This window comes from Microcaecilia unicolor, chromosome 3, assembly GCF_901765095.1.
Source record: "Microcaecilia unicolor chromosome 3, aMicUni1.1, whole genome shotgun sequence".
Classification (NCBI taxonomy): Eukaryota; Metazoa; Chordata; class Amphibia; order Gymnophiona; family Siphonopidae; genus Microcaecilia; species Microcaecilia unicolor.
The window spans coordinates 390,124,580-390,268,758 of NC_044033.1; the positions used below are offsets into that span (position 1 = coordinate 390,124,580).

At 44.2% G+C, this 144,179-nt stretch overlaps 1 protein-coding gene across 5 annotated transcripts; it reads left to right on the forward strand.

Moving 5' to 3' along the window:
* The first annotated feature begins 37,730 nt into the window (after positions 1-37,730).
* Positions 37,731-110,151, forward strand: ZNF395 (zinc finger protein 395). 5 transcript variants are annotated; one of them, XM_030198691.1, is made up of 11 exons: positions 37,731-38,128; positions 70,743-70,985; positions 73,543-73,772; positions 81,667-81,795; positions 89,207-89,313; positions 92,229-92,464; positions 92,579-92,679; positions 94,551-94,797; positions 97,042-97,140; positions 103,627-103,724; positions 107,369-110,151. In XM_030198691.1, the coding sequence occupies exons 2-11, from the start codon at positions 70,746-70,748 to the stop codon at positions 107,478-107,480; spliced, it is 1,599 nt and encodes a 532-aa protein (XP_030054551.1). In that variant the 5' UTR covers positions 37,731-38,128; positions 70,743-70,745; the 3' UTR covers positions 107,481-110,151. The 5 variants fall into 5 exon arrangements, with proteins under 5 accessions (XP_030054551.1, XP_030054555.1, XP_030054556.1 ...); XM_030198695.1 differs by having other exon boundaries at positions 94,551-94,707; XM_030198694.1 differs by lacking the exon at positions 37,731-38,128 and adding an exon at positions 39,030-39,089.
* The last annotated feature ends 34,028 nt before the right edge of the window (positions 110,152-144,179 follow it).

Genomic DNA, 144,179 nt, shown 5'->3' on the forward strand with positions numbered 1-144,179 from the left:
ATTCTTCAATTCTCTTCCCAGCAGTTTGACTTTGTTGGAATTTTCTAGTGCAGACTCCAAAGATAATGTTGTCTCTGGGATAACTTCTCCATCTCAGGATCTGAGGTCTCTGCATCTCCATCCTCCTCCACCACTGAACGCTCTTCCTCCAGCACCAAAGCCTGTGACTCCAAGTCCACCAAAACACTCTGACTCTCCATGATTTCTTCCTTCTTCCTTTTCTCTACTTCTAACAACTTCTTGAATATTTCTTCTATTTTATTTAAATTTTCTTGCAGCAACACCAATAGCTGTGCTTCTTCTCTCTGCACTAACTCCTCTGACTAAGGAGTTGGACATTCAAAAGTCTGGTAGACATTGTACCATCTTACGGGACTTGGACTTGGTTACCAATCCCTTTCAGGTTGATGACTTGGCTGTCTTTGACTTTTCAGCTTCCGACTAGGCTCACACCACCTAGGCATCTCCAGTCTCCATGCCCTCTCATAACAGAAGTCCTCCACTGCCAACTCAGCTCTGCAGTGTCAGTGGACGTGTCCCACTTGACCATACATATAGCAAACTATAGGCCTCTTCTTCCAGTCTTCCTGGTACAAGAATCTCCCAAACTTCTCATATTGCTGTCCATGGTAAAAAGCTTCATACTCACTCCTCCTTCAGTGCTCATCATCTTTCCAGCAATCTTCCAGTTCCAGAACAGCCCTTGATTCCAGAATCTTCCTTGACGCTCCAAGATTGTGGCTAAGAGACAACACAACCCTTAAGGAGATAGAGACAATTTAAGCACAAAAATGTAAACCACCATACATTTTAAAATTGTACAGGTAAGCTCTCCCAATAGATATTAGGCTAAGCCGCTAGGAGATTATCCTGTTCATGACACCAAACATAAACCTTCTGGAGGTGGAGCAAGGTATTACACTGATGTTAAAATATGTCACAGTGATTTCCCAAATAAACTCTATGCCAAACCAGGGAATTTAACATTAAAAATAAGTTTTATTTTATAACATTTACACATGCTAACAGCAGTGTTTACCCACTTTCTTTTCCACAGTGTTCTTAGCCAGCCACATATCTTGCAACAACATTCCTAAACAATTTGAACATGTCAGGAACAATATCAGATAAGTACTATTTTTTTTTCCTTCTATAGAACTAGACAAAATAAGTAAACTTCCAGATTACTTTTCTTTCTTGAAATTGATTCTTTGTGTTAAAATTATATTTTTCAGGTTCATCAGAATCCACAGGACAACCTTGGGATCAGGTAAGTACAAGTTCTAAGTTTCCTAACAATCTCTGTCCCTCTCTCCCAGATTTTTTTCTATTATCTTTGTGTCTCAGTCCTTATGTTGTTGTCACTTAACTTTATCTCTTTCAGCTGTCTTGTAAATTGTCTTTCTTCTTCTTTGTTAATGTTGGATACCAGCGTGTTCTTCTCTGCTGCATGCCAGGATCTTCGCCTTGAGTGCCTACTGACCTGTCTTTACATAAATCATTAAGAGAAACTTACATCCCTGTCCTAAAGGATATCAAGGACTGGGTATCAACTTTAGGTTTTACTTTCCTCCTAGTTAACTACCCCAACATAAAAGTTAATTTAGTTCCCTAAACTGACCCTCTCGCAATTAAAAGGTCCCCACACACATGCAAACACAACACTTGCGAGAGGGTCAGCTTGAAATCAGCATGCTTTCATATTAACAGGCCAAACTAAAATTTCAGAAGTCTCCAAATCCTCTGGAAGAACAGACTCTATTAATATACTGCCCCATCATTGGACTTCCCACAGTCTCCAGTAATCGCCTCTCCCACAACAGTGAGATATCAGCCCAAAGAAATCCCAATTTGTTACTGTTTGCTACATTGAATTGAACCATACAAAATAAGGAATTAATAGCCCTGGTAATCTGTCAGCCAACCACTGACAGTCTCCCTAGTGGAGTGGAGGAGTAGCCCAGTGGTTAGTGCAGTAGACTTTGATCCTGAGGAACTGGGTTCAATTCCCACTGCAGCTCCTTGCAACTGTGGGCAAGTCACTTATCCCTCCATTGCCCCACTTTGAATGTAATTGCAAAATACCACAGAAAGGCAGTATATCAAGTCCCATTTCCCTTCCTTATAGCTAGGTACAAGCACCCTTTAAAACAGCCTCTTAATATTTCTAATTTTTACAGCACAAAGTTCTTGCTGCCCTCTCTCCTCAGGAATAAAACCCAGCATTAATACACTGTATATTCAGCTTCACATCCACACACAACTCTGAACAAGAATAAAACCGCAGGCTCAGTGCATTAAATATGAATCTACATTTTCACCACACATTCAATAAATACTTGGGTGCCAAACGCCTGGGCCAGTGACGTCACCGGCCCTATAGGTGAAGCCAGTAGTTCTCAAACGGTGTGTCATGGGGCTGGCACATAGCAGTGGAGATTTTTTTTTTAACTTTGCAGCATAACTGACTCCCTTTTGTCTTCTCCCTCCCCCCCCCCCCCCTTCGTGGAACCAGCATCACTCTCTCTTCTTTTCTCAACCCCCCCCCCCCCCACCAAGTCCAGTACCTCTTTCTCCTCCCCTCCCCTCTGTCCATCAAACCTGCTTTTTTTAGTGGCCCCTGCAATAACAGTCTGCCTGCACTGGATCCTTCCCTCTGCCTCACTCCACCCCTCTAACACAACTTACTGTGTATGTGAGGGTGGGATGCAGCAGAGGGAAAGATCCGGCACTGGCTCCGGCAGCCTGTTATCACTGTACAGGCTGATAAAGAAAGCAGATTTGATGGACCGAGGGGAGGGGAGGGGAGAAGAGAAAGCGGTGCTGAACTCAGGGAGATCTGAGGGAAGAAGGAGATGCTGACTCACAACGGGGGGCTGAGAGAAAAAGAGGGAGCAGTGCAGGACTAAAGGGAGGGATGGAAAAAAAGAAGGAGTGGTGTTGGATTCACAGGGGAGGGGCTGAGGGAAAAAGAGAAATTAGTGCTGGACTCACAGGGGGCCTGAGAAAAAAAGTGGGAATGGAGCTGGATTCAGTAGGCGCCTGAAGGATAAAGAGGAAGTGGTGCTGGACTCATAGGGGGATCTGGGGGTACAAGAGAAACAGGTGGACTCATGCAGGGGGGTCTGAAGGAACATGGGGGACACTGAGGGAAGAAGGAGAGGTTCTGGACTAAAGGGGGAGATTAGGAATCAAGAGGGAGAAGTCCTGGACTTGTGCAAAAGAAACGAGATGGGGTGAACCCATGGAGGGAATGGGGGAAGAGGGAGGGAAGGGGACAGATGCTGGGTCTTCAGGGGTAGGGGGATAGGAGAGATGCCAGACTATTGGTGAGGGAACTGGGGAGACAGGAGGAAGATGGCAGACCATTGGGGGAGGGTGCTGGGCAGAGGGGGGCATGATGGACCATAGGTGGAGGGAGAGAGTAAGCGAAGAGGAGAGATGCTGGTACACAAATCCTGATGCCGTGCTCCTTCCCAATTTGTGTAGGCGGTAAACTACACTTAACAAGCTTTCACTTCTGGTGTGCAGTTTGCCACTTACACAACCTGGGAAAGTGCATGGCATTGGTATATGTGTAGCCACATCTCCTGTCATCAGGCTGGGTTTCCTGAGTAGGCTCTCCGAGCCGAGCCGCTGCCCTGCTGAACACTGAAGCTGCACTTTTTTGAGAAGTGGGGAAGGGAGAGAGAGAAGGGACAGGGGGTTGCTGGACCATATGGGGAAAAGGGACAGGGAATTGCTGGACCATAATGGGGAAGGAGGGAGAAAAATGAGACAGGGAGTTACTGGACCATAAAGGTGAAGGGGGAGAGAGGGAACAGGGAGTTGCTGGACTATAAAGGTGAAGGGGGAGAAAGGGGACAGTGCCCTCACTTACACAGGTGTTGCCACACCAAGGATTTTAACTTGGTCCATCATGCCCTCCCATCCTGCCCCCTTTAGTCTCCCCAAACATCTGAGCCACTGGCCTTGGGACCCTGACCCATCCAGTTTTCTGGATATCCACAGTGAATACACGAGAGGTTTGCATGCATTGCATTTGTTTTATGCAAACCTCTCATGTAGGGAAAGGGGGAAAGAGAATGGGACTTGATATACTGCCTTTCTGTGGTTTTTCCAACTACATTCAATGTGGTTTACATAGTATATACAGGTACTTATTTGTACCTGGGGCAATGGAAGGTTAAGTGACTTGCCCAGAGTCACAGAGCTGCAGTGGGAATCAAATCCAGTTCCCTAGGATCAAAGTCCACTGCAATATCCTGAAAACCAGAATGCTAAGGTATGTCCTTGGGACTGAGTTGAGAAACACATATTTAATTTAATTTATTGAATTGTATTTGACTCCAAGGTAGGTGGGACATATGGGAGGCGGGGCAGGGACAATGCAGGTGAGAGGTGGGGGTGTGGCAGTGGCATGCAAAAACTAAAATTCGTCCAAGGTGCCACAACCTCTTGAGCCGGCCCTAGGTATTTGGCTCCCTTTTTGACTGCTCCTGCTTATTGAGAGGCTTTCTCTTCTTGTTTGGTGTGCTAAGTGTATAGTGGTCCTGGGTTCCATCCACTGGGGGGGGAGTTAGGTCACGTGGGGGGTTGGGGAGGGGGCATTGTCTATTTGAAATATAAAATATGGACGTTTGTGTTTAGGTATCTTTCTTTTGGAATATGCTGACGTTGCGGACTTATCTTCTGTACTTTTGCACTGTGAGTATGCATTGCATTTGTTGCTTGTTATATTTTTTGTGTTCAGATTTTCAATAAACACCTCTATAAATACAAAATTTTAAAAAAGTATTTGGAGGACCAAGTGATGTTCCTTGTTTAATAGCACTGGTGTAGCCATTTATGACTTTCCTGCTATTCCATTGTTGTTGGTTGACTGATGTCCCCATTAAATATTTATAATTAATGTACCTTCTTGATACTCAGTAATTTTTTTATTAAATTTAACCTGTTATTTTTAATATTTTTATTCATAGATTGCTATCAGGTTGGACCTTCTTTTTTGGCCGAGATTTAGGCAGCAAGAACACATAAATGCTGGTATTCAATGCTGACATATACTTGCGTAAATGATCATGTTCCAGCTAGGCAGTATCAGGAGCATAGCCAGAACTCCATTTGGGGGTGGGAGCAAAGGTGAACGGAGGGAGCCAGGTATTCTCTTCACCTTGGCCCCCTCCGCCACCCCGCCACATTAAAGTATACCTTTGCTGCTGGGGATTCCAAGCCCCGCCAGCTGAAGAGATCTTCTTGCAAGTCCCGCCTGTGCTGCCAGAGCAACGCTCAAGTTGGCAGCGCACTTCAAATGTCAACGTTGGCACTCTCGCACATGCTCAGTTCAGTTACTGAAATGAACATAAGCGAGAGAGCCGGCATTGGTGGGAAAAATGTGCCTGCTGACTGTTCTGCCAATACAGGCAGGACTCATGAGGAGACCTCTTCGGCTGGCGGGCCTTGGAAACCCTGCCAGCCATTAAAGCAGAGGGGGCCTGAGCCGAAGGTGAGGGGGGCCTAGGCCCCTCATGGCTATGCCACTGGTCAGTATTCTGTAAGTAAGTGCCATTATTCATGACGTGTACATTGTGGGTGGGCCTTCATGAGTAGAGTTTGGGCAGTCTGCACATTTACACATATACATTATTAAAATGCTATAATGTACATGTGTTCTTTAAGAATATAGGTGCAACCATTTATACCAGCTCAGTGGCTTGTATAAGTGATCATACCTAAAATACAGGCATGGTTTTGACCTATAGTATTCTATTAAAAAAATAATAATAATAAGTGTAAGACCGCCAACTGGATCCAGATTCGCAGGACAAAGTTGATCCAGTCCTGGGTTTACCCCATTGCATGCAAGGACTTGTAGTTCTGATTTCTCCATTGCACTCCTTAAGAAAAGCAAGACTACAGTGCCCATCATACACTGGGGTAAATGCAGGACTGGATCAACTCTGTCCTGCAAATCTGGATCCAGTTGGCAGCCTTACACTTATTATTACTATTTTTTTAATAGAATACTATAGGTCAAAACCATGCCTGTAGTTTTCTTTATAGAATAGAGTCCATATAAGCACTTTCTTGGTACTTAAAAATAGATGTCTCTCCAAACGCCTGTATGTGTCTAAGTTTACCCACATTCTGAAGAGGTGTTCCCAGGGCAGAACTGAGAGAGTTTTCACTTTTTTGCACACTTTTGAATTATCAAATGTATGTGCACATTTCATTTTGCCCCACAGTTGTGCATGCATGTTTACATTTGTTGTATTTGTATCTGTATTATGTAATTCAAGCCAGCAGTGACTTGTAATCTCTGGTTTCATAGGTTATACCTTGCATGTGACCCATTTCCTCCAGTCACTGAGAAACCTGCCAGGTTCAGGCTTCAGCCCAAAGTTCATACTCTTACCTTGTTGGTAAATTTCTTCAGCCCCTAATCTTACAGGCATTCTCTGCACCCATCCCTAAAGAGCAGAATTCAGTTTGGGCTCAAACGCAAGCTGTCCACAGCTTCTGTCCTTTTCTTTCTCTAGAAAAAGTATCCTCTTTTTCATCAGAACCCAACATTTTCCTTTCAATATTGAACATTCTTCTTCAGAACTGCCAAGAGTCTGACCTCCAAAGTGGGAGATTTAGGGCCCGCCCCAGGCTGCTCCACTCTGCCTAGCCCCGCCCATAACCACCCAGGTCCCAGCCCTGTTCATAGTGGCACCAGCAGTAGCCTCCCCTTCCAGTGGCATCATGAGATGCCTTTCTAAAATGTCATCTGCTGCTGAAGGACCAGCGGCAGCAGGAGATGACATTTCAGGAAGATCTCTCCTGCTACCTCTGAAAGGGGAGGCCACTCAGTGGGAGATCCCGGCTCCTCAATGGGAGTGTCCTGCTGAAAATGGGAGACTTGGCAGGTCTGCTTCTTTCACTGCACCCCACTTCCATCCAGTCAACAGAAAGACATCTTTTTCATACTAAAGTTTAACCTCCACGTCTGCAATAATTTAGAATCCATCTCTCCAGTCACTCAACACCCATCCCTTCAGTCTGGCAATTTGTCAACCAATTGATAAGCATCCAGGTTCAAGGACTCATCCTGCCTGGGCAGAGTTCTTGTTTTCAACTAGCTGCCAACAGATATTTGCAATAAACTGTTGGAAATTAAGAAAAACGATTCTTACTTTGGACGTTGGGTTTATTTAGCTAGTTGTTTAATTCGGCATGGATACATGTTATGAGAACAGCATATATTTTAACTCAGAAAACATATCCATCACCAATTAGTGGGTGACAGATAGCAGCAAACCCCAAAATGAGTGGAGATTTGCACCATTTGGGGAGTTCAGTTTAATATTTGCCTACATATTTTTCTACTATGGTGGGAGGTTCAAAGGTAGGGAAGGATGCTGAATGCCAAGGGAGGGGGTTACTATGAGATATTGGGTATGGGGCGATGCTAGAGCTGGGGGCAGAGCATGGGTGGAGCTGGGGGCGGAGCACAGGGAGGGTTAGGCGGAGCTTGGCCCCCCCAAACAAAAAGGCGTTCCGCTGCCTCTGCATGCTGCCATGTACATCTGCGCCTCCTTGGCCCCTAACTGAAAGATACCAAGGGGCTGATATTCAGACTGTGGGAGATAGCCTGACTGCCTCCCATGGTCAACAGCGAACTCGAAAATTCAACGCTGGGCCATATTCAGTGACAGGCATTGAACTGCTGGGTTTTCTTGGCAACTATGCACAGAGGGGTATATGTTGATCCTGCTTTTTAAAGGCATCAGGTGTATCTATGTGTGTTTACACAATTGCATCTCCACAAGATCCTGCACAAAGTTACACGCAATCTGAGGCAGCTTAAGTTTGCACAGATTCACATATACTTTATAACATACGCATGTTTCTTCCAGCTGTCCAGGAATAGCTATGCACAAACCACATGAAAGCATGCTCTATATGTCAGCAGCATGTACTTTTCACCAGGCAAACTTATAAAACAGGGCAATTGTATAAAGTGCGAGCCGGGGAGGCGGAGTTGGCACTTGGCCGGTTAAGTGCTGATATTCAGCATTTAACTGGCCAAGGTAACTGCATAAATAAAACAACTATAACTTACATAAGTACATAAGTAATGCCAAACTGAGAAAAGACCAAGGGTCCATCGAGCCCAGCATCCTGTCCACAACAGCGGCCAATCCAGGCCAAGGGCACCTGGCGAGCTTCCCAAACGTACAAACATTCTATACATGTTATTCCTGGAATTGTGGATTTTTTCCCAAGTCCATTTAGTAGTGGTTTATGGGCTTGTCCTTTAGGAAACCGTCTAACCCCTTTTTAAACTCTGCTAAGCTAACCACCTTCACCACGTTTTCCGGCAACGAATTCCAGAGTTTAATTATGCGTTGGGTGAAGAAAACATTTCTACTATTTGTTTTAAATTTATTACACTGTAGTTTCATCGCATGCCCCCAAGTCCTAGTATTTTTGGAAAGCATGAACAGACGCTTCACATCCACCTGTTCCATTCCACTCAATATTTTATATACCTCTATCATGTCTCCCCTCAGCCGTCTCTTCTCCAAGCTGAAAAGCCCTAGCCTCCTTAGTCTTTCTTCATAAGGAAGTCGTCCCATCCCCGCTATCATTTTTGTCGCCCTTCGCTGCACCTTTTCCAATTCTACTATATCTTTCTTGAGATGCGGCGACCACAATAGAACACAATACTCAAGGTGCGGTCGCACCATGGAGCGATACAATGGCATTATAACATCCTCACACCTGTTTTTCATACCTTTCCTAATAGTACCCAACATTCTATTCGCTTTCCTAGCCGCAGCAGCAGCACACTGAGCAGAAGGTTTCAGTGTATTATCGACGACGACACCCAGATCCCTTTCTTGGTCCATAACTCCTAACATGGAACCTTGCATGACATAGCTATAATTTGGGTTCTTTTCTCCCACATGCATCACCTTGCACTTGCTCACATTAAACGTCATCTGCTATTTAGCCGCCCAGTCTCCCAGTCTCGTAAGGGCTTTCTGTAATTTTTCACAATCCTGTCGTGAGTTAACAACTTTGAATAACTTTGTGTCATCAGCAAATTTAATTACCATCTCTAAATCATTTATAAATATATTATAAAGCAGCGGTCCTAGCACAGACCCCTGAGGAACCCTACCAACTACTCTTCTCCATTGTGAATACTGACCATTTAACCCCACTCTCTGTTTCCTATCCTTCAACCAGTTTTTAATCCACAATAGGACATTTCCTCCTATCCCATGACCCTCCAATTTCCTCTGTAGCCTTTCATGAGGTACCTTGTCAAACGCCTTTTGAAAATCCAGATACACAATATCAACCGGCTCCCCTTTGTCCACATGTTTGTTTACTCCTTCAAAGAATTGAAGTAAATTGGTCAGGCAAGATTTCCCCACACAAAAGCCTTGCTGACTTGGTCTCAGTAATCCATGTCCTTGGATGTGCTCTGTAATTTTGTTTTTGATAATAGCCTCTACCATTTTCCCCAGCACCGACGTCAAACTCACCGGTCTATAATTTCCCGGATCTCCCCTGGAACCTTTTTTAGACCAGTTCCTTATATCTTGATTTTTTTTTTAACTTTAAATTTTTATTGAATGTTTTGAATTGTTTTACAACCTTTGAAAACATTTTGAAACATTTGTGTAAACAGTCCATCGGGTATTCATCACATATAGTTCCATTTCTTTACAACTTTCCATTATGTTGGCTGTCACACTAGCTTATTTTATCCACATTAACACATCTTGCTATTTTCACTCCATTCTCTTATTACCATTCCCACCATCCATGTTCCACTCTATACTATTCCCAGCTTTATTTTGCTCCTTCACTAACACAACTGGTGAAATCAACTTTACCTCCCTGTCTACCCCCTCCCCCCCTCCTTCAGTCCAGTTTTCCTGAGTCAATCCCTCCCCCCCTTCCTACCCGTCTCCTTCCCCTGGAATGAATCCTCACCCCCCTATAGTCCCTCAATCATTTGTTGAAGTTCCTTATATCTTGATCAACTGTTTGGGGAGGCTAAAGGGGGCGGGGTTAGGGGTGGGGCCAGGGGTGGAGCTTAAATCCATAATTGTCTGATAACACACAGAAAAAAAAAATAAATAAAAAGTCACAATTAACACCTTTTCTTAAATTTAGATATTAGATATGTATCATATGTCAAAGAATAAAGTGGTTGCTCAAAGCATATACTAACCACAATCGTAACTACAAAACACTATGCACAACTTTGTGCAAAAACACACTCAGAACCTTACTGTACCATACATATTACACTGGGCAGAACCTAATACACCAATATACCACCCATACGGAAAATGCAGACCGTCAACAGTATAAAACAAGGATCATAATATCACAATTCTCATGTAGAGCCACAAAACATCCTAATTCATGTTTAATGTGGGATAAAATGCCATACATAAGTAAATAAATATAAACATTTAAGGTTGAGCACCTGATTCTCAAAGTGGACATATTTCAAACACTATAATGAAAATAAAATTATCTTTTCTACCTTTGTTGTCTGGTGACTTTGTTTTTCTGATCATGCTGGCCCAGTATCCGATTCTGCTGCTATCTGTCCTCTTAACTCCGTTTCCAGGGCTTCCTTTCCATTTATTTCTTTACTTTCTGCCTTTCTTCTTCATTTCTTGTCCTCGCTCCCCTGCCCCCCTCCAGCCATCCATATCCACCCATTGATTCTCTCCTCTCCTCTCTGTTCCTGGGCAGATTTTCTAACAGGAGCTGCTCATCCAATCAGAAAGCTCTATTTGAATGCAGATTAACATACAGACACTCTAATGGGAACTTTTAGTCAAAAACACTAGCTAAACCCTTCATTTTTGGATCAAAGTTCACATTTTTGATCAGAGCCATGCCCTAACATTAAGGCTGTAAACATTTCCAACAATTTTTACCCATAAATATGCAAATGAGAACCTCCCAAAAAAGGACTAATTTGCATATGGCTTGAGCAAATTTGAGTACATAGCATACCAAACCCACTTCCTAGCACCTAAATTCTGCAATTAGATTTAATGCAAATACTTTTAAAACTTATTTTTAGCACTTTTAAAATTTCAGGGGTCAGTGCAAGTCTCTTTGGTGTGAATTGCTCATGTGCAGGTATTCATGATCGTAGTTAAATATCTCCCTGGCAACCCAGGACACCTCCAGCCAACCCCCTTCCCCTGCTCTGCTCTCCCAGCAGTAAGATGATCAAATTACAACTGGTTATACACAAGGCTAGGGACTCTTTCACTGCAGCTGCTGCTATCCCAGAGCAGCAGGACTCTGCAGGAGAACTACTACTAATACTATTTAGTATTTCTATAGAAACAGCTGATCCATCTTGTCCCCAAGCCTCTTATACCGGGCGCCTATGATTAACTGTACAAAGAATTGACTTTAGTTTAACCACCCATTATTTATCCCAACTGACTCTGTACCACGCATCTTGTTCCAATCTATATTTCTGCATTTTGTATCATAGCAATGCTATTTAAATGTTCTAATTGTGTGTTTATTAGATTTTCCATCACTACTATGTTTGCTTCATATTGTCTCTCTGTTATTTGAATTTCAGTGTTGTTAAATGTGTGTATTTTTGTGCCTGTTTCAAGGTAGTCCTATTAGGTTTCAATTTGCTGTTTTCAAGTTTCCTCTTTCATTGTATTTATGTTTATACTTGTACATTTTACTATTGTTATGCTGTTAACAAAATTGTAAGTTTGGTGTTAAACTGTACCTACTGTATACCACCTGAAAAAAGCCAAGAGAGAGATACGTCCGGCAAAAACGCAAGTGGAAGAACAAACGGCTAGAAATATACGGAGGGGTGACAAAAATTTCTTCAGGTATATTAGTGAAAGGAGGAAGACTAAAAAGGAAATTGTGAGACTGAAAGATGCTGCGAACTGCTATGTAGATAATGATGAAGAAAAAGCAAATTTGCTAAATAGATGCTTTTGTTCTGTTTTCACAAAAGAAAATCCTGGAGAAGGACCGCGATTGACTGGCAAAAGTACATATGAGAATGGAGTGAATATAGCGCCGTTCACGGAAGAGAGTGTGTATGAACAACTTGAAAATCTAAAGGTGGACAAAGCCATGGGACTGAACGGGATCCACCCCAGGATATTGAGGGAGCTCAGACAGGTTCTGGTGGGTCCTCTTAAAGATTTGTTTACTAAATCCTTGGAGACGGGAGAGGTTCCGTGGGATTGGAGAACAGTGGATGTGGTCCCTCTTTACAAAAGTGGTGATAGGGAAGAAGCTGGAAACTACAAGCCGGTAAGCCTCACTTCGTTTATTGGAAAAGTAATGGAAGCGATGCTGAAGGAAAGGATAGTGAATTTCCTGGAAGCTTAAGTTACAAGATCCGAGACAACATGGTTTTACCAAAGGGAAATTGTGCCAAACGAATCTCATTGAATTCTTTGACTGGGTGACCAGAGAATTGAATCATGGACATGCTATAGACGTAATCTACTTAGATTTCAGCAAAGCTTTTGACACGGTTCCCCACAGGAGGCTCTTGAATAAACTTGACAGGCTGAAGATAGGACCCGATGTGGTGAACTGGATTAGGAACTGGTTGACGGACAGATGCCAGAGGGTGGTGGTTAATGGAATTCACTTGGATGAGGGAAAGGTGAGTAGTGGAGTGCCTCAGGGATCGGTGCTGGGGCCGATTCTGTTCAATATATTTGTGAGTGACATTGCTGAAGGGTTAGAAGGTAAAGTTTGCCTTTTTGCGGATGATACTAAGATTTGTAACAGAGTGGACACCCAGGAGGGAGTGGAAAACATGAAAAAGGATCTGCAGAAGCTAGAAGAATGGTCTATGGTTTGGCAATTAAAATTCAATGCGAAGAAATGCAAAGTGATGCACTTAGGGAGTAGAATTCCAGGAGAGACGTATGTGTTAGGCAGTGAGAGTCTGATAGGTATAGACGGGGAGAGGGATATTGGGATGATAGTATATGAGATCTGAAGGCGGCGAAACAGTGTGACAAGGCGGTGACCATAGCTAGAAGGTTGCTAGGCTGTATAGAAAGAGGTGTGACCAGCAGAAGAAAGGAGGTGTTGATGTCCCTGTATAAGTCGTTGGGTGAGGCCCCACCTGGAGTATTGTGTTCAGTTTTGGAGGCCGTATCTTGCTAAGGATGTAAAAAGAATTGAAGCGGTGCAAAGAAAAGCTACAAAAATGGTATGGGACTTGCGTTACAAGACGTATGAGGAGAGACTTGCTGACCTGAATATGTATACCCTGGAGGAAAGGAGAAACAGGGGTGACATGATACAGATGTTCAAATATTTGAAAGGTATTAATCCGCAAACGAGCCTTTTCCGGAGACGGGAAGGCGGTAGAACTAGATGACATGAAATGAGGTTGAAGGGGGGCAGACTCAAGAAAAATGTCAGGAAGTATTTTTTCACTGAGAGAGTGGTGGATACTTGGAATGCCCTCCCGCGGGAGGTGGTGGAGATGAAAACGGTAACGGAATTCAAAAATGCGTGGGATAAACATAAAGGAATCCTGTTCAGAAGTGTCGCGGGGACGACCAAAGTTCACGGGGGCGTGTCAGCAGGGTAGTGAAGGCGGGACTGAGGCATGATTAGGAGATGGTCGCCCTCGGCCGATAATAGAAAAGAGAAGGGCATCCCTGACAAGCACTTGGCCGACTTTACTTGGCCCATTTTTTGTCACGACCAAGCCTCAAAAAGGTGCCCCAACTGACCAGATGACCACTGGAGGGAATCGGGGATGACCTCCCCTTACTCCCCCAGTGGCTACTAACCCCCTCCCACCATAAAAAACAAGTTTAAAAATACTTTTTTGCCAGCCTCTATGCCAGCCTCAAATGCCATACTCAGGTCCATCGCAGAAGTATACCGTGTGAAGAAAGGGATAAGGGAACAGAGGGGGGGGGGGGGGGGGTACCGGCGGAGGAGAAGATAAGGCCCAGAGGAGGGGACAACCCAGATTCTTAGCTCAGGGAGTTCCACAGGTCAGGAGAAAACATAGATCATTTTCCCCAGAGGGCTGGAGGCAGGGTAAAAACTACGATTCCCAGCGGCCCTTGAGGAAGTCTTACAACAGAATCAGACTTCCTATCCCAGCAGCCCCCAGTGGAGCCCAAGGGAAAGGCAGGTAAAGGTGAAACCCAAGACACGGAGGGGAGGCGAGGCAAGGAATGGAGGGGGAGCCTCTAAGCAGAGCTAATCAGAGGGAGGAGGATTAGCTGGGGAATGGGTGGGGCGAGGAGCCCATGGAATGGAAGGGGGAAGAAAAGGAGGAAGAAGTGAGGCAAGAGGAGCCAATGGCGATTGCAGCTGTGGCAAGATCCACAAGTAAAAGGTTCAGACAGCAGGTAACCGCTTGGTGTGGGGTCTTGGTAAACAAGGGAAGGCAGTGGCTATCGTGGAGGAGCCAGGGAGCGAACGAGGTCAAGCAGGAGGAAGCCAGGAGATAGAGCTGGCCAGAGGAGGGAGGGGACCCCTGGGAACTCTCTGCCTCTGAACTGCTGATGGGATTTCTAAACTGCTTGTTTGGAAGTGCTTGTTTTCTTTGTGGAACGTTTTTTGCTTTTGGGATTACTTATTTTGAATTGCATCATTGGGACTGCTGAGGTTCATGTCCTGTTGGTTTTGAACTCCATTTTTGAAGCTGTGGAGATTCCTGAACTGCTTTGCTTTTGGAACTTCATTATTACAAACTACTTTTTCTAAACTGTTTGTTTTTGGGATTGCATTCTTCAAACCGCTGAGATAATTTCCCTGGCGGATATCTCGCGAGCTGTGCTGGAATAGTACTGCTGACGTACCTCAGGTCGGAGGGTACACCTGGAGGATTACAGGGAGTTATACCTAAGTGGAATATCATATAGAAAACTGGGGCCGGAGGCCAGAGTTTTCCTGAAAGGAGCGGAGGGATCCTTCACAACAGGTACCTGGAGCAGTTGTAGTGGGCGCAGTGTACTTCAGGCAGGTGGACCTGGGGGGGGGGTTGGGGGGCTCAGCACCCAAGGTAAGGGAGCTATGCACCTGGGAGCAATTTGTGAAGTCCACTGCAGTGCCCCCTAGGGTGCCCGGTTGGTGTCCTGGCATGTGAGGGGAAGTAGTGCACTACAAATGCTGGCTCCTCCCACAACCAAAGGGCTTGGATTTGGACGTTTTTGAGATAGACGTCTTTGGTTTTCATTATCGCCGAAAACCGAGGACGACCATCTCAAAAACGACCTAAGGACGACCATCTCTAAGGTCGACCTAAATGGCAAGATTTGGGCATCCCCGACCGTATTATCGAAACGAAAGATGGACGCCCATCTTGTTGCGATAATACGGGTTGCCCCGCCCCTTCACGGCACCGTCCTTAGAGATGGGTGCCCTCGTTCGAAAATGCCCCTCCACGTTACCTTGGATGAATCTCTTCATAAAGGCGGTTAATAAATCCCAATAAATAAATAAACATAAAAGTGGATGTATCTACTATTTGCGGTATATTAAATAAAGCTGAAATGTGAACATAGTAACAGTAGTTGATGGCAGATTGAGGCCTGTATGGTCCATCCAGTCTGCCCAACAAGATAAACTCATAGTATAAGGTTTGAGTTCTATCGTTATGCAGTAACCCATAGCCGGTTAAGTACTAAATACCGCAGTTAATCGGCTATGCATTAGCCAGCTTCAGATACTTGGAAGTTCAATGTTGGGTGCTTGGACATAGACTGACATTGAATTTCCGGGTTTAGTGCCAACTGGGGACGGCAAAATGCTGATCACCACCTTCTGAATATCAGGCCCTTTATATTCATATTCCACCTACAGCTAGGCAGATCACAATAAAAATAATCATAACACCAACACATAACCGCGCATAAAACAGCATATACACTACACAAAATATGCTGCCTCACCTCTCCAATCTGTACTAACCACCCTCAGGGGCAGCACAACCATTAGGCCATCCTAGGCACGAGCCTCAGGTGGCTCTCTTTTGGGAGCAGCATCTCCTTCTTCCTTGCTCTACCCCATTCCCTGAGTTTACCTTCTTTCTTCATGTTCCAAAAGCCGGCAGCGGCAGGCGCAATTCCCATACACTGCCCTGTCACCAGCATCCGCCTCTTCTCTTTACTGCGGCTCACCTCTGTGATGTAATTTACTGATTCCTCAGAGGCAGCTGCAGTACAGAACAGGCCAGTGGAGGCGGCAGGGCAGCGTATCGGAATCGCTGCCACTGCCGGCTTTTGGAATATTATTTATTTATTTGTTGCATTTATACCCCACTCTTTCCCGCTCGATAGCAGGTTCAGTGCGGGTTACAATCGGCTTACATAGTATGGATTACAAGGTATCACAGAAGTAACACATTTGTAGGATATTAGAATTATGGTGTGGTTGTATAGAGTAGGACAAGAGGAAGAGATGTGGAGGGGAGGATTGAGGTATAGTTAATATTAGTGGTGTGGATTGGGCTCGTAAGTCAGGTCGTTTGGATAGGCTTGTTTGAAGAGGTAAGTTTTCAGCAGCTTTCAGAAGGGTAGATGTTTGTTGGTTGTTCAGATGGATCTTGGTATGGCATTCCAGAGCTGGCTGCCTATAACGGAGAAGTTGGATGCATAGTAGGTTTTGTATTTGAGACCTTTGCAGTTGGGAAGGTAAAGGTTGAGATATGTTTGAGAAGATTTGGATACGTTCCTGGCTGGAAGGTCGATCAGATTGGTCATGTAACTTGGAGATTCTCCGTGGATGATCTTGTGGATCAGTGTGTGGACTTTGAAGTTTATTCGTTCTTTGATAGGGAGCCAGTGGAGTTTTTCCCGGAGTGGTGTTGCGCTTTTGAAGATAGAGGGTAAACTCAGGGAACTGGGTGGAGGAAGGAAGGGTGGAGATGCCAGAACTTGGACCGGGGGGGGGGGGGGCGACATATCAGCCCTGCCTCAGGCGACATCTTGACTTGGGCCGCCCCTGACTCCTCTACTTAATTAGAAGGAAAGTCAGTGAGAAAAAGGCTCCTACCAGGTACTCTCTAGGCACCCAGTTATTGAAATGCCTCCAAAATACTCTCTTCCACATAAAAAGGCTTATAAACTTACACCCACAGGGTGCAATAATATTACAACTTATCATTTCTATAGCGCTACTAGACATACGTAGCACCGTACACCAGGGATGTAGCCAGACCTCATAGTGGGAGGGGGCCAGAGCCTGAGGTTGGGGCCACACCTCATCTCACCTTGCCCCTCCCCCGCCCCCACCGCCTTGCCTTCTCGTCACTCCCCCTCACTGCCTCGTCGTTCCCCCCACAAAAACAAATACATTTGCTGGCGGGGGTCCCCAACCCCCGCCAGCCGAAGCCTTCTTTAGCGCCAGTCTCTGGCGCAGCCGCGTTCTCTGCCCTGCTCTTTATGTAAAGGAGCATCAGCATGCACAGGAGGAGCAAGAAGAAAGAAGAGCAGGGCAGCGAACGCAGCTACGCCGGAGACTGGCGCTGAAGGAGGCTTCGGCTGGCGGAGGTTGGGGACTCCCGCCAGCCAAACCAGGGGCCCGGATAAAATTTACGGGGGCCCAGGCCCCCGTGGGCCCCCCTAGCTACGTCACTGCTGTCACTAAACATGTCAGAGACTGTCCCTGTTTGAAAGAGCTTACAATTTAATCAAGACAGACAAACAGGACAAATAAGGGATTAAGGAATTACTTATGGTGTGAATGATAAAACAGACATAGGTACTGAACAACTGAATAGGAGTTAAAAGCAGTCTCAAAAAGGTGGACTTTTAGCCTAGATTTGAAGACTGCCAGAGCTGGAGCTTAACGTACTGACTCAGGAAGTCTATTCCAGGCGTATGGTGCAGCAAGATAAAAGGAACGGAGTCTGGAGCTGGCAGTGGAGTAGAAGGGTAATCAACACAGCTTGTACTGGGAGAAATCTTGTAAGTACTTTTATCCTTGGAGTTTGTACCAATAATCAAATTATTGCCCCCCCCCCCCCCCCCCCCGGCAAGATTATGCATAGAGATTGCGCCTCCACATAATTTTACTACCTATATAGCCCAGCACAGTTTTAATGATGCATCTGCCCCTGAGTGCCACCTGGTCCCTCAGCGTCCATTTTACCCATTCAGAGGCAGGGCAATAATCACAGTCCCAACATCAGTGGATAAAATGCTACATTACCCATGACAGGGCTTTGATTATTGCTCTTTTAAATTCTTCTTTTTTACCCTAAAATCTTTTTTTCCGAGTGCCACTCTTTCAACATGCACAGCATTTGTACTTTGCACGTATCAATGTGCTTGAAGCTCTGACGGTACAGGAACTGCATGATCTTACTTTCAGAATTCTGGCTGTGACAGAGGGAGGAGCCTAAAAATTGTTAAAAGCTGGAATTGCCTCATAAGTGAAACGCAATGCAGCATGACAGAAGGCAACACAATGAGTAGTTTCACTTGGGCTGGTATTTTAAGTATGAATCGGTAGATAAATCCTCAGTTCCTCACGTCCCCTCCTGCATGTTTTGCACGTAAAGTTCAGGAAGCACTGAGGTCAGAACACAATTTAATGCTGTTGGCAATCAAAAGTTTCAAGCTTATATGGAATGTGCCCTGCAGAAAGTACTGGCAGCACAGACAGCAGGAAACTACAAGATATCTCACTTAGGAAACTGATGGGAAGAATCAAAGGATCTTGAAAGAAAAAATAGTGATCTGTTCTCTATTTTCTAATGACTTAGGCACAGACTATATGTGTAGTTTTTATTTTTTTTTTACTTTACTTACAGAAAGTACTATGGTGTCAGGATAGCCAGCTTGTTTTGTGTCAATTTCCTTGTTGTTTACAAGGATTTTCGTTTTATTAATTTATGTTTGGTCTTTTTGTCATGTTGTCATTTACCAATGCTAGGGCATGCTCTTTGCAAATTCCTTGCCAGAGAATGTCGTAAAAGCAGTTAGCTTAGTGAGGTTAAGATAATTTCCTAAAAGAAAAGTTCATAAGCCATTATTAAGGTGGACTTGGGAAAATTCACTGCTTAATTCTAGGATAAGTAGCATAAAATCTATTTTACTGTTCTGGGATCTTGCCAGGTACTAGTGACTTGGATTGACCACTGTTGGAAACAGGATACTGGGTTTGATGGATGTTCAGTCTGTCCCAGTATGGCAATGCTTATGTTATGTAAGCGCACTATTTCAGAAAGCACACTCTTTTCTCAAGGGGCCGCACATGCACTCACAAGTTTACACTTGCGCAATACTTCATGCATGCTCAGTAGTTCACACATGCGTGGTAGTTTCACTATCAGGAAAGAATGTGACCTCTTTCTGAACTAGTGTGACCTTTTTCCACATAGAGTACACGGTATTTTCAAAGAGTCCACAGTATCACTGGTGAATCACAAAACACAAAGGGCCTGATATTCAGCCAGCGGCACTCAGCGTTTAGCTGACCTCTGCCATTAAACCTGGAAATTCAATGCCGAGCCATGTCCGAGCACTGGCATTGAATTTCCAGATTTCCAGAGCTGGCTAATGCAGAGTCGGTTAAGTGCGATATTCAGCACTTAAACCAGCAATAGGTTATTGCATATTGACTTTTATGTGATCCTATTTATATAGTTAACCTGGCCAGTTATGTGCTGAACAACATCCCTAAAATAGCCAGTTTTCAGCTTGAGGCAAACCAGTTAACTGCTGGAAATTAGTGGTTAGCCCCAAGCAGGCTGTCACAGCCTTATCTCCTGCCAGCGATGGGTGTCGGGGGTGGGGTCCGCGGCTCATTCCAGGACTCTGGGCTGACTTTCCTGCATTACAGGCCACCTGCGCTGCTGCTTTTAGCGCTTCAGTGCACCTCACCAACCATGCAGACTGCTCCCTCTGATACCGGCCGACGCCGGTTCCTCTAGGCGCTCATGTGCATGTTATTGGGACAGAATTTAATGGGCCAGTGGCAGGAGGACCATCTGAATGCCCGAAAATGACATCACAAACTGGGGCCTATTTAAGGAACCTTGGGACTTTCATGCTCTGCCTTTGCAACAGATCTATTGGTTTTTACTTGGTGTGAGTTACAGCTTGCTCCTGTTCCAGTCCATTTCTCCAGCCTGCCTGCCCATCCTTGTTCCAGTCCATCTTTCCAGCCTGCCTGCTTTTGTTCCAGTCCATTTTGCCAGCCAGCCTGTCCTTTCTCTTGCTCCCTTCATCGGATTGACTTCTCAGCTCAGACCTCAGCTTGTCTCCTCAATTCCTCTGGACCACCACCTGCCCTGACTCCTGCTTGCCTGACTGCACCTTGATCACAGCCTGACATGAACTCCAGGATTGTTTGGACTTTCTTGAGCCTCTTTAGTATTATTGTTGGTATCTGGACCAGCTCACCTGCTGTTGGCCTCTGTTTCAGTACTCTCTACTCTCCTGATAAAACCTCAAGACTTGGCCAGCCCTGCTCCTAGACTGGGCATGACTTGCTTGCTGCCAGTCAGGGCCCACCTAGCCTCCGGGAAAGTTAGGCAGCGTAAACTCAACTGCAGCCCAAGGGCTCATGTTCCCCTCCCTTGGCAGATTGCAAAGGCCATGAGCTTGGGCTAGTCACCTGCCTTGCAGTCTCTGCAACAACTGGCCCTCCAGCTCCAAAACTTTCTGGTGCTGTTTAGGACCTGACCACCAGTATGAACCACCTCCAGGTTTCAGTGACACCTCAGGTCTTAACTCCTCCAGCACCAGATCCAGCTATGTCTTCAGCTCTGCATCTTCAGGCATCCACCTAGTGGCTCAACACCAGGAACAAGTAAAACAGGTCCTTCAATGCCTCGTGAGAATCACTTTTATGCTAAATAGGAGAAGTGCACCTTTGTACAGAATAAGTTGCCTTTTCTAGGCTACATCATATCAGATCATGGCCTCAGAATGGATGCTGTTAACTATCTGCCATCTGAGACTAGCTTCACCCCCCTGGGGTATCAAGCCTTGCAACATTTCCTAGGCTTTGCGAATTATTATTGTCAGTTCATTCATGGTTACTGAATCATTGCTGCTTGACCTACAACCTTAACTCAGAAGGAAGCCAACACTCAGAATATGCCTGAGGAAGCAATACAAGCTTTTGATCTCCTCAAACAGGCTTTGACCTCCAACCTAGTATGCTGACATCCCAATCCTGAAAAGCCTTTCTTTGTAGAGGTTGACACATCCTCCATTGGGGCCGGTGCCATCCTATCCCAATCTACCACCAATGGTAAGCTGTTATCTTGAGCCTTCTTCTCCAAGAAATTTTCACCAGCGGAGAAGAATTACACCATTGGAGACCAAGGATTACTAGCAATTAAGATGGCACTGGAAGAGTGGCACCATCTTCTTAAGGTTACTAAGCATCCATTCACAGTGACCACTGACCACAAGAAACTCCTATACTTGCGGGAGGCCTGAAGATTCAACTCCCTCCAGGCTCAATGATCACTATTCTTTGCTTGATTTGATTTCCGGGTAGTCTTCCGCCTGGCTGAGAAAAATGTACAGGCTGATGCTCCTTCCTGATCTTTCAAACCTACCGATGAAAGTCCAGACTACCCTGAATCCAGCTAAGATCCTTGCTACTGCATCCATGCTGGTACCTCTGGACAAGACTGTAGTACTCAAGCAACTCTGGGACACTGTGTTAAATGGGGTCATGATTCCAAGCTCACTGGACACCCTGGAGTTCACAGAACATTGGAATTCATGTCCCATAAAAAAAACTGGTGGCTGCAGATGAAGAAGGATGTGAATAACTTTATGACCTCTTGCTCGGTCTGTGCCGGGCACAAGTCATCCCATTCGGGCGCGTGAGGGTTATTTCAACATCTCCTGGTACTGTTCTATGGCTCCACATAGCCATGGACTTTGTGACAGATCTCCCTGTTTCTGAAAGATTCACCACCATCTGGGTGATCATAGACTGACTCATTGTATTCCTTTTACCCGGTTTACTATCTGCACCTGCTTTGGCCCAACATTTTTTCAAGGAAGTTTTCCATCTACATTGATTATCCAAGAGTATTGTCTCAGACTGGGAAATTCAGTTCATTTCTAGGTTCTGGCGGAATTTATGCAGGACCTTACGAATTAACCTGGACCTCTCCTCTGGCTATCACCCTCAAACCAATGGTCAGATGGAAAGAGTCAATCAGATCCTAAAGACCTATCTCTGCAGCTATGTATCCTTCCAACAGAATGACTGGTCTCAGCTATTACCATGGGCTGAATTCAGCTACAACAATCATGTGAGTGAAGCTTCTGGCTTGTTCCTATTCCAGATTGTGTATGGGTGGCATCCCAAAGTGCCCTTGCCCATACTTCAGACCTCTGCTGAACCTACCACTGAGACTACAGCTATATCCCTCATTAATGGAAGAAAACATGAGAGCTTTTGGTCAGAGCCGCTGAATATAAAAGGCAGGCAGATAAGAGGCATCCTACTCCCCAATTTCAGCCCGGGGATCTGGTTTGGTTATCCACCCAGAACCTGCGACTCAAGCTCCCATCTACCAAGTTCACTCCTTGATTTATTGGACTTACCCACTTATTCACCAAATTGAACACATCTCATACCAGTTGAAGTTACCACCTATTCTGTGAATCCATAACATGTTCCATGTATCTCTCCTTAAAACATTTGTGTTGAAATGGAAAAGAAACATATCTCCTATTCTGTCTACCATAGCAACAGATCCAGACAATGAGTACAAGGTCCAAGACATTCTTGATTCCAGAAAGGTGCTAGACAAACTCCAGTACCTTATCAAATCGAAGGGCTATGACCTTGAAGAGAACTCCAGGGAGCCTGAAATACAAGTCCATGCTCCACTGCTCATCCAAAGGTTCCATCATTTGTTTCCCCATACACTAAACCTGGATTTAGAGGAAGAGGATCGTTGGGGAGGAGGTACTGTCATGGCAGTGACTGTGCACCAGCCCAGACCGATAGTGGGGGTCTGTGGCTCATTCCAGGGCTCCAGGCTGTCTGTCCTGTGTACCACTCCCTTGCTGCTCCCTCCAGCACTGGTCAATGCCACTTCATCTAGGTGCGCGCATGCACTATGGGAGAGAATTTACAAGGCCAGTGGTGGGAGGACCATCTAAATGCCCAAAGATGAAGTCACGAGTTGGGGCCTATTTAAGGAACCTTGGGACTTTCATGCTTTGCCTTTGCAACAGGTTTCCTGACTTTTGCCTGGTGTGAGTTGCAGCCCACTCTTCTTCCAGTCTGTCTCTCCAGCCTGCCTTCCCTTGTTGATGTCTGTCTCTCCATCCTACCTGCTCTTGTTCCAGTCTGTCTCTCCAGCCTGCCTTCCCTTGTTGCAGTCTGTTTCTCCAGCCTGCCTGCCCTTGTTCCAGTCCATCTCTCCAGCCTGCCTGCCCTTGTTCCAGTCCGTCTTTCCAGCCTGCCAGCCCTTGTTCCAGTCTGTGTCTCCAGCAGGCTGTCTTTGTTCCTTTCCCGTCTTCAGATTGACTTCACAGCTCAAACCCGTCTTGTCTCCTTGATTCCTCTGGACTACCATTTACCTTGACTCCTGCTTGCTTGACCACACCTTAATTGCAGCCTTTTTTGAACTCCGGGATTCTTTGGACTTTCTTGAGCCTCTTCAGTATCATTGGTGGTATCCAGACCAGCTTACCTGCTGTTGGCCTCTGTTTCAGTACTCCCTACTCCCCTGGTGAACCTTGAGACTTGGCCAGCCTTGCTCCTAGCCTGGGAGTTAGTTGCCTGCCACCAGTCGGGGCCTACCTAGCCTGTGGGATGGTTAGGCAGCGTAAACTGGGCTGTGGCCAAGGGCTCACCCTCCATGTGACACAAGCAATTTAACTGGGCAGAAGCTGTTTCTGTTCACTTAAATCGCTTTGAATATCGACCCCAAAATGTTATTTGTTTCTGCTCATTATTGCCAATGACATTTCCTATGTTGTTGCAAATAACAGCCCATCCCTACCTTGCTGTAGCTCTCTTGATTCTTGTAGATGTCAAAGGTCAACCAGGGCATGGATAATAATCCAGATTTCCTACTGTAGCCTTCACCCAGACTGGATTCGAACCTTCTTCCCAGGTTTTGCATTTCAGAAACATATACATTTCAGTTCTGCAGTACTTAACTTGGTAACAGTATTTGGGTTCCTAGACTGAACAGCGGCTTTGGAAAGAAAAAGGTGAAAAAGAGCTCAGGGTCACCTTATTGCTACTTAAATCTATTAATAATTGGATTTGCACAAAGGGAGAGAAAGTGATTTATTCAAAGTTAAACAGAAGGGGCTGATGAAATAACAGTGCAGGAGATTTTGCGCATCACTTAACTTGACTTTAGTGCATCGTTTTGTTCAAATGAATTTTCTGTATGACTCGCGCTAACATCAATACACAGCTCACTTAGGGGGTCTTTTAGGAGTAGCCTAGTGGTTAGTGCAGTGGACTTTGATCCGGGGAACTGAGCTCAATTCCCACTGCAGCTCCTTGTGACTCTGGGCAAATCACTTAACCCTCCATTTCCCCTGGTACAAAATAAGTACCTGAATATACATAAACCGCTTTGAATGTAGTTGCAAAAACCTCAGAAAGGCAGTATATCAAGTCCCATTTCCCTTTTACTAAAGCTTAGCTTGAGTTATCTGTAGCAGGGCCCATAGGAATAAAATGGGCTCTGCTGCAGATAACATGAGCTAAGCTTTAGTAAAAGACCTCCTTAAATCTAATAATAATAGCCACTAAACTGTGATGCACAGAAATGTGCACAAAGCCTGAGCACAAGCGGGCCCAATATGCAAAGCAATTTATTTAGTTATAGATTATTCAAACTTACTAAACTGCCTTTTCTGAGAAAAAAAACAGGTCACAGCAGCATACAATGTCAATAAAAAGATACATTAAAGAAATCAGAACTCCATTAAATTGACAGGATAGAAAACTATCATAACCAAGACCAGGCGCTCCAATAAAAACAATCATTCACAAAAACAACAATCAAGAGCTCTTTTTACAAAGCCACACTGGCAATTCTGAAATGGCAAATGCAACAAAGTCCACAGGAATTGAATGGGCTTTGTTGCATTTTCTGCGCCGGAATCGCTAGCACGGCTTTGTAAAAAGCCCCAAGTCAGATGGCTGAGAAATTCAATCTACACAGATGGAAGGTTAAAAGCTAAGGAGAAAATTTAACTGGGCAGGAGAGGTTGCTGCTGCCTGGTTAAATCACCTGTGATGGCTATCCACTGAACCAGGTAGTGCCACTGAATATCAGTAATAAATGGACAAACTGAAACTGGCTATTTTGTGGGCAGTCCATGGGTGGAGCTTGGACAGAGTCAACACTTAACCAGTTAAGTGCTGATATTCAGCCTTAACTGGTTAAGTTTAACCGGCCAAATAGGACTGCATAAATAGTACTCCCATCTTTGGCCAGTTTAACTTAACCAGTTAAGCCTGAATATTGGCACTTAACTGGTGCCAGCCAGTGCTCATACCCAGACATGGCGCAATCATATGTTGTGGTTTTTCACAAAGAAGTTGTTTCTGCCTCCAAAACAAATATCAAGGCATAAAACTGGCGGTGGTGAAAAAATTGCTGACTGCCACTGGCTGAATATTTACCCCAAGGTTTTAATGCAAATCTGAGGAGAAATAAAAGGTTAGCTCATTTTTCTGCAGTCAGCTTTACTGGGGATTTCATGCCTGTTTTCCTCTCTTTATTGTGAGCATGAAAGACCCACAACTATTTTTTGGATTTGTTAACGGGAATGTATTTAAAAAAATGGCAGGGGATACGTTGCTGAGGGGTAGGTGTGCTGGAGGAAACAGTAAAGTGCTGAACTGCTAACATTATAACACAATACAATAATATTTTTGTGCAGAATAATATTGATGTATACAGTCCAGTCTCGACTATTCAACGTTAAAAGGACTGAGCTGTTGTCAGTTAAGTAAAAGGTCGGACAATAAGGAAAACAATGGTAACCCCTTAAAAAATGCACGGAAAACATACTTTATGCATAAAAATAGGCATAGAGTATCTGTATTTAAAATACAGTATTGTTTATTAACATTAACCAGTGGTGTGTGAAGCTGGAAAACAGGAAGAGAACCTGCGCACTTCTTAACGGCAACATGATGACATCACCAAGGGGGTCTATTGGATATGTTGGATGATCGCAATAGCAAAAGTCATATAATCAAGAGTATACTGTATATGTGAAATAGCATTACAGTTCATGCACACGGCTACAATTTTCCTGATACCAACAATTATTTGTTTGTTAAATACACATACCAGAGTATGCATGGACTGGTTTTTTTTTTTTTTTTTACTATATCCAAATATAGTTACAGTTAGCACAGACCCATGTAGTCATGCTTCTGGTGTGCTATCTCGCCTATGTTAGTGTAACCAGGGTTTAAAAACAAAATTCTACCGGGTTTTTCTCCCTGCCCCTTCTCCATGCAGGCAGGCAGTGCCAAGGTTTCGAGAGAAACAGGGGGCAGCTCAAGTGCAGAGCAGCTAAGGGGTCCTGATTTTTGAGAGAGAGATTTTAGTGCACGCCCCAGCCCTGCCCCACTCTGCCTTGGCTCTGCCCACTCTACCTCATGTCTCCACCCCCTGGCACACCTCAATCCCACAGTCATTCCAGAAAATATTTTATGCACATCACTGACAGCAGGGATGGGGTAAGAGGGAGTGTTTCCATTCACTCTATTCCACCCCCTATCCAGCATCTATTCCATCCTGGTGCAATAATACACGGGGGCCTTGCCCCCCCCCCCCCCCCCCCCCACACACACACACACACTTTGAGTTTAACCCAATCCAAAATTGTGGCACTGGTTGAATCGCTAGCAGAGCTACCCAAGCCCTGCTAGCTGAAGAGCTCCACTGCATGAGCCCCCCTATTGTGCTGTTTGAGCAGATCAGCAGTCAACAGCGTGCTTCAGCCGCTGATGCCGACCTCCCACATATGCTCAGTTCAGGCACTTGAAAATGGAAAATAAGATGACACCTTTTTATTGGACTAGCCTAATACCTTTTTCAATTAGCTTTGAGGCCAAAATCTCCTGCCTCAAGTCAGGTCAGGACAGTATACTGCTATTATGGTATCCTCTCCTGACCTGAGGAAAGAAGTGTTGGTCTCTGAAGGCTAATCAAAAATGCATTAAAATCAGTCCAATATAAAGGTATCATTTTATGGTTTATGCTTTATTTGTATTTATTAGCCTTTATTAACACAGCTACCACATTACTTTATCCTAAATTAAAAATACAATTATTTTCTGTACCTTTGTTGTCTGGCCATTTACTTTTTCTAATTGTGTTGGTCCCAGTCTCGATTCTGCTTTTCTTAACTCTTAACTCATGTCCCCTCGCTCCCCCAATCCTTCCAGTGTCTTCCCTCTTTCTGCTTCCATCCTTCCAGCTTCTTCACTCTTTCTCTTTCTATCCATCCAGCCAGGGTCTCCCCTTTCTCCCCAGCAGCTTCTCTCTCTCCAGCCCTTTTTTTCCATGTCCCCTTTTTCTCTCCCCATCTTTCTACTCATCTCTCTCTGTGCCCCTCTTCCATCCAGCATCCCCACAATCATTTTCCTCCCATCTGCACTTTCCATTCAGCACCTCCAGCCTCCATGCTCCCTTTCCCCCTTCCACCCAGTATCTCTTTCCTGGCCACTGCTGCTTCTCCAGATGAGCAGCAGTGGCCCTGATAAAACAACAAAAAAGCAAGCAGGGGGTCGTAGCAGCCTTCAGGCATGTGCTGTCAGCTCTGCTGGTCTTCTGTCTCCACTGACATTAACTTCCCCTTCCAGGGGCACAGGACCAGCAGAGCCAATAATACATGCCTGATGGCTGCTGTGGCCCCGCACTTGCTTTTTTTGTTGTTTTGCCACTGCTGCTGCTCATCGGGAGAAGCAGCAGAAATAGTGGCAGTGTGGGGAAAATGTGAAAGATAATACCCTGACCCAGCATTGTGTCTCAGCGGGAGATGACCCACCAAAGTGAATGCAGGAGACTTGGCAGGTCTGGCAGTGCAGCAGGGAAAGTGTTTGTTAGCAGCCAGTGAGGGGTGTGGAAGTATCCAGGGGAACTCCAACAAGGTAGGAAGATCATTTAAGGGATTTTTTTTTTTTCTGAACTGTGAAGGTAAATGTAGTACAGGGGCTGTGGAATGTTGTGGATGTCAGTGAAGGAATCCATGTGCTTGCTGAGCCTGCTGGTTACCCTGGTAACCAGGGAAAATATTCTTGCTTCTGCTACCTGTTGTCAATTGGGAGGGATGGGTGACTGAAACAGACGCGCGCGCGTGTGTGTGTGTTGGTATCTGTCAGTCAGAGGCCAAAAATACCCTCCCACTTGGGAAGAATCCTCCATTTCATCACCACCAAGCATTCCATATCGCAAATGTACCAGAACTTATTAAGCCATTATATCAAAGAAGGTACTGTACATTGCTTCCAGTGACTTGCCAAACTAAAAAGCAGGCAGCACGTACAGTCTGGTGGACCAACTAACTTTCGGAAATCACTAAAAACTAACCTGTTTAAAAAGGCATACCCTACCGATCCAACTTAAATGCCTGACCTCTGCAACACAACAAATCTAAATTGCGTAACAGACATAACTCAACTCTTCCGTTCACGATTCCCTAATGTGGCTGTGCCACATGAACTTTATCCTATCATAACATCACATTGTATTTGTTCACACCGGAGTCTGCAAACGCCTCTCCGGTACTATGTAAGCCACACTGAGCCTGCAAATAGGTGGGAAAATGTGGGATACAAATGTAACAAATAAATAAACAAACTAGGAGTGCTGACATGTGAGTCCCAGGGACTTCTTACCCAGCAAGAACACTGCTGGGTGCCATTATACAAGACAACCAATCCAGCGCTATAGTCGAGCCTGCACTGCCCTCCAGCAACGAGAGGAGCAACCAGGAAAAATATGTTGTAACCTGTCTGATGCAATAAAAGACCTTGATTGCATTCTCCTTTATCAAAATTGCCAAAGAAGATTTCAACAAGGCCTTTTCGGAGATGAAAATCCACCAACTTCCTTTCACACTCCTAATCCCTTTTTTTTAAATTTGTTTCAAATGTTAAAAGTTCTGTGCTTGACTAAACTATCATTAGAAAAAATTATTAAACAAAAATGTTTGTAACGTCTTTGCTTAGGGGCCCTTTTACTAAGCTGCAGTAAGTACTAATGCATGCTTACAGCAGCTAAAAATGCCTTACCATGGGGTGCGCTCAGGTCCCCTGGTAGTTTTGGGATTGGCTCTGGGGATGTACAGTCAGTAGGCATGTTCTGCACTAATTGCTTAGTGCAGCTACATTGCCACACGCTGACTGTGTGTAGTTAGCCTGTGAGCCCTTACTTCCTACAAAATAGGGGGCAATAGGGGCTCACATGCTAATGGCCACACACTAATTGGAAAATTAGTGCGTGGCCATTAATAACGAAAATAGAAAATGCTGCCATTTTAGCCCTACAATACAAATGGCCTTAACATGCGGGAATGACCTGTGTAAGGATGCCTTATGGCCACTTTTTACCACAGTTTGGTAAAAGGGCCCCTTAATGTCTTATCTGTAAGTACGTTTCACTTTTTTAAGACGTTAAGCAATTTTTTTTCTTTATTGCTATTCCATCATTATGAATTGACTGATGGCCTAAATCTAGGCGCCATTTTATAGAACTGTCCCTTATGTCCCTATATATAGGTGGCCAGAAGGTACCTGATTAGTGAATATTCTATAAGGGAAAGTAGGTGCCGACTTTCTTTGATAGAATACTAGCATAACCGGATATGTACTGGTGTAAATATGTGCATGCCTATGTTCCAGAGATAAGCACATAACTTATGGTATTCTATAAGTTATGCATATAAGTGTTCACTCCAAGCAGACTTCATCCCTGTGAACACCCACTTGCAAACCACATGCTATCAGAGACGGTGGCACAGCCAATTGAAGGTGGACCTGAGCCCAAAGAGAGTAGGCCTGAAAATTCATCTCTTCCCCCACCCTTCTCACCCCTCTTGTCCCCCTCCCCAGTGCCCCCCTAAATCAAAAGAAGCACTGGAGCTAGTAGGGAAGCAAATAAGGTTGAGAATTATCATCCTATTAATGTTTTTTGCTAAGGTTATAGAGAAACTGGCTTTATCTCAACTGTTATATTTTGTGGAACAGCAGCAGTTACTGACACTTTTCAGTTCGGTTTCAGATCTAAACATAATACCGAAACTTTATTAATTTCTATGTTAGATGAAATTCAGTTGGGTTTTGATAGAGACGAAAGGTTTTTTCCGATATCATTGGACCACAAGGCTCTTCTCTTTCTGCCTTTTGTTCAATTTGTTCATGCTCCCAGTTTGTAAATTACTGGATAATTTGGGTATTAATTATCATTTATATGCAGATGATCTTCAGTTTTATTTTTAGGCACCATCTCAAATTGAAGAAGGAACTAAACTGATTGAACTGTATCTTAGTACAAGTCGAGTACAGTATAAGCCTGGATTAAATGTCTTTGAATATTGAAAAAGTCCCAAATATTATGGTTGTCTGGCTCTTGAGAAAAATTCTATTATCAAGTTTTCAATTTGAAAATGCATCTCTTCCTATTTTGAATTCAGTGAAAAGTTTAGAGGTTATTTTGGACTCTGCTTTATCATTTACGCAATAAATTGCTACTGTTATTAAGACTGTATTTTTTAAAATATGATTAGTTACAAGACTTAAAAGTTTACTTTCTGCACAAATGTTTTGTTCTGTGACGCAGTTATGTTTTGCCTCATTTGGACTACTGTAATGAGCTTTTTTTGTGGTCTTCCACAAATGTCTTTGAGGGCTTTATAGGTGGCCCAGAATTCTGCCACTCGGATGATTGGAAGTATGGATAGGGTCGATCATAAAACCCCACAACTTAGTAAGCTTCATTGCCATCCCATTGTATGGCGCATTAAATTTAAAATTTTGATGTTAGTCTTTAAGGCCTTACATAATGATGCCCCATTGGCCATTGCGCAAAGTTTGAAAGTTTATCGGCCTTCAAGAGATTTGAGGTCACAAGACAGTGTTTTTTTGAATGTTCCTGCTTTTCTCCAAGCTCAATACTAGCGTTGCATCTGACATCCAAGCATTTGAACATTGGATGTCAGATGCAACATTAGTATTGAGTTTGGAGAATTTTTTAAGGAATCCTGACGAAAGCTAGTATGCTGAAACATGGCCCAAGTTGGTTCTGCCTGTATTTACTATCAGAAAAGAAACAGTTTGGAACATTTTTACTGTTTGTCTTTGGGACGTGATTTTGGTGCCTTCCACCTTTTTTGGGTTTTGCTGCTGCGTTCTTGTGGAAGAGGTTTTGTTTTTTGTTCTAACATTGCCCTCCATATCATTTTCCATTATATGTTCTATCTGCCTTGTCTAGAGGAGGGACTGACTCTTATGTGTACAGTGCTGTATACATCTGATTTGCTGATAATAACAACTCTTATCATACATTACTAGTATCATGGCCTAATGCATACAAATGTTGTCTCATTTTTTATTTTGCTTTTTAATATTTTATTCCTGTTCCATCTCTTTCCAGGATCTTGTTGTGACCAGAAGGGATTATGAAACTGGCTTTAGTACTGTTTACAATTTGTCTGGTAGTCTCTTCAGGACACATAAATTATACAACTTATACAACTTTATAGAAATGTACTTTGATCTTTCACTCACACACGGCTGGCACGCCTACTAAGCCAAACTAGGCAGTCACCTAGAGTGCCAAGATTCTGGGGATGGCAGAAGAGCAGAAGGTAGGCTTATTACATTTTCCAGGCACTCAGCTTGTCCAGCTTCTGAAGCTGGGCCACTGTTAAATTTAAACGGTCTGCTTGGGCTCCTGCTTATGATGAGGGCAAGTTGAAGGACACAAGACTGATGAGGGGGGGAGGGGGGCACAAGACTGACAAGTCACCTAGGCCAGGTCAGAGTTCTCAACTCAGTCCTTGGGGCACACCCAGCCAATTCTACAATGAATTCACACCAGATAGATTTGCATACCAAGGAGGCAGTGCATGCAAATCTATCTCATACATAGTCATTGTGGATATCCTGAAAACCTGACCAGCTGGGCATGTCCCAAGGACTGGGTTGAGAAGCACTAGGGTTACCATATGGCTCCAGAAAAAAAACCCGGCTGGCTCAATCCGTCCTCCTTTTTCTGGAGCCATATGGTAACCCTAAGAAGCACTGATCTAGGGTACAAGATAGTCTTACACCAGCCTGGTCCAAGCCACTCACAGCACTCAAGTCATTCTGAATTTTGCTGTTTACAAACATAACTTTGCAAAATGTTGATTAAAAACAAATGCTGGGGTGGTTTTAGGGTGCCAGGGCTAGCTAGAACTCCATGCTGTCTTTGGGCAGCTGCTGTAGGTGAGGGAGAGCTCAACATGCTGGAAAAAGGAGAGGGGGAGGTGGTAAGGGATTAAAATTAAAATAAAAAGCAAGAAGAGATTTTCATTTGGTAAGATTATCAATAGAAATCAAACAAAATAAAACATGGAAAAGAAAATAAGATGATACCTTTTTTATTGGACATAACTTAATACATTTCTTGATTAGCTTTCGAAGGTTGCCCTTCTTCGTCAGATCGGAAGATTTGGTAAGAATATGCAAGTGAGTGCAGAGGGAGGCATGTGGGTAATGGCCAGGCTGGCCTTAGCAACTGTGCCCTCCCCCCCCCCCCCCAAGATATAATATTTCAAATGAGGTATCAGAGATGTGTGTATTTATTTAAACAGAATTCTTTAATTGCTGACTCTGTTGTCATCTTAGAGGCCCTTTAATAAAGTTTAGTATCTGCTAAATGCTGCACGTCCTATTTTATATCCCTAGGCCACGTGGCACTTAGCGCACTCTAATGTCCATTAGCCTGTACTAAGCTTTAGTAAACGGGATCCCTTAGTGATTTACAAGCTTAGGATACCCTGGACCGAAAAAGCAATAAAATGGCACTATCCCTCCGAGAATGAAACCAAAGTGCAAGGGGGAGTGAGAGGGAGGAGACCTAAGGCTGGCTGGCAGTGCTGAGGAGCATGATTACCAAGGGGGAGGGGCAGGGAGAGAAAAGCAAGACAAAGAGGGAGATGGAGATGGAAATGGAAAACAAGCTTTAATTTTTGGTCAGCTGCCAACTGCAAAGCTGGCTCAGTTAAGCGTGGGGCCCATAGGAGCACAGGGCCCTGTGCGGCTGCCTCTGTTACCTCTGCTTAAGGCTGGCATGGGGGAAGTAGGAGGGGTGTTTTGGATGAGATTTTAATAAGACAGTCACCACATTTTCTAATCTGAATTTTAGAAAAAGGGATATCAGAAGGTCTAAGTATCGGTCATCTTGAGCTCCTTTTAAAAAGCTGAACGATTCCAGTGTGGCAAATGCAACTAAGCCCAGAGGACCTGAATGGGCTACATCATATTTGACATGCCGGAATCATTAGTGCGGCTTTGTAAAAGGAGCCCTTTATGATTAAATATATATGTGCAAAGCTTTTTTTCATTTTAAATTTCACATGATTACAACAAATAAAATTATTTTACAACATTTTTTTTCTAATGAGATTTAATCATCTAAGGGACAGATGATCAAATCTCCAGCGCTATGCTGAATAGCGCCATACAATAGTGCCAGAAGAGCGCAGAACAATGCCCAGATGCTCAAAACCAATGAGATGCAAATATAAGCACGCTCACAGCTTTGAGCATTAGGGAGTTCGGCGGGAGGACTGTGCTTGGCACATGCGCAGAACAGTTCATCAGCAGTAAGCTTGGCTCCTGGGCGCATGTGCCTAATATAATCTGAATGTGAAGCACACATTGGCGCCTGTTTTCTGCAGCCTAAATATAAGCGTTAAAAAAAATTTCTGGATGTTTATATTTAGATGCAAGTAACAGATGCCAATGTGTGCTTAAAACAGTTTTTTTTTAAAGCATGGCTGCTTTCTGATTTAGACACAGGATAAGAACGCCAATTTGTGCTTCACCTTCAGGTCTTCTGTTTCTCACAACCAGCGCTCAAGGGCTTGCACGGACTTCCGTCTGCTTCATAAAGCAATCAAAACTGGTAGACTTTGCAGAAAGAATCATGAGAGAAGTATAAGAATCATGGGAAATCCTCTATTCCAAAGGCCTAATGCCTGCTCTGACCTGGTGTTATTTTTTACAGCAGTAAGGCACCTTTGTTTTGGGTGCTCTTTTCTGATCACTGGGGAAGAATACAAAATTACCTCATTTAAATGAGCTTGACGACATTTGCATGCTATCTGCCTTGAGGCCTGGCGTGCTCGTTGTTTGCTGCGCTACATCCTTCTGATCATTCTGCACTGGTAAATGCAGGTGCTAATGGCCTCTAGTGCCTGCGTTTACTTTTGATCGAGTTCAGTCATATTGTACCCAGGCTCATGTCCCCAGTGAGATCTGGTGGCAGGGTACTGTCTCCCCTTTTGTGATGTAACACTACTACTACTACTATTTAGCATTTCTATAGCGCTGAGTTCTGTTACTAAGGTGCACTGAAAAATGGCCTGCGGTAGTGTAGACGTGTGTTTTGGGCACACACAGAATTAGCGCACCTACAAAAATTGCCTTTTTAAAATTCTTGCCGAAAATGGATGTGCGGCAAAATGAAAATTCGATGTAAAACAGAAGAAACAAATCTCCTCAGAAGTGTCGAACGTATAACAGACAGCAAAGATGACTCAGAAAGTGGACGACGCTCCAGATAAAAATAACTGTTTATTGAAGGATGAACAAGACTCAACTCAGTTGTGTTTCGGCCTATAAGGCCTGCAATAGGAGACTATTTACAAAACAACATATAAAACCAATAAATAGCATAGAAATATTTACTTATTGGTTTTATATGTTGTTTTGTAAATAGACTCCTGATGCAGGCCTTATAGGCCAAAATACAGCTGTGTTGAGTCTTGTTCATCCTTCAATAAACAGTTATTTTTATCTGGAGCGTCGTCCACTTTCCGAGTCATCTTTGCAAAATGAAAATTACCACGTGTCCATTTTGGGTCTGAGACCTTACTGCAAGCCATTGAGCTAGCGGTAAGGTCTCATGCGGTAACCAGGCGGTAATGGTCTACACAAGTCAAATTCTACTTGACTTGCATAGCTGCCATGTGGCAGAAAATTAAAAATATTTTTCAGACGTGCGTAGCGGCCGCACGCCAAAATTGAAATTACCGCAAGGGCCATGCGGTAACCGGGCGGTAACTTAAATTTGGCGCGCGTTGGGCACGCGTACACATCTACGCGGCTTAGTAAAAGGGCCCCTTAATCTCAGCCAAAGGATCAAGAAGTGACTATTCCCCAGTCCCACCCCAGTATGATTCAGATCTCACACTGACAGCCAAAGCCCTAGGAATGAACTGCGCCGATGACGTCTAACGGTAAGCTGTCACAAACTGCACGTACAGCACAAACTGAACAGTCCAGGCAGCCTTCTATCTTTGGAACGACGCGTGCCGTGTATGATGAAACTATGATGACGGGTTTCAGATCCTAACTTCTGCAGTTAAAAATAATAAAATGAAGGTGCATTTCTCATTCTTTTGCAGGCCCCTAATTAAGTATGTGCCGAAAAAGCCAACCAAGACAAAAATTCCACTTTCCCCTCCCCTCATCATAACTGTAAAGACTCTCAGGCTCAGCCACGGGGCTGGCGCTTCCTAAAAGTATCTGCCTGCTTTGCAGTTGCATTCTTCCAGGACAAGAACTGGGGGAAGGGAAGGCTGGATTCCAGTTCACTGAAAACTGATCTCCTGCCCACCCTGTAAAAAAAAAAAAAAAAAAAGAAAGAAATCGGGACCTATAGCCTTCTAATGCCAATGTCTCATCCAGGTATAAAACGTGCACACGCCATAATAAGTCTAAAATTTCAGAAATAAATCCTGCTTTTAGCCAGAGCACCCACAAAATTGAACAAGCACTTTCATTGGGTCTGGGAGAGGTACAGTTTGAGCTTACTTTAAAACAAACGCATTTCTTCCTGCAGCCCTAGGAAATGAACCGACAGCTGCTAGAGGTTAGAACAAGTAACGGGGTTCGTCCTGAAAGACTGGGCCAGCATTACACAACCGTATCTCTAATACAAAACAGTCATAATTATCTATTTCAGCGTTTTCTCTGACAGGAAGGAAGCTGGAGCTCATGATACTGTTCTATCGCCTGGGGCAGAATTTGCTTCCATCACCGCTGCAATGGCTCATGGAGGGGCGTGTGCTTCCTTACACGTTTGGCAATCCCATCTACACAAATGCATTTTATTTCGCTCAAAACGTGTATTCTGACTTTTTGCAAAAGCAACAACAAAACAATCAAAAGCTAGGACGATGAAGAAAAATGCATAGAGTTTGGAGGCGAAGCCAGTAAAATTAACAATATCTCTTCAGCATAGGAACCAACATTGCAAAATGAGTGGAGAGCCAAACAGAGTACACAGAAGAGATACGCTTATGTACTAAATATCAAGGTTCGTGTCGGCTTATACATGCAACCTGAAAAAGTTTGCTTCCACTAAAACAACACGCCTATGTTCTTCCATTTCAGATGCAACGTAGGCACTGGACCTGCGCACTTCAGCTTGTGCTGCTGCCGATCTACATGCTGCACACCCGAAATCATTTTTTTTGCTGTGCATGCTTCAGCGCTACCACTGCATGTGTAACCTTAACAAGTCAGCTCTGGGGAGGAGGAGGGGGGGGAGGGGAGGAGCTACTGCAGCTGCCGACCACTGTAAAGCATACATGAGTTAACTTCTAATTTGAAGTGTGTGGTGGTGGGGGGGGGAGGGGGGGGGGTCCGCCGTCAGACTAATGAGGAGGTGCATGCTACAAAACACGTTCACCATTTTTGGATGAAACTTAATTGTATGGCATGAGTTATATTGCACATATCTTTTTATTAAGAGGGAATGCACAACTAGCGCCTGGGTAGAAAAAGCAGTATTTCACTAATTTATTTGCATATTGCTTTAGGAAATCTGCAGAAAAACAAACTAGGAGATCAGCAGTTTTTAGATGTTTATAAGACAAATCAACACAAAAGAGTCAATCCCATCTCTTGATATATTGCTTTTATAAATATGCCCTTGTCCAAATTTTGGCAAAATTCAGGTAGAGTTCGAATTCTAATTTAAAACGCATTATATAAAATGACTGCGACACTCTCTCTTTCTCTCTCAACCTCGGGGGAAAAAAAATCCTGGGACAAACATCTCGCAGAGCCAAACAGAGAAATAAATCATTTTTCTTAGCCAAAAGCCACGCCTCTCTCCTTCCTCTTATTTAAAAAAAAAAGCCAGTTTGAAGGCACTTTTCTTCGTTAACATGCAGCGAATATGTGCAATGCATGATATATTCTACATGCAAACGTTATACTAAACCCCACTTTTCATGCATGCACATTACAAAGGCAAAGGCAGCCACCGAGTTTTGCAATTGCTCCGAGCAAACTGCTGTGGAGGTGGGAGACGTTTCTTACTGCACGGAATAGAAATCGCACCAATGTTTATTCTCTTTAGGTGGGCGTGTGCATAAATGGCAGTTGAGCAGCCAATCAGCGGCTGAGGGCTGAGCATGTGGAGAGCTTGTTTACAACTAGAGCTTCCAGAGGAGCTTTAACCCGGCCGGCAGGAGGAGGAAAAGGAAAAACCGTATCGGCATATATTACGAGCAACGGCAAAAGCCCGGCATAGATGTTGTTTAGGAGCCGGCTCCACGCCCTCCAAGCTTGTGGCTGCACGTGGCGCCCCTGATTCCACCACTCCCCCCCCTACCCACCCCCCAGGTGGGCAAGTGAATCTCGCTGCCGGGCCAGGTGCTGGAAGGGTTCAGGCTGCAATGGGGTACCTTTAGGGGGTCGGGTCTGGGTGTGGGCAACTGCTGTTCGTGAGGCGCTTTTTCTTGGGAAGCTCTAAACGCTGGCAAAAGGAGTGAAGTGGTTAAAGAAGGCAAAGAAGAGGAGATCTTCGTTTGCAAAGGAGTCGGTGAGCAGCCACTGGAGAAACGTGCAGGTGAGTGCCAGGGAAAGCAAGATTGGTAATGCACGGGGCAGGGTGAGGGGTGTTTTTGGAGGAGCTGCTGCAGCATGTTGAGGGCTTGCTTGGGCAGCCGCTGCATTTAGGTGTTAGGGACGAGTGGGTGTGTGACCACACGCAGCGGGAAGTCGCTGGGCACTGCTGGCACTTGTGGGTGTACCGCTTACCTGGCCAGCGTTAGAGATGTCAGTGCAGCAGGGGCTGTCAGGGTGTGTGTCTACGTGCGAGGAACGGGATAGATCTCCGCTGTTCACCCACTCCCGGGTGGTTCCCCTTTTCTGGTTGCTTGGGACATTTTAAGATAGGAAGGACTGAGGAGACATGTTTCTGAGCAGAGCCCTCGGGCAGGATTTGCTTTGGCAGGGTGCTAGGGGGAGAGAGCAGAGGGGCTTGCAAACAGCCGCGGATGCATTCTCACTCTCCGCTTGCAAACTTTTCTCCTCCTGACCGGCGTTTGTTTCTACGCTTGTACAGAGGTGCAGCTATTTTCTGTTTGATTAAATGGCTGCTGCTGACTTTAGGGGGTGAGGGGGCGTGGATGGCTCGGCAGTGAAGTTAGAAATTCCCTCCTGTTGGTGAAGCGCCTCCTCCCACTGCCTCTGAGCCAGCTACCACTCCCTCCCCTGCCTCTGCAGCTTCTCCTGGGCACGCCTCACGTTTGCTGGGACTTGAGGGGAGGTTGTGGGGCAGCATACGTGAAGCCCAAATGTGTTCTTTGCAGGACTTACTTGGTGGTCACTCAAAGCCAGGACTGAGTGGTCTTAGACCAGTATTATGGATATTTGTGTGAGTGCTGTCGAGTTGTGCAGCTGGGTCAGGTTTAACTGTTTGGTAGATTAGGTAATGGCAGCTTTAGGAAGCAGCACAAAACAACTGTAATTGAAGCAGAATAAGGACGGACAGACAGACAGACAGGCAAACTTCCAAGAACCATCAAGTTTGTACTTTTAAACTATATTGCATTTTTACAAGATAGTTTTTTGAATGGTGGTAACATGTCGTACTTTAATTATCAGAATCTTGTGGAAGAAGGGAAGAGTTTTAATTGGGGGGGAGGCTCAAAGTTCACAAAAGTCGCCTAATAGGTTTGCACTGGCCTTGTTCTACAGAGCTTTAGGGACACAAAATAAACCTGTTGCTGTTCCTTAGAGCTTACAATCTAGTCAAGACAACCTAAAACTAATAGGAACAATAAAGTGTGTGAGTAGGGGGAGAGCAAGAGAGAGATTTCCCCTGCTTCTTGCATCAAGTGCTTCTGATCAGGCATATTTTTTTGCAAAAACATCGGGGGGGGGGGGGGGGGGGGGCTGATGTACCAAAAGGACAAAGCACCTACAATTCTCAAAATGCACCTATTTTATGAAAGCAACAAACATGCCTATGTTCATTTATAAAGAAGCTCTTATTAGAGGCAAACTAAAACAGGCCTGCTGCCAAACAGCACCCCTACAAACCCTTTTGGCCTATTGGTGTAACCAGGGCAAGAGGGATACCACAGGCGCTCCTGTCCCTGCCATCTCCAATGTTAAAATGGCTGCTGAAACCTTCAGTGGTAGTCTTGGCAGCCTTTTATGGTGGAAACAGCAATGGCAGGGGCAATTGGAGATTTCTCCTGCCCTGGTTAGGCCACTAGGGCTTCTGAGGTAGGCCCAGGGAGGGTAGTGCTTTTGATTAGGGGGGCAGAGAGTGATTGATGCTTTTGTTTAATGGTGGGTGGGGAGAAAGAGTTTTGGTTTTGGCTGAAAATGCACTGGCATTTTTGGCTGAAACTGAAGCATGGCTGAATCCAGATTTCAAGCCAGTGCAGTGCCAAGACCAAAATTCAGTCAGGTCTAATTACCATACTTGCAATAGTGCACACATGCTGTCTGACAAATTTACTCCAGGTGTAAATGTGTGCAAGTACTCTGTGCGTGGTTGCACATATTTTATAAAATAAGCACACACACTGGCAACTTTATTCAAACTATGCTCTTGAGAACACCTATGTGTATATAGCATAAAAAGTAGACTCTTGGTTGCCCTGTGTCTGTTTCATGCATGTATACCTTTACATTTTCTTAAGAAAATATTTTACAAAAAATTGCCTCCTTTGTATCCATGTGGAAAAAGTGAGGGAGTTCATAAAATGAAGGTGAAAAGGGGCAGACTCGTAATCTATGGAAATGGTTCTTTATGGAAAGAGTGGTGGATGTGTGTAACCACCTCCCAGTGGAAGACTGTATCTAAATTCAAGAAAGCATAGGGCAAACACAGGATCTCCGAGAGACAGGATGGGTTGTAGTGACAAGGCCATTGGATGGTCAGGCTGGATAGGCCTCATGTGGGCCAATTTTCAAAATGATATGTATTGGCGGCTGGATTTTTAGCAGGTTTACAGATAGTGATTAGACAGATTTTCAGTCAATATTGTGATTGAGACAACAGAGGGTTGGAGTTAGGGGCCAAGCATAGACAGCAACCTGAAATTATGCATTTAGCAGTGATACTCAGCCACAAAGTGGATAATTTTTATACTTTAGGCTCGTTGAAAGGCCCGATTTTCAGCTACAACTTAATTTATAACTTCATTTGCTACAATAGAAATGAAAATGTAAAAAAATTCTGATCCCTGATTCCCTAAATTAAGAACCCCTGAACAGGCGATCCCTAATTAGGAAACGCAGGGTCCAGGAACCCTAGACCAGAGAGCACATGACTCAAGACTCCCAAGTCAAAGAGTTTGACACAGGACTTGCAAGCCAGAGACCCCCTGTTGATCACTATCCCCCTCCTCCTTCTACAAGCTCCAACTTGCTCCAAAGTCAGCTTAAGAACAATCCCATATTTGCTCCTGCTCCAGTGTCACCATGTTGTAAAGTGGTGGTGCCCGACTCCTAGCAGTACATCAGAAGGTACCTCTAGGGGTCACCCTGCCAAATAAATGAATATTGGCAGGTTCAGCATGGGTGGTAGAAATTCTTTCCTCCCCTTCAGCCTCTGTGTCTCGATATGGAGGAGGATTGCTCTACATGGATGTGTCAGAGCTTGTAGATGGAAGCGTTTGCCTCTCTTCTGCTGGGGAGGAACATGAGTCCAGTTGGATACTTCATGTTTGTTTCTATAGGGAACTATCAGTGCTTACTAGAATTTGGATTTGGCTCATGCCTTTCTCAGTAGTTCAAGGTGATAATTTATATTGAGGTACAGGAGGTATATTCATGTCCTGAGAGGGCTAAGAATCTAAGTTTGTATTTGAGGGAGTGGAGGGTAAAGTGACTTGCCCATGATCACAAGAAGCAGCAGAGGGATTTGAACCAGGCTTTCCCGATTTCAGGTTCTCAGTCCATGGCTCTAACCATAAGAGTTACGAAAATCATCTGAGGATGTTTGGCTTCAGTCACCCAGGGTGTGTACTACAGCAGTGTACTCCCACATGGGCTGGTGAGCCTCCGGGTGTCATTGCCTCACTACTCTCCCTTCTCATTTCAGTTCATAGATCCCTCCATCATGTTGCTCTCATACAGCTCCTGCCTGGCCAACAGTACCCTTTCATCTGTCCTCTGTTGTGATGGTGCACTGGCAGAAGTTATTTTGGGGTTCTTGTTCCACCCACCAGCAGCTGTACAAGCGCCTGATGGTGGTGGTACTTCATGAATATTAGATATGGCAGGGTCAAATCAAGAAATGGGAGATATGGCAGGGTCAATCAAGAAATCGGAGATGCCAACCACCTGAGTTTCTTCATCTTTCATCCCTTGTTTAAAAAAGGGTTTGATAAATTCCTGGAGGGAAAGTCCATAAACTTACTAAAGCAGACCAGTGGAAAGCCACTGCTTTTCCTTGAGGTTAAATTGCACTGAATCTTGTCACTTTTGGGACTCTGCCAAATACTGGATTGGCCACTGTTAAAAGCAGGATACTGGGCTAAATGGACCCTTGATCTGCCCAGCAAGGCAGCTTTCCATTACATAGCTTCCCACTATTCTGGAACCAGTGGGATAGTTGTGTCCGTCAAGATGAAGAACAAAAAACTGAGCTGAGACATTTCTGTCTTGGCATCCAGTCCAGCTCCTCAGTATTTTCTATCTCCAGTAGGTGAATGGACATGCTTTTCAGCCTCTGGTTCTGAATCTTGGCTCCTGGTCGGTTTGGTGAACTCGTCCCAAGTTGAGCTTTGCAGGTGGCTTGAGTCTGCAGAGTCTGGAGGTCTTCAGATCCTTGTCGCTGATGCCCCATGACTTTACTTCACCCCCCCCCCCCCCACTACCACCACCACACACACACCACCACCGCTCTCCTTTTCCAGCACAACAGCCTAAAAAAAAGAAGGAAAGGTTTGCTGGAGAGTGTGGGACAGAGTATCGGTCTTACCACAGTAAGCTTACAGTAGTAGTAGTAAGACTTGTGGAGACTGAGTTTGGGGGAGCAGCCGGCAGTGGTAAGTGACTAAAGTTTGATTCAGAACTGCTTGGAGACTGCAAGTTCTACTTGATGCAGGGGAGACATCCTGATTCTGTGCTTGTGGCAGTGGGGGTGAATGGCGACTCCTGTGGAGGCAGTTAAGTAGTATTCCCACTGAGGGACCCTCTGGCCGGCATTGCGACATTGCAGTGCATGTAAGTCGGGAATCCTATGGGATGTGGAGGAAACGGTTGGATTTGGTGCATCATCTAATTATACCGGGATCTCTGGCAGGACCGGTGTGCAGTTTGATGCAGGAGAGTGTGGGTACGGGAGCTGACATTACAGCCTCAGGGCCCGACAAAACATTTGGCTGCATTAGGCTCTTTGTTTTCTCTGCAGTTTATATTGTTCTTTCACCAGGTTTATTTACTTAAGCAGGGACGGTCAGAGTTGTTGCAAGGTGCTTCAGATTCTTGCCCCGTTGCCCCTCTGGCTCCTAAGAGATGTAATTTAGACCTCCAGGAGTGGGCAGATGAGGTGATCTCTGCTTCTCCCTCCTTATCTCATGTGGCGTCAACCTATTCAGAGGAGCCATTAGAGGAGGGAGAGCTCCCTCCCGAGAATAGGGATGATCTGAAAGTACTGAGGTTCTTCCATAAAGAGGATCTCTTATTTCTGAGGCACTAACAGTGCTTTTCATTGAGGAGCCTTCTGCTTCGGCATCAGCAGTTCCATTTTTGTCGATCATGAGGGAGTTTAGATGTCCTTCTAAGGGCTTCCCAATGCACCCAGACATTCAGGACCTGATTACAGTAGAATGGGACTTGCTGGATGCAGGACTGAGAGTGGGTAGAGTCGTGGCTTGCTTCTACCTGTTCATTCCGGAGGAAAAGGATAAATAGCAACTTTCCAGGGTGGACTTCCTGGTTAAGGCTGTGACTAAGAAGACCACCTTGCCAGAGGGAGGGGGCTTTGTCCTAAAAGACCTACATCATAGGAAGTTAGAAGGTTCGCTGAAGCAAGCCTTTAAAGTGGCCTCTTTGGGCCTTCAAGTAACAGTGTGCAGCTTGTTTGTGGCAAGAGCATGCCTGAAGTGCCATCAGCAGTTGGCAACACAAGGCAGGCACCATAACCCCACTTGCAGCTTGGAAGATGCTATTTATGATGTTATGGGTTATGGCCCTCAGTATGTATTTGGCTGTCACAGCATGTTGCTAACTCTGGCTGTGACATTGGGCAGCGGATACAGTATCAGTCACGTCGAGTTAAACTTCCCTTTCAGGGTAAGTGGCTATTTGTGGCGTGGAGTGGAGGAGTAGCCTAGTAGTTAGTGCAGCAGACTTTGATCCTCGGGAACTGGGTTTGATTCCCACTGCAGCTCCTTGTGACTTAGGGCAAATCACTTAACCCACCATTGCCCCAGGTACAATAAGTACCTGTATATAAATATGTAAACCGCTTTGAATGTAGTTGCAAAAAACCACAGAAGGCGGTATATCAAGTCCCATTCCTTTTCCGGTTCCCTTTCCCTTTGGAGAGGATCTCAGTATCGTAGTGAAAGAACTGGGGGAAACTAAGCTACAGCAGTTGTCGGAGGATAAGCTGGAATCCTCTTGTCATCTGTCTTTAGGAGGCTCTCGATTTTGAGACATCAGATAGTACCAGCCTAGTCATCAGCAATATGGTCAAAAGTTCCACTTTCAGGCATGCCAGTCTTCATTTCATGCAGACAGGAAGTCCTCCTGTCAGTCAGCTAGAGCACCCAATGTCTCCAGAGCTTCTCAATGATCTTCCTCTGGTAGGAGGATGTCTTCAGGAGTTTTGAGAGGAGTGGGCCAAAATCATGTCAGACCAGTGGGTTCTGGATATTCTTGCAGAAGGTTACAAGTTGGAGTTCTCCTGCTCGGTCGTTTCTCTCTCCTTGTCGAAAGGACACCTACGGTGGCCTGAACCTCAACCTCCTTTGATTCCTTGCTGGTGCTCTAGGCCATTTTTCCAGTTCCCCAGGCTGAACAGGGACAAGGCAGATACTCCATCTATTTCATTGTCTCAAAGAAGGAAGTCACTGTTTGTCCGGTCTTAGATCTCATCTAGTAGCGCTATAGAAAGGATAAGTAGTAGTAGTAGTAAACTGCTGCCTCCGAGAGTCCCGCTTTCACATGGAGACACTAAGAGCAATCCTAGCCTTGGTTCAAGTGGGCAAATTTCTCATCGCCCTTGATCTCAAGGAGGCGTACTTATACCCATATGGCCACCACATCAGAGGTTTCTACATTTTTGTGGTGCTGGAGCATCACTTTCAGTTCAGGGCTTTGCCCTTCGGTCACACCACAGCTCCAAGAACATTTACCAAGGCTATGGGGGTGGTGGTGGTGGTGGTCTTTCTTTGACAGCAGGGATTCAGAGTACACTTGTATCTTGACAGCTGGCTCATTCGTGCGTCATCCTATTTAGACCGTGTGGTGGCGACGACAGACAAAGTTGTCTGTCTTCTGCAGTTGGGTTGGATGATCAATTTTGAGAAGAGCAGATTAACTCCATCGCAGACACTGGAATATATGGGTGTTCTATTTGACACAGCGTGGGAGGGGATCTTCCTCATGGAGCGCAGGAGGTCAAAGCTAGTTTAACAGATTAAGGCAGACCCAGAGTCTGGGACTACATCCAGGTTCTGGGATCAATGATGGCAGTGATGGAAGTGGTGCCATGAGCAAGGGCTCATATGTGGCCATTACAGGAATCTCTTCTCAGGCACTGGTGTCCCAGAAGCACAACTTTCATCTTCCTTGAACACTGGTTACCAGACAGAGTATGCAGTGGTGGTTGTCACCCAAGAATTTGACCATCGGAGCTCTCATTCCAATAACACAATGGGAGATAGTGACAATGGATGCCAAAAAGCCAGATTGGGGAGCTCATGACAAGCTCCATCTGGCACAGAGCACTTAAATGGAACAGGAGTCTCAGTGATTGATTTTAAATAATTTGGAGCTCAAGGCAGTTGGAATGCCTTACATGACTTTGCTCCCTTTCTGGTGGGGATCCCAGTTTGAGTTTTCTCCGACAATACAATGGTGGTGTCTTATATCAACAAGCAAGGTGGGACCCGCAGTCATCTGATGGCGGTTGAGGCAGCCTCCTTTATGAGATGGGTGGAGAAAAATCATCTCTCTTTGTCAGCAGTTCACATCGTGGGGTCTTTGAATGTGGAGGTGGACTTTCTTAGCAGACACTTCTTGGACCTGAAAAAATGGGAACTATCCAGCCAGGGGTTTCAGCTGACAGTGGACCATTGGGGTTCTCCACTTCTGGACAATGGCAATGAAAAGGAATGCCAAAGTGCCCAAGTTCTTCAACCATAGGAAAGAACTATGGAAAGTATCAATTCTCTACTGTAGTCCTGGCTGGAGACACATCTACTGTATGTCTTCCCTCCTTGGCCTATGGGTGTGTTGAAAAGGATCGTATTGCACTGGGGCCAAATAATTCTCGTAGCTGTGGAGACTATGGTACATGGACCTGCTTCAACTGCTGGATGGGGGTCCTCTCCGTCTTCCACAGGTATACAGTCTATTGAATCAAGGTCTGGTGCTCATGGAGGATCAGCGCCCCTTTGGTCTTATAGCTTGGCCATTGAAAGGGCTTGGTTAGAAAGAAAAGGTCATTCTGATTCGGTCATTGCTATCTTGCTTCAGGGTTGGAAACGTTCTACATCCGTGGCATATTCGAGGGCTGGTGTTCTCAGCACTGACTTTCTCCCTTCACTGTTCAGATCGTGCACATCCTAGCATTTCTCCAGGCAGGTCTTCAGAAAAGATTGGCGTTGGGTTCTCAAAGTTCAGGGTATCTTTGGCCCATTTCAGGGGCCAACTACAGAAGACATCCCTTGCGGCTTGCCCAGATATTTGATCCTTGCAGGGAGCAGGCCATTTGTGGCCTCCCTTCCGTACGCCATGTCCAGAGTGAAACCTAAGTTTAGTCCTTCAGGCTGTTCAGAAGTCTCCTTCTTAACCACTCCACAAAGATCTTATGCTAAAGACAGTGTTCTCAGTGGCTGTTCTGTCAGCAGATAGTGTTTGAGCTTCAGGCTCTCTTGTTGGGATCCCTTTCTTCGCTTTTCGGAACAGGGGGTCTCCTTTTGCGCTATTCCTTCCGAAAGTGATATCATTTCATCTCAATCAACCAATCTGTAGAACTTCTGTCCTTTCACAGAGTTTCTCAATGTGCATAGAGTCCTCATTCGATATTTGGAAGTTACAAATGAGTTTTGCAAATCAGACAGACTGTGCTTTTTGGTAAACAGAGACATGGCCTCCAAGCCCACAATTACTAGATGGCTGAAGGAGACTATCATGTCAACTTATTTGCTTGCGGGGAAGCAGGCTTCTCAGGTCTTGCGGGTTCATTTTACAAGGCATACAGTGACATCCTGGGCTGTCTGCATATATTTGCAAGGCGGAGATGTGGTTGATGCTGCATACCCTTGCCAAGCACTACAGTGTGGACGTTGTGCTTGGAAGCCAATTTGGGGCTTCAGTCCTCAGGAGGGTGGTGGTGCCGGCACCAGGATTCCCACCCACTTTAGGAATTGCTTTTGAACATTCTACAGGTTCTGGAATAGTAGGAAGTTACGCGACAGAAGGAGACATTAGGTCTTGCCTGATAATTTTCTTTCCATTAATCCTTCCCGCTGCTCTAGAGGCCCACCTGAGGTTTCTGAGCTATTTAGCAGGGGCAAAGTAATGGGTCAAATAACGACCATAACCTTGCATGGTGCTTCCTGCACATCTCTTGTTCTCTAGAAGTTGTCGTGAGATGAGAGGTCCACACATGTTTGTTCCTCTGGTTAGTGCTAGGTTAGCGGGTTGTTTAAAGTTGTGTATTTTCCAAGTTTCTCCTTACTGCTTGCCTACGTAAATACTGAGGAGCTGGACTGGATGCCAAGAGAGAGGTGTCTCAACTCAATTTTCAGTTCTCTATGTCCACCTGCTGGTTGATGTACACAACTATCCCGCAGGTTCAGAATAGTAGGAAAGGACTAATAAAAAGTAAATCCTCGAGCTAATTTCTCCTTGTGTCTCTCTTTGGACTGAAAGCTGGGCAGCTCCTGACTTTCAGTGGTCAGCAAGGGGGTTCTTCAGTTGGTACAGTTGGTACACCAAACCTTGAATTCCTCTATTTTTTTTTACTTTGACTCCAGTTCTGGCTCCTATTATGTATAGTAAATCTAAGAACATTTTGATTAATTACAGAAATAAGGCAAAACCCTATATGCACAAAATTAGGACTAATAGACCACAAAATGTATTTATGTGAAGTTTGAACTTGAACATGTTCGTGTGGGAGAGCTGTCATTAGTGGCCAAAGTATGCCTGCTGAATTAAGTGCTGCTCATTCAGCACTGGCGCAACTCAGGCAGTAGATTCCTTCGGCTGGCATGGCTTGGCATCCCCGCCAGCTTTGAAACAAGGGGGGGGGCCCAGGCCCACTTCCCCCGTGGCTACACCACTGCTTGTGAGGCTACTCTTGGCTGCGTCTGGACTGTCTGTGATCTGCACAATGGCTTCCTTTTCTTTGGTCCTGCTGTTTGTTTTAGTGATGGTCTTATCAAATCCATTCTGGGCATCCTGTACTGGAGCCACTGTTTGCTCTGCCCTGCTGCTTGAAGAAATAAGATTATTTCTATCCCTTCCCTCTATTTTTTGAATATGGTACCGCTATAAAATATATTGTGAAGCATAGGCTAGCATTGCATGAACAGGTTGCCCAAAACAGCATCCATTTGGTGGTGGGGGGGGGGGGGGGGGGGGGGGGGGGGGGAAGGGTGCTGGATGACTGTTTCAAGTCAAGTGGAGAGCTTGCTTGAATCAGCATCACTCTGTTCTTTTAAATATTTTGTGCCTACTTTGTTTCAGCTTTTTCCTTGGTCTCTTATCTTGCTTTGTCCTGGTATACTGTATATAATTTGTTGCAATGCATGTTTTATATTGAAATAGCATGCTACTAAAGGCCACACACCCTTGCTCCCATACTTTTCTCCTTCCTGGACTGCATCATTCACACTTCTCATTTACCACTGTGGTTATGAGCTCTGGAGATAGGAAGAGGGCTTGCAGAGATAGGGCTCAAGACAATCCACAGTGATTGCTTATGAAGTATATCCATTTGTGGCTGGTCTAAGAAATGGGGTAACTTACTTAATTTGGTTACTTTAAAAATCAGACCTGCTTGGGGAGGGTAGTGGTCGGTTGGCATCCATTCTGGTTTTACATGTGTGCTGCCTGCATATCCTAATGACAGGAGTGGTTAATCATATGACATTCTCACAAATCCTAAAACACAAATACCTCCTTGGAAAGGAAATAAGAATCCTAATAAAAAAAAATTCAAGTCTTAATGGGTTTGTTTTTTTAAGCAGCAGCTGCATTGTCTAAAACTCTTTCCTCCCCTCTGTACTGTTGCTGGACAAGAACTTCCTTTCTTCTCCCCCTCTCTCTCTTTCTTGTGAGCAGTTTCCTGGCTCATGGCCTGCCTTTGTAATTAAACATTAACACAAGTTAATAGATCTCTCTACTCACTTGTGCCAGAAAGTAGAGCCTTTGGCTTTCAGCAGTTATCAGCATTTGTGTTTACTTCATAGGCACAGCAAAGCCAGTGCTATGCCTTGAAAGTGGGAGGGGTGCTCCTTTTTGGCCTGCAGCCTAGAATGCCAAGTCATGTGAGCAGTATTTCCACTGTTTGGGGGGGAGGGGTGGAGAAATAGCCTACAGAATATGCAAGCTCCTGGTCCTTGCGGCAGCTTGAGTCAGATAACGTAGACCTGCAGTCTTGAGCTCTTTAGAAGAGAGAAATATTCTAGCTGCAGAACTTCTGCAGTCGGAACAATCTTTCCATTATAGTATTGTTAAATTTTTTTGGAAATACTCTAAAAATATTTTCACATAAATTACAGTTATAGGAACATCTGCTGATAATATAGTCGGCGTTCACTGAATGTCCTCTAAAGATTATTTCTGTTGCAATACAGAAAGGATAATTAACATCCTCTTTAAGCGTAAAGTGCCCTATAAGATCAGAGAGTGCTCATCTGTGTAAATTTACCTATCCTCATGTGAAGTAGCTGTTAACCATTGAATATCTTTAAATTCTGTTTTCTCTTTCATCTTCTTTTAAGTGCTTGAGGGCATTATTGTTTTCAATCTACAGAATAACTTTAGAACCTCATTAACATGAGCATAATTGGTCTGTCTGCCCGTTGTAATTAATCCCTTTGTTGGGCAATATTGCCAGTATCTTATTTATCAGATTACACATGTTAAAAAGCCTTAACTAATTTGCCTACATTCCTTTTATAGAACACTAACATAACCAGGTATTAATTCACCTAATGTTGCTAAATGAGGCAAGTGCACACGTAACATATACTATTCTGTAAGTTACATGCTTAAGTGGAAGCCCCGCCCATGCTCCCCCTCCCCCTTGCAAATATACTGTGGAGGTCAAGCTGCTATTTGCAGAATAGTACGAAGGCACCATGCTAACACATGCACACTTATGTGTGTGAATGCCAGTATTCTAAACCTTTACACATTGTAACGTGCACAGGAGCGTGAGCACCAAGATTGCCCTGTTCATGTTTTTTGGGATCTTGCTTTGTATTGTATTACATTTCCTATCCTGACAGTTTTGTATCTTTTGATGTGGGTGCAAGCTGTCATTCAGAAGATGCACAAGTCGAAGGGGCTGTGCTGGCCACCTGTTCACTTTCCAGTCCTATTATTTTGGCCGCTGTGATCTCTTATCTTGCTGTATTTCTGAAGGGTTTATTTTTCTCGTTTGAACAGGAATACATAAACTGTTGCATATCCTTTACACAACATATCAGCCCTCCCCAGTGGCTTCTGCTGTGCTGTTTATCCCGTGGGAGCTTGTGTTTAAATGTTGACTGTACCACCACCTAGTGGCTCACAACATTGTTGATAATTTTCTTCCTTACAGCTTCATTATTTGTGTGACTTAAGTGAAAAATGTGAGGCAAATGAGAGATTCTGCAGTAGTGCTATTTGTGCTATTAGACCTACACAGCTCAGAACAGATGCACCTAAGAGAGCGTCCCATGACACTTACAATCTATGGGTCATCAATAGAAATAAAACAAAATAAAACATGGAAAAGAAAATAAGATACCTTTTTTATTGGACATGACTTAATACATTTCTTGATTAGCTTTCGAAGGTTGCCCTTCTTCGTCAGATCGGAAATAAGCAAATGTTGGTAGATGGCAGTATGTATAAGTGAAACATCAAAACATTTCAGTGGCAGTCTAACAGGATGGGGGTGGATAGGAACATCAAAGCATTTCAGTGACAGTCTAATAGGATGGGGGTGGATAGGTGTGAGACAGGGAGATATGCATGGAGACAGGAGGGTGACAAACAAAGCAGCAAACACCCCCATCCTGTTACCCTGCCACTGAAATGCTTTGATGTTTCACTTATATATACTGTCATCTACCAACATTTGCTTATTTCTGATCTGACAAAGAAGGACAACCTTCGAAAGCTAATCAAGAAATGTATTGTTATGTCCAATAAAAAAGGTATCTTATTTTCTTTTCCATGTTTTATTTTGTTTTATTTCTATTGATTACCTTTAAAAGTGGACTAATACTGCTACCACACCTCTCTACTCAATCTATGAGTCAAAACTCTGCAAAATGCTGGCAGTATGCCTAGAAATTCAATGTCTGGCCACGTCCGGGCTTCAGCATTGAATTTATGGGTTTCCAGAGTTGGCTACGCCATAGCCGGTTTCAGTGTGATGTTCAACGTTTAACCAGCTGTGGAGCATTGCATAAGATAAAACTGACATTTATGTGGTGACCTTGGCAGTTAAGTCCTGACTCTGCCCCCGGAACACCTCCAAAATAGCTGGGGTTTTGCCTTAAGCACTAACTAATCATTTTCAGCGGCACTCACTGGTTGTGTCATCGAAAATCGCCAGGAGTCATTTCTGGCAGGTTAAATTGCTTTGAATATTGACCTCCCAGGATATACAGATAATATATGACAAACAAGACTCTACAAGGAATCTTATTTTATTATAGAGATTTAAAAGCAACCTCAAAAAGGCGAATCCCACCCCCGTCCATAAAATGTAAGGCCTTGCCTATTTTTAACAAGTCTCTAGTTCTTTTCTAAGAAATACAAATGAATGTAGCAGGGATGTGCACAGGCAAAGCTATTTTAGTTCATTTCTAGAATTTTTGGAAATGTTTCGGGTAGGTTTGTTTTGGTTCGTTTTACAAATATGGATTCCTCACATGTAAATAGCAGCTTATATGTGTGTAAAAAGCAATTTTAAAATGCTGCCATTTACCTGTGGGATTCCACACCAGATTTTGCACTTATCACTTACTGCTGTTAGACATAACACTGTACAGATACTACTACTACTTATCATTTCTATAGCACTACTAGACATACGCAGCACTGTACACTGGACATAAAGATACAGTCCCTGCTTGAAAGAGCTTACAATCTAACTAGGACAGACAAAACAGGACTAATAAAGGATAAGGGAATTACAAAGGTGGGAATGATAAAAATGGGTGCTGAATAAGTGAGTAAGAGTTAAGAGTTAAAAGCGACATAAAAAAGTTGGGCTTTTAGCCTAGATTTGAAGGCTGCCAGAGATGGAGCTTGACGTACAGGCTCAAGAAGTCTATTGCAGGCATATGGTGCAGCAAGATAAAAAGGAACGGAGTCTGGCTTTAGCAGTGGAGGAGAAGGGTGCAGATAAGAGAGATTTACCCAGTGAACATAGTTCCCGGAGAGGAGTGTAGGGAGAGATAAGAGTGGAGAGGTACTGAGGAGCTACAGGGTGAATGCACTTGTAAGTCAATAAGAGGAGTTTGAACTGTATGCCGAAACGGATAGGGAGCCAATGAAGTGACTTGAGGAGAGGGCTAATATGAGAATAGCGACACTGGCAGAATATAAGTCGTGCAGCAGAATTTTGAGTCCTGTGAGAAGCAAGTTGCAAAAGTATAAGCGAGAGGTGATAAAAAGTGTGGATAAGGGTTGTGGTGGTGTGCTCAGAAAGAAAAGGACGAATTTTGGTGATATTATAGAGAAAGAAATGATAGGTTTTAGCAGTCTGTTGAATATGTGCAGAGAAGGAGAGAGAGGAGTCAAATATGACACCTTAGAGACACCAGATCCCCTACTCCAAGTCCAACTTGCATTCCCCACTTTACAAGGTGAGTACACATCACTTCTAAATACACAGATAATAGATGTTGGCATTATTTTAAGATCTTCACTGGCTTCCCGTTTCATTTTGGACAGAGTCTAAATGGGATAACCATATATAGGGTATTATGTGCTAAATATAGAATTTTGAAAAATAAGCTTGTTTGCTACTTGCCTTCTCAAGTCTTGTGATCTCTGCAACAGGGGCCCAGCATGTGCAAAAGTACATTCTCTTGTAAGGTATATTTCAATTTTATTTTCGTAAAACAGGATGCCCTTAGAATTGTGAAGAGAAATGTGTTATTTGCAGTTTTGCAAACAGCTGAAGGCTTTGGTATTTTGTTGTTTGGGGTGAAGTTTTAGATTTTGGGGAGGGGGAAGAAATTGACTGCTATGAATGTAATTCTGAATTATTGTAAATATATTTTGGCTTTTATTTAATATTGTAATGAAGCAGTTACATGGTCTTAACTTTTTCTATTAAAAAATAATATAAATCAGCCAGGCAGCCATAGTTTTTGCAACTTGCATTTGATAGAGGGCTTTCTGTGAAAGCCCCCCTTTGAATCTGTTTCAGTAATTTGATCTCATAGCCATACATGAATGGAACCAAGCGTTCAAATCTGGCCCAGTAATAAATGCCCACAGACTCCTAAGCACTTAATAATGCAAATGAAGTCTTAACTTCCCTTGAAATCTGAGCCTCTAATGTTAAATTTTCATCCAGTATGACTCCCAGACTGTAAATTTGCTGTTTTGCATTTTAAATGATGATCTGCTATAGAAGGAGTGCATAACAATTCCCTTTTACTCCTAGGGTACCATAATACCCCGGTCTTCTCTGGATTTAGACACAATGGATTCATTTGTAACCAAGCTGCTACCACCTCATTTTCTGCTTGGCCAAGGCTTAAGTCTTGTCCCACAGGAATCCTCAACTGTATGCCACCGGCAAAAACATGACAAGAAGTTCTGTATTCTGAAATTGCAGTAAAGGACTCCGATGTTAAATAATAGTGGTGACAACACCAAGCCACGTGGGAGACCACCCAGGAAGGAAATTTATTTTGACGTTTCCACATCACAGTAAAAGTACCCTATCCTTTTAAATAAGAATGAAACCCAAGCAAGGGCCAACCCCTGCACCCTAATTCCCCACAGCCTCTGTAACAGTAATGCATGATTTACTCTATAAGAGGCCACAGTTAAATTTAAAAAAAAAAAACCACCAACAATGAAGCCACACCTTTATCAGCATCAATATAAAAACAAGTTCCATGTCCACTCTTAAAACAGACTGGAACATATGAAAACAACCATTTGAGTAAGCTTAATCCAAGAGCCAAGTACAGTACGATTCCAATTATCCGGACCATCCTCTGCAGGGGGTGGTCTGGATAATCATAAATCTGGATGATTGCACAAACTTATACCCGATGCAGCAAAAACTTGAAAATTAATAAATTAGTTAATCTTGCAAAAAATCACAAGAGCAAAGACTCTCGGTGCTACACTCTTTCTCACAAGCCCCCATGCTCCACACTACCAGACCGACCCGTCCACCTCCCGATGTGCAAGGACCCACTTGCTTCAGCGTCGCAGAAGCCATCACCGCACCAGCTGACTTACCGACAAGAACGCCGACAGACACACACACAGACTGCCAGTCCGGATAATTGGACATCTGGTTTATCCAACATTCGGATAATTGGCATTGTACTGTATAAACCACCTTTTCAGTTAACTTTCCTAGAAATGGTAGATTGGATATTGGACAGTATCCTTGCTCACACCTGAATCCTGTAGAAATAGGCTTTACCACAGCTCTTCAGACAGGAACCCTTCCAATCCAAAAAGATAAACTTTACTACTCACAATTCAAGTGACAGTGCTTATTAAGAAACCAGGCAGAGGGTCTAGCTCCCTGCAAGACTATTTTATTCCATTAAGTATAGTCCTATCTCCAATTCGGTTACCCCTGTATGACTGTAGTCCCTGCTGTTGTCCCAGTGACCCCAACTTCTTTAACTATATACTTCTGTACACCATCTGCATTCATGTTCTACTTTGTCCAAAAGGTATACACAATGAGGGTAACTCTATAAATGGTGCTCAAAAATGGGAACTGGAAAAGAACGCACACCCATAGAATAGCACTTGAGTGTCAATTCCTGACTCATCTGTGCCCCCTTTTGGGTTGTGTGCCATGGGATTTAGGTGCCCAGCATTATAGCATGCAGCCAGATGTGTGCGCAAATCCTAATTACTGCTAATTAATGTCAGTAATCAGCATCCAGTTATTGATGGTGTTAACAGCTAGTTTAGCCAATTAAGTTGCACACGCATCTTGAAAGCGTGCCCAAATTTGGGCACCATATTTAGAATCCAGGTGGGGGGAGGGGAGGAAATCTCTATATTATCTTTTAAAGAAAAGTGCTAAATTTGTGGAGAAGAACAATGAACTTGGGCACTCTTTCCTATGAAATTTTCGTCCATTAACTGATGCATCATCTCGGCTTTCTTAAGTTATTCCCAACTGTCCTCAACCATTTTGGCATCCATTTATGTTAGTGTTTTGTTTTTAACTTACTCATGATTAAAAGCATTGGATGTTCCTTACTTTTTTTGACCAAGTTCTACAGTGCAGTATTTCATCCAATGCCATCCCAAATGACAGCCTTGATGATTCAAAAGTAAACCAAGCTCCACCTCTCTGTCTTTGGCAAGTCCCAGATTCCATTATTGAGGCAATCTCATCCTAGATACTAGTAGTCATCCTGTTCTATTTCTCCACCTGATCTTTTGGGAAAAGGTCCCATAATTCTTTCCACATTCTAATGCTTTTTCAATAACTACCTGAGAATCAATAGCAGCCTCTCTACACCCCTTCTGCTTACCACTGGCCTCCAGGAAAAAAAAACACAAAAAAACTACATATTCTAAATGACCGTAGCCTAATGATAATTGCACCATGTCCGGAGCATCCCTCAGTTCATTCATAGAATCCCATACCAACTACCCCCCTACATTCATTGGGTTCTTTACTATCTGTTAAAAAGGATGACAAAAACAAAAAGAAAAATTTCTATGTTTACTGGGTGCTGATAAATTTATAAACTTTTTTTGAAAATTGATTGCCCTACATACATACATACATACATACATACATAGACGCATGTGTAACTCCCAGGGCCTACCCTGTACATCCTATGGTTGCTTATGCCCTGTAAGAGACAGGCCTGTTACACCTTCAGATTTCTGGAATTTGTTTTATGAGACCAAGTACTCGTTCTTGGCATCATGATTCTGGGACTTGCGACTGTTAAAGTGTAGATGTTTGGTGTTGGAAGAGACAGTTGCTCCCTGAGTCCTGTGATCACCTCCTCCTACACTCCAGAATTTACCAGAAGGAGCCCAATACTCAACCTGCAGCATTTGGTGTTTTTTTTAAAATTATTATTATTTTTTATTTATAACCATTTAAATTTTTACAAGTGATAAAACAACTTGCCGGAAATACAGAGAAAGTAATATATAGGAATTATTTCAGTCAGGTAATTCTATTCTCTTCCTTAGACCACTAAATAGGGAGAGTGAAACAAGATAAGGAGATCAATTAAACAGTAAACAGAAAAAAAAACGTGGTATTAACCTGATTATCCCCAGATATTACTCGTCTAATTCATTATTCCACATTGATCATCTGGTTGGCTTCTTCAAGGCCAATACGGTGTATAGTCAAATCATTTCATTGAAAACATACTTATTGTCCAATATTAGTTAGAAATAATACATCTGATTACATTCTTTCTCTTTTAAAAACCAGAAGTTATTTAACAATACATACACTTAAGTCTCTAATTCAAATCCCACTGATTATAAAGTAATCCCAGTTTTCACAGGCTTCACTCCTTTTAAAGTAATAATTTGAGGAAATATTTCTGAGGAAAACTTTAGGAGTCATACCTGGAACTCTGGGAAAAACAATAATCTCAATATTAATGATCTATAATAATATTCATTTTATTATTCAAAGTTTCTGGTCTATTATTATTTTCAAATTCATAACCACTTCTTTCTTGTGTAGCATCATTTGTTATATCAATTTTTTACTCTCAAAGGGTTCAGTTGAAATGTCCATGTAACTCTCTAATAAAATTATATCTGAAATAAAATAATTTACTGCCACCATTAGGTCCCGAAGCGCTTTCCAGATGATATTCAATGTAACCTCCACGGGAGCCAAAAACTCCAAGTTGATTTCTCTTAGGTGTTTAAGAGTGGTTCCGCTGATTCGGGTTTTGCTGTAAACGTCCTCTGTTTCAGAATATGCCTCTAACTCACTCCTCCACTCCTTTGGACATGGTGGTTGAATAATTTAGGAGCGATGGAGTTGTTTTTTTCCAGGTCCAAGAGCGTCGACGCTCTGCCGGCGCTAATCAAAGGACTCGCCAACCCTTTCATCTGTGGGCAGTTCATCGCACAGCGGTCCTGCACTTGCTGCTCAGGGGACAAAACACTGGCCATCGGCGGCTGACTATCGGTTGTCCCCTTCCTCTCAGTTAAGGTAACTGCAATTGCAGAGAGGAAATTTACGTAAAGAAGACGAAACTTCAGAGGGCAGCTGGGCCGTTGGGCTTACGAACTTCAGGTCGCCATTTTACCACTCTCCCAGTTTGGGACACTTTGGTTTCTCCTCAGAGGCCTGTCTGATATGGGTAACCCTTCAGCATAGCCCTCTGAGTCATTGAAACACAGAAGCCCCTCCACCACTACAAGGTGGTGTCCCTTCGGAGGGGAGCATTCGGTGGTTTTTAAGCTGCTGATAGCTGTGGGCTGAATTAAGCCTGGATAGTCAAAGTTGAGCTACACCCAGACTCTGGAGTGAATATTTAGGTCAGTGTAGTTAACTGGGCACTGGCCAATATTTAGACTGGTGCCAGTCTTAATTTTATGTAGTTACTTAACAGGTTAGAGGACTGAATGTTACTGGTTAACTGCCCAAGCCGTGTCCCTGGACTTCCCTGGAACTAACAGGCAGTGCCATGACAATCAGAACAAGTATTCACCAGCACTGGCTGGTTAAGTGCCACTCAATAATTTTGCTCACACCTTTTTCAGTAGTAGCTCACGGGGAGTTACATTCAGGTATACTGGGTATTTCCTTGTCCCTGGAGGACTCACAATCTTAAGTTTGTACCTGAGGCAATGGAGGGTTAGGTGACTTGCCTAAGATCACAAGGAGCAGCAGTGGGATTTGAACCAGGCACCTCTGAATGCCAAGACCAGTGCTCTAACCACTAGGCCACTCCTCCACAATATCAGTGATTGGCTCACTGAGAGCCAGATGCACTAAACCTAATGAGCCAGCAATGTGGTTTTTGTCAGACATCTGAGTTCTTGTACCAAGTAGAGTGCTGCTGAGCCCGGTACTCAGAACAGGTTCTGCTTGGCGGCTGGATAATCCCGGGTTTCACCTGTGCTGACCGCCGTTCCCCAGAGGTGAGCCCTTAGATGCGGGTGGCCTGCAGGACTTACGAGACGGAGCTGGAAGCGGGGTGGCGAAAGTATTGGCCAGGCAGGCAGCAGGCATGAGAGTGATCCAGGTACAGGCAAAGTCAATAAGCAGGCAGGGGAGTAATCCAGGAACAGGCAAGAGAGTAATCCAGGCACAGGTAAAGTCAATAGGCAGGCAGCAGGTCAGGAGAGTAATCCAGGTACAGGCAAAGTCAGTAGGCAGGCAGCAGGTCAAGAGAGTAATCCAGGTACAGGCAAAGGCAGGCAGCAGGTCAAGAGAGTAATCCAGGTACAGGCAAAATCAGTAGGCAGGCAGCAGGTCAAGAGAGTAATCCAGGTACAGGCAAAGGCAGTAGGCAAGAGAGTAATCCAGGCACAGGTAAAGTCAATAGGCAGGCAGCAGGTCAAGAGAGTAATCCAGGTACAGGCAAAGTCAGCAACGAGGGACAAAGTAGAGAAGAAGCAAACTACTGAGCAAGTAACACCTACCAAAGTAGAAGCCGAAGCATGGAGTCCAGGAAGAGCTCAGCTGATAAAGTGCTGGCGTCTGATATCAGCAGGGAGAAGGAGCACAGCCATAGGACAAGATCAGGGGAAGGAGGAACCGGAAGGCCAATAGGAGAAAAGCAAGGGAAGCCAGGCAGAGAGAGAGCAGACCCAGGTGCATGGAAGCAAAGCAATCAAGGAGCCTGTAGCCAGAGAAGAACTACACACACATGGCTCAGGGCTGTGCCAGTCAAGTGTGTGTGTCGACGGGACCCCGTGCACCCCAAGGACGCCACTTTTGTTGAGGTAGGGGATATGACAGTACCCCCTCCTTAAGGACCCCCCTCTGCCTAGGTCCGGGTTTGGATGGGAAGCGAGTATGGACCTCCCGGATCAATTCAGGCGCATGGGCGTTGGCAGCAGGCTCCCAGGAATTATCCTCGGGACCAAAGTGCTTCCAGGATAGCAAATAGAACAGCCGTCCCCTTTGATGTTTGGAGTCCAGAACCTCATCTACTTTGAATTCAGGATCAGGCTCGGAGTCAGGAACAATGATCTTCGGCTGTGGGTGCCATTTAGAGACATACTGGACATGGATGGGGGAGGGCAGGGAAGACAGGAGAATTGCTGGACATGGATGGGAGGAGAGGGCGGGGAAGAGAGGAGAATTGCTGGACATGGAGGGGAGGGCGGGGGAGAGAGGAGAATTGCTGGACATGGAGGGCAGAGGAGAGAGGACAATTACTGGACATGGAGGGGAGGGCGGGGAGAGAGGAGAATTGCTGGACATGGATGGGAGGGGAGGGCGGGGAGAGAGGAGAATTGCTGGACATGGATGGGAGGGGAGGGCGGGGAGAGAGGAGAATTGCTGGACATGGAGGGGAGGGCGGGGAGAGAGGAGAATTGCTGGACATTGAGGGGAAGGCGGGGAGAGAGGAGAATTGGTGGACATGGAGGGGAGGGCAGGGGAGAGAGGAGAATTACTGGACATGGATGGGAGGGGAGGGCGGGGAGAGAGGAGAATTGCTGGGCATGGATGAGAGGGGAGGGCGGGGAGAGAGGAGAATTGCTGGGCATGGATGGGAGGGGAGGGCGGGGAGAGAGGAGAATTGCTGGACATGGATGGGAGGGGAGGGCGGGGAGAGAGGAGAATTGCTGGACATGGATGGGAGGGGAGGGCAGGGGAGAGAGGAGAATTGCTGGACATGGAGGGGAAGGTGGGGAGAGAGGAGAATTGGTGGAAATGGAGGGGAGGGCAGGGGAGAGAGGAGAATTACTGGACATGGAGGGGAGAGCATGGAAGAGAGAATTGCTGGATATGGAGGGGAGGGCAGGGGAGAGAGGAGAATCGTTGGACATGGATTGCAGGGGAGGACAGTGGGCACAGGAGAAACGCTGGACATGGATGAGAGGGGATGGCAGGGGAGAGAGGAGACATACTGGACATGGATGGGAGGGGAGGTCAGCGAAGAGTGATCCGCTGGACATGGATGGTAGGGGAGGGCAGGGGAGAGAGGAGAATTATTGGACGTGGATGAGAGGAGAGGGAAGGAGAGAGAGAAGAATCGCTGGACATGGAGGGCAGGGGAGAGAGGAGACATGCTGGATATGGATGGAGGGGAGGGAAGACATGAAGATGCACATGGATGGGAGGGCAGGGAAGAGAGGAGAAATGCTGGAAATGGATGGAGAGCAGGAGATAGAGGAGAAATGCTGGACTTGGATGGAGGAGAGGGGAGAGAGAATTATTGCTTTATATGGATACAGGGGAGGGAAGAGAGAGGAGAAGTGATGGTCATGGATGGAGGGGAAAAAAGGAAGAAGATGCACATGGATGGAGATGAGGGAAAGGGAAGAGAGGAGAAAAACTGCACATAGATAGAGAAAATAGGCAAAAGCTGGATCCACGTTATACCTCTTCTAATCAATTCCACGAAGGAGGACCCAGCTTTTACTTATGGCTGTAGGGCAAGAAATGAAGAAGACAGGAGGAAAATAAAGAAATAAATGGAAAGGATGCCCTGGAAATGGAGTTAAGAGAACAGATAGAGAGCAGCAGAATCGGAGACTGGGACCAATATGGATAGAAAAACAAAGTCACCAGACAACAAAGGTAGAAAAAATCATTTTATTTTCATTTTAATGTTTGGAATATGCCCAATTTGAGAATTTACATCTGCTGTCTTATTTTGCACTGGGTATACTGGAGCTATAAGAGTTTACAGAAATTATAATGGGAAAAAAAATCACTTTTTCTCCTATACTAGTATAATATTTTCAATGATGTCTGTTTATATGCGCCATGGCTGGTATAAGGGATGTGGCTAATGTGGGTGTGGCTATCATAGGGGTGGAGCCATATGTGGTGACCCCACCCATAATGAGTGCCAGCACCTTTTTTTCTACAAAAAAAAAGCACTGTCAAAACTTATGTAGCTCCTAACATTACCAGCTGTCAGTATTGCTGCACCCTTATCAGGCAAGGAGTGTGTGACTTTCACCATCCCGTAGGCGCTCTGACATGTTCAATGTCACTGGAATCTTGGCAGAAAGCAATTTAAGTTGCAAGACTTTTTGTTTTGTTTTGCTTAATTCAGGGCACTAAAACTAGCAGACTTTTTTTGGGGTGGTGTATGAAGGAATTAACTCTTTAAAGTTGAACTTGGTAATTGTGTAATATTAAAAAAAAAAAAAAAAACTACAAACCTTTTTGAGGAGATATAGATTCTGCTGGACTCCTTGTTGAAAAGGCCAAGGTGGGTCACATTTTGGATTTGATACTTTTCAGAACCACAGGTTGTTCACAGGCTGTAACTTTAAGCGTGACTTAACATTTCAGCTTGGATTTCAACTCTTTTTTTTTTTTTTTTTTTTTTTTTAATTCTTGGCTTTAATAAAATCTTCTGTTTAGTGTGTGTGACGGCATCCAAAGAAGCCAACAAAATTTTAGAAATTATTAGGAAAATAATTGAAAAAAATACAAAGAAAGTTATTATGCTTCTGTGCCGCTCCATGGTGCGACCTCACCTGGAACATTGTGTGTTTTCTGGTCACTATGTCTCAAAAAGGATTTGCAGTGTAATTTCAGGCAGGATGAAGAAGTCTGAATTGAGGCGTGCCAGATCAAGATGTCTCAAGTTTCACTAGTATTTTAGAACACAATCTGCTAACGTAGAGGCTGTTCTAAAATCCAGGAGCAATGACGTTTATGAAGAGTGCATATGGCACAGGCCTGGAAAGCAGCTGCTGTCCGTCCTATTATAAAGAAGTCCACTCTGGACTCTTCTCTTCAGCTAACTATCATCCCATCTCCACTGTTCCTTTCCTTTTCAAAGCACTAGTAGACCTACCCTTTGAGGGGGATAGTAAAAACCAACCTATTATCAGATAGGGAGGATCAGAGGGTACGGGGCGGTGCATGTGGAATAGTCAAAGCAGCCAGGTATGAGGGAGTAGCAGTCGGGTTCTCAGTCCTTGGGACACACCTAGCCAGTCAAGTTTTCAGGATACCCACAATGAATATGCATGAGAGAGGGCATGCAATATATCTTATGCATACTCATTGTGGGTATCCTGAAAACCTGACTGGTTAAGTGTGTTCCAAGGACTGGAGCCCCTGTACTAGGTACTTGTGATCTGGATTGGTCACTGTTGGAAGCAGGATACTGGACAAGATGGACCTTCAGTGTGACCCAGTATAGCTATTCTTACGATCAGATTGCATGCACAGAGGATCAAAGAATGGAGAAAGAACCAGGGGCTGAGCCTACAGGCAGGTTGACCACTGCAGTAATGGAAAAGCCTATTGCGCCCCCTGGAATGTTCTGCTTAATAATTCCACTACTTAGTTGTAGCAATTTGACCAGAGAGCACAAAAGATCTGTCTTGAAAACCTCTCCCTGGCTTCATGAATTAGAAGTGTCTCATCTCCTACCTCCCATAGTAGCAGTTCTCTATGAAGTGGGTTGTGACACCTGTTGGAAAGGACTAGATGGAAGAAACTCAGATAAACATTTTAAGTGCCCTGTGAAGCACCTTCCTCTCTTCTCCCATTTCCAGATATGTAGTACATTTTATTTCTAGAGGTGGAGAGGGGATAGCTCATATACCAGGAGAAAGAAATGTACACAAAAGAGATTGGAGACTGGTTGCTGAATAAGTAGTTGAAAATTGCTTGCTTTGAACCACAGCTTAAGTTGTATGTCAGCCTTTCAGTCTAAAGCTTGGAACTTGTGGGGGATGGGAAGCCGCATAGATTTGTAGTGGTGTTGACTGTGATATTATGTTTCATGGGCTCTGGATCAGAAAGGCAGCCCTGACATCCAACACTGAAGCCTACAGAGCTTCTGCTGCTTCTAATTATGGAAATAGTTAAGCAGGGATGACCTTATTTTGGTAAAAATGTTGTTTATAGCAAATAATTTACTGTTGAGTTTAGTTAAGCCAGTTGTGACTGGCAAGCTGAAATAAAAATAACCATGTAGTCGTGCCAGTGAGATCTGTTTTTCATATTCTTTTTCATTTCTACAGTGTTGGCCTGCAGTACTTACACCCTAAATTTATAAGAAATGCACTATGTATAAGGGAGCAGCTTGATGTCATTGATGCCATAAAAGCAAACAGGATGTTAGTAATTTATTAGGAAAGGGATGGTAAATAATGCCTCTGTACTGCTCCATGGAGCAACCTCACCTTGAGAATTGCATTCAGTTCTGGTCTCTGTATCTCAAAAAAATATATAGCGGAATTAGAAAAGGTTAAAAGAAAAGCAACCAAAATGATAAAAGGGATAGAATGCCTCTCATATGAGAAAAGGCTAAAGAGCTTAGGGCTCTTTAGCTTGGAAAAGAGATGGCTGAGATACGATTGAGGTCCACAAAATCCTGAGTGTAGAATGAGTAGAAGTGAATCAAAAAAAATTTTTTTAATTTATTTTTATTACTTTTTCAAAACGTACAATGACTAGGGGACATGAAGTTACATGGAAATACTTTTAAAACAAATAGGAGGAATATTTTTTTCACTCAACAAATAGTTAACCTCTGGAACTCGTTGCCAGAAGATGTGGTAACAGTGGTTGGGTGAATCTGTAAAAAAGGTTTAGACAAGTTCCTGGAGGAAAAGTCCATAGTCTGCTGTTGAGGTAGACATGGGGGAAGCCACTGCTTGTCCCTGGGATTAGTAGTATAGATCATTGCTACTATTTGGATTTTTGCCAGGTAATTGTGACCTGGATTGGCCACTGTAGGAAGCAGGATACTTGGTCTGACCCAGTATGGCTATCCTTGTGTTCTTATTAAGAAGTGCCATTGTTTTTAATGCAAGCTTCATTTTAGGGAGTGGATTTTGTGTGTAATGCATGCAAGTTGTGATTTACACACACTTCATATAAATGTGTATGTAGATACTTTCAAGCAAGTGTATCTGTCTATGGCTTTACACACATACCGTGTTTCCCCGAAAATAAGACACTGTCTTATATTAATTTTTGCCCCCCAAAATGCGCTAGGTCTTATTTTCAGGGACTGTCTTATTTTTCGGGGAAACATCGGGGTTGGATCGGGGTTGGCCTGCCCGCCCTTTGTCGCTCCTGGAACTAACCTTAAATGCCTCCTTTCACCTTCGCAGCAAGCAGCAGCAGGGCAGGCCACTCCTTCCTTCCATGTCTCGCCCTCGCCTGACGTAACGTCCGCAAGGGCGGGGCATGAAAGGAAGGAGAGGTCTGCCCTGCTGCTGCTTGCTGCGAAGGTGAAAGGAGGGTGGGTGGAGGGGGGGCCCGGCGACCTCGGGTGGGGGGGGGGCGGCCTTGTCCGGCTCTCGGCGGCCCTGCTTTCAAACAAAAATTTGCTAGGTCTTACTTTCGGGGGAGGCCTTATATCTACCAATTCAGGAAAACCTCTACTAGGTCTTATTTTCGTGGGATGTTTTACTTTCGGGGAAACAGGGTACATCTTATATATAAAAGTCTCCCCATTAGTTGGGAAGTAAGGCCGGTGCCAGACAGACTTCTGTGGTCTGTGACCTGAAAATAGCAAGGACAGATTAGATCAAGTATGCACGTTTTTATGTCCCATTCAGTGGCTCTGCTCTGAGGGCCATGTTGGGCAGACTAAATGTATCATGTGGGTCTTTATCTGTTGTCATTTACTATGTAATGGGCCATATTTACTACCTAAAAGTTTATTTTTAAACAGGCTGCTTAGTTGGGGAGGCTGAGCTGACACCTATTTTTTAAAGATACATGGACACAATGGGCGAAATTCTATAAGTAGTGCCTACAAATCAGCACTGAAAATTTAACGTGCTTTATGTGATTAAGGAGTATGTGTCCTTTTTATAGAATCGCGCTTAGTGCATAACTGTGCTTAATTGTAGGCACCTGCAATTAGACCTGCTATGAGTAGGCTTAGTTGTAAGTGCCTACAGTAAGGCATGATTCTATATGTATGCGCATAAAATTTAGGAACTCCCCAAAACACCTTTAGCCATGCCCCCAAATCGTTATGCACTTTAGCTTTTACACGCAGATCATTATACGATATGCGAGTAAATCCTAATTAGGGCTAATTAGTACTGATTTGGTTATCACCAATTATCAGGTTTCTCGTTATTCAGTTAAGCAGTTAGCGTTAAATTGGGCACATGCCCAATTTAACATGCATAAATGTAGGCACCATATATAGAATTTGGCTGTATGTATCTTTATAAAATTGCTCCATAACAGCTGTAGAAATCATGAAGCCACGAGCATTTATACCTGTTATATATGTATTGTATGTAACGTGAACAAGTTGTGATTTAATATCCAAAATCTACTCCTGAAAACCCAGAGACACGTGAAAGTATGCAGGTTCTAGTCCGTGCACATACTTTTATGCAGGGGGTATTTTAGTAAGCAGCATTTTAGTTTTAAAATTACGTACAGATTCTATAGAGTTTGCCTAGAGATCCCCGCTGAAATCCAAGCGTATTCTATAACAACGAGTATAACTTAATTGGCTTAAGCTAATCAGCATTGATAATTCTTAAGAAGCAATAATGTTCAAGTGTACAGCGCTATAGAAATGATAAGTAGTAGTAGTAATTGGCAATAATTAGAATTTATGTGTGCAACTCGCTAAGTGCATTCTGTAACGCAGTGTGCCTAACTTCTAATGTGTGCAGGCAAAAAGGGGCATGTTATGGGCGGGGAAATGGCATTACAAAATTTGCGTGTGTAGTTATAGAATGACCCAGTGCGCCTAAATCTGTGTGCCATGATTTACACCACGTTTTCGTTAGTGTAAATGGGGGTGAGTAGTTTTAGGCGCTGAGATATCAACTAAGTGTATTCTATATACCACGCCTAAATCTAGGCACCGCTTATGGAATATGCTTAGCACAGATTTTTTTTAGGGGCCGTATATAGAATCTCCACCCAGGTGCATAACTTACATTAAGATATTAATGCAGGTTACTAGCAAATGAGGTCCTTGTATCGTAAACTTTTCTGAGGCAAGGAAATGCTTTAGTTTGCCTGAATTGTAACTGTCCTTCTAAATTCTTAAGCGGGTTTGTTTTTTTTTAACTCTATTTTTCTTGTTTTACAAAATACAAAAATCCACAATACAAAACAGGTCAACCAATAACAAAGTATCCAGCTGTCAACAATATTTTTTAGTTAAGCAATTGTTGCTGTTTCAGTATACTTTCTTCTCCCCCTGAACAAGATAATGAACACTTTTTATTTTCTTATTTTAGAATAATAATAAGAAAAAATTAAGAAGTAGGTGTATTTTCAAAGCACTTAGACTTACAAAGTTCCATAGGTTTCTATGGAACTTTGGAAGGCTAAGTGCTTTGAAAATATGCCTCTATGGGGCTCATTTTCAAAAGATGGACTTCCTTCTCCCAGGGACATCCAAATTGATATAATCGAAACCTGATTTAGGACGTCTCCAACTGCACTCTGTCGCAAGGACGGCCAAAGTTCAAGGGGGTGTGTCGGAGGCGTAGTGAAGGCGGGACTTGGGCATGCCTAACACTTGGACGTCCTTGACCCATAATCGAAAATCGAAAAAAGCAAGGACGTCCCTGACAAACACTTGGACGTTTTCACCCGAGCCTGTTTTTATTACGACTAAGGCACAAAAAGGTGCCCGAAATGACCAGATGACCACCAGAGAGAATTGGGGATGACTGATGACCTCCCCTTACTCCCCCAGTGGTCACTAACCCCCTCCCACTCTCAAATATCTTTCAAAATATTGATTGCCAGTCTCGGATGTCATACTCAGGTCCGTGACAGTGCATACAGGTCCCTAGAGCAGTTTTAGTGGGTACTGCAGTGCACTTCAGACAGGCGGACCCAGGTCCACCTCCCCCCCCCCCCCCACCTGTTACATTTGTGGAGGAAACAGCGAGCTCTCCAAAAACCCACTGTACCTACATCTAGGTGCCCCCACCCCCTTTGCCCGTAAGGGCTATGGTAGTGGTGTACAGTTGTGGGTAGTGGGTTTTGGGGGGCTCAGCACACAAGGTAAGGGAGCTATGTACCTGGGAGCAATTTATGAAGGCCACTGCAGTGCCTCCTAGGGTGCCCGGTTGGTGTCCTGGCATGTCAGGGGGACCAGTTCACTACAAATGCTGGCTCCTCCCACGATCAAATGGCTTGCATTTGGCTGTTTTTGACATGGACGTCTTTGGTTTTGAAAATCACCAAACGTCAGAAACATCCATGTCTAGGGAAGACCAAATCTAGGGACGTCCAGATTTAAGGATTTGGACGTCCCTGACGATATTTTTGAAACGAAAGATGGACGTTATCTTGTTTCGAAAATATGGATTTCCCCCGCCCCTGGAGTTTGCCATTTTGCAAGGACGTTCAAATCGCAACTTAGACGTCCCTTTCGAAAATGCCCCGCCACGTAACTTTGTAAGTCTAGCGGCCCTGTTTACTAAACCGCGCTGTAGGTCCGCTATCATTTTTAGTGCTCGCTAAAAATTAGCACATGCTAATGCAAGAGACACTCATATGTTCCTATGGGTGTCTCTAGTATTAACTCATGCTAAATTTTAACATGAACTAAAAATGCTAGCATGCCTTAGTAAACAAGGCCCTAAGTGCTTTGAAAATGATCCCCAACCTCATGCTGGTTTGATGCAGGACTGCAAAAGAAGAAAGATGGGGAGGGAGGGGGAAAAGTCAGAGAAATTGTCAAGAAAATGTAACGCGTCCATTTTGGGTCTCAGACCTTACCACTAGCGGTAAAGTCTCGTGCGGTAACCAGGCAGTAATGACCTACATGCATCAAATGCCACTTGGCGCGCATCAGAAATAAAAAAATTTTTTAGGCGCGCATAGCGGATGCGCGCCAAAAATGAAATTACCACAAGGACCACATCGTAGCCTGGCGATAATGCTGAATTGGCATGCGTTGGGCACGTGTAGGCACTTACGCGGCTTAGTAAAAGGGCCCCCAAGTGTATCCTGACATAGTAACATAGTAGATGACGGCAGAAAAAGACCTGCACGGTCCATCCAGTCTGCCCAACAAGATAAACTCATATGTGCTACTTTTTGTGTATACCTTACATTGATTTGTATCTGCCATTTTCAGGGCACAGACCGTAGAAGTCTGCCCAGCACTAGCCCCGCCTCCCAACCACCAGCCCCGCCTCCCACCACCAGCTCTGCCACCCAATCTCGGCTATGCTTCTGAGGATCCATTCCTTCTGAACATGTCACTTATAGATACTGCATCTTCTTAGCTCTAGAAGGAAGCCCAACTTGGAATGATACAAGTGTTGAGATGAGTATTAGAAGAACATGTCAAGAGACTAAGATCATCTCCAAGATAAACTGGCTTAGAAATTAGCTTCATTACTGTCATGGTATATGCAAAATACTTAATAAATTTGATGTTTTCTTTGAAGAGCAAGTACTCAAAGTAGTGGAACATTAGGGAGGAAATGCCAAAGAGAAGTGCAACATTTTAAGGGCCACTCTAAATTACATATACAACGGTTGGGACCTTGGCTCTACTGGTAGGGAGCTCTAGAAGGAGGGGGCAAAGTAGGCAAAAGATGTTTTCAGAGTAACCTCTAGGCAGATGATATAAGGGGGAAACAAAGACAAGAGATTATTATGGAAGATCTGAGGAGATGCAAGGAGGAATAGGAAGGAAAGTACTTGGATAGATGAAATGGGATCCCAATACAAAGGGCACTATGGGTTAGAAGGAAAATCTTGAACTATATTCAAATAGATAGCCAGTGAAACGAAGCAAGGAGAGGCGTAATGTGACTGTAGTGCCTAGCATTAACTAGGATTTTAACTACATCGTATTGAACCAGTTGTAGTCTTCCGAGAAGTAAGCGTCAGCCCATGAGAAACTGAATTGTACTTATCCAGTTTATTTAAAACAAGAATGCGTATAATAGTTTGTTGTTCATACAAAAATAATATTTATTTTGATAAGCAAATGAAAAACAAGACCTGTCCACTGAGTAAATGTGTGCTAAAGGTTAAATTGGGATCTAACTAGAGTAGGGGAACCACCAATTGAGAGGTGGGTGGGTGTATGTAAATTGGTTTTGCTGCATGTGAACCACATGACCTCACACTTTTAAAAGGGTTCAGGGCCAAACTGGTGGTGCAATGACAAACAGATGTTAAAAGGATGCAGATCCAGTGACTGAATCTAGTGTTGCCAACAGCTGGATGTCATCAGTGTAGATAAAGGAACTGATACCAAAATTCTAAACAATAGTAGCTAGAGGACACACAAAGAAATTTAAAACAGCATTGGAGCTTGAGATCTTTGTGGCACACCACATCTAATTGGCAAAGGTGAGGAAGGCTGAGAGTAATATCTGTGGCGAGAAAGGAATGACACCAGTTATACAACATTCCACCCATTCCTAACTCACGTAAATGAGACATTGGGAGCTAAATTAAGTGAAACCAGAAAAAGATACTCTACCACATCTAACTTATAGTTTCATTAACAAGAACAGTCAGTCAGTAAAGTCACGGCCCATATGAAAACCTGCCCAGAAAATCAATAAATGGGGCAGAGCTGCCTTTCCAGTAACTCAGTACAGGTATCTAACTTCCTTTTATTTGTAATCCATGTTATGCTATTTTACCAGCCCTTGTATTGAGAAGAACAGGGGAATTGGGGGGGGGGGGGGGGATGTATTGGTGGTAACTACCCTGTTTCCCTGAAAGTAAGACATCTCCCGAAAATAAGACCTAGTAGAGGTTTTCCTGAATTGGTAGATATAAAGCCTCCCCCGAAAGTAAGACCTAGCAAATTTTTGTTTGAAAGCAGGGCCGCCGAGAGCCGGACAAGGCCGCCCCACCACCCGAGGTCACCAGGCCCCCCCCCCTCCACCCACCCTCCATCGCTCCCGGAACTTACCTTAAACGCCTCCTTTCACCTTCGCAGCAAGTAGCAGCAGGGCAGGCCACTCCTTCCTTCCGTGCCCCGCCCTTGCGAACGTTAAGTCAGGCGAGGGCCGGACACAGAAGGAAGGAGTGGCCTGCCCTGCTGCTGCTTGCTGCGAAGGTGAAAGGAGGCATTTAAGGTTAGTTCCGGGAGCGATGGAGGGCGGGCGGGCCAACCCCGATGTTTCCCCGAAAAATAAGACAGCCCCTGAAAATAAGACCTAGCGTATTTTTGGGGGCAAAAATTAATATAAGACAGTGTCTTATTTTCGGGGAAACATGGTAGATGTTGCAGAGGGTTTCTCCTGTTTACTGAAGAGTGCCCTGCTGGGTTCTGGCTAGGCAGGCTTGCTTTCCTAGTCCCTTCATGGTCCTATCCAGACCTTCTGATGGTATTCTGTCTTCCAATCCAGGGCCCGCTGAAGGAAGCCAGTTTCCGTACTGTAAATCTGCCTTTGGGCATTTCCCTATTGACTAACCGTGGCATCCCTTCTGTCTTGTCTTCTTCCTGGCACAGGTGATGACGAGTATGCTGTCGAAGCGGCTGGGGAAGCGCTCCCTGCTAGGAGCTCGTGTCTGCGCACCCAGCTGTCTAGGAGACAGGGTGCTGACCACAGGGCATGTCACAGCATGGCAGCCAGAGGTGGATCGAATGGTTTATCCTGTGTCCATTGAGGGCAGTCATTGGAAGGAGCTACAAGAGGAGAATGCCAGGACCTTCCCCAGCCTGAATCGCTTCAAACTCTACCCAGGACAGAAGGCATGGCTCAGTATATTCATCTCTGGCTATTGTACATCTGTGTTTTTGTGTTTTGGAATGTCTTCACTGTTTGGGACAAGTACATGGGATCTCTAAGGGAGAATAAGGGAAAGTAGAAAGCCTAGATGGGCAGACTGGATGGGCCATATGGGCTTTATCTGCCTTCATTTTTCTGTTTCCTTCTCACTGGTTAAACTGATATGTGCTTGTGTGTGCTGATTGGAAAGGCTCATACTAAAACCCTGATTCACTGCTCAGACTTTTTTCAAAAGTAATATGTCATCACTGCTGCCTGACAGACTGTGTTTGTTTCAAAAGTCTGTAAATAAGAGGGTAGCAGGAATAAATGGTGGACAGCAGCAGGTGTTTGTGCTGTTCCAGTGTCTGTGAGACACTCGATATGGGTCCCCGTGCCTACATTGTCCGTGCGGCTGGCAGATTCCAGTTTATTTTGCTCTTTTAGCTTTAGAATGCATACCCCAAAGTTGTAATGAGAAATGTGTGTGATTTGTATGTGTGACTTCAGGCTGTGTTATATTCTTTTCTTTTAGGGCTGTATTTCAATTGAAATTTTTAATTGCGATTAATCATGTGATTTAAACATTTTAAATCATGATTAATCACACAATTAAAGGTACTTCATTTTCCACTGCAGTTCCTTGTGACTCTGGGCAAGTCACTGATGGGCCGATGATCAGAAGCAAACGCAGGTGTTAGAGGCTGTTAGCGCCATACTAGCACCTGCGTTTGCCACCGCCTCATGATCAGAGCCCCCGAGTGCATGAAACAATGCGCTCGCGGGCTCTGAACACAACTAGCATGCAAATGCTTGCAAAACAGGGCTAAACCTATTCATCCCCAATGATCAGTGACCAGCTCGCCAAAGATTGGCTTGCTGGTTGTGGCAAACCCTAGGTCAGCTCAGAGCTGGCGTTAGGGTTTGCAGACCATTGGGGAGGAATGGTGAGCCCTGTCCAGCAAGCCCCCATTCCCCCCCCCCCCCCGACACAGGTTCGGGGGGGCTGGAGATCCGATGGGTCTCCAGCCCCTCCTAACCCCCCCCCCAAACATCCCTCGGATGTCCCTGGTGACTCAGTGGGCCGCGGGTGAATTCTCCCCCACCTGGTGGTCTAGCGGCCCTTGCCCCCCCCCCCCCCTTAATTTGGAGGAGGGAGGGAGGTGCCTCTCCTTCCACCGACACCGCCTGGGATGCACTGGGCGGGGCTTCATACCATATAAGCATCCCAGGATGCACTGGACAGGGCTGGGCGCCGCCATTTTGCAGGCGGCGTCGATAGAAGAGGAGGAAGACCACCTCCTTCCTCCAACTTAAGGTAGGGGGTGGGGAAGGGCCGCTAGACCACCAGGTGGGAGGGGATTCACCTGCGACCCACTGGGCCACCAGGGACATCTGAGGGATGTTGGGGGGGGTTAGGGGGGCTGGAGACCCACTGGCTCTCCAGCCCCCCCCCCTCCCGAACCGGGGTCGGGGGGACCGGAGGTCCGCCAGACCTTCAGTTCTCGTCCCTTCCCTAAAGGACTAATAATCTCCCTCCCTTTCACCCACCCCCAAATTGAACATCTCTCCCTCTTCCCTTCCCTCAGGTCCATTAAATCTCTTTCCTGGTGTCCATTTTAAATATATATATATATATATATATATATATCCCTGTCTCCCTCCACCCCCATGAGCACTGGCACAAACTTGGCGGTGAGCAGCATCAAGGCTGCTGGAGCTCACCACCGCACCATAACGTCCATTGGTGGTCCCTCCAGTTCTGCTTGCGGATCTGCAGCTTACTCCCCTCCCCCCACCAGTCTACCTTAAAGATGGTCTTCTGTTGGTCCCCTGCAGCGTCAGTATTGCACATATGCTATCTGCAGCCTGCTCCAAAGCTTTCCCTCACCTCCTTTGACATCGCTTCCTGTTTCTGCATGTGCAGGACGGGTCAGAGCGAGAGAGCTTCAGACCAGACTGCAGGCATCATAGGTGCAAGGCTGCCACTGCTGGGGACCAAAAGACCATATTTAAGGTATACCTGTGGGGGGCGGGGGAGTGATGAATCACGAGTAGGGGGAAAGATTGCACCAAGGACAGGGGGTGAGAGCAGAAGAGATGTTTGGAGAAGACAGGAGACACTGCAACATGAATTTTTTTAAAAATTGGGATTAATTTTTTGTAATTGCAATTAATAATTAAAATATGAATTGCAGAGTTAACTGCGATTAACTTTAAAACCGTATTTTTTTACATACCAAGAGTTTGAGGGGAATGCACCCTAGTCCTGGTGGGGTAGGGTAGTTTGTGTGTATGCAGAGTGCTTACAGAAAAATAGGCACTGTATCACTGGGGGACTCATGTCCGTTGTACACACCTGGCGGGGCAAGTCATTTTGCAGAGCACAGATCTTCTGTTGAGTATCTGTAACCTGTTAGGATCAAAATCGAGTGTTTCTCCCCTAAGACTGGTTACAATTCTGCAGAGGTGTTTGCAGCTGTTTTCAGAGCATGCTGAGAGCAGGGCTACAGAAGGTATACTGACGATTTCTCTTTGCAGGTGTACATCACACACAACGGCTGTGAGTGCTGTGGTCTGGTGGAGCAGCATAACCACGTGGACGATGAGGTGACGGTCTTTCTTCCAGCACAGGGACTGCGCGCCCGCAGGAAGATGGAGGACGTACGACTGCTCGAGATGCCGCTATCTACTGCACCCGAGTACAGCACACCGGGCCCTTCAGAGGCAGCACCCAGATCAGTCTCCTGCAGTATCGAAGTCCCTAAAAAGTATGTGTGTGTGTGTGTGTGTGTGAGACGGAGTAAAAAGATTCAGGGACATTTAGTGTGTGAGGCGGAGCACAGGGATGCAGGGACATTTAGTAGAGTTGAGAAAACACTTCTGTTTTTTTGGGGGGGTCTGTTATATGTGTTTTTCCCTTCAGTGTAATGTGGTGGTTTTCTGTAGGGAAGAAATCTTTCACTGTGATGAGGTAAATCTGATCCCAAGATCATAGCAGTTCTTTGCATATTTTTATACACATGAAGGATATTCAGGGCTGGTTTTAAGGGGGTAAATGAGGTGATTTGTCCTGGACCATCCATTCTACAAAGAGCCCCCATGCCTGTCTGAAGCTGAAGGAGAAACAGCCAGCAGGTAGGCTTTGAAGCCTTGTCACAAATTTTCATGCGAATTCCAGCATGTTTTAACACCGGCCCGAAGGGTATTCCACAAGTAGTGTATAGTATAAAATATTAACCCATTTTTATTTTGTTCATGTAACGCAAGTGAAAGCTTTATAAATGGCTTATTTTATGTGGCTGTAGCCCTGTACTGGATTACATGCTGAATTACCCTACAGTTAGGATCACTAACGGTGCTGAAAAAATGGGACAGTTTCCCTGCATTGCTGTTGGATAATGTGTGTGGGCGTGTTTGGGTTTGGCTTTTTTTTTAACTCTTTGTTTATATAGCTAATGGCAGGAAGATATCAAGTATCATTATGGCAAATGCCAACACACTCAGTTTTAACCCACTCAGCCAGTTTCTAAAAATCAAAATATGTCCTTGGGCTGTAGGGGAAGATCTCAGGTTTCCTGTGAGGCCACCGCAAGTTGTTAACCTAATTTTCTCTCTTGCTACAGTATTGTAGGACAGAGCCCCTTTGTTCCACTTTCCCCTACCTCCAGGTTCCCCCCCCCCCCCCCACACACACACACATTTTCACTTCCTTTTGCACTATGTGGTTTGGTTGGCTTGTGGTGCGAGAGCAGAGTCCATGATCTTTCAATTGTTTGCACCATGAGCCTCCTGGTAAATGGGGGTTCAGAGTACAGCCACTAACAGTAATGAATTTAGTATCCTCTGTGTAGGGCCCGGGGCAGTGAAGGAAGACGAGGATGAGGGCTAGTCTGTGGTAGGGGTATGGACATGATTGATGTTCAAATATTTGAAAGGTATTAATCCCCAAACAAACCTTTTTTTGGAGACGGGAAGGTGGTAGAACTAGAGGACATGAATTGAGGTGGAAGGGGGGCAGTCTTAGGAGTAATGTCAGGAAGTATTTTTTCACAGAAAGGGTGGTGGATATATGGAATGCACTCCCGCGGGAGGTGGTGGAGATGAAAACGGTAATGGAATTCATAACGTCCGTGGGATAAACACAAAAGGTGTTAGCAAAGATTGGGTGGCAACACCAGTAACTGGGAAGCAAAAGCAGTGCTGGACAGACTTCTATGGTCTATGCCCTGATTGTGACTGAATAGATATGGATGGGTTAGAGTGTAAATTTTAAGGGGTTTTGACATTAGCTTCAGAAGTTTTAGTACAAGAACAGTGCTGGGCAGACTTCTACGGTCTGTGCCCTGAGAATGGCAAGGACAAATCAAACTCTGCTGTACATATAAAGTATTGCATAGCATGTGAAATGATTTTATCTTGTTGGGCAGACTGGATGGACTGTACAGGTCTTTATCTGCCTTCATATTTACTATGCTACTATGATTGATTTTTGATGTGGCTCCAAGTTAACATGGAAGGTCAATAGGCAGTGAAGATGTTGATACTGCATCTGGTTCTCCTGTCACTGCCCCATGCCACCTGCCCCTGACTAGATGAGCTTACTCCAAAGTGGCACCCAGACCCACCTGTGGCTACAGCCCTAGTTTGGGGAGAAAAGAGGAGGTCCATGTCTGGAGAAGAGAGAGGTATCTAGTAAAGGAAATGGGAGAAAGGGGGAGGGGATGACAGACTAGAGGGAAGGCACTGGAGGCGCGTTTGAAGAACAGTAGAAGAGGGAGTGGGGCCAGCACATTACCAGGAGGAAGATTCCCTGGTTGCAGAGGAAGTATAGTGCACTGTAGAAATTTCCCCTGGAAAAATTTCATTGCCGATCTCCCAGCTAAGTAAAACAAGTTGTGTATCAGCCTGAATTTGCCCAACTCCTCCTTGGAAATTACCGCTAACAGAGATACAGTCGTCTCCAGGAAAGAAGCCACTCTCAGGCCTGCTATCCTGCCTAATGCCCTCCTGCTCTAATTTGTCCATCACCCTTTTTTTTTTTTTTTTTTTTTTTACTGTTCCCTCCCTAACACCGAATGGGATACCCTAGTGTTCTGTGTTGTGCTACAAAAAGGAATTCTAAAAACCATTAGCTAAGACACACATGACCTCCCTTTTCCCATATCTAACTAACTATGGCCTTATGTTATGTACCCTACTCAATATCCCTTCATGTGTCCTGTTCTCTGCTGAAGGCAGCGATCTTCATTCCCTCTTTGGCTGGATGTGGGGCATATCATTTGGCACAGTGGTGCTTAAAATTTACAGACCGTAAAATTGCAGGTTGCTGAAATTGAAATGCTAGCATACATTGGAAACTCCAGCTGCTCTGCTTTGGGTTCCTGATATTCCAGGTGAATGAAAAATTCATGGCAGTGCCGTTCCGTGGTCGGCTGCCACCCAGGGCAGTTCGCCGCTGCGCACCCCCCTCCCCCAGGTGCAGTGTCGTCCGTCCTCCCACGGGTGCAACATGACACCTCCCCCACCAGGTGCATTCTTCTTACCTGCTGGGGTGCTTGGAGCAGCTGCACGGCTGTCAGCTCTGCAGGTTTTCTGCTCCCTCTGCCCCGGAACAGGAAGTAACAGCAGAGGGGGCAGGGAACCGGCGGAACTGACAGCTGCGCAGCTGCTCCCTGCACCCCTTCTGCAGAGTGCACTCCGGGCAGACCTTCCCCACCGCCCCGTCCTCGGTACGCCACTGATACATGGTCCTGATACCATCCTACCCCCTAGCTGTTTTGGCATCTCTCTGAATCTAGCCCACACCTCACTTCTGCACCATCTTTGTCAACCAAAGTTTGACATCCTTTGTTCCCAAAAGACCTGTGCTTTTTCTCCTCCATTTTATCCCTGAAGTTATCATTGTAATTTAACCACCATGTTTCTCATAATCATCCAATATGGAACTCGCATAAGCCAGTAGTAGCCCATATGTGCAGGCTCATAATGGCCCATAACGCTTGCAAACCTGAGGAAGGCTTATACCCAATTAATGCTATTACTAGATCCTTTCTTATCTTTCCCCATTGTCTCCCCCTTCTTTGCATTTTCCCTCTTTCTTCTGCCCTCTGTCAAATGGAATGTCTGTGTACTTTTCCTTCCTAATCTGCTATTTGAAAGCCCTTGGGACAGCCTCCCGTCATTCTGTAAAAGCAAGTAGTGCCTGGATATCCTAGGCTGCTGCAGTACCTCTCACTCTTCCAATGAGTCCCATTGTGTTGAATGTTTTTAGAGAAAAGGAGAGGCCGAGGAGACCTAAGGGGCTAAAGCACGCCTATATTTTATAGAATAGGCTTAAATTTCTGAGCAGTATATAGAATATGCCGAGCGCCTCTCCACATAGCCAAATTTAGTTACAGCCATTTACGCCGTTTTACTTGGCTTAAATCCCGACTCCTAAATTAGTCGCAGAGCGGGTGTATCTTATAACAAAGCACACAGATTTTAGAAATGCCCATGGCCACACGCCCCTTTTCAACTATGCAACTTAGAATTTAAGCATACCACGTTACAGAATACACTTAGCGAGTTGTGCGTGTCAATCTTAATGCCAGTTAGTGCTGATAATTGCTTCGTAACATCCATCTGACAGCACTGATTAGCTAGTTAACCAATTAAGTTACGCATACCATTATAGAATATGCTTTGATTTCCATTTGAAAATTAAGACTTGATAGATAGAATCCTTGGGAAGATGTTTAAATACTAAAAGGTGTTAATGAGCAAACAAACATTTTTCAAAGACAGGGAAGCTATAGCTATAGTTCTATAGCTAGAGGATGTTTAATGAAGCTGCAAGAAGGTAAATTTTAAGAGCAACATTGGGAAATAACTTTCATGAAAGGGTGATGGATACCTGGAATGCCCTGGTGTTGAGGACAAAAACAGTGATGGAAGCCAAAAATGCATGGGATAAACCTAGAGGAACTCTATATATAGCAAGGCAAAGCTTTCACATTTCAAAAAAGGCATAGAGGAGTATAACTTGCATGGAACAGCACATAAAATCTTAAAGGGATAGAGAGGTGTAACCAGAAGAGAGCAGCAGGTGTAGATATAACAAAAGCATAGAGGGTGTGATGAGTGACTCCTTCAAGGAGGTCTCAGGAGATAGAAAAAGGACCCTTGGCTGCAGTATGCGGAGGTATCTACCCTGTAGGCTATGCACCTCTCTGGGATCTTTATTTTTTTGACCCTGGTTAACTTAAAGTGAAACACCAAATTAAAGTCCAACCCACCGTGCTTGACGACAAACACAAAAAGATTCAGAGCTACATGCTCACCATGTCTAACATATAAGATTCTGGGTTTCTTCTTCCAGGGTTTTAAACACAGAAACAGTCAGATAAAGTAGATCAGAAGTACTGTGCAAATCAGCCTCAAAGCTCAACTTAATGATGACGTCCAAACCATAAATTTCAGCAGTAGGCTTTCCAGCTGCAGTCCCTAGGAAGCTCACTTTCATGCAACTAAGGATAATTCTCCTTTTCCTAAGAATAGTTTGTGAATATCTGTTCAGGTTTCTGTAGTCTCTGTGCATGAGAAAAAAATGATTGGCTTCCAAACAATGCAGCCCAGTCTTTAACAGCCTCTCCCCTAGGATAGTAAAAAGCAGTAAACAAATGTTACTATCTTCCATCTCTCATGGCTGTTTTACACTGGGAAAAAAATTAAATGAAAAAGATTTTGGGTAAGAGTCCTTACTTAACACTATGCTTACCACTGTCCCAATTCCTTCCCATTGCTTCTTTGCTTGAGCTGTACCAAAATCATGACTGTTCAGGTCCATCAGTTTTGTCTTGTCTTTATCCCAGAGTTCTTGCAGGACTGGCTCAGGTGAGAAGGGCTACACCTACCTCCTTCCCAACTATCCCCAGGAAGGAAGTTATAGGAGCTCTTGAGGAAATGTGTGTTCCACCCCACAGTGGCGTAGGAAGGGGGGGCGGTGGGGCGGTCCACCCCGGGTGCACGCGCTGGGGGGGGGTGTCGGCTTGCTGGTTCGCTGCTCTTTCTGCCCCGGAACAGGTTACTTCCTGTTCCGGGGCAGAGAAAGCAGGGAAGCAGCAGAGCCGACACAGCTCCCAGTGACCTGCACTGGGGGTGGATCGGCCCTCCCGCCTGCCCCCCGCTGAAAGGTAGGGTGTGTTTCGTGGGTGGGGGGGGCGCTCCGGAGGGGGGGGTGCCGTGCTCTGCACCCGGGGGGGGGGGGTGCGCAGCGGCGACCCGCCCCGGGTGTCAGGCACCCTCGCTACAGCACTGCCCCCCCACCTTCGCCCTGGTTTGGGGTATTGCCAATCCCTGGGTGGAGTAAGAAACCCAGCTTCCTACAGTGTCATAATTCTGCTGGTGTGATTCCCTCCCTCAGCTCTTAAAGGGCAAGACGCCTTTTGGGTTTCCTGAACTTCTTATTTTCCCTTGGGTTCAGTGGGGATTTTACCTCCTACCCTCAGATGCATTCTCCTAATGTCTCCTCCCCTCCCCCTCCCCCTCCCTAAAGCCCCTGACTTTTGCTTTCAGGTAGGGAAGAGATGCCTTTCTGCAATGTGGGGGTTTTATTCCTTGCTCACAGATGTCTTCCCATAGGGCTTTCCCTCGTCTTCCTTTATGCTCCAACACCTCATTATCACAAGGGGTGTAACCTGCATGGAGCAGTGGGTACAAATCTATCCACCTCGTTGGGCTGACTAGATAGACCATCCTTTAAATAGATGTCTAGCAGTAAGGGGGTCTTTTACAAAGGTGCGGTAGCATTTTTAACGTGCGCTAATGATTAGCACACGCTAGACGCCCATAGGAATACATGGGTGTCTCTAACGTTTATCGCACGCTTATTTTTAGTTCATGCTAAAAACATTAGCACGCCTTTGTAAAAGGCCCACTAAATGATGTAACTAAATGATGTAAGTGCCAAAAAAAAGAGAGCTTAACAAAAACACTAACTCAGTCAGCTGTAAGCTCCCTCCCTTCCCCAACTACATTAATAATGACACACTCAAGGTTGAACAAGGTTGCAGCTTTTATTGACCCTGATGACCCAAGCTATATCTCACTTCTCATTGGCTACTTCCATACCAGCCCTCAGCCTGCCATCCAGGACCAGCCCACATGCTTCCTTCCACCTGGCCAACCAGGAATCGCTTGTCTCGCACCTTTCTTCTCTTGCTGTACCCCTTTTTTTCTGTGTCCAGCTTGCTTTCGTGGGAATCTGCCTACTCAAAGCCGCAACAGCCTCTTTGCTTCTCCTTCCTTGTTTCTACACCCATGAGTCAGAAGGAGTGCTTAGGTGAAAGCAGGAAAGGGAAAAGAAGTCATCACCTACTGGCCAACCCTACAACAGCCTTATCCCATCCTTGGTCTTCCTCTTGCTTAAATGCTCAGTAATAGGTGGCTGCAGCCCACCTCCACAAAAAAATGGGAGGGGATGAGAGTTCCCACTCACCCCACCTCCAACCCAGAAGGGCAACAACCCTAGGTTACCTATTGTTTTTTGGGCACTCCAGCCCAGGGGTTTCCTCTTATCCCAAACCATATGATATCTTCACAAAATAGCAGCTGCAGCACTCATTCGGGAGCTGTCACATGTTTCACGGTTCCAGTTTATGAAGCCATCATGTGATTTGGGATAAGTGGTCTAGTTAAAAACTCTGTCAGCAGTTACAGCAGATCTGAGTGTTTTAATGGCAACACAGAGTGAATATAATGGGACTGATGATTGGAGACGTGAGCCAAGATTAAACTGTTTTAAGAGTAACTTTGTGTAAGTGTGTGTTGGTAACAATCGGTGCTTATTCGTGTACTTGAAAAAGTTCACATAAGCAGCAATTCTAGCCCCACCGTCCATTCTCCTCCCCTAGGAACAGTGACATGTAGTGCTTGCTTTTATGAATGTGTTGACCAAGCTAATTGCATAAGTGCATATTTGGGTGTGGGGGATAATTCTATAAACGATCTGCACGGTCAGGTTTAAAGACTCATGAGAATGGTGAGTGTAGAAGTGCTGAAGTTTATTATAGTAAGCGATGTTCTGATGACCTCTGGAATTTGAGAAGCTTGTCTTCTGGCAACTGCACAGAAGTATGTGCCTGAAGGCTCTTTATTTAAAGATTGACATGATAAGTGGCAACATTTTACTCCAGATATTTTCAGAGGGACTGCCGAGTCAGAATACCTCCTATGAAACAGCAGCAGCTGTATAAGAGAGTTGCAAACTACTCCATTAATAACATCTGAAGAGGTTTTAATGGCAAGAATTCTTTGTTACTTAAGAATGTTCTTCCTGAGGCAACACTGCCCCCTGGTGGATTATGAGCTTTATACTTTTAATAGGCATGAATAGCAACATTATAATGATAGAAAAGTATACAATAAGAGCTAGGTAGAAAAAACTGGAACAGAGAAACTTCACAGATCCCCGATTAAGCAGAAGATAAAAATAAATCTATGGGCATCCAAAGTTGCTTCAAAGCTATTAAATTAAGACTTTTTTTTCTGACACATGTAGTTCATATTGTTTGTAGAGGCAAACTGTATTCCACCAAAAGGTATAGTTCAGAAACTTAGCAGATTTCCAGTTTCTAAGAACATGCTGAATACCAATATCTATCAAAATGTCTATTAATTTAGGTTTACAAGTCAACATTTGAAAAGATGGATGTTGCGAGCACAGAACCACAATGTCGTAGGATATGTTGGAGGTGCAGTTGGTTATAGATTTAATAGACTGCCAAATTTCCAACCAGAAGGAATTAACAGGTGAGCAGTCAAAAAGCATGTCTCTCAAAGAGCTGGAGGAAGTAGAACAGTGCCAGGAGAGATCGTTTTGTCAAAGCTTGGCTCTCCACATTTTCTTGGAGATCCATTTTGCGCAATGTAGAAAAATATAGAGGAATTGCATCATTCCAGAGGAGAGCAAGGGTCTGTTAACCTGTGACCATAACGTAGGCTAATGAAAATGAAGTGAAGCGTTATCGAGATCAGATCGCCAGGAGTCCACAAGTTGAACAGGAGACACACATAATTTATCTCTGAAAATTTTGTAAAAGATGTAGACAGTTTTGTCTACAGTAATAGTTGAATTGTACCAGATCCTAAGTGAAGTGGGATGGGAAGGATTTGTAATAAGGGCTGGATTATCGGTAATAATTTTATTGAGGTTAGACCATTGAGTTTCAGGTGGAAAATGTGAGGGAAATTTAGACTTAAGTAAGGTAAAGTAATCTACCTTGAGATATAATCTGTTCTAAAGACCAAATATCACATTTTTCCCATGTTTTCCAGGAAATGCAATGTTTTTTTAAACAAAACTTTAGGATTGTTCCAATTAATGTCAGACCATATAGTGAGTGATATCTGCAAGTTTGTCCAGTTGGTTCAAAGCAAATTGAGTAGAAGACATTATACCAATTTTTTTTAAATGGAACTAGAAAGTTTCATGATCGCTAATACAGATGGTGGAATAGGAGAACAACTAAGTTGTTCAGCATCTAACCATGTGGGAATGTCATTGTTAGGAGGAGAATAGAGCCAAAAAGCCCATATTTAGCTAAAGAGGCCAGATGGTAATAATATGGGTCAGAGATGTTAAGACCACCATTATCTCTGGAATTTTTCAATTTAGACAAGGATACACGAGGTTTTATATTTCGCCAATGAATTCAGCAAATTTCCTGTTGATCTGTGAATAAAAAGGTTTAGGGCACAAGGAAGGTAGCAAGGAAAGGATGTAAGCAATTCTTGGCAGGCTAGCCATTTTAATAGTAGAAATCCTGCCCCACCAGGTTAGGTTCAAAGGAGACCACTTGGCCAAGTCTCACCCCTCCCCCTTTTTACGAAGCCACACGGCATTGCCACCACAGCCCATTCACTTTGAATGGGCTATGTAGGCATTACTACACTGGCAGCCGCTAGTGCAGTTTTGTAAAAGGAGGGGGTCAAATAATGATTTCTTTAATTTTGGAAATATTGAGGTTAAGGATCTTTATGGATAAGGATACCAAGGTGTTTAAAGGCTTGATAATCCCAGACAAACTTGTTGCATTGAAAATCAGAAGGCGGGGAGGAATCATTTAATGTGATGATTTCAGATTTGTCCCAATTTAGGGCCTTGTTTGCTAAGCCGTGCTAGCATTTTTAGCGTGCACTAAAATTTGCTACCTCTCACTTGGTTCCTCCACCCCCTGAATTTTTTTTAAAATTTCCCTGGTAGTCACCCTGCCACCCCCTCCCCCAGATCTTCCCTGGTGGTCCAGTGAACCTTACCCTTTCCTCCTGCACGTGTACACACTCCCCCCTCTCAGTCTCGACCCCTCCTTGTACATTTACACATTGGAGGCAGAAGGGCAGGAGCAACAGCTCCTCCCTCGGGCCTGCCTGGAACAAAATGGAGGTGCCCAGTACATTCTGGGACGTAATGGGGAGGGCTAAGCACCATATAAGGAAACAAAACTGCTTATATGGTGTTTAGCCCTGCCCAGTGCATCCCAGAATGCACTGTGCAGGGTCTGGGCATCTCCATTTTGTTCCAGGTAGGAAGGAGGAGCTGTTGCTCCTGCCTCCACTTTGTAAAGGTACAGGGTGTGGGTGGGGTCGGGACCTGGAGGTGGGAGAGTATGAGCACTCGGGGGAAGGGGTCCAGTCCACTAGACCACCAAGGAAAATATTTAAAAAGTGGGGGGTCGTGGGGATCCCATGCATCAGAGCTATCAAATGCGTTTGAAAGCTTGGACTCACAAATAGTGAGTGATGCACAAAGGGGGGAATCTATGCAGCTGATTTGCATGCAATCCCCTTTGTGCATTGCTTGCTGTTTGCAAGTTGCTAAATTTTACCAAGGCAGCCATATTTTATGGCTGCCTTTGTGCATTGAGCCCTAAGTCTGCATTTGTAATGAGATTTTGGAGCTCTAAGAGTGTTTTTGAATTGGAGGGTCTGCATAGGGATGAACTGTCTAAATATATATCGAGGGGTTGATTGAAATCGCCTTCAATTATTAGAAAACCAGACTGGTGTTTCAAAATGGTTAGATGTATACTCCCCTGAATTCATTAGATCTCTCTAATAGCATAAATATTAACAAAAATATAGTCAGTAGAATAGATGGTGGCATATATTAAGGACCATCTACCATCTGTGTCAGACAGATTTTTAGTAATCCTAACATTTAGGGTCACATTTTGTTCACCACAGGAGAATAAAAGGCTGTAGAAAAACCTGGAAGAGGGAGTTTATTAAGTTCCTTGAAGGGAAGATGAGTTTCCTGTAAAAACAAACAGACAATATTAGGTTGTAAAGATTTTAAGTAGTTAGAATTTTGTTTTCTTTTAATTGGTGGTTGAACCCGTTTACATTAAAAGTTACAATATGCAAATCAGGCATGAGTTATTGCATATAAGTGAAGGTTAACACAAAATGCCCACTTTCTGAAACAAAAAATAAACTTTGATGACACTCATAAAAGCAATGATAAGTATATATGCAACAGATTCCTCAACACAAGTAGAAGTGCAATCCAGTGCAACAGGCAGGATTGCTAGTAACATTAACAATAACGGAAGTATAGAAATCATGGGTGAGCTCAGAATATGGTGAGCTCAGAATATGGTCCGAGCAAGGACACCGGGGGTATTCACTCCGACACAAGTCGGATATATAGCATTAGGATAGATGTATTTCCTGATGGTATAGCAGAAGTAAGGATGAAACTAATAATCTTGCAGCAGTGCTTAACTTGACCTGCTAATTTGGAGCGGTAACTCAGATTGCTGAAAACAAGTTGGTGGTTCACAAGGCACATGGCTAACTGTGGGGCCCTTTTACTAAGCCGCGTAGGTGCCTGCTTGTGACCAACACCTGCCAATTTGGATCTACTGCCCGGCTACGCCGTGGCCCGGGCGGTAATTTCATTTTGTACTTGCTGGGTGGAAATCAGCATTGTACGTGCACTGACAATTACCACCCGGTTAATGTCACCGCATCTCAAAAAAGATATAGTGGAATTAGAAAAGGTGCAGAGAAGGGTGACCAAAATGATAAAGGGGATGGGATGGCTTCCCTATGAGGACAGGCTAAAGCGGCTAGGGCTCTTCAGCTTGGAGAAAAGGCGGCTGAGGAGAGATATGATAGAGGTCTATAAAATAATGAGTGGAGCTGAACGGGTAGATGTGAAGCATCTGTTCACGCTTTCCAAAAATACTAGGACTAGGGGGCATGCGATGAAGCTACAATATAGTAAATTTAAAACGAATCGGAGAACAGTTTTCTTCACTCAACTTGTAATTAAACTCTGGAATTCGTTGCCAGAGAATGTGGTAAAGGCAGCTAGCTTAGCGGAGTTTAAAAAAGGTTTGGACGGCTTCCTAAAGGAACAGTCCATAGACCATTATTAAATGGACTGGAGGAAATCCACTATTTCTGGGATAAGCAGTATAAAATGTTTTGTACATTTTTGGGATCTTGCCGGATATTTGTGACCTGGATTGGCCACTGTTGGAAACAGGATGCTGGGCTCGATGGACCTTTGATCCTTCCCAGTATGGCAATACTTATGTATTTACTGCTAAGTCAATGGGTTGGCGATAAGCTCTCAGGCCCAAAATGGACATGTGCCAATTTTCATTTTGCCGCTCCTCCATTTTCGGCCAAAAAAAGGCCTTTTTTGCAGGTGCGCTGAAAAATGAACCTGCGCACGTCCAAATACACACATCTACACCAGCGCAGGCCACTTTTTGGCACACATTTTAGAAAAAGAACCCCTATCAAACATGTTTTCATTGTATTTTAAGTGATTCCAGAAACAGTTTAAGCTCCCATAGCTCCAAATAGGTGTGGGTACAGTTGTTATAGGTGATGTTTGTTCTAGTAGGATATCCTTCAGAGGCTGCCGTAATTGTAGAAATTCTTTGTGTCTCAAAGCAGTGAATTTTACCAGATCCGATACAATAAGCAGGCGTTTACCTTGATAGAGAAGGTGTGGCGGTGATTGTGGCAGTCAATATGGTTAAACTATGTTGATACCGGAGGACCTTCGCAACTTCCAGTCACGGGTATTTTGCAGCAGGGGCGTAGCCAGACAACAGATTTTGGGTGGGTCTAGGCAAGAATTGGGTGGGCACCAAGTGTCCCCCCCCCCCCCCCCAAAAAAAAAAAATTATCTCAGCTGGTGGGAAAACGCTTCTTTCCACCTTGGCAGCAGGCATGCACTTAAAACTGTGCATGCACAGGTGCCGGTGTTGTGGAGAGTAGTATTTTCGTTACCATCAGGGGGAAATCTTCTGCTGGCGGAGCTTGGGATTCCCACCAGTTACCACTAAACGTGCTACTATTGGGTGGACCTGAGCCATAAATGGGTGGGCCCTGGCCCACCCAAGCCCACCTGTGGCTACGCCACTGTTTTGCAGACAATATAAGTCTTGAAGGGACTCTCTGCACTTTCTCGATTGCCAGTGGGAGAGAAAATTGCAGGGTTGAGCAGTTTGGGAAGAAGATCCGTTAAAAAGGCAGTGGCATCCGAACCTTCTGATGATTCAGGGAGACCTAGAATTCTGATATTGGATCTGCAGTGGCAATTAGAGAGATCTTCAAGATCTCTTTGAAGCATCCGGATGTCTCGATCATATTTCTCTATGTAAATTTTTCGGAAAAGTCATGCGATTGCAGTTCCAGCGAATCTAAACGTGATTGAACTTCAGAGAATGGAAAATTTAAAGACTCAATTTAGCTGCGAACAGTTTTTTGGTAGCCTCAACCTATTCAGTCATTATGCATTTAAATGAGCACATTTCTGCAATAAGGAGATCAAGTTGCAACTCGGAGTTTTTTTTGCCGCCATTTTCTCTAGTGTGCTCGTCTCCAGCTTCGGCTTCTTGCTTTTCCCGCTGGGGAGAGATGAAATAAGCTGTTCCTGCTTATTATCTTTATGAGAAGCCATTGGGGTGATTTGGAAGGCAAATGTTAGCACATGCAGTGGAAATCATGGAAATAGACAATATTATTGATTAAATTTGGCTCAGAGGAGCACTCACCCCATGCATCCACTCAGATCTCTGGTCAGACTCTGCCCCCTATAAACATTTTCTTGAGCCTGTAAAAATAGGGATCAGTGAACAAGTTGTAAGTGATAACTCTTGTAAGCTTGTCACGGATAGTTTAGTCCAATAAAAAGGTTATCGTTTGTTTATCAGGTCAGCGAAGGAACAACACAGCAGCGCTGGGTTTAAATTTTACAGACTCATCTATAGCTGAGGCTCTGCAAGTCATTACAGCTCAGTATAAGTGGGTGGTGAGGTAGACAGATGCTGAGACATTGAGGCATATTTTCAAAGCACTTAGCCTTCCAAAGTTCCATAGGTTTCTATGGAACTTTGGAAGGCTAAGTGCTTTGAAAATATGCCTCATTGACAGTTTACACATTACCACTGTTTACCCCTCTCCAATTTTACTGAGCTGTAATGGCATAAGCAGGCAGCTTAAGACATAGATAAGTCTGTACTATTTAAACCTAGTGAAAGCTTATTACAGATAACCTTGTTATTAGATTAACAGCTTATCACCCACAGCTTGTTTGCTGATCCTTATTGCCACATATCCAAGTGGACAAATACAGCAACCATTTTCCAGCTTGAATCTGTACATTTTCCCACATTGACTGCCCCAGTTCAGAGTTTTAAATTCTGCCTCTAAGGGGTTGTGGATAGAGCTGGATTTTAGGAGAGCCAAAATATACAAGTGAACCTGGCTTTCTGACATAATGAGGCCGATATTCAGACTGTGGGAGGCAACCCGACCAACTTGCATGGTTGGCAGTGAGCCTGAATATTCAATGCTGGGCCGTTTCCGGTGACTGGTATTGAATATCCGGTTTATATTTGACTGATTTAAACTTAACCAGCAAAGCTAATATTCAGCACTGGCTGGTTAAGTTGCCAAACTTAGCTGATGATGCATTGAAGATTTGCAGCTAGCTGGTTATATTGTACAATATAGCCGGTTAGCCACTATGGGCTAACTGCTTAATATTCACGGATTGCCGGTTAAGTGCTATTTAATCGGCCAGGAGCCATTCCTGGCCAGTTAAATAGCACTGAATATTGGCCGGAATGTGTCTACGTATCTTTGATTAAATATTCATTGTGAGTATCCCAAAATCCAAATTCCGTGGTGGGCAAGGACTGAAATGCAGCTGCTTTAGTGGATTCCCATAGTGTCACCTTTATCATCAGAATTTCAGTTATTAAATTTATGAAATGCCTTGCTTAGCAGAATGTCTAGGAAATAGTACTGATTTGCTAGCCTGGTTTAATTCAGTATGAATAAGGAAAGAAAAATGAGGGATGACCTATCGAATTCCAACTCAAGGGTTAACTTTTATTTATTTAAATGTAAACAAATGTACAGTAAAACTAAAATCATCCTTCTTATTGACAATCAGCTCGCCTCAGTGCTGCGTTTCAGCGCAGAAGGCACCTTCTTTAGGAGTCACAAGTAATTCGGTCTACTTGATAATACAAGGACGTCAGTCAATAAGTCCAAAACAAAAAGAAAAAAAAATCTGTGAAAAACAGCAGTATAGAGAGACGTCTGTCTTCAAAAATATCTATACAGGAAAATCACGGTAAGGCTCACTGCACAAAACGGCTGTAGAAAAGGCATCCAGCATTCAAGCTTATCCACAGGCAGGACTGCGTCGAGTTTTGACAAGGTGATTTGTCTGTCAATAAGAAGGACCATTTTAGTCTTATTGTGCATTTGTTTACATTCAAATAAATACCCTTGAATTGGAATTCGATTTGTCGTCTCCCATTTTTTTTCTTTCTTTCTTTTTTTCTTTTCTTGCTGTGCTTGGGAGAGTCGTCTTTTTTGTATATAGTTATTCAGTATGAACCATACACGACTTCTTAGCAATCCTGACTTTAAAGCATAGCCATCACAACTGCTCTTATCTCTGTAAGATTCCCATACAGCACAATAATTGTTCTGGTGTTGTGAAGTTTTGCCTTCTGATTGTAACAGGAGTAATTTTTTTTTTGTGCAATGCTGAGTTAGTGTCCTGAAGTTTTCTGACTGCCTGACACCTCTCTATTAAATTGTCTCATGATATTCCACCCAGCACCTCAGTTGTTGTCTGCCTCCTGCTTAACCTGTGCTTTTCTCTCTTTTCCTCCGGCAGGAGGTCAGATGCTGTGGAGATGGACGAGATGATGGCAGCAATGGTGTTGACCACCTTGTCCTGTAGCCCTCTTGTACAGAGCCCACCTTGCATCGAGAACATCAAAGGTCAGTTGTTCAGCAGACTATGTAGCGCAGGGCTGGTCCTAGGGTCTCTGGTACCCCCCTGCAGACTATGAGTTGGCGCCCCCCCCCCCCCCCCAGCATCTCCTTTCTCTGTTTTCTCACCCTGCCCCTGTCCAGCGATTCTCCTTCGCCCCATCCCCCTCCCATTTTTGGCCACCTTGCGTGGTTTGTCTTTTTTTAATTTACCTCCGTCCCAGCGGCTGCGTCATTTCAAAGCCCTGCCCATCTCTAGCCTTCCCTCCTTTCATGAGTTTGTTCCCTCAGAGTCGCGCCCTCGAGGAAATGATGTCAGAAGGCGGGACTCTGCGGGAACGAACTCACGAAGGGAGGGAAGGCTAGAGACGGGCAGGGCTTTGAAATGACGCGGCCGCTGGGACGGAGGTAAATAAAAGATTTAAATGTGGTATGGCGGCGCAGCACCGCAGCGGCGCCCTTGAAGGCAGGCGCCCCCTGCAGTGCTTACCCCACTTACTGGGTTTGACCGGCCCTGATGTAGCGCACACCAGCACGGAAAATGTGTTTTTGATGCCTTTTCTTATAGAAAGCCTTTGCTGAGCATGGCAGGAAGTAGTGATTGTTTTTTCTAGGAGATCAGATATAGAAACTTTCCTTTTGCCCTTCTGTTCACAGCACGCAAACACTTGGGGGGGGCCTTTACTAAGCTGCATAGGCACATACCTACGTCCTACGTTTGTCAGTTTTGATCTACCACGTGGCCCGGGCGGTAATTTCATTTTCTTCGTGCATCCACTAGGCGCGCTGGAAAATATTTTTTATTGTCCGGCACGTGGCGGTAATCGGCATTGTATGCGCGTAGGCCATTACCGCTCAGTTAACATGTGAGACCTTACCACTAAGTCAACGGGTGGCGGTAAGGTCTCAGGTCCAAGATGAACGCACGCCAATTTTCATTTTGCCGCATGTCCCATTTTCGGCCCCCCAAAAAAGGCCTTTTTTTGCAGGCACGCTGAAAAATGGACCTGCGTGCGCCCAATACATGCGTCTACACCAGCGCAGGCCATTTTTCGACACACGTTATGAAGCGTTATGTGTTCATTCTGGTTGAAAAGGTTGCTCCCCCACCCTCAGCAGCTGGTTTTCCCTTGGAGGTGATTTATATTTTGTGCAGAAAAATACACCACAGCCACCCTGAAGATCCATTGTTAGAGTCTGTGGAGGTATTTCGCCCTCCTCTCCAGGTGACAGATTATAGCAGATTCTTAAAGCCTTTGGAAATACGATTGGCAGGTGCAGTATGTGTGTTATGCCTGTTGGCACTCTTGCCAGCACAGTCGTTGCATAGTTTGATGGAAAGAAGACACGGTGTGCATCAACTCTGCCTTCTAATTTGGGCCCAGTAGTGAGTTAGCAAAGCTACTGGAGGAGGAGGTGGATGATAGCAGCGCACACAACCGATAACATTGCAAAGGAAAATTATACTGCTTCCAGAGAGTATGTGGAGCTGTTTTGTTGTTTTTTTTTGGTGGGGGGGGGGTTGTTTTTGGTCTTTTTTTGTTTTGCATGTGAATGTGTTTTAACAGCAGCCTCTTTAACAGCATTAATATGTTGCACTGAGATGAGAGTCCTCCTGGGAACAGGGAAATGCCCAGTGTACCTGAATGTAACTCGCCTTGAGCTGTTTCTGAAAAAGACGTGAGCAAATAAATAAATAGTTTGCAAAAAAGTTGGGCAGTTTTTGTGTGCATAAACTAATTATCTAATAGGCAATAACAGTAGATTATTGTTGGTAACAGGCACTTGGCAGTAATTAGGAGTTATGCACGGATCTGCCCTATTCTGTAACATGCTTGCCTAAGTTTCATAGCGTGCAACTCCAAAGAGGGTGTGGCTGTAGGAGGGGCCCGGGTAGGACAGGGGCACTGCCAGAAATTAGGCACCATGTGTTAGAATACCTGGATTTGCTCGCCAAACTGTCATCAGTTTGCTGCAAGTATTTACACCAGTCTTTGGTAGGCATAATGTTCACACCCGTAGTTAGGCGTGAAATGTGCGCTAAGCTGGTATTCTGTAAACATCATTCCGTGCAGAGCACCCTTTAGAGAATACTAGCTTAGCACAGATCATAATGGTGCCTGACTTTGAGCACCATTTACGGATTCTCGCCCTATATATGCCAGAGGCATAGCCAGATTTCGGGAGGGGGGTCCAGAGCCCGAGGTGAGGGGGCACATTTTAGCCCCCCCCCCCCCCCGTGCCGCCAACCCCCCCCCCTCGCCATTGACGCCACCACCACCACCACCAACAACAACAACTTTGCCCCCCCCCATAGATGACCCTCTCGACCCCCCCCCCCCCCGTCGCCCCCGCCAGCATAGGTAGGCGACAGCGGAAGGGGGGGTCGAGAAGGTCGTCGGCAGGGGGGGTCTAGGGCCAAATCTACGGGGGCCCAGGCCCCTGTGGCCCCACGTAGCTACGCCACTGGTAAATGCATTTTCGTTGTGGTGGTCCTGAAAACTTGACTGACAAGATGTGCCTCCAGCAGAGGGTTAGGTATTACTGGTATAGTTACACGGTTTAAAAGAAGACAAGAAATGCCTGGAGTTCAGTCTTTTGAGATGCCCCAGTACACATCTGTATAGGGTAGGACAGGGAAAGTCAGTTACTGTACATCTGTAGCTAATTTTCAACAGTGAAAAAGATTTCTTCCTGGCTCGATGTATGATTGACTAAAATCCCTGCATTATTGCTGTACTTCTGAAGTATTAACTAAATCCTTATATCCTGCAGTCCCTTTTTCCTCCCAGAACTTGCCCAGTGATGTGTGCTTCAGGCTCGCAGTAAAATGTGTCCTCTGTTGTGCTGGACCTTGCCGTGCCCACGATAGCTAGACATATAGGTGTCTTGTAACTTTGCTCCTTCTTCTATCTCCCTTGCAGCACCCCAAGCAGTCTGTGACTCATGGAAGGAAAGCGGAGATGTGTCAGACAGTGGGAGCAGCACTGCCAGTGGGCACTGGAGCGGGGACAGTGGCATCTCTACACCCTCGCCCCCTTACACTCAGCTCAGCCCCAAGTACTCGGAGGAGGCTTTCGGGTCTCCGCGGGCAGATGAAGGCTTTGACACTGACCCTGACCCCTTCCTCGTGTATGAGCCAACTCCACGTAAGAGAAAGGTACAGCGAGAGGCTATGGATCAACTCGGGGGAAACACATAAATGAAAGCACGCGTGGCTTTATTGGTCACATCCAAAACTCAACTTGTGTGTTTCTGGTTCCTATTTTTGCAGAATTCCGTGAAGGTCACTTACAAGTGCTTGTGGCCAAGTTGTGGGAAACTTCTTCGCTCCATTGTAGGAATCAAGCGACATGTAAAAACGCAGCACCTCGGGTAAGACCTAGCACCCTGAAAACTGTACCCTGTGGTGCAAGAGGGAACTGTGGGAAAATGGAAGAGTGAGTGTGAATTGGGAGAGGATGGAAGACCCTCAATACTTGTTGCAGGAAACTGCAGGTCTAGGTGGCAAACTGAAGGAGACCTCCCTACCCTGATGGCAGTAAATTTGTGACATGGCACTTGCAAAACCTTCCTCCCATGGTCTACCACCACAGTGTGACCTTTAGTGAGGTCGTTTACCTCCCTGGCTTTAGACTCCTATTAGCTCTCTGAAGAAAAAGCTCCATTATGGCTTCTATATTGTGCTGTGGGCTACAAGTGGAGCTGAACAGTAGCCTAATGATTAGAGCACCTGTCTGAGAACCAGGGAAGCCCAGTTTATTGCAGCTCCTTGTGATCTTGGGCAAGTCGGTTAACCTCAGGTACAAACTTAGATAATCTAACAAGACCTCCAGGGTCAGGGAAATATTTAGTGTACCTTAATATGTCACCTTGAGTTACTATGGAAAAAAAGTGTGAGCTAAATCCCCACCCCCCTCCCAATTAAAAAAAAAAGTTGATATAGACAGAAGACCATTTTGGTAGCTCTTCCTTTGCTTGCCTGTACTCTTCTCTTTTTTTTTTTTTTTTTCTCTGCCTTGTTTTCAGTGACATAGGCTCCAGAACTGTGTGATAATATGCTTCTATCCTATGTCATTTGGGTGCCTAACTGGAGTCACCCCCTTACCCCTAAATTCTATAAAGGGCGTTCAAAATTGGGCCTGCAAGGGTCATTTATATACTTAACTAAATTGGGGTCTATAGGCACTAATTTATAGTTACATGCTTAAAAGCAGATTTTAGCTTCAAATATTCAATACTGGAATATCAGCCAGAACCCACATTAGGTTCTCTTTGTTCCTCCAAAATGCCCCCTGGGCTTATCTGTTCATACCTGGTCCACTGGGGTTGTATGGGCAGGAGTGATGCCCACTGCTTGTCGCAGCAGCAGCCTCATGGTATTTGCCCGGTTAGCTATGCAGCTAAAGTCAGGACAGCCTTTTTGCTGTCCTAACTTTAGTCGCTTGCCTAACTGAATACAGCTGCTAACCGGTTAGGTCCTAGCTCCTCCCATGCACTGCCCACATTCCATCAACAGACCGCCCTGGCACTAACCAGACCAGGGGGGGGGGGGGGGGGGGGAGGTCTGTGGTGATCTTCAGCAGCATTTTCTGATTAAGTGCCGCTGTGAATAGCAGCACTCATAAGAAGCAATTTAATCGGGTAAGAACCTCTCTTGCCTAGTTAAATCACTTTGAATATCGGGCCCTTAGTACCTAATTTCTATGACATGCAATTCCAAGGGGAGGTTAGTCATGAGAGGTATATAGGCGGGATAGGAGTGTGCAAGGAATTAGGTGTTAAGTTATAGTATACTGTCAGTATCAGGTGGTATTTGGCACAGACATTTCCACCAGGTTTTGACGTGGTGTACACCCAGAATTGGGTACGAATGTGCAGACATGGCAACCCATGCAGTACTGGTGTTATAGAATTGGCGCTTGGTGCCGAAATGTTTTGTGCCTAGGTATTAGTTGCTGTGGTCTTGGACCCCAGGCAGTAAGGATTATGGACCTCTAACCACCTATCAAAAGTGATTGAACTATATAGAGGCTATGGGAGAATGGGCCTCTACTGCTGTGGGCCCTCAGGCCCTGCACTATTGTCCAAATGGTCAGTCCACCCCTGGCCTTTACTGAATTGGGCCCTTAGTGTCATCTACTGAAATTCACAAGGAATGTCACAGGTAGACTTAATCAGAGAAGACAGTAGTTTACATAAGTTTTACTAACATGGACATTTTTTCCCCCTATCGCTATCTTCAGAGATGGCTCAGATTCCAACCAGCATAAGCGAGAGGAAGACTTTTACTACACCGAGGTCCAGGTGAAGGAGGAATTGGAGGCAGAACCGTGCAAAAGTCCCAGCATCATGACTGCTGCCCCAGCATCTGTCATACAGCAGGCCCCAGCCAGGCCTAAGGTACCTACAATGGAGCCCCTGCAGCCCAGTACCCTCAGCCACTCAGCCCCGAGCTCCTTCTGGCACATACATGCAGATCATGCCTACCAGGTAGGCCCTCCACTTTGCCTTTGTATCGCATTCAATAAATTGCCAACTAGTCTTCTAAGAACTGACTTGAAAACAATTTTTATTGCAAACATGACTGGCTTCCATAGGTAGGAATCCTCAAAGCTCTAGGGGCATGGGTTTTGTGGATTTTGATATGCTGGAGGGGGAATCTGTTTTGGTCCTTCAGCTTCTCACTTAGCGTGGCACTTACTTTATGATCTGCTTGAAGGTGCTACAAAACCAGAGCAGCCAAGATTCCCAGTTCCAGTAGGAAAATTGTAGGCCAGTCCTGGATTTCTGACACCATCCTGATGCATTATGGGACAGGCAGCATTAATTTCAGCGGGTGGAATTCAGGACCTCAAATCCCATAATGCTTTAGGATGAAAGTTCAAAACCAGGACTAATCAAAAAGTCTCCCTCCTGGAATTAGATAAATTGGCAGCTTGACAAGCTGGGGAGCCAGGTCAAAACCATGAACAGCTCATAGAAACATGGATTAGGACAACAGATAAGGACCATAATACCTACCTAGTCAGCCTGCGACTCCCTGTATCATTCAGCATTTTAACATCTGAACTTTAGCCTCACAGGACGGTGTCTGACCAGGTCTGTCCTAAGTGCCTGAACCACCCATTGGGGGATAGATTTACTAGTGGTTAGGTCAGAGGTAGCCGGTTCAAATCCCACTGCTGCTCCTTGTGACCTTGGGCAAGTCACTTAGCCCTCCATTGTCTCAGGTTCAAAATTAGATTGTGAGTTCTCCAGGGACAAGGAAATACCCAATGTACCAGAATGTAACTCACCTTGAGCTACTACTGAAAAAAGTGTGAGCAAAATCCAATTAAATAAATAATCCTATTGCATAAAGTGGACCCGCAGTACATAAAGTGTGTAAATGCATCAACGCCTTTTAATAAACCTGCCAAACGCTTGCCGTTGATCCTGTTCTTTTGAATTTGACACCAATTGGTGGTGTTGCACTGCGGTGTCTTACGATCATTTACATCATGTACCTTGAGTCTGCGCCAGTCTCTGCATTGATCCATCATACAATGGGAAAACTGTGTGAGTGGTTTTCTTTCTTTCTTTTGTCTACATTAAATAGAAGAGGATGTGTGGCCCTCCTCGTTTTAAGGGATGTTTCACATCTTGTTTCGTGGTCAGAATCACATGGATTTTGGTCCCCAGTTGCAAAGTTTGGGGGGATGTATCTAAAAGTACAGTGCTTATGCACTTCTGGCTTAATATACTATGGCTTTATTGCAGAGAGATGAATTTACCAGTAAATGGATTAGGGCCTCCACTTTTTTCACAGCATCAGTTTTTTTTTTAATTTTCTAGGACATAGTTTTTGCTTCTCTGCCTGGGTTTGGATGATTCCTGGTTCAGTGGATAGCGAAGGTGTAGGTTCCCTGACTGAGAGACGAGAGAGAGATTATTTATTTTTTAGATTTTGCTCACACCTTTTTCAGTAGTAGCTCAAGGTGAGTTACCTTCAGGCACACTGGATAAGTCTCTGTCCCAGAAGGGCTCACAATCTAAGTTTGTACCTGAGGCCAAACCCCTACACATATATCCAGAATTGTCTTACGATATTTGCTTGTCAAACCACTATCATGCTTTATCATTATCATGTTAACCAAGATCATTATGTAATACTAAATGTCTATTTTCTTATATATTTCCACTATTCATGCTGTATTGTAAGCCACATTGAGCCTGCAAAGAGGTGGGAAAATGTGGGATACAAATGCAATAAATAAACAAACTGGCCACCTCTGGATTTCAAGGCTGGTGCTCTAACCACTAGGCCACTCCAGGACTTCACTATGCAGGACTATGTGGCCCTCCAGCTCTGAGGAGATATTTGTTCATTTAAAAGCAGCAAGATAATTCCATATATCACTTTTTAAAATTAATCTGCGAAAGTGCACTCTAAGGAGAAAGAGATGGTCGGGTTTTCCCCAGTTAAATAATTGTCTTCTGGGAATTCATGGGCAAAAGTGATTAAATCGGAATTTGGTTTAAACCATACCATAGACATTACCCAGGGACTGACCAGTTTTCTTTTTATTGTTTTTGCTTTGAAGAATATGTATTTTTCTTTTTTGGTTGTAATGTATGTAATTCTACCTGTGTGGATTGGTATGTAGGGTATAAACATTTTTAAAAATAAATAATATGACATTTCAGGAGTGGAGACTAACGAGTCTCTCTTCTGTGTTCTCTCTCTTCATCCAGGCTCTGCCGTCCATCCAGATTCCAGTTTCTCCGCACATCTTCACAAGTATCAGCTGGGCTGCTGCGGCTCCTGCTGCTCTCCCTCCTGCCCTGTCTCCGGTAAGTGACTCTGTCTCCTGAGCATTCTTCCCGACATTCTTCCTTCTACCGATTCTCTTCAGCTCTGCCAAGCTTGGCGCTTTCCATACTGCGCTTTTTATTCCAGCATAGAAAGCTTGCTTGCACACAGTTTTGAGAAGAAAGATAGATATTTGGGGAATGGGGGGAGCTGACAACCAAAGAGCGAGTAATCAGCATCTTCTCTTACTGGTAAATCTTGGAACCTAAGAACGTGAGAGAAGCCGTACTGAGTCAGGCTGAGTCAAACTGAGGTCCGCTACCTTGCAGATCCCAGAAAGGAGATCTGCTTTTTTCTTAGTTCATTCAAGCAAAGAAGGGGATAATAGCTGTACACTGCCTTAGATGAATCTCTTCATAAAGGCGGTTAATATAGTAACCTAGATTAATATTTTCAAAGCACTTAGCCTTCCAAAGTTCCATAGGTTTCTATGGAACTTTGGAAGGCTAAGTGCTTTGAAAATATGCCGGATAGTAACATAGTAGATGACGGCAGAAAAAGACCTGCATGGTCCATCCAGTCTGCCCAACAAGATAACTCATATGTGCTACTTTTTGTGTATACCCTACTTTGATTTGTACCTGTGCTCTTCAGGGCACAGACCATATAAGTCTGCCCAGCACTATCCCCGCCTCCCAACCACCAGCCCCGCCTCCCAACCACTGGCTCTGGCACAGGCCGTATAAGTCTGCCCAGCTCTATCCTCGCCTCCCAACCACCGGCTCTGGCACAGACCGTACAAGTCTGCCCAGCACTATCCCCGCCTCCCTACCACCAGCCCCGCCTCCCGATCTTGACTAAGCTCCTGAGGTTAATATATCTAAATAAATAGGGGTGGACCAAACAGACCTCCAGAAACCTATTGAAGGGTGTAAACTTGTTTATTGACAAAGCACCTCATATGTTGGGTCTTTTTCATGTGAAGTGCTTTTGTCATTAAACAAGTTTGCAAGCTTCGTCAATTGCTGCAGGTCTGTTTGGTCCACCCCATACTCTCCCCTTCTTTTATTTTCTTTGCTTTTCTGTCCGTAGGGGTTTTTTTTTCCTGCTTTTAAAAATTTTTTTGGATCTCGTAGTTCATTTCCAGGGATGAGTAGTGGCTCTCCCTCGTCTACCTGGCTAATAATTTTTAATGGACTTCACTTCAAGGAATTTGTCTAAACTTCTACTGAATCCGGCTATGTTGGTCATCTTAACCACCTCTTCCGACTACGTATTCCACCATTTAATTATCACTGGGTGGAAAAACCCTTTCTACGGTTTGTCTTCATCTGCTTGTTGTTAGTTTCATGGAGTGTCTCTCTTGTTTTTGTATTTGACAGGCTAAATAACCGTTCCCTATTTAACTCTTTCACCCAACTCATGATTTTATGAACCTCTATCATATCCTCTGTGTGTCATTTTCTCCAAGCTGAAGAGCTCAAACCTGTTTAGCTTGAGAATTTATCCTAGAACCAGAAGAGTGCTTCCAGGCAGTAAATATAATCGGCAAACAGATACATTAACTATTGTATGTGTGTGGGGGGGGGGGGGGGTTCTCTAGCCCCATAAATTCTAGAACCAAACTATCTTTCAGAACCCAAAAAGGGAATATTGGCCTTTTCTCAACATTCAAAATGTAGAAAGCCATCAGAGCCTGAAGTGCTTCCAAACATACTCAAATTCATAGCCACAAACTAGACAGACAACAAATTCTCCACAAAGTAATGAGTCCAAAGTAGTCCGTTTTACATTCAGCTAAGTATTGCCTCGGGGTACCGTAAAGTTCAGCATTTTTCATCTGGAATGGAAAAACATTTTTGCAAGTGTAACAATTTCTGCTCCACAGGAATAGATGCAGCAGCCTGAATTCTTGAAAACAAAACTTTATATATCTTGTAGTTAAATTCACAGCTTATATATGCAACAGAACGGTACAGAATCCAGAATGTCAATCTCAGGTGGTAGTGAAAATAAATTTAAACATTGCCTCCTTGAAAGATTTCAATAAAGATAAAATTAAAAAAAAAAAAAGCAAAACAAAAACCATTGCCTCCTCAGGTGACACTTTTGCCACAGTCTCTTCTACATAATTTAAACTATAACCACTTAAGCCTTAGCTTCTGTTGATCCTTGTTTTGCAGATCCCAGTTCAGCATTCTGCTCTCTTAGGGGGGTCTTTTACTTATGCATAGCTTGAGTTATCTGCTGCACAGCCCATTTTATTCCTATGGGCTCTGCTGCAGATAACTCAAGCTAAGTTTTAGCAAAAGCCTTAAAGCCTTGCACTTATTAGCTAATACTTTTTGCTCATTTGAATTTTCTTCTTTCTCTTCCACTCTCTGTATTTAGTAGTCTGGTGGCCTTCTGCCTCTTGACACAAAGCTATTTATAACTTTACTTGGGCAAATGCTCAAATAGCATTCATGTTGCATTCTTTCCATTTTATTTCCTGCTAAATGTTAAGGTCTTGATACTGCTTTGCTGAGGCCAGGCAGGATTCTGGCCACCCGGTATTCCTTTCAAGATAGTCAATAAGGGGGCAATTCTATAACAGGGAACCCCAGTGCTGCTCAGAGAGTGTTTTTCTATAACTGCTACTACTTATCATTTCTACAGCACTCTAGACATACACAGTGCTGTACACTTCAACATGAAGAGACAGTCCCTGCTCGACAGGGCTTAAAATCTAATCAGATTCCATTACAGAATAAGTACATAAGTATTGCCATACTGGGACAGACCGAAGGTCCATCAAGCCCAGCATCCTGTTTCCAACAGTGGCCTATCCAGGTCACAAGTACTGGGCAAGATCCCAAAAAGTACAATATGCTGCTTATCCTAGAAATAAGCAGTGGATTTCCCCCATTTTAATAATGGTCTATGGAATTTTCCTTTAGGAAGCCATCCAAACCTTTTTTAAAACCCCACTAAGCTAACTGCTTTTACTACATTCTGTGGCAACGAATTCCACAGTTTAATTGCACGTTGAGTGAAGAAAACGTTTCTCCGGTTTGTTTTAAATGTACTACTTTGTAGCTTCATCACGTGCCCCTTAGTCCTAGTATTTTTGGAAAGAGTAAACAAGCGATTCACGTCTACCCGTTCCATTCCACTCAGACATCCAAGTAAAGTAGTTGGACATGCTAGGGGGCAGTACAGTGGACTTCACATAAAAGATCCCAGGTACACATCTCTCGCTGTGAACCCTCCAAAAAACTTATTGTATCCAACTGTACTCCACTACAGTAGCCCTTATGGCTGCAGGTATCACCTGTATGTAGGTACAGGTTTTTGGTGGGTTTTGGAGGGTTAACACTTTCTACCACAAGTGTAACAGAGTGGGATATGGACCTGGGTCTCCTCCTCTGCAGTGACCACTAAGCTACTCCAGGGACTTGCTTGCTGCTCTAATAGGACTGGCCATAACATCTGGAGCTGTGATAGAGGCTGGTATGTACTGTTTCTTTCACATCTTGGGGGGGGGGGGGGGGTCATTGCCCACTGGGGGAGTAAGCAGGGTTCATGCCTTAATCCCTCCAGTAGTCATCTCATCCTTTGGGGCATATTTTTATGACTTGGGCATGATTGAAAGAGGTATAGAGCAAAACATCTAACTTTTAGTCCTGGACATTTTTGCTTTGTTCCGTTATGGCAGAAAAATGTCCAAGTTTTGAGCACACCTAAATCCACTTTATGCTGCTTTTGAGACGTTTCTCTTTTGAAAATGAGCCCCATAATCGTTGAATCATCAGAAGATGCTCTTGCAACTCTCTTCACAACATATACACTTCCTTATTGTGTGTCCCACCAGATTTTGTTTTTTAAATCTGTGCCTGGCTTTCTGTTGCACAGACTAACAAGTTGAGATCCAGGCAGTGGCGTTCCTAGGGGGGTGGGGTGGGGGGGGTGCGGTCTGCCCCGGGTGCACGCCGCAGGGGTGGGGGGGGGGGGGTGCCGCGCACCTGTCCGCTACCTTCATTCTGTGCTCCCTCTGCCCCGGAACAGGTTACTTCCTGTTCCGGGGCAGAGGGTGCATGGAAACGAATGAAGCGGACAGGCGCGCGGCCCCCCCCCCCCAAAGCGGCGTGCACCCGGGGGTTCCTTCGCCAGGGGGGGAGGGTCCCGCTGCATCTGGGGGGGGGGGGGGCGCTGCACCCGGGCGGCGGGGCGCATCGGCGATCTGCCCCGGGTGTCAGCCCCCCTAGGAACACCACTGGATCCAGGGACATCAGCATTCAAATCTCACTGCTGCTCCTTACCTCATGTACCAACTTAGATTGTGAGCCCTGCAAGGAAAGAAAAACACCTAATGTACCTGAATGTAACTCAATTTGAATTACTGAGAAAGATGTGAGTTAAATCTGAACTTTCACCAAATCCTGGACCATAGAAATATTGAAGTGGGGTATCATTTCCCTGGGGGTGCTCTCTAGAGACTGCAGGGCTGAGGATGAAAATATGTGAATTGGAACTGCAATCTAGGTTGTGAAACTTTACTTGTAATAGTCTGAAGCTGTAACAACACATAGATATTATCTGCTAGGGCAGGAGTCTCAATGTCCGGTCCTCGGGGACTACAAACCAGTCAGGTTTTCAAGATATCCAGTAATGGATACATCTGAGAGAGATTTGCTTGTTCACTGCCCCCATTGTGTGCAAATCTCTCTTGTAACATGAGTTTATCTTGTTGGGCAGACTGAATGGACCGTTCAGGTATTTATCTGCCGTCGTTTACTATGTTACTATGTTATATATAATCATCTACTGAGTAAATATCTTATTTTAGTTAGACCTGGTATCCATGAATATAGTAACTGTTACTCTCTGCTTGATGTATCAAAATCTCTTTATTCAAAAACTTAGATTTACATAAAGATACCTTCCCACAATCTTAACCACACACTCTTCTCATTCACACCAGTCTAATAAAACCATATTTAATATCCCTCTATCCCTAGAGTTTCACAATCCAGCCATTGTAATAAACAGTCACATGTAGTTTGACACCCTATAGTGTAGTTCATAAAAGTTCAATGGATATCCCTCCACATATCTTCTATAATGTAGTTGTCAATATATAGATAAACAGTATTAAGGATCCTCCTTCGATGACACATGCCACTATAGGTATTATTTCAAAATGTCCATACAGCTTTTTTTTATTTTTTTTTTAACTCCAGCTCATGAGGGCACTGTTACGTCCTGCAGCTGCTTCTTCCCTTTTTTATTCGGGCAAACTTATGTCGCCTCAGTAATATCTTCTCTGTTAGTATGTTTTCTTGCACTACTGCATTAACTCCGATTTTCTTGTTTTGCAGTCACTGCCTTCTTTGTGAAACCCGACAGTCGCTGCTTGTTGCTAAGCGTTGTCAGGGGTTCAACTACAAAGTGCAGTACTTTTTGAAAGAGTGAAAAATTGATTCATCTCCACTAAACAGGACAGGGCTCCAGCTTACAGAAGACAGGGATATGGTAGAGGCCTATAAAATCCTGAGCAGCATGGAGTGGGTTGAATAAGGAATGGTCATTTACCCTTTCAGATAGCTGTAAGACTAGTGATCATTCCATGAAACTAATAGGTAGCATGTTTTAAAACAATTAAGATAATGTGTTGCTTCACTCAGTGTACAATTGAACTGTGGAATGTGTTGTTGGAATTTGCAGAGTTTAATTTGGATTTAGCCATAGTTCATGTGGATATAAACAATAAGGAATGGGTCATATATAAGTACATAAGTGTTGCCATACTGGGACAGACCAAAGGTCCACCAAGCCCAGCATCCTGTTTCCAACAGTGGCCAATCCAGGTCACAAATACCTGGCAAGATACCAAAAAAGTACAAAACATTTTATACTGCTTATCCCAGAAATAGTGGATTTTCCCCAAGTCCATTTAATGGTCTATGGACTTTTCCATTAGGAATCCGGCCAAACCTTTTTAAAACTCTGCTAAGCTAACCGCCTTTACCACATTCTCTGGTAACGAATTCCAGAGTTTAATTACATGTTGAGTGAAGAAAATTCCTCCGATTTGTTTTAAATTTACTACATAGTAGCTTCATTGCTTGCCCCCTAGTCCTCCTATTTTTGGAAAGCGTAAACAAACGCTTCACTTGTACCCGTTCAATTCCACTCATTATTTTATAGACCTCTATCATATCTCCCCTCAGCTGCCTTTTCTCCAAGCTGAAGAGCCCTAGCCACTTTAGCCTTTCCTCATAGGGAAGTTGTCCCATCCCCTTTATCATTTTTATTGCCCTTCTCTTGGAATCTGCCTGGTTACTTGTGATAGGGTGCTGGACTTGGTAGTTCTTAGTGCATGTGCCTGATTACAGGTTGTAGGAGAACTGCCACATGGTGGGACACTGGGTGTGTTTGTGCTAATTCAATCCTGAGTATCTGCTGTGCACAAGAGTATTTCAAACAGGGTTGAGATCCTCTGGCTCTTAATGTAATATCTTCCAAATTCTGCCCATCTCCCTCAGATTCGCAGTCGATCCCTGAGTTTGAGTGAGCAGCAGCCAGCAGCAGTGAAATCGCAACCGACTGTGACTTCTCCTCCCAGAGCTCACAGTGGCACCAGGTGAGAATTTTGTCCATGGCCCCAAAAGTATGCATATCTGTGTGGGGAGATGTGTGTTGGTGCTATGAAAATTGCCTGTGAAGAAGCATCAGTGTTTACGCTGTTGTGGTGTGCATGTGGAGGATAATTTTTATCACAGAGCACCTAGGCTGTGTAAGGAGTGGCCTAGTGGTTAGGGTGGTGGACTTTGGTCCTGGGGAACTGAGGAACTGAGTTCGATTCCCACTTCAGGCACAGGCAGCTCCTTGTGACTCTGGGCAAGTCACTTAACCCTCCATTGCCCCATGTAAGCCGCATTGAGCCTGCCATGAGTGGGAAAGCGTGGCGTACAAATGTAAAAAAAATTAAAAAAAATACCATCTCCGAGGTGAGTGGATTTATAACACATACACACACATCTCTCATCTCAAACCTTCATCCCTGGGATCAACCTGTGTACCTCTTTGTAGGAGCCAGCGCTGTGAGTATTGAGCAAATTTCTTCTCGTTGTGTCTGGGGATAATTTGGAGGTGCTAAAACACAATATTGTCTCTTTTTGTAAGGTTGGCAACCTTTTTGTAAGGTTGATTAGTGCAGCGGGCTTTGATCCTGGTGACCTGGGTTCGATTCCCACTGCAGCTCCTTGTGATCTTGGGCATGTCACTTAACCCTCCATTGCCCCAGGTACAAAAACCTAAGATTGTGAGCCCTCTAGGGACAGAGAAAGTACCTGCATAATAAATGTGTACAGTGCTGTGTACATCTAGTAGTGTTATAGAAATGATTAGTAGTAGTATGTGCCAGACAATTTAATACACACCTATTTCTGGGCATAAAGTGCTGTTTACATGCAAGGAGTCCAATAAAATTCCCCCCAATGTGTATTCCATTATCATAATGAATAATTCTATTTATTTATTTGCCAGCATTCCCTATCCTGCAGTTAGTGCCCTAAGATACTGGGACCCTCTAGTTGAGTTTCCTAAACTAAAACTTCTTTTGCCTTCAGTGTCTTCACATCCTCCACCCAACCAGTGGCTGCAGAATCCAGCCTAGTGTGTCAGAGTATGGTGCCACTAAGGCAAATTGTAAATATCATATCTCTGTTGCTGCCTGTTATGATGTATTATTTGTGCTGACATTTTATCTTATTTCTGTTCTGCTGTGCTGTCTTAACGTAGGAAAATAAAGAGCATGTGGCCCACCTATACTATCTAATATCCCTTCCTCATCTTTAGAGATCCCATGTAATTGTCTCAAGCTTGTTTCAATTCAGATACAGTTCTCGTCTTCACCTCTCTTTCCATGAAGAAGTATTTCCTCAGGTTACTTCTGAGCAGTGGCGTAGCAAGTGGGGGGGCGGGAGGGGCGGTCCGCTCTGGGTGTCAGCTCAGGGGAGGTGCTCCCTACCAGCTCCCGCACCCTACCTTTAAAAAGAATATCTGAATCCGAGGCGAGGCGCAGCGCCTCGTGCCTGCCCTGCATGTAAAAGAAATGTGGACCGTCGGGCCTTCTCTCGCTCTATCTGTCCCACCCTCCGCTGACGCAACTTCCTATTTCCGCAAGGTCAGGACAGATAGAGCGAGGGAAGGCCCGACGGTCCACATTTCTTTTACGTGCAGGGCAGGCGCGAGGCGCTGCGCCTCGCCTCGGATTCCGATATTCTTTTTAAAGGTAGGGTGCGGGAGCTGGTCGGGGGGGAGGGGGGTGTCGATGCTCTGAGGGGGGGTGTCATCATGCTGCACCCGGGGGGGGGGGTGCAACGGCGAACCGCCCCGCCCCAGGTGGCAGCCCCCCCTGCTACGCCACTGCTTCTGAGTCTATCCTCTTTCATCCTATTTCCCCTCATTTCCTTACATCTGAAAGAGATTCACCTCCTGTACATTTATACCACATAGATATTTAAATGCTTCTATCTTATCTCCCTTCTCCAGCCTGTCTTTCAAAGTATACATATTGAGATCTTTACATCTATCCCCATATACTTTGACAAAGACCACTAACCATTTTAGTAGCCACACACCCCCCCCCCCCCCCCCCCCAACCGGTCTCCAGAATTGTACACAGTACTCTAAATGAGGTCTCGCTAGAGTCTTGTACAGTCACTATTACGTTTTTTTTTTTTTTCCTGCTGGTCATTCCTCCCCCTATGCACCCAAGCATCCTTCTGGCTTTTTTTTTTTTTTTTAGTATGTATTTTTCTGTTACTGTGTCATGTTGGTCCCATTTGTTAGCTTTCAATTTGCACTATTTCCAATTTTATCTCATTGTATTCCTGCTTGTATTTGGCCTTTTTTTTTTGCTATTATGTTGTTAACAAAATTGTAAGTTTTATGTCAAGTTGGACCTGCTGTACACCACCACATTTATTTATTTATTTATTTATTACATTTGTACCCCGCGCTTTCCCACACAATGCAGGGCTCAATGCGGCTTACATAGTAATTTGAAATACAAAGTTAAGAATAGAATTTTCAATAAAACAGGAGTAAAAAGGAGTGGAGGAGTGGCCTAGTGGTTAGGGTGGTGGACTTTGGTCCTGGGGAACTGAGGAACTGAGTTCGATTCCCACTTCAGGCACAGGCAGCTCCTTGTGACTCTGGGCAAGTCACTTAACCCTCCATTGCCCCATGTAAGCCGCATTGAGCCTGTCATGAGTGGGAAAGCGGGGTACAAATGTAACAAAAATAAATAAAATAAAACAACGTAAAGTCGGGCTTAGTAGTGTATGATAAGTTGAGCTAGATAATATATGACTAGGATAAAAGAGGGTAGATAGGATAGTGTAATTTGAGAGAAAAGGGGTAAGGAGGGATAAAATTAAGGAGAGATGGAAAGAGAAGGATGGGAGGTTGGTATTTAAGTCAGAACAGAATTGGGAGTGGAGGTTGGCAAGATTAGGTTGGGGCATTAGGGTAGGCTTGCTTAAAGAGATGAGTTTTCAACATTTTTCTAAAGGGCAAGAAGTCGTTTATTAATCGGATTGGTCTGGTTAGAGCATTCCAAAGCTGGCTGCCCAAAAAGGAGAAACTGGTTGCGTAGTAGGTCTGGTGTTTAATTTCTCTACAATTGGGAAAGGTGTAGGTTAAGATAAGTTCGTCTTTGCATTTTTCTTTTAAAAAGATTTGTGCACGCTCAGGGTGTGAACATTTGATGCTGCACTAGAGTTGTGAATCAAAATGGTGCAGGCTGAAGCATGCGGGCTGCCGCTGTGCCTCTTCCTGATTGGCTGTAGATGCAGAGTCTGTTACGTGCTGCTGCATTGTCCTTGGAAGCCGGCACAGGATGGCTCAGTACAGCAAATGGTCTCATTTGAATAGCTGTATTTTCCCCCTTAAAATGGCAACATTTTTTTGTTCTGTTTATTGAGGGGTGGATTCTTTTTGGTCTTAATTTCCTTTCATTTTCTGTTGCAATGTATTTTACTTATTTGTTGTTTTTTTGCATGTTTTGAATGACCTATTCAGAAATTTGTTTTCAGTGTTAATAGGCATGTTCCCGCTCTTTAGGTGACTAATGGCACATATGTAGTTTGTGGATCTGTGCAGTTCCCCTATATTCCGGTTTACTTGTATTCACAATGATGGAAGTGGTTGAGTAGAAGGCTTGAAGATGTCTGTCACTGCAGGAGAGCGAGTGACCTCTCCCCTCTTGTTCTTTTGCAGGAAAGTTCGAGGTGAAGCTAAAAAGTGCCGTAAGGTTTACGGTATTGAGCACAGGGACCAGTGGTGCACAGCCTGCCGGTGGAAGAAGGCCTGTCAGAGGTTTTTGGACTGAGCCAGGAACATGTCACAAGTTCTCGCATTCTTTTGGGGGGCTTCTATACAGCACTTACCATATCCAGGCCTCTAGGTCTTCATTGGATGTGCTTCTGAGAAACACCTGGAGAGCAAAAGACTTTTTGCAAGTGTAAATTTCAAGCTGTATATAATGTTGCCAAACTTTCTTCTTTTTTTTTTTTTTTTAAATTGACACAAAGAAAATGTTCCTTTTTTATAGCCTGAAGAAGGGTGGAAAAGTTCATAGCTTGATTTTTTTAAAGAGAATTTACATGAAGGTGCAGAGACCAAAGTGTACAGCAAACTTTTTATCAGTTACTGCAGTTTTATGGACCATGAGGAGGTTCATTACCGAGCTGCAAGTTCAGCAGCAATGGTTGGTGACACAGAACCTTGGAGGCTCACAGAGGACGGGTCCTCACTAAGTCATTAGCTGGCCTTCATCAAGACTCGGCCATGATGCTGATAGGAAAGATCACGCTCTTGCTAGACCTTGCATCATCATCATCATGTCAGTCTTGCTCAAACAGCGGGATGTAGTGCATACTGGTGAAATGGGAGAGAAGGGGCCAGCCTAGCAGTTAGAGCAGTGGGTAAAGACACTGGGATTCTAATCTCAGTTCCCCTTTGTCCTCCACTGACAATCCTTGTGACCTTGGGCAAGTCCCTTCCCCCCCCCCCCCCCCCCCCCCTCCATTCTATAACCTGATGCCTAAATTAAAGTGTCATTACCATGCTAAAATTTATAGAATGCTAGCTCTTATGCGAGTAAGTGTACACTTGCGCACTGAAGTTCCTGTGACGATGTGTGCAAGTCACTTTTGTGCTTAAATGCAAGGGGGGAGGAGCATAGGCAGGACCGACATTTACATGCGTAACTTACAGAATACTGTCAGTTATGTGCTTAAGTACCGCGTTTAGACCTTCTATTGACATGGTGTAAGTGTGTGAGCCTAAATGTAGGCACATTGATGCTGACTCGTTAGTATTCTATAATGGAATCTTGGGTGCCTGGATGTTCTAGAATTTCAGACACCTAAATTGTGGCACCCAGTCACAGAATCACCTCTTTATCTCTCATTGCCTTAAGGAACCCAATTAGATTGTAAGCCCTTTTGGGCATTGACATGTTATACCTGAATACTAAGAATGTAGCAAAAGTAGATAAATATCTAAGCGCAAAAATGTTCAGAATGCAAAGCACTAAAATCTCATTTACCAGGTCAGTCTGTTGTGTTCAGCTCTGCTTCCATACGGTGTGTACCACTCCACTAATTCCTTGGGTAAAAAAGTTCTGTTGGCACTGTGCCTGCTGGAACAGGTTTACTATGGCAATTGGTGGAAAGCTTTGGTAATGCAAGGCCAGTGGTCACCTGGGTTACTACTTAAACGTGTACCATGAATCCACCCTGTCTCTGTCTCCTGAAGAAATGTCCAGTACCCATTTGCTTGAGGGCTTGTGCTGTGCTCATTTGTACCAATGCATCATGCAGATATTGCTGCAGACTGGCCATGACAAAATATTGCATATCAGTAGTTTTTAGAGGGTCAGGGGAGTTTTGCTTTAGTGTCTGTGTATGAGCAGCTTCTGGAGAAACCAAAGCTCTTTGACTTGGTCAGACTGTTGAAAAGGTGCTGACATCTATTTGGTTCTCCTACAATATATTGCAGGTAGCTATCTGTCTCTTTTGGAGGACTGGGGTTTGCCAAGGCAGCTTTTATTAGAGGTTGGACAACTCAGATATGATTTGGCTGCTATATGGGTAGGAGTTTGAGTAAGAGGTGCATATGGAGTTTTCAAATGCTATTTACCTGGTAAGTCCCAACTTGACTGGGTGAAAAGAGCTTTCTGAAAATTACTCACCCTTAACCTGGCTAAAATTTTGATTGTGAGTTTTATTATTATTGTAAGCTGTGAATCTGATAGCAGGAGACATTTCGAGGGCTATGTACTGGTTGAGGGAGGAAAACAATGCATGCAGATTGAATATCTAATTCTGTGTGCATCGTTTTCCATTGAAATAGTACCTGTAGAAAAAGCAGATGCAGATTTCAGAGTCAAAACATGTGTCTACTTTTCCTTTGAAAATTGGTGTAAAAATCAGGAGTGAAAAGAACCCGTGTGCTGTGCAGCAGTGCAGGCAGGGAGACCTTACATGTAAGTTATGGTTTCTCTCAGCGCTGAGCCCTGCAGTGGTTGACAGAGGAGTAACTTCGGAGCCCTCTGCACCTTCTGCTGTATGTGCACATTAAGAGGCTCCACATGGCAGCTCAACCCAATCCTATTTGTAACCATCTTTCCCAAATTAGTTGAAGCTAATGAAAGATAGAAGCAATGAAGAATGTTCAGTTATTATTTTAGAAGTTATTTCGAACCTGGACTGAGTCTGGATTTGAATGTACTTTTGGTCAGAGAACTTAAGAGGACAGTGCAGTCCAGTTAAACCGTGGGCAATCCACCAGGGTCATCGTTCCTTGGACTGTGGTCCTGTCAAGAGGATATTTTGCAATAGTGTGTTGAAGAGGTGTAGGCCTCGTTGGCTGCTTGGCTTCTAGCCTCACAAAATATATCTGTTTAGTGAGAACATGTGTGTGGTGTTCTTTACCTTGCTGATCTCAGAATGTTATCTTCTTATCTATTATTTCGGAAACAACTGAAGACCTATTTGGGGGTTTTTTTTAATTCTTTATCAAGGCAGTTTTTTTATATAGCTTTTTTTTATCTTTTTCATTCTGTTGGCTATTTTGAATAACTTAAACTGCAATTTGATGTTATCCACTTTGAACCTATATAAGAGAGTTGGTGGACTATAGCCATCATTAGCATTACCAGACACAAATACAGTGATTGGTCCAAAGCTGTGCAACTCCTTTTTAAAGAATCATCATGCAATACTGGCTTCTTCTAGCAGACTGACATATTTTATGGCACAAGCTTGGTACATGAGAGCCTATAAGCTTCTCATACTCTGAAGCCATTCGTGGCGGCTGATATGGTTTGTCCTCCCTGCGCCACGTTTTGTGAGTTGGCGTGTGCCTGCCTGCAGGTATTGTACAGTGCACTAGTCTGAGACACAGATGACCACCAGCAGTTGAAGTTTTCCTAGAGATTAGCAAACTGCTAAATGCAGCAGCTTTTGAAATCTTAATGATAGTTGCAGACTTAGTGGATTAACTGAAGCTTCACATACAGCTGGGAAATCGCTCATACATACATCAGATTTTGTAGTGTAGCGGGCAGTGCATGCAAATCTATCCCATGAATATTTATTGTCTATTGATTGAAAAACCCAAACGGCTGGGGTCCCCAAGGATGGGTTTGGGAAACTTCTGCTCTAGGTCAAAGATGTGGTCATCCAAGTTGAATCTCCTGCTGCAGTGCTTCTCGGTCCTCTCCAGGAGGCACAACTTGTCTGTCTGGTTTCCAGGATTATTACAATGAATATGTATGAAGTAATTTACATACACTGGAAACCCAACTGGCTAGGTGTTCTTCCAGGACAGGATTGAGAAGCACTAGGCTATTAAATAAAGATAAAATTTAGTTGAAGGAGAAACCAATATCCAAATTCCGGATTGATGCTTAATTTTCACATTTTTGTAAGAGTGTGTGTGTATGTGTGTCTATATGTGTGTGTGTATATACAATCTAATTTTTAAAAAAATAAATCTCAGAATTACTACAGTCCCTGCTCGACAATTTGCATCATATGCCAAACTGGCTTGTGTAAGCGGGGGATAGCATGGGAGTTTCCTGCTGTGGATGAGAGACAAGGTATCCAGCCACTTTAGCGTTAGACTTGACACCTTTTATGATGGAGTAAAGGGCCGTCTTTAGCAATGCTGGGCTTTGTAGCACATTTTGTTTGCTGTTTTCAGTGCGTGCAGTTCTGAGCCTCATACATATTTGAACTAGGACGCGATGTAACACTGATATTATAGAGATAAGCTATATTTAAACTGCTGATTGCTTCACAATAGAGATTGATGCCAAGCAAAGGTTAAAGGTGAATGATTATGTAGTTCTTGTTCTCTTCGCTTTCAGGCGTCTCTCAGATTTGAGCTGCTTCAGTGTGATTTGGCTAGTTTGGAGGAGGGAGGGTAAGAGAGGGAAAAGTAATCTTGGGCTCCCTCTGTGTATGTCTAGTCATGTAGTGCCTCCATTGCAGGTGCTTAGCCAGACCTCAATTTTTTTTTTGGGGGGGGTGGAGGGCACATTTTGCCCCACTTTCCCGCTGCTCTTTGCCTCTGCCGCAACCCCACATAACTGGGTTGACGGGGGTCCCCAAGGACCCGCCAGCAGAAGCCTTCCTCCAACACTGTTCGCTTCCATGTTGCCTGCCCTGCTTCCCCCCCATGGCGCGCATGCTCGATTTTAATGAAATTGAGCACGCGCAAAGCCTCGCACGTGCTCAATTTCACTAAAACCGTGCTTGTGCATGGGGGGGTGGGGTGGGGAAGCAGGGCCCGCAGCGTGGCAGGGGACAGTACTGGCATGGCTTGAGGATCCTTGCCAACCAAACCAGCAGAACTTGGGGGGCCCAAGCCCCCATGGTCCCCCCGTGGCTATGCCACTGCTCCATTGTATGTAAATGTCTCTCATGCATCTTCTTTGTGGATATCTTGAAAACCAGACTGGCTGGGGGTTTCCTGAGGACTGAGTTGGGAATGTTGGTCTAGTCCAAGGAGGTTTAATTGACAGGAGACGGCGTCACGTGACAAAGCTTGAAGCCATAGCCACTATCTTGATACAAGCAAAGCAAACTATTGGTCCATGCCAATCCACACATAGGCTGTCTTTATTTCTAATAAGTGTTTGCTATTGTTTTGGGTGACTCAATATGGCAGCAGGCTCCACCTACTGGCTTCAGGCCAGATAATGGGCTAAGCACGCTCCTGCCATCTCTTGTCAATTATACCGCCTTAGTCTAGTCAGTTGGTCAGATTAGTTTACATATGAGTATTCTTCACTGCAGTTTGAGGCTTTTGGCCGGGCCCTTACTTTGTTAGTGGATCTGAGGGAATAGGTTCCAACCGAAAACAAAGATGTACACCAGTGGGGAACTGAGGAACTGAGTTAGATTCCCACTTCAGGCACAGGCAGCTCCTTGTGACTCTGGGCAAGTCACTTAACCCTCCATTGCCCCATGTAAGCCGCATTGAGCCTGCCATGAGTGGGAAAGCGCGGGGTACAAATGTAACAAAAAAAATCTGCTTTGTTGATAAAACTTCTTGTAGAAAACCCAACATGGCTACATTTTGGCAAACGCCTGTATCAGAGGAATGACAAATCACCACATATACAAATAAAATGAAATGAAAACATCTGAAGTTGAAAGGCAGCATCTAAATCATGAGCAGTGTCATTTAAAACGCTTCGATTCAGACATTTTAAATTTCATTTTATCTGGTGGTGATTTGTCATTCCCCTGATACAGGCGTTTGCTGAAACGTGGCCATGTCTGGTTTTGTACAAGAAGTTTTTATCAACAAAGCAGATTTTACCATACTGGTTTACTTCTTTGTTTTTGTTTGAGACCTATTCTCTCTGATCTACTTTACCGTTTGTGTCGCCTGTCTCTACTTTTTTTCCGTCCTTACTTTTGTTAGGCCAGGACAAATGTTTCACTGCTTGCACCAATACTGTATCAAATGTGCTACACAGTCTTGTGTTAAAGATTGTCCTGCACCAAGGTAGTCTGCGAGAGACTTCCGAGGCTGGGCTGGCAGCAGGGACTTTAGAAGGTCACAGATGGCAATAAAATATGGCCTCAGCTGTGCCATTTTCTAAGAGAGGAACTCCCTCCTTATCTCAGGATTCAAACTTCTCAGCATAAGACCGTTCCAAGGCTGCAGTTTCAGGCATGTGCAAGGCTGTCATAGCGCTTGCTTGCACTTAAAACTGGGAAGTTGCAGTCTTTAACCTTGAGGACATACATAATGAGAAACCTCTACAGTATTGTAAATAAACATGGGGGGGGGGGGGGTTGCTAGCTGAAAGCTGGGTTTAAATTTAATGTTCCTTTTGTACAAAAAGAATTCAAACATTGGGGGGTCGATATTCAAAGTGGTTTAAGCAGGGAGGAGATGCTTCTGCTCATTTAAACCCTGATCAGCGGGCTGAGAGGGGATATTCAGCAGCACTTGACCAGGTACTGCCACTCAATATCTCCTCTGACCGCTGTGGCACTATCTGGTTAGTACCGTGGTGGTTTGTGGGTGTACGAGGAAGATATGCGGGCTCCAGTGACATTCAGTATCAGTGCCTGCATACCTAAACTGGGCAGATAGACTACACAAAAAGCAGGTATGCAGATTCTGGCACTCAGGGGCAGCAGAATACCTTTTTGTTTGGGGAGGGGACCAAGCGCTACCCCCCTCCCCAAGTTCTGGCCCCAGCTCCAGCATCTCCCCTTCCCTTATCTACCATCCCATAGAACACACTTGGCATCCAGCATCTTTCCTTTCCTACCTCTGAAACCCCCTCCTCCCCACCCCCCCACTCCAGGTCTCTAGCATCTTTTTCCTTCTCCCCACTACCTTACCTACCTCCCCTGGGATGGCGACACTCCACACTCCAGTTGACATAACACCAAAAGCATCGAGGCAAGCGCGCTAAGGGCCTTGAGCATCTGCATGCCTAAGGCCTGCCGGCTCCCCCTTTCCCCCTCCAAAATTGGAACTTCGGAGGGGGCAGGAGCCAGCAAGCCTTGAACATGCAGAGATGCTCAAGGCTCCGCACCCACCGGCTCCGATGCTTTTGGTGTTAATGCTGGTTGGAACGTCCCTACTCCAGAGGAGGGAGGTAAGAAAGGAAACTCCTCACATGGGAGGAGATGGAGAGAAGGGAAACCTTGAGGTGCTATGACACCTGTGACTCCCCCCGTTCCAGTACCTGTGCTGGCACTGAATATTGGCTGGCACCCACATAACTTTTGGGTCCACCAAAGGCCTGGATATTCAATGCTGATGCCTGGATATGGATCAACGTTGAATTTCCATGTCTAATTCAGCCCACGGCTGTCAGCAGCTTTAAAACCACTAACCACCTTGTACTATCACCCCCATTGGTAATGTCTAAAATGACCTTGGAATAGCGAAGTCAGTACATGTCATCAAACCCATAAATGACTGTCTTGCTGGAGTTTATTTCAACTGTCTTCCAAGTATTATTTTTATTGTACAAAAAAAATGTGAAATGTTTGTTTTTACAGCAGCAATATGGAATATATTTTATAAAAAAAAATAAATGAAAAGTGTTTTTATTTTGCCAGATTGTCAGTTGTATTTATTATGAACACTTGTGATTCATCTTATGTTCTTATAAATAATTTTTTTTTTTTACCTAGGCAGGGCCTTTCTCTAGGTGTGGGAGGGTGTTTAGGTGCTGCTGCGGGTATGTCACGATTTTCGCGGCAGAATGGAGTGCTGCTGTTAGGGGATGCATTTTTGAGCCACTGGAGGCTCATTTTCAGCCAAGAGGTGGTCACAGGAGAAGCCTCGGCTCTACTGAGTCTCGGGGTTGGGCTGGGAAGTCTACCATGCATGCGCATAACATCATAGCGCATGCATGGGTGGTGATGTCATGGATTGTGCATGCGCAGAAATTCGGAATGCAACCCAAAATGCAGGCGGAGGCTTATTTTAAGAGGTTGAAGGACTTGGGAGCAATTATTTAATTAAGTGGCCACAGGGGCAGGAGAGGCCCAGTAAAAGAGGGGGGGGGGGGGAGTTAAGTGATAATCAGGACACAATCACAATTATGCAATTGCGCAAGTGCATCATGTTAGAAACAGCTCTAAGGATGCTGGGAGCTAAAGGGGGGGGGGGCAGGAGAAAGCCCTTAGATGTCCAAAAATGGCACAAAAATTCACACATGCACAGTAGGTCAATGGAGACTGGCACTCGGTTTAAAATTTAAGTATTTATTGTATTTAGAAAGCTTGGGCAATGTTAAAAATTAAAGAATGGAGGTGTGCAGTGGTGATTAAGATGTGCTGTGATCCTCTATTTTTGTGCAGGTTTAATTGTAAGATGCTTAAAAAAAAAAACGTTACACACGTTGTGGGTACAAAGGGCTTTATAAAATCCAGATTTTTCCATAAATTGGTCAAAAGGTGTAAGGTGATCTATGATGTTTAAAAGCAAAAACAAGGCCTTTTTAAAGTTTATCATTTTAAAAATGTTTATAGCTGTGCAGGCAAGTACCTGCCATGGAATGTCAGTGTGCATAAATCTGATTGGCTGCACAGGTTTCTGAGGGAACCTGTTCCTAGTGACAGCTAAGAAGTCCGTTGGGGAGAAGTTGGTTGGACGCTGAAGAGGTAGGGTCTATGTTTGAGAGTCTGTGGAGTTTAAGTGTGAAGTGAATAGAAAGAAAATTTATTTGGGCAATTAGTGGTAGATTTGATGAATAAGGGCCTCTTTTACCAAACCTTGCTAGCAATTCCTGCGCAACAATGCCGACAAGGCCCATTCAAGTGAATAGGCTTTGTCGGCATTACCGTGCTGGGACTCGCTAGCGCGATTTGGTAAAAGAGGCCCTAAGTGTGTGAGGAAAAGCGAGTCAGTGGTTAGTAGCCTTTTAAATTACATTTTTGGGAGTATTGTGAGAGGAACCATTGAGCACTTCTAAAAGTGAGTTATTTTATTTTTGTTAAATTTAAACAAGTTTGTGATTTTAATTCTAACTTTAATACCGTAAGAACTTTTTGTGAGAATTTGTGAGAGTGGGACTGAATGAGAAACATTTGTTTGCTAATCTCTTAGGGTGTCTTTTACAAAGGTGTGCTAGCATTTTTAGCTTGCAGTAAAAATTCACATGTGCTAAATGCTAAGATGCCCATAGGAACATAATGGGCATCTTAGTGTTTAGTGCACGTGAATTTTTAGTGCGATCTAAAATTGCTAGCGCACCTTTGTAAAAGACCCCCTTATAGAATTGAAGAGAGATTTTAATTATATCCAGAGTTTGATATTGAGGAACTCTAGTTTGTGAAAAGACAAGCGCCCCCCCCCCCCCCCCCCCCCCATATTCACAAAGCCACACCAGCAGCTGTCGGTGCATGAATGCCGACACAGCCCATTCACTGCTTTGTAAAGAGGGATCTAAGAGTGGTGTGTGTCCCAGCTAGTTTTTGAACCAGCAATGTTTGGAACCTCTGATGAGAATTCTAAATTTTAAAAGTAGAATTTCTCTTTGTCAGTCTAAAGGTTGTGGGAGCCACATTAGTTATTTTGAAAGGAAATAATTGCTGGCTGATACTGGGTGCATATGAGAGAGAGAGAGAGACACTTCTAAAGCGAGTTAAGGAAGATAACCTAACAGCTAGTGCAGGGCCATAAAGTTATCAGACAAGAAAATAAATATACTGCAAGCAAGAGTGCAGTATATTGAGATTTCCAGATGAATTTATGGGAACACAATGTGCGGATAAAAAGGCAGATTCTCTCTCCATTTTATTGTGGTTTTAGGAATAGATAGTAGGTACAGCTGCTACTTCTTTTTTCATCATCCATCCCTGGAAGAAAAGAAGCAGGGCCTCACCATACAAGAAAGGAGAAGAACTGAAGATTCACGAGAAACTGAATAAACCACAGGTAAGTCCTCTGCAAGTACACAGACGTCACAAAGAGACTGGAATTAATTACACCTACATTTGCACACGTTAAAAGAATCTGATACAAAGATGTGAAAGAGAGAGATTCAGAGAAAAAGAGCAGTAAGAAAGAATAGGAAAAATATATTTACCAGGGGGATCCATAGGTCTGACTGAAGTTCTACCAGAACAATATATATATATATATATATATATATATATATATATATATATATATATATATATATATATATAAAAGAATAGAATCAATTCCTTTGTGCAACACAGTACAAAAAAGATAATTGAATAGTCAGAGAGAAACAAATAATTTAAGGAGTGTTTACTGATCTGATATGGTAGTAATAAGTCATTAATCCTGGATTCTGTGAACTTAAAACTAATCTGAAGTTTAAATGGGTTTTTCCCATGGTAAACTGCTAAATTAGAAACAATTTCAATGTAAAAATTCAGCTGAATTTACAATCTTGCTAAGTTTTTCCAATGGAACTGAGTTTTAAAATTCTATTTATTTTAGATATATTTATTCATATGTACAATTATAACACTTATTTTAAGGTTATTTAATATTTTTAGTACGGCTGCATGTTAATCACGATTAATGCTGCGATTAATGCGTTCATCATTAATCACGGTTTTAAAATTAATCACTTTTAATGATTAACTGCCCTCCCTCTCTCCCTCCCGCGCATACCCAGTCCAGCATTTCTTGATCCGCTCCCAGACTGTCGGCAGCTCTCCCCCTCCTGGTTTACCTCATCATGCAGTAAATCTTGCCCTGCAGTGGCCGGCAGTGTATTGAAATGCTGCCTTGGCCTGCACCAGGCCTTTCCTTCTGACATGTCCCCTCTGATGCAACGTCCTATTTTCAGAAAGGGATGCCGGATCAGAAGGAAAGGTCCGGTGCAGGCCAAGGCAGCATTTCGATATGCTGCTGTCCACTGCAGGACGAAGATTTACGGAAAGACAACCGAGGTAAACTGGGAGGGGAGAGCCACTGGCAGGAGAGATGGCAGGTGAGTGAGGAAGAATGTGGGAGGGTGGTGGAATTGAGGGAAAACATGGGAGGAGAGGAATATTAGAGAGAGGAAGAGAAAAAAAATGGGTGAATGCCCCCCAAAAGCTACAGTACTTGTTTAATGGCTGGTGGGGTAGCTGAAGCCCCACTAGCTGACAAAATCCACTTCCTGAGTCATACCCTTCCTCCTCATACTGCATCAGGAGCGAGGAAGTCAGTGGGGTGCCTCCAGCCACCAACGCTTGCACTTCCCAAGCATGCTCAGTTTGTGCGTGAACTGAGCATGCTCGTGGAGTACCAGCATCAACGGCTGGAGGCACCCCGCTGACTTTTTCGCTTTTGAGGCAGCACAAGGAGGAAGGGGACACTTTGGCAGTGGATTTCTTCAACTGGCTTCGACATCCCCACCAGAAAAGGTATGATATCTAATGTTGGGGGGGGGGGGGGAGGAGGGAGGGAAAGGAAGAGGAAATGCCCCCCCCCCCCATGAATAGCTGGCTATGGCCCAACTTTAATTGTTATTAAACCTACTCAAAAAACCAATTTGGATTTGGACTGTTTCTCTCATAGATTAAAACATTTCTTTTACAAATTCAAGGACCTCAAAGCTTCCTAGTGAGACTGTCCATTCCTGAACAAATCCTCCCTTATACTTATGTCTCAACTATATCAGCAGGCAGCAGCAAGGTTTTATCATTGGTCCATATAATATTCTAAATAGGGTAAAAAAAAAACTCCCATTACGGAGAAAAATCATTGGTTTCTCAAAAAAAACCTTAAGTAAATAATATCTATGAGAAAAAGTATCCAAAAACCTCCAAAAGAAAAATGTATAATCCAGTTCTCACTTATACAACCCGACCCTTCAATAACAGCAAGCAAGAGATTTTATATATATACACACACGCCCCAAAGTGGTGCACCACTTAGCTTAACTGCCAGACAGCAGATTCTTCTCATGTTATTTCCACTTATATTCGAGACTTTCACTTCTCCTTGCTGCTGTTGAGCACATCTTTTTTCCTCTTTATACAATATTTTCTCCATATTGGTTAATGGTGTCAGGACCTTGGCTATTCATATACAATGGGGTACAAGGCAGGGTTGCCCTCTCTAGAGCAGGCCTCCTTCTGAGACACTCCTTTACTGTGTGTTCTGGCGTTGGAACCATTGCTTGGCACACTGTGGGGTAGTGCAGAGGTGGGGGGGCTTTCGGGTGGGTACTAATAATCTGAAAACCCTAGTATTTGCTGATGACCTGCTTCTCTTCCTCGCTGATCCACAGAAGTCCCTCCTGGTGGCGATCAAGCTGATGGAGGAATATGGCTTTTTATCAGATTTTCATCTGAATCTTGCCAAGTCTTATGCATTGCCTGCACTTCCATTGGTTCGCTTGACATGGGAGGGCCCCTTGCCCATGCAATGGGCGGATAATTACATCAAATATCTGGGAGTTTATCTCCCAGCAGACTTCGCTTGGTTGTATACTCTTAATGTGGGGCCCTTACCAAGTCCAGACACCAAGTCCAAATTGCATAGCTGGAGAGATTATCCTTTACTGGGTAGAGTCAGTTTATTTTTATTTATTTTATGTATTTTAATTTTGATTTTGTTCACATCTTTTTCAGTGGTAGCTCAAGGTGAGTTACATTCAGGTACACAGGGTATGGCACCCTGTTAGATGTATGTATTTCAAATGCTACCCTTATACCTTAAAGTTAAGGATGAAAAACTACTAGCTTCCATGCTGCAACAGTACATATGGAAGGGGAGGTGCCCTCGGATCTCCCTGCGGATCGTGACTTTGCTGCATGAGCGGAGGAGCCTAGGCCTCCTCAGTATCTGCTACCTTTATATTAGTTGTGGCATGTGACACGTTAATGCATAGGCGCCCGGTATAAGAGGCTTGGAGAGGCTAAGCCTCCCCTGCTGTGCTCTGAGGGGTTTAAATTGTTGATTTACCTCCATCCTCACAGCAGGAGCTGCAGTGAAAGCCCTCTAGCCTTGTGAATCAGTTGTATAAATTGGTTTATGGTTTGTTTACCTTACTGCTGGGGGGGGGGGTTGTCTGGAGGTGTCCTGGGTTGCCAGGGAGATATTTAACGAGGATGACTTCCTGACCTGCACTGAGGACAGATAGCAGCAGAATCGGATACTGGACCAGCATGATCAGAAAAAGTCACCAGACAACAAAGGTAGAAAAGATCATTTTATTTTCATTATAGTGTTTGGAATATGTCCACTTTGAGAATCAGGTGCTCAACATTAAAAGTTTATATTTATTTATTTACTTATTTATGGCATTTTATCCCACATTAATTAGGGTGTTTTGTGGCTCTACATGAGAATTGTGATGATATGATCCCTTGTTTCATATTGTTGACGGTCTGCATTTTCCGTATGGGTGGTATATTGGTGTATTAGGTTCTGCCCAGTGTAATATTTATGGTACAGTAAGGTTCTGAGTGTGTTGTTGTACAAAGCTGTGCATAGTGTTTTGCAGTTGAGTGATTGTGCTTAGAATATGCTTTGAGCAACCACTTTATTCTTTGACATATGATACATATCTAATATCTAAATTTAATAAAGGGTATTAATTGTGACTTTTATTTTTATTTATTTTTTCTGTGTGTTATCAGACAATTATGGATTTAAGCTCCACCCCTGGCCCCACTCCTAACCCCACTCCCTTTAGCCTCCCCAAACAGTTGGGCCACTGACCGCCTATGAATGACTGTTTTCACAGCACAAAATATTTTACCTGCACAGCTTTGGAGTCAGCACCCCTGGGACGCATTCACTTTATTTCCTATCCATATGCAACTCCGGTGGCTCTGCCTGTCATCCCTCCAGTGTATGTGCACTATCAGCCACTTCAGTCCACAGTTTGTGGTTCCTGGGGTTGCCACGCCCCAAATACAGACATAAGTTTTAAGCCTCTGTCAAAGTTCAGGTCTGGCTCCTGCCAGATCTCAGCAAAACATGTAAACAAAAACATAATGGTTGGCTTATCTCTGCCAGATCACAGCATTTAGATATATTCCATCAGGGCATAAACTGGGGCTTCTTCTCTTTCTCCCCTGGGCCTCCCTTGCCTCTGCCTAGGGTTACCATACGTCCGGATTTCCCCGGACATGTCCTCTTTTTGAGGGCATGTCCGGGGCGTCCGGCGGATTTTGCCCCCGCCCACGTTTGTCCGGATTTCTGGACAAACGTGGGCGCGGGTGCGGGCAGGCGCGTGCGTGCGGTGGGCGTGTGGGCGGGTGATCGGCGCGTGGTCTCCCGTCCCCTCCCCTCCCCTTCCTTACCATGTTCCCTGGTGGTCTAGTGATGTCTTCGGGGCAGGAAAGAGCCCCCTCTTTCCTGCCCGGAGCGCTGCCTCCCCTGTCTATCATCCTTCTCGGTCTGGCTGGGGATTCAAAATGGCCGCCGAGAGTTGAACTCTCGCGAGGCCGCTTCAACTCTCGGTGGCCATTTTGAATCCCCAGCCATACCGAGGAGGATGCAGCAGGCAAGGGCAGGCAGCGCTCCGGGCAGGAAAGAGGGGGCTCTTTCCTGCCCCGAAGAGAAGACGCTACTAGACCACCAGGGCTAGACAGTAAGTGAGGGGGGGGTATGTGATGGGGGAGGGGACTATGTGACGGGGGGGGGGAATAGGGGCGGAACCCGGACCTGAAGGGGCGTGGCAGGGGCGGGGCATGAGGCGGGCGGGGGCGGGGTAGGGGGGCGTGACATGTGTCCTCTTTTTCAGAGGACACAAAATGGTAACCCTACCTCTGCCTGGCTCTTCCTTTTAACCTCCCCAGTTTTCACTCCACCCTGCCCGGCTCACTTCCTCCAGTGGCAGGACCTGGGCTCTTAAGGTGGCCCTGGTTAGTTTATAGAGGGATCCTTCTTAAGGCTGAGGGGCAGTGTTCTAAAACCCCATCACACAAGGGCTATATATGAAGGCAATCTGTTTCTGATACAAACTTATTTTTGAAAAAACAATGTGCCTCTTAATGATGTGTTGCCAGTTTAACGAGCTGATAGGATCACTTCACAAGTTCTTTCAGGGAACTCATACCTGAGAAGTCAGTATCAGATGAGATCAGACTGGTGTGCCATCCCTTTATACCTGCTCATGACATAGAAGCATTGGTTCAGACAAGATCTCCTTTATCTCCTACTGTTAATGACACTTTATTAAAGCTGAATTACTGTAGAAACTGTGAGAATAGTAAAATTCAAACAATGTTCATAATTGGGTTATTCTGTCCCTGTTTAACACATTTTCATTCTCATTGTTTCCTTTCCTGATAATTTTTTGTTGATTGAAAGAGAAATTACTCAATGTGATCACAAAAATTCATGGAGACACTCTTCTACTTCTATTGCAATACTGAGGTAGTCCACTAGATGGCAGAATAATCTAGTTTATAATACTCAGTAACTCTACATTGATCCTATCTTACAGTGTATTCCAATAGGAAAAAAGCTAAAATTCTGTGTTTTGGACAAGGAGAGGCAGAAATGTACCCAACTCATGTAGTGAATTTTAGATAGCGATAATAGTTAAATAATGTTATTTGCCAAATATTCCATGTGGAGGCAGATTTTAAATAGAATGTGGAGAGGAGTAAAAGGGGCGATCAGAGAAGACAAAGCCGTAGCGGAGACATTAAATGAATTCTTTGCTTCGGTCTTCACCAAGGAAGATTTGGGTGGGATACCGGTGCCGGAAATGGTATTTGAAGCTGACAAGTCGGAGAAACTTAATGAATTCTCTGTAAACCTGGAGGAAGTAATGGGGTAGTTCTACAAACTGAAGAGTAGCAAATCTCCTGGACCAGATGGTATTCATCCCAGAGTACTGATAGAACTGAAAAGTGACCTTGCAGAGCTATTGTTAGAAATATGTAATTTATCCTTAAAATCAAGCGTGGTACCGGAAGATTGGAGGGTGGCCAATGTAACGCCGATTTTTAAAAAAAGGTTCCAGAGGAGATCCGGGCAATTATAGATGGTGAGTCTGACGTCGGTGCCAGGCAAAATGTTGGAGACTATTATTAAGAACAAAATTACAGAGCATATTCAAAAGCATGGATTAATGAGACAAAGTCAACATGGATTTAGTGAAGGGAAATCTTGCCTCACCAATCTACTACATTTCTTTGAAGGGGTGAACAAACATGTGGATAAAGGTGAGTCAGTTGATATTGTGTATCTGGATTTTCAGAAGGTGTTTGACAAAGTACCTCATGAAAGACTCCAGAGGAAATTGGAGAGTCATGGGATAGGAGGTAGTGTTCTATTGTGGATTAAAAATCGGTTAAAAAATTGAAAACAGAGAATAGGGTTAAATGGTCAGTATTCTCAATGGAGAAGTGTAGTTAGTGGGGTTCCCCAGGGGTCTGTTCTGGGACCACTGCTTTTTAACATATTTATAAATGACCTAGAGATGGGCGTAACTAGTGAGGTAATTAAATTTGCTGATGACACAAAGTTATTCAAAGTCGTTAAATCGCAGGAGGATTGTGAAAAATTACAAGAGGACCTTACGAGACTGAGCTTCTAAATGGCAGATGACGTTTAATGTGAGCAAGTGTGAATGTGGGAAAGAGGAACCCCAATTATAGCAACGTCATGCAAGGTTCCACATTAGGAGTCACGGACCAAGACAGGGATCTAGGTGTCGTTGTTGATGATACGTTGAAACCTTCTGCTCAGTGTGCTGCTGCGGCTAAGAAAGCAAATAGAATGTTAGGTATTATTAAGAAAGGAATAGAAAACAAAAATGAGGATGTTATAATGCCTTTGTATCGCTCCATGGTGCGACTGCACCTCGATTATTGTGTTCAATTCTGGCCGCCGCATCTCAAAAAAGATATAGTGGAATTAGAAAAGGTGCAGAGAAGGGCGACAAAAATGATAAAGGGGATGGGACGACTTCCCTATGAGGAAAGGCTAAAGTGGCTAGGGCTCTTCAGCTTGGAGAAAAGGTGGCTGAGGAGAGATATGATAGAGGTCTACAAAATAATGAGTGGAGTTGAACGGGTAGATGTGAAGCATCTGTTTACGCTTTCCAAAAATACTAGGACTAGGGGGCATGCGATGAGGCTACAATGTAGTAAATTTAAAACAAATCAGAGAAACCTTTTCTTCACTGAACGTGTAATTAAACTCTGGAATTCGTTGCCAGAGAATATGGTAAAGGCGATTAGCTAAGCGGAGTTTAAAAAAGGTTTGGATGGCTTCCTAAAGGAAAAGTCCATAGACCGTTATTAAAAGGACTTGGGGAAAATCCACTATTTCTGGGATAAGTAGTATAAAATGTTTTGTACTTTTTGGGGATCTTTCCAGGTATTTGTGACCTGGATTGGCCACTGTTGGAAACAGGATGCTGGGCTTGATGGACCTTTGGTCTTTCCCAGTATGGCAATACTTATGTACAGTTGCAAGCTGGGTGGCAATTCCCATACTATTTTAAAAGAGGCTCTGGCAAATGTAGAACCTCTTCAAACTAGGTGCAGGACTGCATGTCAAAGTCCCTCTGTTTACAGAGGGAGCATTGATTCCTTGTCTTTACCTTACTTTTTCTCCAATCTCTCCCAACCACATACCATGTCCTAACACTCATGCAGTCCCTTTACATATTACTCATTATTTCCCACAATCAACCAACCAATACTTTCACAGTTCCACCCCCCCCCACCAATCCCACCCCACCCCACCATAGATTCCCAGGGGCCTTGACATGCGACATTCCTCTTTGTGAGACCCCTTCAGGGTGCCACTGTGGCCCGCTGTACATGGCATCTGAACTAATCAAACAACCCTCAGAGATGATATAAGTGGATAGGATGTGTAACATTCTGAAAGAAAATAGGAGTGGACCAGACCAAGATCACTTAGTCCAGATCTGTGGTGAAAGCACTAGAGCCAAATAGTAAGGCATTCATCCTTAGCAGATGCAGGGCTGCCAAGGGAGAGGGCAGGGGGCAAAATTCCTCGGGCCTAGGTCTCTAAGGGGAGCTTGGCACCGGAGTCTCTCTCTCTCCTGCTCCTGACAGGACCCAGGTGATTGCGTTCTGACAGGAGCAGGAGAAAGAAAATTCCGGTGCCAGGCCCCCCTTGGAAGTTGGGGAAGACCCGGAGGAGTAGACACTGCAGGTCTTCCTCCAGTGCTGCTGATCAGTCTGCCTATTGCTTGCTAAGTGGCTGCTTGTCTTCTCAGGTCGCACATGCTTGGTTTTGAAACTGAGCATGCGCTGAGAGAAAAAGCAGCCACAGGGGCAGGCAATGGACAGAGTGAAGAGCAGCGTTGGAGGAAGACCTCTTCTGCCGTCTTCGGGATCCCTGCCAGCCAAGGTATTTGCATTGCAGTTGCGGTGATCTGGGGGAGCGGCAGCGGCAACGATCGTGGGGGCCCGGGCCTGGCTCAGTCTCTCGGCACTGCAGTAAGGCACACTAGATTTGCTGAATGGGGTGGGGCTCACAAAGTGGCAACAGATTTTGAGAAAGGGCCAAATGTGGCAAGCAAGAGTTGTCTTAGCTGGTGCAAAAGGCAGATCACTCTTCACACAGGAGGTTACATTGCTTAGTTTGCGGTGGTATGGCAGGCACTGTGGCCGTAATCCAATAATTTAATAATAATTAGCTAATTAGGTTTTCCTTTTTCTATGAGGTTGTGGGCATTTCTCACCCTAACAAGTCTTGTGAGTCTCATTGAGGGGCATAATTGAACGAAAACGTCTATCTCCATGGGCGTTTATCTCCGAGAACAGGTCCGTGAAGGGGCGGACCGAACCGTATTTTCGAAAAAAATAGACGTCCATGTTTTATTCGACAATTTGTGAGCTGGGCGTTTTTGTTTTTTAGCGATAATGGAAAATGAAAGCGCCCAGCTCAAAAACGAATAAATCCAAGGCATTTGTTCATGGGAGGGGCCAGGATTCGTAGTGCACTGTCCCCCCTCACATGCCAGGACATCAACCGGGCACCCTAGGGGGCACTTTTACAAAAACAAAAAAAAAGGTAAAAGAGCTCCCAGGTGCATAGCACCCTTCCCTTGTGTGTTGAGCCCCTCAAAACCCACTACAAGTCTACACCATTACTATAGCCCTAAGGGGTGAAGGGGGGCACCTACATGTGGGTACAGTGGGTTTGGGGGGGTTGGACGACTAAGCATTAAGCAGCACAATTGTAACAGGTAGGGGGGGATGGGCCTGGGTCCACCTGCCTGAAGTCCACTGCACCCCCTAACAACTGCTCCAGGGACCTGCATACTGCTGCCAGGGAGGTGGGTATGACATTTGAGGGTGAAAATAAAAAGTTCGCCTTTCGATTATACCGCGTTATTCGTTTTTGGGAGATAAACGCCTATCTCCCGATTTAGGTCGCAATATAGGCATTTTTGTCTTTCGATTATAAGCTGGATTGTATATTAATCTATTGTACAGGAATTGCACAAGGGTGTTCCAACTTCCCATGTTAGCTGATTATCTTATCTAGAGGGGCAAAATCGAACGCGAACGCCCATGTGTAAAAACGTCCATCTCCGGAGATGGCTCCGCGAAGAGGCGGAGCGAACCGTAAAATCAAAATGAGATGGCCGTCCATCTTCGGTTTCGATTATACGATTCGGCCCGCTGAAATCCCATCATTTGTGTTGACTCTAGAGATAGACGACACAAATGGTGAGATCACTGGACCTAGAGATGGCCGTCCGCGGTTTTCAGCGATAATCGAAACCACTGCCGGCCATCTCAAAAACGGACCTAATCCAAGCCATTTGGTCGTGGGAGGGGCCAGCATTCGTAGTGCACTGGTCTCCCTGAGATGCCTCTATGCCAGCCTCAAATATCATACCTAGCTCCATGACAGCAGTATGCAGGTCCCCAGAGCAATTTTAGTTTAGTTGGTGCTGCGCTGGACCCATGGAGAGAGCAAAAATCGGAAGAAAAAAAAAACATGCACGTGCAGTCAGGGAGGTCCAAATTAAAACAATAGTAACAGGGGGATTCGAACCTGCCACCTTCTGATTACAAGACTTGTACTCTAACCACTGCACCACTTATTCAGTTGCTTAGACATTTCTTCCCTTTCGATTAAGTCCCGCCAAGTTTCTGTCAGCCAATTACAGCTCATTTAGCTGACACCGATGTCAGGGACTTAATGGAAAGGGAAGGAATGTCTAAGCAACTGAATAAGTGGTGCAGTGGTTAGAGCACAAGTCTTGTAATCAGAAGGTGGCTGGTTCGAATCCCCCTATTACTATTGTTTTAATTTGGACGTCCCTGACTGTACTTGCATAGTTTTTTTTCTTCTGATTTTTGCTCTCTGCATGGGTCCCACGCAGCACCAACTAAACTAAAATTGCTCGGGGGACCTGCATACTGCTGTCATGCAGCTAGGTAGGGTATTTGAGGCTGACATAGAGGCTGGAAAAATATTTAAACAGTTTGTTTTTTAGGGTGGGAGGGGGTTAGTGACCACTGGGGGAGACAGGGGAGATCATCCCTGATTCCCTCCGGTGGTCATCTGGTCAGTTTGGGCACTTTTTGGAAGCTTGGTCGTGAAAAAAACAGGACCAACTTTGTGTGGACTAAATGCTCGTCGGGGACGTCTTGCTTCTTTCCATTATCAGGCGCGGAGGTCCATCTGTTAACCATGCCCCGGAACGCCCCTGTCCCGCCTTCGCTACCGTTCAGCCACGCCCCTGAGAATTTTGCCCATCCCCGTGACGGAAAGCAGTTGGGGCCGTCCAAATTCAGCTTTCGATTATACCTGTTTTTGAGATGGACGTCCATCTCCCGATTTGTGTCGGAAGATGGGCGTCCGTCTCTTTCGAAAATAAGCTGGCTAGTGTGTCCTGCATTCTTTGAGCCCAAATGTAACCATGGGCCAGCAGGCAGCAGCAGCAAGCTGGTTACCAGGACTACCACAGCTGCTGTAGCCCTCCCCCCCCCCACTCGGGCCACTACCACCCCCTGCCCCCCCTTACCTTCCTGTAACTGTTTCTCCCTTGATCTCTCACTCTCCTGCTTCTAGGTGCCAGGACCCAGGTCATCAAGTTAATTCAATCACCTGGATCCCGACACATAGGAGGAGTAGGAGAGAGACAGAGTAAGGGAGTAGAATCTTCTGGCGCCGGGCCCCTCTTGGAGGCCTGACTCAGGGAATTTTACCCCCTGCCCCCTCCCCTCTCAGCGGCCCTGCTGGTTACACTGATCATAGAATAATTATGGAATTGTATGGCAGTGAAAATCAAACAAGGTCCTTTGGAGCTGCTGCAGTCTATTTTGAGAAATTCTCCATTGGCACAGGGAAAGCACAAAAGCAGGAGCCATCAGATTTCAGTTTTTCAGGCTATTACCTTTAATCAGAGATAGGATAGCATTAGCAGAGCTTCTGATGTGCTTTGAACTATCTTTTTTTCCCCCCCTGATTTGTGTATTCGTCAAGTGCACATTAAGGGGAGAGTTTTCAGGCTGTGCACTTGTGTTGAGCTATAGCCGAGAGTTGAAATTAGCTTCAAAGTGCCGTTGTGTTGATAAAGTACATTGTAAGTACTGCACAGTGGTGGCCCTGCTTTCTTATGAGTGTACAGGAACAGCATGAAAGACACCTGCAAGGCAAAACATTTGGAGCCTGCCATTTGAAAATGAAAGAAATTGCCTTCTGTTAGCTCTTCTCTCCGTGTCTGATTAGAATAAAATTTAGCTTTGCATTCTATTTCACGCTTAACCCTGATGCGGTTTCAGAGGAACTCATGCTTACTTTGTGTGTGAGGTTGAGAGGGGGCCTACTTTTAAGGGACTGGATACTGAAGACAACGCTAACATCTCAGGTTCAATGAATAATCTCCCCTAAGATAGTTCATCAGCTCCCTTTTTAAAAATTTTTATTTCTCAGTTTCAGTATTTTATTATCAAGCTTAAATTCTTGAAGGGAAAATATCTAAGTAATGCACCACTTCATGGATCTCCTGAGGACACTTTCTTTATAACTGTCTTGCCTCTCAGTCACTGTTCCCTCTTAGCTGAGCAGGAGTCCTCCACCTACAGTCCTGCCAGTGCGGGGAGCTGTTTACTTTCACATTTTCAATAGTGAGGGACAGGTAAGCTCTGCAGGACTGGAGGGAACCTGCCTGTTCCTAGTGATTGAAAACACAATATTGAAGCACCGCCCTCTACTGGCAGTAATGCAGTTGGAGGAATCCTTCTCAGCTTAGAGGGAACAGTGTTGTCAGTATTTTTAATTCTATGCTATCATTTCTGTTGATTTTCTGGTTCCTTCAGTGCATTTTTGTGCTATCCATTATTTGTCTCTAATTCCCCATCCCAGTCCAAATGGACCATAGGCTCCCAGCCAGTTCAGATGTTTCCACAGACCCCTTCTCTTGGCAAAAATTCATTTCTCTAATCCTTCAGGACCTTCACCTACTCTAGGTTTTTCTCTAGCAATACTTGCTCTCTTCTTAACAAGTCTTTATTAGTGCACAAAAGTGAGACTCTTTTTTGCCCATGCCTATATTCTGGGCCTCTCCTTTCTACATACTGTCTCTAGGAAAGAGGGTAGATTTGAAAACATTTTCTCGTGAAAGCTATGCTTATCCCATTTACAGACTCCACTTACAATGACCTTGATTTTTCTTACTTGTACATTATCTGATTCTCATTCTATCCATTTTCTTCTAGCTTATCTACCTTCACCACTCTCTATTCTCACAACGGATGAGCTTACCTCATCTGTCTCTCTTTTTGCCACCTGCTCTCAGTACACTGTTATTCTAGGGGATTTCAACCTTCATGCTGAAAACCACTCTTCTTCTCCAGCTAGGGAGTTTTTTTCTGGCATAGCTAACCTTGGTTTTCTTCAATTACTCAACAGGCCATCTCATGTCTCTGGCTATACACTGGCCTTAATTTTTTCTTCTGACATCTAATTTATTCAATCTGACTCCCAGACCACTCTTTGGCTTTCTTGATCTGATCACTTCCTGGTTCTTTCACTATATTCTGTTGTAACTATTCTCACCCCCCCCCCCCCCCCCCCCCCACACACACACACACACATACATGCACACACATACCCTATTTTTGACTTTGCCACTCTAGGAAACTGCATTTTCTAAATACAGATGCCTTTCTTAGGTAGCGAAGTCCATTCTCTGAGCACTTTTGAAACTCAGATGTCTTTATGGAAATCATTTTTAGGAAATTCCACCGACAAGGTCATTCCTCTTAAAACCTATACAATTACTGAATATAAGGACCACCCATGGATTCATCTAGAGCTCTGTGTACTCAAGAAGCAAATTATATCACACAGAGTGAAAATGGAGACAACTTAGGTCCAGGGAGAGCTTACTGAAGTGTAAGAAATATACTAGGCACTGCAACTGTATAGTAAAACATGTAAAGACAAAATACCTAGGGAGATTCACCATAACATCCTTTATCTGAACCCTTCTCCACTGCCAACTCCAGACTCAGTTCCTCTTATCTTGCTGCACCATAGACTTCCTGAGACAGTACGTCAAGCTCCATCTCTGGCCATCTTGAAATCTAGGCTAAAAGCCCACCTGTTTGAGGCTGCTTTTAACTCCTATTTACCTGTTCTGTACCCATGTCTGTAAGTAATTCCCTTATCCCTTATTTGTCCTGTTTGTCTGTCTTGATTAGATTGTAAGCTCTGTCGAGCAGGGACTGTCTCTTACATGTTTGGTGTACAGCGCTGCGTACATCTAGTAGCACTATAGAAATGATAAGTAGTCGCAGTAAAGGGTCGCAATATGAATACAAGAAAGCTCTGAGAGTCACCAAAATATTTCAGGTGAACACACACAAGTCTATACTAGTTAAATACTACTGAATTTGTAAACTGGCTTATCTGCTTTTTCAGACTGGGTATTAAACTTTGATACTAATATTGATTCTACAACACTTCAAGAATATATTTTAAAAACTCACTTTATTTTAGCTTGTCAACAGTAGCAGATATCATAAATGAGATACCTGATTAATACACTTAAGAAAGATTGTTTGCAGTTACTATATCAAGTGATTATTAAACATGAAATATTGATTCTATAGCACAGATGGGATATATTTAAACTCACTTAACTGTGGCTTGTCAGCTGTAGCAAATAACATTAATGGGATACTTGTGTCTGCATATTATCAGCACAGCATATTGAGGGCCACAATGGAGGACTTTGGGGACCGTATGTGGCCCTCAGGCCACACTTTGGAGACCACTGCTCTATTTGAGTTAAACGTCTAAGACAGTTCACTATCCCTAACATATCCCCGATTGTCCTGAACAGAAGTAATCTAACTGCAGACTGTCTTGTTTCATTTTTTTCTCCTTGAAAGTAATGGCAAGTCAGGCATTTTTCTTTTCATAATCCTCTCTTGGGTCAAGCTCACCTTTCTTGACTGTTCCAACTGACCCACCCATCCTAGATAACCTTTCTGCAGATACTACCAACAAGCCCCCTCATTTTAACCTACCAACTTATCTGATTCACATACTATCAATTTTCTTCTAGCTTATCTACCTCCACCACAATATATTCTCAGAGTAGATGATCTTATCTCATCTGTGTCTTTTTTTGGCTACCTGCTCTCAAGTACACAGTTATTCTAGGGAATTTCAACCTTCATGCTGATAATCACTCTTCTTCTGCACTTTGGACCAAATTCTATAAATGGTCAAAGTGAATGGACTGTGTTGGCATTAACGCAGGGTAGTCACTACCATGACTTAGTAAACAGGGGAGCAAATGTATACTAACATATGCACAGCCGTAGTGTGGAGGGAAATTTTGCTTCCTTGAAAGCTAAACAAACATGGCACAAAGATATTAGGGCTCACTTGGGAATATACAGATGAAAATCTGACTCTTCACTCAGCCCTTTAATGTAAGAAGTAACAAACTTGCTAGTCACACACAGTATGTGCAGCCGGTGTCACTCCATGTGTAACAGGACATACTTATCCCTAGCTGAGATGATATTGTACGAATCAAAACTAAGTGACTAAAAAGTGCCCTAAATGACCACTGGAGAGATTAAGGCATAACTCCTTACTCCCTCAGTGGTCACTGATCCCCTCCCAACCCTCTAAGATGTGACAGTGACAGTACATACTAGGCTCTATGACAGCTTAAGATGTGATGATCATTCCTATTAGAGCAGCAAGCAGGTCCCAGGAGTAGCCTAATGGTCGTTGCAGTGGACTGTAGAGAAGGGGACCCAGGCACATATCCCAACTGGTACGCTTGTGGTGGGATATGTGAGCCTTCCAGAAAACACCAAATATTTACCCTACCTACATATAGGTGACACCTGCAGGCATAAGGGCTATTGTAGTATTGTACGGTTGGGTACAGTGGTTTTTGGTCAGTTTTGGAGGGTTCACCACATATTATAAGAGGGTAATGGTGAGATGTGTACATGGTATGTTTTATGTGAAGTCCACTAGAGTGTCCCCTAGGGTTCTCCAGTGCTCTCCTCCCCCCCCCCCCCCCACCCCCACCACACACACACACATCTCAGTGTCTTGTTTTTGTGCATTTTTCCCTTGGACATTTTTTTAATGGTCCTAAAAGATAGATGCACTAAGCACAAAAACATCTAGCAAATGGCCATTTGGACATTTTTCTGGTTTGAAAATGGCCATATTTGCTTCTGGATTATTGGACATATTACAAAATCAGATTTAGGCTTCATGTTGAAAATGCACCTCCACATTTTTTATATGTTATGTTAAATTGTTTTTATGATATTACATATTATTTATTTATTGCACTTGTATCCCACATTTTCCCACCTGTTTGCAGGCTCAATGTGGCTTACAAAGACCTGATGTAGACCATTGGTAGGCTAAAACACTCCTGATGATCTGCTGTTGTTTCTACATCTCTGGACTGGCTGCACATCTGATCACCTTTGTTTTTTGTTCGTTCTCCTAAAAGGGAAGCATTTTTTTTTTTAGGAGGGACCTAGGTGGACCCTACAAAAACAAGGTATTGTATACATCTGAAAAGTCTGCTGAGTGAAAGCACAAGAGGCTGACAACTTCATTTCTGAAAAAGAAATAATAGGATTAAGAAAGGAGAAAACAAGATAGAAATGAGAGCACAAAAGTACCTTTTGAAAGGCAAACACACTTTAAGCTGGCTTGAAAAGGTGGCACTGGATCATTAGAGGTGATCTTTTCTGGGAAAGTGTGATATCTACTATAATAAAACTCACCCTCAACGTTCTGAAGACAACGTTCTGAAGTCACTCAGTCACTCACTGAAGGGTTCATGGATTCATGGTGGTGAAGCCAGAACACTGACCATGTCTCTCTGCCCCGCCCTCGCATGATGGACCAATCAGAAAAAACACCCTCAACATTCTGAAACACAAAGGACCATCACAACACCGTTCCCAGGCAACACTAGGCAACGTAAGACGGACAAATCAGAGGAAACTACGTGACAATAAGGGAGGAGCATTCTCCAGCAGAATGGCTCATTATCTGTGCAGCACGGAGAGCACAGAACCACCGCTGGAACGAGAGAATATTCCTGCTGTGGGTATGTGCAAAAATAGACCGGGGGAGAGGGGGGGGGGAATTTTTTAAATGCCTAATGCCAGTACTGAAGAGTGCCAGAGGGCCTATAGCACAGACTATATTTGGGATCGCTTGACATGGAGTCAGAGGAGCCGGAAAACAACGTGCCCATCACCATCTGGGACGTGGGCGAACAGGACAAGCTGCGGCCCAGCTGGAAGGATTACCCGCGACCCAGCCAGCAGCAAACAGCGACCAAGGAAGGGGGAGGAGTAGGGAAACACGCGGAGCGTATTTCCCTACTCCTTCCCTGCCCAGGAATCGCTGGAGACTGGCTGCCAAACTAATGAAACAACCGCACACCGACGCACCACCTCCATCATTCGAAAGGCATCCACTCTTTCTTCAACAGAAATGCAAACTAATAATACAAAACAAACAAAGAATACATGGTTTCTCAGGCGGCTGCAGGTAACTCCCCACCCCCTTTCCTCTTCCCCTTTTGCCGAAGCGGCCAAGGACGTGCTCAACCATCCCCCGGAAAAAGACGGCGCTGATTCCTGCAGCGCATAAATGTTCCAGCATTCCCCTGCAGCCGGCCTGAAATGGACCAAACATATCGGATCACCCCCCGACGGCCCGAGACCGTGCTCTTCTCCCTTCCGCCAACTTAAAACAACCATCCCCATCCTCAGGCAAGCCGTCACCCACCTCCAGGATGCCCAATGGAAAAAGATGGCGCTGCTTCCAACAGCACATTTCTCTTCCAGCATTCCCCTACAGCAGCCCTGAAACGGCCAAAAAATACCGACAGACAAAGAACGTGCTCCTCTACCTTCCGCCCATCTAAAACAACACTGCTGCCTCAGCACAACACAAAAAAAAAAACAACACTCAACAAAGGCTGACCCCCCTACAACCACATTTACATTTCACCAACAGAAAGACCCCCTCCACAAACCTCCTTGACAGACAAAACCACACACACACAATACAACAGAAACACACCCTCAAAGCCACACACCAATCCAACCCACTTTGCCAGCACAGCACAGCACATCCCCCAAGCACAAAACTAAATAAAACAAAAAAAGGCACATCAACAACCTGCACACACACCGCACCCTCACACACTTACACACACACAAAATAACTCTGTGACACATACACACACACACACACACACACACAAAAAAAACCACATGCTAGCGCCCGTTTCATTGGTTTCGGAAACGGGCCTTTTTTACTAGTAATAGAAAAAGGATTAAAAGAATGTCATATTTTATCTCACAGATTTTACTTTTTTCTCCATATCTTATGTGATTGTATTCATTTTATGTGATTGTATTTATTGTTTTTATTTGTTGTGTTTTAGACTCCTGATGCAGGCACTTTTTGCCAAAACAGGGTGCCATGTCGAGTCCTATTTTAGTATTGATTAAAGACTTTTACTTCATCATTACGCCTCCCTGGGTTTTTTGTTGATCACGCTACTCCCCTTTTGTGACTTTGTCTTGTTTGTAGCAGATCTTGTTTCTCCACCTCGGTGGTTGTTTGTAGTGACCACTGACCACCACGAGCTGAGTATCTATTCCATAGTTCCTTCAGCTTTCTATAAAAGCTCTGGATTGGTTTAGTAAGTTTTCCTTTTCATGTAAGTTCTGTCTCCATACCTTTATTCATTCCCACTGACTCCTGTCCCCACACAGTGTCACAATCACCAGTAGCAAATCACTGCTATTTTTAGTCGTCCTTAGTGCATGGTCACAGAAAGGGCTTTGCCCTTGAACAGAGAGTTTGATTGTTTCTCTGTCTGACTCTAGGACAACAGATGCTATCACCCAAGCCACAAGGTACAGGCATGGTGATCTAGACAGACAGATGGTAGCTTTCTGTTTTTGTGCTTTAAGCAAGCACTTTAGAAGCAAAACACTTATTTCTATCCTCTCAAGCACAGGCAGCTTTGTAGCCAACTATTTTCATAGCTCCAGTCTGTGCATACTGAAGGTTTTCCTTCATCATGGGCCGTAACGTATAAGCCATCAATATTGTTGTCTAAAACAGAGTGAAGAACAACACACTTTTTATTATGGAAAGGGCAGAACTAAGAACATTTTTAGACTGCTACTGCTTTCGACTCCTAACCATGATTCTCTTACTCAACACCCTCACTTATCACCCCTACCACTGCAATTTCCCCACCCCTAGCTGTTTGTTCGTCTGTCCAATTTAGATTGTAAGCTCTGTTGAGCAGGGACTGTCTTTTCATGTTAATTTGTACAGCGCTGCGTAAGTCTAGTAGCGCTATAGAAATGTTTAATAGTAGTAGTAGTAGTAGACTGAATGAGAGCATCTACTAGGCATTCATATATATGTTTCTGTACACTTTTTATAAATCTCCATTCACCGTTTCTCTATGGGCAGGAATAAAATATTCTACATTATCAGACAAAGTAGCTGTGGCTAAAAATGGCCAGTTTCACACATTTTTCATTTTCAGTAGCCATCTACCTCTAAGCAGCTCCACAGCCTGTCTCTTAAGGATGCCTGCACGACACTGCATCTGTGTAATAGTGCAATAGAAATCCCTTATGTACATGTAGTAGCAATAGGTTAAGAGTATTTACCTAAATGACCTAAGAACTAGGCTTAGAGAGCACTCATGGCATAAGAATAAGAGCTGATGTACTGGGTCAGACCAAATGTCCATAAAGCCAATATCCTTTTTCCAGCAGTGGTCATTCCAGGTCACAAGTATCTGGCTGGATCCCAAGTAGCTAGATTCCATGCTACTTAGACCTAGGGAAAGTCACTACTTCTTTCTGGGATTATCTTAAGTCTATTCATTTTTTTTTCTCCAGGAATGCGTCCAACCTTTTTGAGCTCAGCTACACTAACTGCTTTTACCACTTCCTCTGGCAATGAGATCCAAAGTTAATTATGTCTTGTGTTTTAAATGCACTACTTAGTAACTTCATGGCATGTCACCTAGTCATCTTATTTTTTTTTTAATAGTATATTGACTTGTGCTTACTCATTCTGCACCACTCAGGATTTTATAGACCTCTATCATATGTCCCCTCAGCCATCTCTTCTCCAAACTGAAAAGTTCTAACCTCTTTAGACTTTCCTCATAGGAAAGTTGTTCCATACCCTTTATCATTTTGGTTATCCTTTTCTATACCCTAATTCCACTATCCTTTTTGAGACACACTGACCAGAATTCCACAGAATACTCAAGATCGAATCTAATCTTGACTCTTATGGCCTGCTTAATCCCTCAAAAGATCCAAAGCGACATACAAAACAAATTTATACAGAAAAAAAATGATGCAAAAATACAATAATTAAAAAAGGAAAAGAGTAAATCAATTGAATCACCTCTTTATCAGATATTTATCAAATAAATAGGTTTTGAAGCATTTTTGATAAGAAAGAGAAGAAGACTGCTGTCTTATATCTAATGGAAGAGTGTTCCAAAAGGAAACTGCTTGATGTGGTCACACCATGGAAATAGGATACTCTGTTTTATTCACTGTTCCTTTCCTAATAATTCCTAACATTGGGGTCCTTTTACCAAGCTTCGGTAAAAAGGGTCCTGCGGTAGTGGTGACAGCTGTTTTGCCGCAGCAGGTAAAAAGCCCAAAAAACACATGGCCATGCCAGGGGGGGGGGGGAGCCCTTACTGTCACCCACTGGGTTGATGGTAAGGGCTCCTGTACTGTCTGATTACTGTCGGGTAATCCCCTGCGGTATATATATATTTTTTAATCCAGCAGCATCGGAAATGGCAAGCATTGGAGGAAGAACTACCACCAGTGGCCACGTTGGACCAGCAGTAGTTCTGGGTTGCCGCACAACAAGCCTATTGCTATGTGTCAACCCTTTAGAACAAGGATCCCATTGATTGCTTTTTTGGCTGCTGCTGTGCACTGAGAAGATTTCAGGGGTGATGCCCAGATCATTTTACTGGGTGGTGACTCTTAGAAGGTATTTCTCAACAGGTCACCGAAAATTAGGCACTGGGATGATGTGCACTAACCCCCTAATTCTATAAAAGGCACTGAAAATTTGCACGCACAAATTTGGGTGTGTGCCCAATTTTGCATGTGCAATTTAATTGAATAATGAGCTAAGTTACATGGAGGGGCATTTTCTAAAGAAATGTCTAAGTTGGAATTTGAACGTCTTTGTAAAATGTCCAAATACGGAGGTGGGGAAAAGGTCATTTTTGAAAAAAGATGGACGTCCATCTTTGTGTTCAAAAATACCATGGACGTCCTTGGATTTGGACGTCTTTGATTTTCGGCCATTTTCGAAACCAAAAACATCCAAGTCTAAAATGTCCAAATTCAAGCCATTTGGACGTGAGAGGAACCAGCATTTGTAGTACACTAGTCCCCTTGACATGCCAGGACAGCAATCGGGCACCCTAGGGGACACTGCAGTGGACTTCATATAATGCTCCCAGGTACACAACTCCCTTACCTTGTGTGTTGAGCCTCTCAACCCCCCCCCCCCAAAACCCACTACCCCCAACTGTACACCACTACCATAGCCCTTACGGGTGAAGGGAGGCACCTATATGTGGGTACAGAGGGTTTCTGGTAGGTTTTGGAGGGTTCACTGTTTCCTCCACAAATGTAACAGGTGTGTTGGGGGGGGGGGGGGTTATGGGCTTGTGTCCACCTGTCTGAAGTGTACTGCACCTACTACTAAACTACTCCAGGGACCTGCATGCGCTGTCATGGACCTGAGTATGACATCTGAGGCTGGCAAGTAATATTTTTAATCATGTTTTTGGGGGGTGGGAGGGGGTTAGTGACCACTGGGGGAGTAACGGGAGGTCATCCCTGATTCCCTCCTGTGGTCATCTGGTCATTTCGGGCACCTTCTTGTGCCTTATTCATGATAAAAACAGGTCTGGGTGAAAAAATGAAAGTTTTAGTTCTGGACGACTTTGCTTTGTTCCATTATGGCTCAAAGACGTCCAAGTCTTATGAACGCCCAAATCCTGCCTCAAACACGCCTCCGATATGCCCCCTTGAGATTTGGATGTGCTTGCGACGGACTTCTGACAAACACATCCAAAATTGGGTTTCAATTATACTGATTTGGATGTCTCTGTGAGATGGACGTCCAAGTGCCGAATTATGTCACTTTTTGGACATCCATCTCTTTTGAAAATGAGCCTGATAGTAACATAGTAAATGACAGCAGATAAAGACCTGTACAGTCCATCCAGTCTGCCCAATTTTACATGTAAACTTAATAGGGTTAAAAAAGGTTTGGATAATTTTCTAAAAAAAAAGTCTATAAGCCATTATTAAGATGGACGGGAAAATCCACTATTTTTTTCTAGGATAAACAGCATTAAAATCTGTTTACTGTTCTGGGATCTTGCTAGGTACTTGTGACCTTGATTGGCTACTGTTGGAAACAGGATACTGGGCTTGATGGACCCTTGGTTTGTCCCAGTATGGCAAAGCTTATGTTATGTAATAATTGGCTTTTTAACAAGCAACTATTGGTACTAATTTAATTGGGATGTATGCATGTAAATTTAGGTGCACGATCCACGCCTAAAATTTATGCACAATGTGAAAAAGAGGGTGTGGAAATGGGTGGGTCATGGGTATAATGGGGGCATTCCTAAAATATATGCACGTTGTTGTAGAATAGCTTCAGTTGGTGCAAATGGCCACGCCTAAAGTTAGGTGTGATTCCCAGGCATAAGCACTATTCTATAAAATACCCTGAATATTAAGCGCGGCTTATAAAATAGAAGTTTTTTGGTGTCATATATAGACTGCAGCCCTAAGCACAAATTCTGTATCAGCATTTATGTGTGTGATTGCCAATATAGAATACTAGAGAAAACCATAGATTACGCATCTAGCTTTAGGCACGCATACCTATGCTAGCTCAAAGGCTTCACCTAACTAATGTCAGTTGGGCATATAATGGATAGTATTCTAAAAACCAAGGGCATAAATACTAGGTACACCCCAGACCCACCCATGCGCCTTCCAGGTCCATGCCACCTTGCAGTTGCTCACTATGGATTTTGAGGGCATAATTTGTAGAATCCAAACTCAGGGCTGTTACATGTATAACTGCTAATTAATGCCAATTAACACCAATTATAGCCAATAATTAGTGGTTGATACCAATTAACAGCTAATTATTAAATTACATTCTGCGCACAACTGACACTGTTCTATAGCTTGTGCATGCTAAGCGCAAAACTGTGCATGCAAATTTATCCAATTAGGGGGTAATGTGGAACCTAGCATCATATAGCTATAATTTGGGTTATTCTTCCCTAAGTCCATCACCTTACACTTGTTAACAATGAATTTTATCTGCATTTGGGTGCTCAGTCTTAGAGTTTTGCAAGGTATTCCTGCAATTTCTCACAATCCACGTGCAGAACAGCTTTGAATAATTTAGCATCACCTGTAAAACACGATGACCTCATTCATTGTTCCCATTTCCAGATCATTATAAATGTGTATAAAAAACATCAGTCTCAGCACATATTTCTCGGGTACCCACTATTTACTTTCCTCCATTGAGAAAAATGGCCTTAACTCATCTTTTGTTTGTCTTTTTTAATCTTTTAATCACTTCCCATCCCACAATACTACTACTACTCATTCCCTTTCACCTATCATATCCTTGTCTACCTTCCCTATTCTAGTTCATTACGTTCTTTTCACATGTCCTTTCTAATGCCTTTCATAATGTAAGCAGTTATGATCATCACAATTTATCATACTGTTCCCACATTTCCTTGTTTTTACTGTATTCTTTACCATGTAAGATGCTTTCTTTTACTATGTAAGCCGCACTGGACCTGCTGTATGTGAGAAAGAGCGGGGTACAAATGTAATAAATAAATAAACACTACTGGTCATTTCACTTCCTCCTATACCACAGCTTTTTAATTTTCTTTCATGAGGTTCAATTGAATGAATACTTTGTGAATTTTGAATTGTGACACGTCTTGTTGCTAAAGCAGAGATTTAGAAGAACAGGGCTTAATATTGACATAATAGTGATTGAGGAGACATTGCAGCAGCACAGATAAGTGCTTTTTTTTGCACACTATAGATTTTCAGATCTGGCAATTATATTAGTTGGGCACAATGATTTATGTTTGAATACTGCACATTCTGTTATACATTAGGGACCTATGATGTTGTCATTTTAGCATCAGTGGTGATTTTACACATATTCACCCTGTGGTGCCGATCGTGGACACTGACTTGAGTACTTCTGTCAGTGAGTCCTTATTACTGATGGTCCCCTTTGTTTTGAATATCTCATTTGGGTTTAGTTTAGTACCTTCGATTTTGAGAAGACCCAGTGCTGTGTTCATTTTGTGAGGGGTGGTGTTGTGTATTGGAGTATCCTGAATCTCCCCTTGGGGATATTATGTAGACGGACAAGTAGTTTGGAGGCATTCATATCTCCATTTTATTTAAATCCATTGGTGCTAATTCAAATATTGCCACAGCCTTTCTATTGGGATATTCTGGTAGGGCTGAGCTATCTTTCTGGTTTTGCAAGTATCAGTTGTATATACTTCCCTCTGATCCATGCACTTTTGAGCAACTATCAGCTTTCCCCCATGATCTAGTTTAAAAGTTGCTGTAACTCCTTTTTAAAATTGTTGTTATTTTTATTTATGAGTATTTAACATTTACAAATCAAACAATACACTTGTACAGAAAAGTTCACTTCCAAAAGTAAAATAAAAAAGGGGGAAGGTAAAGAGGAATAAATATATATTAGAAGTCATAACTCAAGCCCACATTTTAAATCCAAGACTATGAATAATGGAGAAACTTAATTTAAAGGACAAAATAATTTAAAGGCAAAAGACCTGATCAGGTAACAGGAATCCCAAAATTGCACTAAAGATGACAACTAATTCCCTGCGATTCGTTCAGTTGCCAAAAAAGCTGTGAGATGAGAAGGTTCAAAAAAGACATATTTGAACAACTGATACTTGACTACACATTTACAAGGATAGTGTAAGAAAAAGGTAGCCCTGACTATCTCTAGAGACATCAGGGAAAATCTGAATTCTGAGTCCCAAAAAAGTTTTTTCTTTATTCTTGAAATACAGTCACAATAGCCAGTTCTTATCAGGGGTCAAAACTACAATAGCCACGAAGGTTGACATGGCGGCTAAGTCTGTATCAGAAGATTCTAATACCACAGACACGTCCAATGGTGGAAACTGCTGAGCCACATTCTGTTGGGTAGCCACAGCTTTAGAAAGCAAATAATAAACTTGAGAAAAGGGTGGAATATTTTCTTCAGTAACCCCAAAATTTTCCTAAAGCTTATCTCAAGGAATAACTGCAATAAAAGGAAAGTTCAGAAAATGTAAATTATTACTCCTAATGGAATTTTCAAATGATTCATTTTTCCTCCTCAAATTAGATAAATCTTTCACTATATTTGTTTGAAGGTACTTAACTGCCTCCAATTCCTTTTCCTGTTTATGCACTTTTTTAGATAATATTTTTTTTTACCCAGAGTCAGTTTTTCATAACTTCCTTTCCAAAATAGCCAGTCCCCAGTCCAGTTTTTGAACTTGAGGCCACAAAGCTTTACCCAAGTCTGCAATTAAGGACCAAGGGCTGTCCAGAGTCAATTCAAGAGGCTTGACAAAAGAAGGAATTAGCAGTACAGGCACCTGAGGGTTCTTCAAAGAAGAAGATTTCAATTCTGTTTTCACAACAACTTCCCCAGAGATAGAAGCTGCAGCCGCCTCAGCTCCTGCTGGTAAACCCTACGCCTCCAGGGTTTCCACTCCACCCTCAAGGTGATCTGGAGCCTCTCACCGCTCGCTTTCCATGACACTCCCTGGACTTGGAATAAGTGATGCTAGAATCAGGGAGCTGCTTCCTTGTGGGTGAGGGGGAGGAGCTCTCAGGTCGGGGCTGAGTGTAACCTCCAGTCCAGAGAACGCTCTGGAGCCTCAATTTACCCCGCACTGCTCCAGCAGACTACCCACCAACCTAATTGGAGTCCCAGTTCTATGAACAAACAACTCCAGTGCACCAACAGAAGGAAGACTTGGCCACTGAGAAGTTCCAGCCGCAGACTGGCCCCTGCGCGTCGGCATGACGAACAAGCAGAAGGAAATGCTCAGAGACACTTATACCTGATGTAGGTTGAGCAACCATCTTGGATCCTTGCTCTATATCCTTTTTAATTGTTAATACCAGCAGCACATACTAACAAAAAAGAAGATAGAGCCCATCTTTTCCCAGAATGTTCCCCAGATCCTGACAACTCTAAAGCCCTCATCCCTGCAGAGTTCAGCCAGTCTCTCAGGATCTGCTTGTGGAATGGGAAGCACTTTGGAAATATAACTCTGGAGCTTCCAGATCCTCTCTACTGCAGTTTCATATGTTATCAGTATCTACATGTTCCTCACTATCCTGGTGATTTGTGAGATCTGCAAGATAGCAAGTGATTCTCACACTCACTGCAATTGCAATTACAATTATAGGAATGTGATTTGATATACTGCCTTTCTGGGGGGGGGGGGGGTTGTTTTTGTGCAACTACATTCAAACGGTTTACATAGTATATACAGGTACTTATTTGTACCTGGGGCAATAGAGCATTAAGTGACTTGCCCAGAGTCACAAGGAGCTGCAGTGGTCATTGAACCCAGTTCCCCAAGATCAAGGTTTGCTGCACTAACCACTAGGCTACTCCTCCACTCCAAATCAAATCAAACCAGCTAAGTGTGATACCATGAATGAGGGTTGAGGGTGGGCCTTCAAATGACACATCTGGGCAAGGTTGCAAAATTAAACTAAACACTTTATTAATCCTAAACTGAGGCCTGTTACTTCACAGGTTCAGGAAAACAAAGGTAAACGTCTCTTAGGTTCAAATGAAAAAGTCATGCTGTGGATCAGTGTCTGACAGGGCCCAAACCACAGTCTGTATAGTCCCTGTTTCTCTCTCAGGCTTGCTGACCCTGGTCTGGCTCCAGCCAGACCTCAAGAGCAAGGTTTCACAAATTATCCAAATGAAAGTTTTTGGCTTAACTCAGCCAGGTCCTAGTAGCTAGACATAGAAAGGAAAGCGAATGCTGGGGATCCACGTCTTCCTGATTTGTCTTGCCATTTTCAGAGCACAGACTGTAGAAGTCTGCCTACTGTTCTTGTACTAAAAGTTCTGAAGCTAATGTCGAAGCCCCTTAAAATTTACACTCCAGGGAGGTCACGTGACGCCATGAGCGGGTGCTGAAAAATCTGCTCCCGCCAGCTTACCCTCTAATCCCTCGTAAACAGCGAGTTCCCGCACGCAGGGTGCTTCCTTTTGGCAATCGCCATGGTGGGAGATAGCGGAGCAGCGATTCAGCCCGGAAAATCAAACCTCTATGGCGGCGAAAGGAGTCAGGCGGGAAAAAGAAAAAACGCGAGCCGGCGAGAACAAAATGGCCGCTCCAGCCAGTCCGCCGGCGAACACT

Excerpts from the sequence above, each read along its gene's own strand:
- ZNF395 (XM_030198691.1), top strand. The coding sequence starts at position 70,746 with ATGACGAGTATGCTGTCGAAGCGGCTGGGGAAGCGCTCCCTGCTAGGA. Across the intron at positions 81,796-89,206 it reads CAACCAGAAGGAATTAACAG|GAGGTCAGATGCTGTGGAGA; the intron begins GTGAGCAGTCAA and ends TTCCTCCGGCAG. Across the intron at positions 92,680-94,550 it reads GTAAAAACGCAGCACCTCGG|AGATGGCTCAGATTCCAACC; the intron begins GTAAGACCTAGC and ends CGCTATCTTCAG.